Raw genomic sequence first — 144,179 nt, 5'->3', positions numbered from 1 at the left:
GACCCACAAACAAACCTGGCAGTGGAGTCGGCATACTCCTGTACCCACAATGCACTTTCCAGGTCATCCCCCCAGTTCCATCACTCTCATTCCCTTCTTTTGATGTCCACACCATCAGGCTCTTCCGTCCCCTCCCCCTCAGAGTAGCGGTCATATACCGGCCCCCAGGCTCACCCACCCACTTCCTTGACCACTTCTCAGCCTGGCTGCCGCACTTCATGTCTTCAGAACTACCAATCCTTATCCTGGGAGACTTCAACATCCCCATTAACAGCCCCACTTCCACATCTGCATCCCAGCTTCTATCACTAACCACTTCTCTTGGCCTCTCACAGCTCTCAACCTCTGAGACACACAAGAATGGTAACACCCTTGATCTGGTCTTTGTCCGGCTCTATTCAATCTCCTACCTAAATAACTCACCGCTTCCCCGCTCTGACCATAACATTCTCTCCTTCACGCTTACAAATCCTCGCCCACCCCAGCACACTCCTACCTACCACACATTCAGAAATCTACAATCCATTAACCCTCATACACTTTTAGACTCCCTACATTCATCACTGTCCCCAATCTCCTCTTATGCCTGTCCTGATCTGGCTGTTCATCACTACAACGACACTCATAGAAGCACCCTTGACCAAGTAGCGCCCCTCACCCTCAGAACCTCCAAACACAGAGTAAAACAGCCCTGGCTCAGATTGCAAACTCGACTTCTCCAGCGATGCTCTAGAAGTGCTGAACGCCGATGGAGAAAAACCCGCACACCAGAAGACTTCATCCACTTCAAATTTATGTTAAGAATCTATAACTCTGCCCTTCTCCTTGCCAAACAGACCTACTTCCCCACCCTGATCTCTTCACTAGCCACCAACCCCAAGAAACTTTTTGACACCTTTCACTCCCTCCTCAGGCCAAAAGCTCAAGCCCCTATCACAGACATTTGTGCGGATGACCTGGCCTCCCACTTTATAGAGAAAATAGATAATATCCGTCAGGAAATCCGCTCCCAACCACCAAGTGCTGTGACTCCCATCCCTCCCTGCATTTCCCCTGGCTCACTTTCCACACTTGATCCTATCACAGAAGAAGAAGTCTCCAGACTCCTCTATTTTTCTCGTCCGACTACATGCACTACTGACCCCATTCCCTCACATTTCCTCCAGTCTCTCTCTCCAGTCGTCACAACTCACCTAACCACTAGCTTTAATCTCTCCCTCTCCTCGGGCATTTTCCCATCCTCCTTCAAACACTCCATCTTTACTCCATTGCTAAAGAAACCCACTCTCGACACATCCTGCACAAACAACTACAGACCAGTCTCCAATCTCCCCTTCATCTCTAAACTTTTGGAGTGCCTAGTCTACTCCTGCCTTACCCGTTACCTCTCCACTCACTCCCTCCTAGACCCTTCACAGTACAGCTTCCACCCACTACATTCGGCAGAAACTGCACTCATTAAAACTCAAAGTGACTAACGACCATCTGACAGCAAAATGTAACGGTGACCACTCTCTGCTCATTCTTCTCTATCTTTCTGCAGCTTTTGACACTGTTGACCACTGTCTCCTCCTCTCTAGACTCCAGTCACTAGGCATTAAGGACACTGCTCTCTCCTGGTTCTCGTCTTATCTTTCTGACCGCTCCTTCAGTGTTTTGTTCGCTGGCTCCACATCATCTCCTCTTCCTCTCGCTGTCAGGGTACCTGAGGGCTCAGTCCTTGGCCCCCTTCTCTTCTCTCTCTACACGGCCCCAATTGGACAGACCATCAGCAGATTTGGCTTTCAGTACCATCTTTATGCTGATGACACACAACTATACATGTCATCCCCCGACCTTACCCCTGCGGTACTACAGAATGCCAGTGACTGTCTGTCTGCAGTCTCCAACATCATGTCTGCTCTCTATCTGAAACTTAACCTCTCAAAAACTGAACTTCTTCTGCTCCCGCCATCTACTAACCTCCCTAAATCTGACATTTCCCGCTCCATGGGTGGCACCATAATAACACCCCAGAAGCAGGTGTGCTGTCTGGGTGTTATGTTTGACACCAATCTCTCCTTTACATCCCATATACAATCTCTTGCCCGCTCTTGCCGCTTACACCTAAAGAACATCTCCAGAATCCGCCCTTTTCTCACCATGGAAACAAAAGAACCCCTCTCTGTCGCATTGATCCACTCCCGCCTGGACTACTGCAACGCTCTATTAATTGGCCTCCCCGTTACTCAACTTTCCAATCTCCAGTTCATACTTAATGCAGCGGCCAGGGTTATCCATCTGGCTAATCGGTACTCGGACGCGTCCGTTCTTCTCCAGTCGTTACACTGGCTGCCCATTCATTATAGGATCCAATTCAAAGTACATATTCTCACCCACAAAGCTCTCCACAGTGTGGCACCTCCCTACTTATCCTCCTTCATTTCTGTCTATCGACCTAACCAACCGCTGCGCTCTGCAAACGACTTTCGACTAACCTCTGCACTAATCCGCATCTCCCACTCACGACTCCAAGATTTCTCCCGTGCTGCGCCAATCCTCTGAAATGCTCTACCCCAAGAAATTAGGACTATCCACAATTTGCACAGCTTTAAGCACTCCCTCAAATCACATTTGTTCAGAGCGGCCTATCACGTTCACTAATCAGTCATTTTATGTGTAAGTGAGTGTGTGTAGCCCATTCACTATTTCAATCTATCCCTCACTCCCTCAAGATGGCTGTACCATCAATGTAAATACATCATTGTAAATACACACCTGCACTTTGCATCTCCCCCACCTCAATGTAGACTGTAAGCTCTCACGAACAGGGTTGTCTTATTTTGCTTTAATTATTGTATTTTTAATGTTGCTACTTATGACTTGTGTTTTGAAAATGTTAAACTGTAAAGCGCTGCGGAATATGTTGGCACTAAATAAATAAAGATTTATTATTATTATCAGGAGCCATTTTTCAACACAACATCAGGCCTTATGTTGCTCATACTACTGCTACATCCTGCATTTATTTATTTATTTTATTTTAGCACCATTAATTTCACTGCGCTTTACAGACATTACTATCACTGTCCCCATTGGGGCTACAATTGATTCCCTATCAGTATGTCTTTGGAGCATGGGAAGAAACCAGATTACCTGGAGGCGACTGTTTATTATGCCTCCGAATAAGATCTACCCTCACCAACATTCCCTTTGTTGATTATCAAATGTGATGTAAAATATATTGACCAGGAGATCTAAATGTAGTTCGATTGTTTGGTCATCAAGATTGTTAGTCCTTTAGCATTACCCAGGGTGTACCACGTGGACGCGGTCTAATGTTGCACCCCATGACAAAAATTAATTCTACACTGGAAATGATAATGTTATTGCATACATAGAAAGCCTCGATATTCGACTCTGATTTCTGTTCCTATGTTCTTTTCAATCACTGTTTATTGTTCGTTACTTATTCTTATATGATGTTAAAATATATGTTCATATGATTAACGTAAAACCAACATTCCCAACAGAGTAAAACTAAACAAGTATTGACCAATCACAAGCAGGAGGTAAAGTGGAAAAAACACACCGCCAGTGAATGTCAGTACCGGCTTTCTCTTTGTAAACCTTAATGACATACAGCCCTGTTCTCCTGACTAATATCACTGCAGACATCTAATATGATTATAAGGAAGGAAAGTGAGTAGAGCTGCGTGTCATTATAAACACCTCTTTAGTGCAGCTTTCATCTCACAGCACTGTCAATGTAAAAGTAGATCGGAGCTGAAAGTGTCAAAGGTTGAGAGCATCAGATGCAAAAGGTGTTTGTAATGATGCACAGCTGTACTCTACTAGCAAAAATTAGAATCTAAACTTTACAAGCTAATATCCCCACAACGGAGATAAGAAATAAAAAGATAAAAATTAAATTTTATTCACCTCAGCACACGCTATTCTACGATATGGAAATTTTAACATGCTAAAACTGGTGAACAGGGGTGGACATATTATTGGTGAAAAATGAATGCCATAAAGGGGCCAATAAGGTATGGGACCTACATTCACCTCCAAACCAGCAAGCAGCTTCTGTCATAGATGGAACTGTCGAACTACAAAGGATCCTGGTACTATTCTTGCACAGGGGCCAATTTCTTTCTTGGATCCATAGGATCACTGCTGAACCAACCTCTGTCTTGTAGGTCGTAGGCTGCTGTACTCCTATAGCCTACAGGATGTCAGTGTTGCAGCACATATGGTACAATGACATCACTTTGTGTGCAGAGAAATGGACTCCATCACTCTGATTAGGTGAGTACAAATTTTATTTTTTTGCAGAATGTGGCCTAATTATTTTAGAGGGAGCATCACTACTTTTTATGGGGTACTAATAGATGATCAATACTTTTAAAAGTGGCATTCAGGAGGCATACAAATGTAATTCTGTCATGTGCACAATCTCTAAATGAGTCTAATAAAAAGGGTTTCAGTCTTGCTAGTTATCTAAGGTAACCCATACTTATTAGAGCAATTTAAAAGGGCTCTTTTGGATCGAACAATCATTTCAACCAATAAACCCTGTTTGTAAACTTTTGCAAGCAAAGAGATCAGGCATTTTGGATTTTTTCACCCGATGACCTACACTGTAGATTGTACCATGTAGTCAGTCTAGAATGTCTTTGGGACCATTGCAAAAAATAGTAACATAGTAACATAGTTATTAAGGTTGAAGGAAGACTTTAATTCCATCTAGTTCAACCCATATCCTGTCCTAACCTGCCCTAACATGTTGATCCAGAGGAAGGCAAAAAAAACCCATGTGGCAAACAGTAAGCTTCACATTGGGAAAAAATTCCTTCCCGACTCCACATACGGCAATCAGACTAGCTCCCTGGATCAACGCAATATTAAGGAAACTAGAGTATATATCCTGTAATATTATACTTTTCAAGAAAGGCATCCAGTCCCTTCTTAAATTTTAGTAGGGAATCACTCATTACAACATCATATGGCAGAGAGTTCCATAGTCTCACTGCTCTTACAGTAAAGAATCCGCGTCTGTGAGTATGCTTAAACATTCTTTCCTCCAGACGTAGAGGATGCCCCCTTGTCCCGCTCTCAGGTCTATGAGTAAAAAGGTCATTAGAAAGGTCTTTCTACTGTCCCCGCATATATTTATACATTGTAATAAGATCACCCCTAAGCCTTCGTTTTTCCAAGCTAAATAACCCCAAGTGTAATAACCTGTCTTGGTATTGCAGACCCCCTAGTTCCCTAATAACCTTGGTCGCTCTTCTCTGCACCCGCTCCAGTTCAGCTATGTCTTTCTTATACACCGGAGACCAGAACCGTACACAGTATTCTAAGTGTGGCCGCACTAGTGACTTATATAGAGGTAAAATTATGTTCTCCTCATGAGCATCTATGCCTCGTTTAATGCATCCCATTATTTTATTTGCCTTTGTAGCAGCTGCCTGACACTGGCCATTAAATGTGAGTTTGTCGTCCACCCATACACCCAGGTCCATTTCAGTGACAGTTTTGCTTAGTGCTTTACAATTAAGCACATAATTATACATCTTATTCGTTCTACCCAAGTGCATGACCTTACATTTATCCCCATTAAAGCTCATTTGCCATTTATCAGCCGAAGCTTCTAGTTTACATAAATCCTCCAGTAATATAAAATTGTCCTCCTCTGTATTGATTACCCTGCAGAGTTTAGTGTCATCTGCAAATATTGAAATTCTACTCTGTATGTCCCCTACAAGGTCATTAATAAATATTTTAGAAAGAAACGAACAATTATTTATCAGCCCATAATCTTCTAATGTGGTAAATAAAAACTAGGTAGAGTTCTGGAAATTTTATGGTCTAATGATGATTCTTCAGAGTTTTTCCTGCTGTTAGCATACTTAGTTGCATAATTAAATATTGTAAATATTTTAGATATCTCAAGCATACAAAGTGTAACAATTATATGGGTACTACGGAATCTGATTGCGTGGGATAATATGAAACTGAGACCAAAGTTGATGCAAATAAGTATATTTAACAAGTGTGACAAAACTAACAGAGCTGTTCCTGCAATAGTAAAAAAAACACAGCACAATATACAATAATGCAAGCAAAGCAAAACTAACAGAGCACTTCCTGCAATAGTAAAAAATACACAGCTCAATATAGAAATGTCCAGAGTAACTGAAGAGTGGGGCCCGACCACTAATATAACCTGTCCAACAGTAATATAACGTAGGTTTGTACAAGGCACTAAATGTAGAAGTCCAGCAGAAAGTATGTGAGTAAGCACACCGTAATTAATGAGGCAGTCCAGTGATATTTAAGAATGAGCACGCACAGAGCACTAAAGTGTAGAAGTCCAGCAATCATAAGGGTGGAAATGCACACAGCACTTAAACGTAGAAGTCCAGCATTATATAGAAGTGGCATTAACCAGAGAAGGTCACTTTGTCTACCATTTAGGGCTGAAAGTCCCGCACAAGTCCAGCACCACAGCCCAGGCAAACAAAGACCTAGAGGAGATGATGTCAGGATTCCTTACTGGCCACAGCAGTTTCAGGGGAGAATAGCTCCAACTAGCAGTCCATACAGTAGGTAAGCACAGACAGCATCAGGGAGATGGGCAGTACGGTGGCTCAGTGGATAACACTGCTGCCTTGCAGCGCTGTAGTCCTGGGTTCAAATCCCACCAAGGACAACATCTGCAAGGAGTTTGTATGTTCTCCCTGTGTTTGCATGGGTTTCCCCCGGGTACTCCGGTTTCCTCCCACATTCCAAAGACATACTGATAGGGAATTTAGATTGTGAGCCCCATCGGGGACAGTGATGATGATGTGTGCAAACTCTAAAGAGCTGCGGAATATGTTAGTGCTGTATAAAAATAAAGATTATTATGATTATTATATTATGCCAAGAGAACTGTAGGCAGCAGAACATGGAGAGGCAGAGCACTGAGTAGCGAGCATCAGCAGCAGGACAGGCAGGAGCTCAGAAGCAAACAGCAACAAAATACTCAGGCAAAGAGGAGCACACGACCCGGAATAAACAATCAGGGCAGACAGGAAGTTCCATGACAGGGTGAGATACAAGACTGCATCTTGGATCAGGGCAAAACTGGCACAAAGGAAAGTCCGGAATCCTTACACAAAGACACAGAAGTGTGTTAATTTATGCCTATAAATAACTAAGTAATGCACAGTATTATTGCATTAAATATGGCTGGTTAACACTGAGCAGGTTCAGCACAGAAAGTCCAGACCAATCAATAAAGCAATGTATGGGAATGAAGCTTGTTCACACATTGACAAAAAAAAATCTACTCTTGATTTTTGAGTATATGATGAAATGATGAGTTAGTGAAATTCATCATTGACTTCCAACTTTCTATAACCAAGGTTAAATGCTGTGGTCAATTACATTGATAAGGGCTCATCTGTGTTGAATTCTCTAGGCTGTAGGTTAGGGAGATGAGCACTAACCAGATGGACATGATGAGGCAAAGGAGCAAGTATTGGCAGTTGGTTCAAAAATTGAATCATAAAGCACCAGGTAAAACTTAGTCCTGTATGGAAATATCATATGTATATATCCCTTAAAAATGGTACTTTATTGTTTAAAAACCACAAATGTGGTATACACCAGAAAAAACGTGACTAGAGATGAAAAACAAAAATTAAATGTGTTCAAGCAAAAAGCCCATACTAAGGTGACACCTTGGAATCCCTCGTAAAGACTAAGCTGTATCCTGCCTGTCCGCGGAGGTTGGCACCCTAGGGGGGAACGTTGTGACGCCCCCGCTCAACGATGGCTGTCCCTAGGGGCCCTGATAAGCCCTACCGCCACTAGTGGTCCCTTCTACCCGATGCAAGATACGGGAACCCCTATCTCTAGACAGAGACCAAGCTGCTCTAAAGAGGACCCTGTGTCCCAAAGACAAGAGGTTAAAATTAAATAGAACACATATGGCAATTGGTGGTCAAATTTGAGCAACAGACATCATAATAGAAAAACAGTTGTGAATAGTGCCTCAATCTCATGTAGAAGATCTCTTAATATATAGAAAAGACACTGACTCTCATAAGTCTTAACACACAGAACGGATAAAGGCTCTATCCCATTGCTGTATAAATACAGAAAAACGCAGAACTGCCACAGCGATACTCATCTGCATTTTCTGCCACCTGCCAACAACCAGTTAACGCCTCAACGCGTTTCGCCTTATTAGGCTCATCAGGAGGCCCGATGCTGCGATATCTTGTGTCCCATAAAGGTGCAAATGGCTTACCGATACTCAGTGCAGCTCCCCTCTTTAAAACCACCGCGCATAGCAAAAGCTCCGCCCACTCACGTTGCATGGCGTCTCTGAGCGCCAATTGCCTCGACACCCATCCACTGTTGCTCCAATCAGCTAGTCGGACTCTCCAGCAGCGTCATGGTGACCAATCAGGTGTCCTCAGACAGAAAGTCTCCCAGTATTTACCAATCAGCAAAGCTGAAACTGTTTGCCACGTCTGACATACATGCAGCGTCACTGCTGAATCGCCAATCAGATGTCCGTGGATAAGACATCTCACAGCGCTCTCAAAGCGCTGCGGCTTAGACTCACTGTCCACTCCGAGGTATATCACCCACATGTATAATACACTCTCCTAATAAATCCACAGTAAAGCGCTATGTATGACATATAGACCGATGCTCAGTGGTCTTAATATGTTTTTCTTTTTTTCGGCATGATGATTAGCATGCAAGTACGCAAGTGTAAATCGCATCATATCCTTCAGCGGTGTGAACAGGAGTCAGTGGGCATGCCCCTCATCATGTGAATTGAACACTCTTTTATAATCAAAATATATATACCTAAAAGAAAAAAGCACTATAGAACATGTATATAGATCCTATAGTTATTGATCCGATGTTAAATAATTTGCAAAGATAGTTAAAGATAGTAATGAATCTCCACATACAATGTGCATATGCATCAATATATAAATACTGCATCCCTGGCACACACAAGTTAAAAACTTACTGTGTATGCCAATGGAACTGAAATTAATAAGAGCTGCTCAAGTTCATTAGAGGGTGGATATAGATACGGCAGTGAAGAGGGGAATTTTTTATATATCCAATATTCCATGACAATGCATGGGGATCCCATTAAAAATGGGAAACACAAACAAAACCCAAGAGACCAATATCCTCAAAGCAGAACACATTATTCTACTGTGGCTCATAAGAAACAGGCAAACGACAGTTGCTCATTCAACCCCCTCGGCTCCAGGGACTCCATCCTGAATATCCATTCACATTCTCTCCTAAGAATCACCTTGTCCACATTACCTCCTCTTGGGTTCACATTAACGACCTACATAGCACAAAATTTAATGTCACCGAGGTCGCCTTTATGGCACGTCCACATATGCATTGCAAGCGGGGTTTCTCTTTGATGCCTTATGTCCCCAAGATGTTCCCCCACTCTTCTTCTGAACTCTCTCCTAGTCTTACCTATATAATTTTTAGGGCACGAACACGTGGCCATATAGATGACCCCTGTTGTCTTGCAGTTGGAGAAGTCACGATGATAGAAAATCTTGCCTGTACTCGCACTACAAAAGGACTTCCCTGGTCTCATATATTTACAAAAACTGCAATCCCCACACTTAAAAAAGCCACAGGGTCTCCTATCTAGCCATGTCCCACCAACCCCTAGTCTCCTATATAGGCTATGGACCAGCATGTCCTTGATTGATTTGCCCTTTCTAAAGGTAATATTGGGACGCTGACCAATAATATTTTTCAAATCCGGATCTAACCTAAGGACATCCCAGTGCTTGGACAGGACCTTCCTGACCTCCTGATGGTTTACATCAAAAGTCCCGATGACCCTTATTATTTCTGTCGAGTCTCCAGTCTCAAGTTTCTGCAGCAGTTTACCCCTGTCTGCTTTTCTTGCAAAGTCATACGCCGTGTTTAAAACATGTTGTGGGTATCCCTTTGCCTTAAACCTACAGAACATGTCACCAGCCTGTTTTTGGAACAGGTCATTCCTGGAACAATTCCTCCTTTTTTTAAGTGTGGGGATTGCAGTTTTTGTAAATATATGAGACCAGGGAAGTCCTTTTGTAGTGCGAGTACAGGCAAGATTTTCTATCATCGTGACTTCTCCAACTGCAAGACAACAGGGGTCATCTATATGGCCACGTGTTCGTGCCCTAAAAATTATATAGGTAAGACTAGGAGAGAGTTCAGAAGAAGAGTGGGGGAACATCTTGGGGACATAAGGCATCAAAGAGAAACCCCGCTTGCAATGCATATGTGGACGTGCCATAAAGGCGACCTCGGTGACATTAAATTTTGTGCTATAGAGGTCGTTAATGTGAACCCAAGAGGAGGTAATGTGGACAAGGTGATTCTTAGGAGAGAATGTGAATGGATATTCAGGATGGAGTCCCTGGAGCCGAGGGGGTTGAATGAGCAACTGTCGTTTGCCTGTTTCTTATGAGCCACAGTAGAATAATGTGTTCTGCTTTGAGGATATTGGTCTCTTGGGTTTTGTTTGTGTTTCCCATTTTTAATGGGATCCCCATGCATTGTCATGGAATATTGGATATATAAAAAATTCCCCTCTTCACTGCCGTATCTATATCCACCCTCTAATGAACTTGAGCAGCTCTTATTAATTTCAGTTCCATTGGCATACACAGTAAGTTTTTAACTTGTGTGTGCCAGGGATGCTGTATTTATATATTGATGCATATGCACATTGTATGTGGAGATTCATTACTATCTTTAACTATCTTTGCAAATTATTTAACATCGGATCAATAACTATAGGATCTATGTACATGTTCTATAGTGCTTTTTTCTTTTAGGTATATATATTTTGATTATAAAAGAGTGTTCAATTCACATGATGAGGGGCATGCTCACTGACTCCTGTTCACACTGCTGAAGGATATGATGCGATTTACACTTGCGTACTTGCATGCTAATCATCATGCCGAAAAAAAGAAAAACATATTAAGACCACTGAGCATCGGTCTATATGTCATACATAGCGCTTTACTGTGGATTTATTAGGAGAGTGTATTATACATGTGGGTGATATACCTCGGAGTGGACAGTGAGTCTAAGCCCCAGCGCTTTGAGAGCGCTGTGAGATGTCTTATCCACGGACATCTGATTGGCGATTCAGCAGTGATGCTGCATGTATGTCAGACGTGGCAAACAGTTTCAGCTTTGCTGATTGGTAAATACTGGGAGACTTTCTGTCTGAGGACACCTGATTGGTCACCATGACGCTGCTGGAGAGTCCGACTAGCTGATTGAAGCAACAGTGGATGGGTGTCGAGGCAATTGGCGCTCAGAGACGCCATGCAACGTGAGTGGGCGGAGCTTTTGCTCTGCGCGGTGGTTTTAAAGAGGGGAGCTGCACTGAGTATCGGTAAGCCATTTGCACCTTTATGGGACACAAGATATCGCAGCATCGGGTCTCCTGATGAGCCTAATAAGGCGAAACGCGTTGAGGCGTTAACTGGTTGTTGGCAGGTGGCAGAAAATGCAGATGAGTATCGCTGTGGCAGTTCTGCGTTTTTCTGTATTTATACAGCAATGGGATAGAGCCTTTATCCGTTCTGTGTGTTAAGACTTATGAGAGTCAGTGTCTTTTCTATATATTAAGAGATCTTCTACATGAGATTGAGGCACTATTCACAACTGTTTTTCTATTATGATGTCTGTTGCTCAAATTTGACCACCAATTGCCATATGTGTTCTATTTAATTTTAACCTCTTGTCTTTGGGACACAGGGTCCTCTTTAGAGCAGCTTGGTCTCTGTCTAGAGATAGGGGTTCCCGTATCTTGCATCGGGTAGAAGGGACCACTAGTGGCGGTAGGGCTTATCAGGGCCCCTAGGGACAGCCATCGTTGAGCGGGGGCGCCACAACGTTCCCCCCTAGGGTGCCAACCTCCGCGGACAGGCAGGATACAGCTTAGTCTTTACGAGGGATTCCAAGGTGTCACCTTAGTATGGGCTTTTTGCTTGAACACTTTAATTTTTGTTTTTCATCTCTAGTCACGTTTTTTCTGGTGTATACCACATTTGTGGTTTTTAAACAATAAAGTACCATTTTTAAGGGATATATACATATGATTTGACTTGAGAACCCTTACAGTATTACAGTTGAGATTGTCCTGTATGGAAATACAAACATGAATACTAGATGCATAGACAATCTAGTAACTTGCTTGTAGGGATGCGGTTACACACAGAAATAATAGATGTATTGTCAATCTAATAATTTGCTCACAGAGATGCAGTTACACATTGGAATAATAGATGTATAAGCAATCATAGAAACTTGAAAACTGTTTGCTATCTTCTTATATGATTCTTATGCTTCATGGGCTACTATCATTTTCACTTTCAGAGTGCTAAGCAGCTGCTTAGAAGAACCCATGGCTGCTGTTTTTTGACATAAGGTTAGAGGAGGCTGGGTTTTCATAAAGCTAGGAACTTTACATCACCTGGCCTTTCCTAGTGATGATATTGAAAAAGTCATAATCCTGGGTCTTTCAGGATGACAAAGATCTCAAGCACACCACCAGGGCAATGAAGGAGTGGCTTCGTAAGAAGCAAATGAAGGTCTTGGAGTGGTCTAGTGAGTCTCCAGATCTCAACCCCCATAGAAACCTTTGGAGTGATCTGAAAGTCTGTGTTGCCCAGCAACAGGCCCAAAACATCACTGCTCTAGAGCAGGGTTCCCCAACTCCAGTCCTCAAGGCCCACCAACAGATCATGTTTTCAGGATTTCCTTTGTATTGCACAGGTGAAGCAATTATCACCTGAGCAATACTAAGGAAATCCTGAAAACATGATCTGTTGGTGGGCTTTGAGGACTGGAGTTGGGGAACCCTGCTCTAGAGGAGCTCTGCATGGAGGAATGGGCAGACATACCACCAATAGTGTGTGCCAACCTTGTTAAGACATACATAAAACGTTTGACCTCTGTCATTGCCAACAAAGGATATATAACAAAATATTGAGATGAACTTTTGCTAATGACCAAATACTTATTTTCAGACAAGGTGATTTTTTGGATTTGTTTTCTCATTTTGACTCTCATAGTTGTGGTCTACCTATGATGTCAATTACAGGCCTCTCTCATCTTTTTAAGTTGGAGAACTAGCACAATTGGTGGCTTACTAAATACGTTTGTTCCCAATGTTATTATCATTATTTATTTATATAGCACCATTGATTCCATGGTGCTGTACATAAGAAGGGGTTACATACGAATTACAGATATCACTTACAGTAAACAAACTAACAATCACAGACTGATATAGAGGGGAGAGAGGACCCTGCCGTTTCGGGCTTACATGCTACAGGATGGTGGGGAAGGAGACAGTAGGTTGGGGGGTTGCAGCAGCTCCAGTGATTATGAGGCGGTAGCTCCAGTAGTGGTGAGGAGGCAGCGGGGGTCATTGCAGGCTGTAGGCTATCCTGAAGAGGTGGGTTTTCAGGTTCTGTCTGAAGGATCCGAGTGTGGATGATAGCCGGACGTGTTGGGACAGGGAATTCCAGAGGATGGGGGCAATTCGGGAGAAGTCTTGGAGGCGGTTGGGTGAGGAGCAAATAAGTGTGGAGGAGAGAAGGAGGTCTTGGGAGGACCGGAGATTAAGTGAGGGGAAGTATCGGGAGATTAGTTCAGAGATGTATGGAGGAGACAGGTTGTAGATTGCCTTGTAGGTCAGTATTAGTAATTTGAATTGGATACGCTGAGGGAATGGGAGCCAGTGAAGAGATTTGCAGAGGGGAGGAGCGGAGGAGTAGCGAGGAGAGAGATGAATTAGTTGGGCCGCAGAGTTGAGGATGTACTGGAGAGGTGCAAGGGTGTTAGCAGCGAGGCCACAGAAAAGGATGTTGCAGTAGTCGAGGCGGGAGATGATGAGGGCATGCACAAGTAGTTTAGTAGATTGAGGGTTGAGGAAGGGACGGATTCTGAAGATATTTTTGAGCTGGAGGCGACAGGAGGTGGAGAGAGCTTAGATGTGCGGTTTGAAGGACAGGGCAGAGTCAAGGGTTACTCCGAGGCAGCTGACCTCCGTTACAGGGGAAAGCGTGATGTCGTCAATATAGAAAGGTCGGGTAAGGAAGATCTGTGGGATGGGGGAAAGATAATTAGTTCAGATTTGTCCACATTGAGTTTGAGGAAGCGAGAGGAGAAGAAGGAGGATATGGCTGATAGACACTCTTGGATTCTGGAGAGCAGAGAGGTGACGTCTGGGCCAGAGAGGTAGATCTGAGTATCATCGGCATAAAGGTGGTACTGGAATCAATGGGACTGTGTGTGTATATGCAATGTGTGTACAATGTGTGTGTATATGTATATATATTATATATTTTATATATACTGCTCAAAAAATAAAGGTAACACTAAACAATAAAATGAATTGTTTAGTGTTCCTTTTATTCTTTTGAACAGTATATATATATATATATACAGCTCTGGCAAAAATTAAGAGACCACTGCAAAATTTTCAGTTTGTATGATTTTTCTCTTTATTTTTAATTAAAATGTAAAGTGCTCTTTTATTCTATAAACTACTGACATGTCTTTGAATTTCAAAACACTAAATTTTGTATTTATTTTCAGAAAATGAGAAATGGTCAAAAGAGCAAAAAAATGCAGTGCTTGCAGACCTCAAATAATGCTAAGAAAACAAGTTTGTAATCATTTAGAAACAAAAATACTAATGTTTTAACTCAGGAAGAGTTTGGAAATCAATATTTTGTGGAATAACCATGATTTTTAATCACAGCTTTCATGCGTCTTGGCATGCTTTCCACCAGTCTTTCACATTGCTTTTGGGTGACCTTATGCCACTCCTGGTTCAAAAATTTATGCAGTTCTTCTTTGTTTGATGGCTTGTGACTATCCATCTTCCTTTTGATTACATTCCAGCAGTTTTCAATTGGGTTCAGGTCTGGATATTGGGCTGGCCATGACAGGGATTTGATGTGGTGGTCCTTCATCCACACATTGATAGACCTAGCTGTGTGGCATGGCGCATTGTCCTGCTGAGAGTTGGGGAACATTGCCTGAGCAGAAGGAATCAACTGTTTTTCCAGGATAACCTTGTATGCTTCTTGATTCATACGTCCTTCACAAAGATTAACCTGCCCAATTCCAGCCCTGCTGAAGCATTCCCAGATCATCACCAATCCTCCACCAAATTTCACTGTGGGTGCAGGACACTATGGCTTGTACACCTTTCCAGGTCTCCATCTAACCATTAGATGATCAGGTGTTGGGCAAAGCTGAAAATTAGACTCATCAGAAATTACCTTACTCCAGTCCTCTATGGTCCAATCCTTATGGTCTTTGGCAAACTTCAGCATGGCTCTCCTTTGCTTCTTAGTGATGAAAGGCTTTTTTCTACCTTTACATGACTTGAGCCCTGCCTCTAGGAGCCTGTTATGAACTGTTCTTGCCGTGCACTTCACCCCAGCTGCCATTTGTGATTACTTTTGTAGGTCACTTGATTCCATCCTGCAGTTACTGAGTGACATTCGAATAAGATGATGGTCATCCCGGTCAGTGGAGAGTCGTTTTTGCCCTCTGCCGGTATGTAGCTTTATTGTCCCCAATGTCTGCTGCTTGACCTTGTTGTAATGGACTGCCATCTTAGAAATGTTAAGGATTGAGGCAACATGACGCTCACTGTATCCATCTGCTAGTAAAGTCAGAATTGAGCCCTTCTTTTCCTCACTCAATACTTTTCTTTTCAACTCCTTTGGCTTTATTAAAAGTTATTTTTTCATTCCTATTATTTTTTGGGATATATTACTAGCACGTGTTTTGCCATCCAGCTTGTCCTATTGCAAGAGGATTGTGAACACCACAGCAGGGTTTTTTATACTTTCCTTCGTATATAAGATTTGGTTCCGGTGATCACCTAATCAGAAGCACATTAACTAGAATGAGGAGTACTCTGGTTGGAATTCAACTGACACTGGAATGAAATGGCTGTCAGACATGTAGGGAAGCTGATTTTTATAAAACTGTGCAGTGGTCTCTTAATTTTTGCCAAAGCTGTAATCTCATTTTTCAAGGTAACATAGCTCTGCAAACAAGTTTTCAGTTTGACAAACAAGTTTGCAAGTACTTGACTGCTATCCAGCAATTAACCATTTCTCTGCTTCAAGTTCCTGTTTGCATACAACTCTGCTATCAACCATAATTCTGCAAACAGGTTACCAAATTTTGTATACATCTCTTACTCCTGTGTGTAACCTCATCTTTGCAAGTCAGTTGCCAGAATGCCTAAACATCTATCATTCTTACTGTATGAGTAACCACATCTCTACATGTTACCAGATTGCTTATACATCTATTATTCCAATGTGTAACTGCATCTCTGTGAGCAAATTATTAGATTGACAGTACATCTATTATTTCTGTGTGTAACCGCATCCCTACATGCAAGTTACTAGATTGTCTATGCATCTAGTATTCATGTTTGTATTTCCATACAGGACTAAGTTTTACCTGGTGCTTTATGATTCAATTTTTGAACCAACTGCCAATACTTGCTCCTTTGCCTCATCATGTCCATCTGGTAAGTGCTCATCTCCCTAACCTACAGCCTAGAGAATTCAACACAGATGAGCCCTTATCAATGTAATTGACCACAGCGTTTAACCTTGGTTATGGAAAGTATATATATATATATACTATATGTATACATGTATTCTATCTATTCTAGTTTAACATGTCAGTGTGATTTTACAGTATAGCGCACTGAATTGCCATCTTTTCTAAAGGACACCTGTGCAAGTCGCACGCATGGTCCTCCGCTCCTCCCCTCTGCAAATCTCTTCACTGGCTCCCATTCCCTCAGCGTATCCAATTCAAATTACTAATACTGACCTACAAGGCAATCTACAACCTGTCTCCTCCATACATCTCTGAACTAATCTCCCGATACTTCCCCTCACTAAATCTCCGGTCCTCCCAAGACCTCCTTCTCTCCTCCACACTTATTCGCTCCTCACCCAACCGCCTCCAAGACTTCTCCCGAATTGCCCCCATCCTCTGGAATTCCCTGCCCCAACACGTCCGGCTATCATCCACACTCGGATCCTTCAGACAGAACCTGAAAACCCACCTCTTCAGGATAGCCTACAGCTGCAATGACCCCCGCTGCCTCCTCACCACTTCTGGAGCTACCGCCTCATAATCACTGGAGCTGCTGCAACTCCCCAACCTACTGTCTCCTTCCCCACCATCCTGTAGCATGTAAGCCCGAAACAGCAGGGTCCTCTCTCCCCTCTATATCAGTCTGTGATTGTTAGTTTGTTTACTGTAAGTGATATCTGTAATTTGTATGTAACCCCTTCTTATGTACAGCACCATGGAATCAATGGTGCTATATAAATAAATAATAATAATAACATTGGGAACAAACGTATTTAGTAAGCCACCAATTGTGCTAGTTCTCCAACTTAAAAAGATGAGAGAGGCCTGTAATTGACATCATAGGTAGACCACAACTATGAGAGTCAAAATGAGAAAACAAATCCAAAAAATCACCTTGTCTGAAAATAAGTATTTGGTCATTAACAAAAGTTCATCTCAATATTTTGTTATATATCCTTTGTTGGCAATGACAGAGGTCAAACGTTTTATGTATGTCTTAACAAGGTTGGCACACACTTTTGGTGGTATGTCTGCCCATTCCTCCATGCAGAGCTCCTCTAGAGCAGGGTTCCCCAACTCCAGTCCTCAAGGCCCACCAACAGATCATGTTTTCAGGATTTCCTTTGTATTGCTCAGGTGATAATTGCTTCACCTGTGCAATACAAAGGAAATCCTGAAAACATGATCTGTTGGTGGGCCTTGAGGACTGGAGTTGGGGAACCCTGCTCTAGAGCAGTGATGTTTTGGGCCTGAGCTGGGCAACAAAGACTTTCAGATCACTCCAAAGGTTTCTATGGGGGTTGAGATCTGGAGACTCACTAGACCACTCCAAGACCTTCATTTGCTTCTTACGAAGCCACTCCTTCATTGCCCTGGTGGTGTGCTTGAGATCTTTGTCATCCTGAAAGACCCAGGATTATGACTTGATCAATATCATCACTAGGTAAGGCCAGGTGATGTAAAGTTCCTAGCTTTATGAAAACCCAGCCTCCTCTAACCTTATGTCAAAAAACAGCAGCCATAGGTTCTTCTAAGCAGCTGCTGAGCACTCTGAAAGTGAAAATGATAGTAGCCCATGAAGCATAAGAATCATATAAGAAGATAGCAAACAGTTTTCAAGTTTCTATTTCCTCAGTTTGAAATGTAATTAAGAAATGGCAGTTAACAGGAACAGTGGAGGTCAAGATAAGGTCTATCAAGCTAAATTTCAGTGAGAGCTGCTCATGGGATTGCAAGAGAGGCAAAAAAGAACCCCAGATTGACTGCAAAATACCTTCAGAAAGATATAGCAGACTCTGGAGTTGTGGTACATTGTTCTACTGTTCAGAGATACCTGTACAAATATGGCCTTCATGGAACAGCCATCTGAAGAAAACCTCTCGCATCCTCACCATTAAATTAAGCGTCAGAAGTATGCAATCAAACATCTAAGCAAGCCTGATGCATTTTACAAACAAGTCCTTTGTGCCAATGAGGTTAAAATAGAACTTTGTGGCCACAATAGTCAAAAGGTATGTGTGAAGGAAAAAAGGCACAGAATTTCAGGACAAGAACATCTCGCCATTAGTAGTGAGCGAATGTTCTCGAATAAAGTGTTGCCCGAGCATTCTTAGGTGCTAACTGAGTGACTTCGGCATGTTGGAATAATATGTTTGAGTTCCTGCAGCTGCATGTCTGTTTGTTAAGCAATCCCTGCATGTGTAGCAGCACTTGATCAGCCACCAGACATGCAGGTGATGGGAATCCAGCACATTCGAGCACGCCAAAGTCACTCGGTTAGCACCCAAGTATGCTCAGTGCTCAGATGACACCTTATCCAAACACGTTACCTTATTATTACTCGACAACCATTAAGCATGGGGATGGCTCAATCATGCTTTGGGGTTGTGTTGCAGCCAATGGCATGGGGAATATTTCACAGGTAGAGGGAAGAATGGATTCAATTAAATATCAACAAATTCTTTATGCAAACATAACACCATCTGTAAAAAAGCTGAAGATGAAAAAGAGGATGGCTTCTACAAATGAGTAATGATCCTAAACACATGTCAGAATCCAACTATGAAAATGTACGGAGTTAATCAGAGTAGCCGTACTAGTAAACAAGACAATATTTGGAACAGAGCCCCAGAATAAATGTCGCATGCATGACACTCAGTATATAAAGTCGATACAAAGGAAGCAGGAGTTCTTTTTGGAATCCTGGGGAAATATTACTCAGGGCTACCATTCATTATAATTCTTCATAGTAGAGGGGAGGTAACGGTTTACAGGCACACAACTATGACACAGGTTTGAGCTGAAGATGATCACAGGGATTTATTGAACCTTCTTTTCAATACACAGAATCACTTCTCTTCATGCAATGCTTCATCAACATATATAAAAGTCTCTTTACAGATGACTTCCCTTCTCAGATAAATTCTTTTCACACACAGTGTCTTAACCTAAGCATAACTGTACCTTGCTCATGCAGTGAGGTAGAGGAGAGGATGAGTCTAGTGCTGTAGCTCTATCACTTCTATCTTGCGGTGATAAAAATGCTCCGGGCTATCCTGATTGCTTATATTATTTATATTATTAGAGCAATTGCTTCCTAGGAAGAACTAGTCTGAATGATTCTAAAGCAACAGTGCAGCTTCTGTCTGTCACATAAAGAAAGGTTGTATATTATAATGTTCCCCTTTGTTCCTATCAATAGCGATCATTAGGTAGAATGGCAATATAATGCTTCAAAACATGTGTGAGAATGATGGAACACTGAACTCCATGGATTTGTAGAGTTGATGTATATCTAACCTCTGAGTGCAAGTTTGTGCGTGTCAGGAAGTTGTTAGATAACAACAATAATCTCAGGAGAAGTCAATGAAATAATCATGTACAAATGATTGATATAAAGTAATGGAGATGAGAGTTTGGCCTCTGTATTACACATGTTTATACAATAAAACAATAAATCCTTAACATGATTCTGCACTAATCATAGTAATCAATAGGAATTTCATCATTGAATACCAATAATATGTCTACAATGTAGTAGCGGCGTGAACAAACACAGTGCACACGATATGAGCAAGCAGGAAAAAGGCAGAAGATTCAAGAAGTATTTCTTCATAGCAAGGTCTCATAGCAACTTCATTCACAACTCAAAATATGACAGGAATCAGGAAATATTACTTCGGGTTGCATGCTTCTGTCCTGATCTATCAAATACACTGCATAGTAATAGCAAATTACTGGAAACTGCACTTTGAACTTAGCCACTGGCAGATATCCCAGTTAAACAAAATATAAAAATGTTCTTCCTCTGTGGGGCCTCCTGCGCAGGGTGTCCCTATAGACTCTCCATAGCTCGTTGCAACAGGTTGGAATGAGGCCCCAGGTCAGGAAAACACGCTATGACTAGTATTATTTCCTACAGCCCGTGTTGTTTATTACAGATCTCTTGGCATGTCTGTCTCTAGTTTGCTTTGCTGTATTACTGTGACCTGTCCACAATGAGGAAATGCTTTGTTGAGGCAACTGTAACTCCGTTCTTAAAAAGTGTAAAGTACCACCACTAGCAGGACTTTTATGTTATGCTCTGTGTTGTATTTTTTTAATCCATTACTGACCGACCAATACATATTAAAACGGCGATCAGTAATGAATGAATAGCGCCCCACCGAGGGTGTAAATCCCACAGATGACAGCTGTACATGACAGCTGACATACTGCGGCATCGACTCCCCCGGATGGTTTTGGAGCCAATTGGGGCCGATTGACCTTTTAAATACTGCTGTCAATCATACCACTGATATCTAAGTAATTAAACAGGGTTTAAAAGACCCCTTTCCACAGGATTGACCCACCCGCGATTGTAATTTATGGTGCAGATCATTGCTATAGTGCCCTGAGGTCAGCTGATGACCCCAGGGTACGATGACCTGTTAGACTCAGCTATAGGCCGGAGTCACACTAGAGAGAAATACAGACGAGTGCTATGAGAGAAAAAATTGCATAGCACTCGGACCAATGTTAACCTATGGGGCAGCTCCCATCATGCATTTTTTTCTCACCCGTATTATACGTGCGGAAGAAATCGCAGCATGCTGAGATTTGCACCGTATTACGCCCGAGACTCGCCAATGCAAGTCTATGGGTGCGAGAAAAAAATGGATAACACATGGACCATGCGTGTGACTTGCACAGGTGTCCTTTAGAAAAGATGGTAATTCAGTGCGCTATACTGTAAAATCACACTGACATGTTAAACTAGAATAGATAGAATACATGTATACATATAGTATATATATATAAATATATATACAGTATATACTGTATACTATGGGGGCAGATTTTTTTTAGCCAGAGGGGACCAAAAGGAATGGTGCCTCTCTTAGCTATTAATTTCTGCCCTCTGTCACTGGCTTGCCCTCTCTGGTGGAGAAACTTGTGCGTGAGCCCAAGTCAGTTTTTTCCATGAATTAATCTTTTAATTTAACACCTACAGCTACAAAATTTAACACACATACACTACTAATATTATTAGTGAGGGACATAAAAAAAAATAACGGATATGCAATGGTTTACTGTATGTAAACCATGTCTCATATCCTGTCGGGTTCTGTAATGATTTTACAGATGCCGACAATTGAATTATCGTCTATTCTGCTATCTAGCTCTGTATGAAATATAAATATATATATATATATATATATATATATATATATATACTACATATATGTTTTCACGAATATTTGAGGCTATGGACCCATTATATGTCCATTTTGCAAGCCGCCGTACAGATGCCATACGGATGTCATACGGATACTTTGATGCGAGGAAATCACATCCTCGCATTGCACATGGATGACATACGGATCACTGTTCATGAAACATTTGTACGATTCTCATCTGTGAAAAGCGGACTGATATTTTATACATCTAGTGTGACTCCGGCCATAAGCAGAGTCTAGCAGGCTCTGTCAGTGAGTCACTGGTCTCAGGCACTGCAGTACATAAACACTTCAATGTGTAAAACCAGCGATCAAAGTACAAAATACTCATGTCCCACAGTGAGACTAAGTGAGAAAGGATGAAAAGTTACAGAAAATGTACAAAAAAGTTAAAAAAAAGTAAAAAAAAAGCGTACACAAATCACGAAAAGTCATTTCGTCGCTAAAAACGCAGGGTTTGCATTAAAACAAAAATAAACAAAAAAAATTCACATAATTAGTATCACCGTGTCCAGAACAACCCTATCTATAAAACTGGCATGTTATTTATTTCGTATGTCAAACACGGTAAAAAAAATGCCAAAAATGTAACTTTTTCATCATAATGATGCACAAAAAATGTAATAAAAAGTGATCACAAATATGCAAAAAAAGGTACGAATGAAAGCGCCAAAACTGTCCCACAAGAAACAAGCCTTATTATGTTTAATTCTGGAAAAAAATTAAAAAGTTACAGCTCTAAAACAAAGCAAAAACAAATCAATAAAATATTTTTTAGTGTGTAAAAGTAGCAAAGTATTAAAAAACTATAGAAATCTGGTATAGCTGTAATCGTACTGATGCGAAGAATAGATTGGTCTTAACACTTTTACTGCATGGTGAACAGTGCAAAAAAAAATAAAATTAAAAGAATAATTGAAATGCTGTCTTTTGTTCATTCTGCATATAAAAAATCTGATTAAACAGCAATCAAAAAAGTTATGTACCCCAAATGGTCCCCAAAAAAATCTCCAACTCGTAAAAGATAAGCCCTCATTCAGCTCTGTTCAACAAAAAATAAAAAGTTACAGCTCTCAGAATATGGCCACAAACAAAAACTATGTTATATAAACAAGCATTTTTACCGTGTGATAGCAGCAAAATATAAAAACCCCAATATAAAACTCGTATTACTGTAATCGCACCAATGCAAAGAATAAAGACATCTTCCCATTTATACTGCACTGTGAACCTGTTACCAAGGCTGGTCGGGAGACAAATCTCCAGGAGTGGACCCTCTGGACCGTGGCACCGAGGGGCCCCGGGCGAGCTGCCAGGTGAAGTCGACCCCTATACAGGGATCGTTAGGAGTAGGCCCAGGGGTTCGGGTACCACGATAGCCGGTAACGAGAGGGGCGGCTCAGGGCGGACAGGAGTAGGAGTGCGGAACTGAAGCGTAGACAACAGAGCGGGATCACTGGAGACTGGACCGGAGTAGAACTGCAGGACTGGAGCATAGACAACTGGATGGAGCAGAACACGGGAGGCAGGACTGGAGTAGGACTGTAGGACTGAAGTGTGGATAGCAGGATGGAGCAGGAACACCGGAGGCAGGACTGGAGTAGGACTGAAGGACTGGAGTGTGGATAGCAGGGTGGAGCAGGAACACCAGAGGCAGGACTGGAGTAGGACTGAAAGACCGGAGTGTGGATAGCAGGACAGAGCAGGAACACCAGAAGCAGGCCTGGAGTAGGACTGAAGGACTGAGTGTGGATAGCAGGGCGGAGCAGGAACACCGGAGGCAGGACTGGAGTAGGACTGAAAGGCTGGAGTGTGGATAGCAGGGTGGAGCAGGAACACCGGAGGCAGGACTGGAATAGGACAGAAGGACTGGAGTGTGGATAGCAGGATGGAGCAGGAACACCGGAGACAGGACTGGAGTATAGATGGCTGAATCCACGGAGCACCGGACTGCGGGGCTACGGCAGGGAACACGGAAGGCAGGACTGCTAGGCTACTGCAGGAATCACTGAAGACAGGACTGCGAGACTGCAGAGAGCACACGAGGAAGCAGGGCCCAGTGTGCTAGCAAACACAATGATCAGGCGCCTCCCTCAGGGGGGGAGCGGCCTGATATGGCTCTGTCAGGTCTGCTATTGGTCCATAGGTGCTTCTGGGTCAGGGCATTGCCGGAGCACAAGTAACAGGAGGGAGGCGCGGCCGCGACCTATGGCGCATGCGCAATGCATGCAGAGACCCCGTCGGCCGCGAGCCTGTCAGAAGGGACCGCTGTGGCTGTCGGGCAGCGGGGGGCTGCAGTGTGGGAGCGGAGGCCGGGTGAGTATGCGGAGGTGGCGTGACAGTACCATCTTCCCTAAGCCGCCCTCCCCTGAGATTAGCAAAAAATCTCTTGAGGATACGGGGAGCATTGATATTCTCCCGAGGTTCCCAGTGTCTCTCCTCAGGACCAAAGCCCTTCCAGTCAATAAGAAAAAGAGTCCTACCTCTAACCTTCTTAGTGGCGATGATGTCCTCCACCTCAAAGACATCATCGGCACCAACCGGCTGAGAACCAGGATCAGACACGGAATGGAAGCAATTCAGTACCACAGGTTTCAGGAGAGAGACGTGGAAGGTGTTCTGGACCTGGAGCGAAGCAGGCAACCTCAATTTGTAGGCGACTTCATTGATACGTCCAAGAATTTCAAACGGACCAATGTAGCGTGGAGCCAACTTGTAAGAAGGCAGTTTCAACCGGATAAATTTGGATGAGAGACAGTCTTTGTCCCCGATACGATAAGGTGGGGAATCCAATCTCTTCTTGTCGGCATAATTCTTCATCCGATCAGCGGCCCTCTTGAGTGACGTGTTGGTCTCAGCCCAGATCTTGGAAAATTCAGAGGACAAGGCGTTGGCCGTGGGTACCACGGAGGCAGGGGTTATCGGAAGGGGAACACTAGGATGTCTGCCAAACACAATGAAAAATGGAGACTTGGCCGAGGACTCACCAGCATGGTTGTTATAGGCGAACTCTGCCAAGGGGAGTAAGTCAACCCAGTCATTCTGGTGGGCATTGAAGAAATGATGAAGGTACCCAGTCAACGTCTGGTTCGTACGCTCCACCTGCCCATTGGACTGTGGATGGTAGGCAGAGGAGAAGTCGAGGGAAATGTTCAGGAGCTTACAAAGTGCCCGCCAGAACTTGGAGGTGAACTGAACCCCTCGGTCAGACACAATGCGTTGAGGTAGTCCATAGAGTCTGAAGATCTGATGGATGAAAACTTTGGCCAACTCAGGAGCCGAGGGGAGACCGGGCAGAGGGATGAAGTGGGCCATCTTGGAGAAACAATCCACCACCACCACCAAGAGGACTGTACAGCCAGAAGAGTGGGGTAGGTCGGTGATGAAATCCATGGCAATGTTTTCCCAAAGAACCGCAGGGATGGGCAACGGAAGCAACAAGCCGGATGGAGGTCGTCATGGCACTTTGCTTTTTGCACATGAGGGACAAGAGGCCATGAAATCGAGCACATCATGGCGAAGCGTGGGCCACCAATAGTGACACGTGATAAGGGCAAGGGTCTTCTTATTTCCGGCATGGCCGGCCAGTCTGGAGGAGTGCCCCCATAGAAGGACCTTTAGCTTGAGGTTTTCAGGCACAAGAGTCTTGCCAGGAAGTGGAGGAAGCCAGTTCACTGGAGCCACTGTGATGATTCTAGTGGGGTCAATGATATGCGAAGGTTCCTCCACTGTTTCGTGTGGCTGGAAGACCCTGGACAGAGCATCAGCTTTGGTATTCTTGTTGCCGGGCGAAAACGGAGCTCGAAGTCAAATTTGGCAAAAAATAAGGACCATCTGGCCTGACGAGGGTTGAGTCTCTGGGCAGACTGGAGATAGGCCAGATTCTTGTAATCCGAAAAGATTACAAAGGGATGGACAGCCCCCTCCAGGAGATGACGTCATTCCTCTAAGGCCAACTTTATGGCCAGGAGTTCCCGGTCACCGATCGAGTAGTTACGCTCGGATGGAGAGAAGGCCTTAGAGAAGAAGCCACAGGGGTGCAAACGACCGGAGGCAGATCTCTGGGACAATACTGCCCCGACACCTGTCGAGGAAACATCCACTTCGAGTACAAAGGGTCGGTTGCTCTTGGGACAATGCAGCACCAGGGTCGTGGAGAAAGCCTGTTTTAGGGTCTGAAAGGCCTCCTCCGCCTCAGGAGTCCAATCATTGGGAGTAGTCCCTTTATGGGTGAGAGCAGAAATAGGTCTGGTTATTGCAGAAAAGTGAGAGATGAATTGCCGGTAATAATTGGCGAATCCGAGAAACTGTTGTATCTCCCTTACTCCGACGGGGCGAGGCCATTTGAGAATGGCAGTCAACTTCTTGGGATCCATCCTTAACCCAGCGTTGGAGATAATGTATCCCAGAAATGGCAGAGAGGTCTGTTCAAAGAGACATTTCTCTATCTTAACATACAGGCGATTCTCCCGAAGACGCTGTAACACCAGGAGGACACTCTTTCTGTGATACGAGAGATCCGGAGAGAAGATGAGGATGTCGTCCAAGTACATGACCACACAGGAGTACAAGAGGTCCCGGAAGATCTCGTTGACGAACTCTTGTAACACCGCAGGAGCATTGCAGAGACCAAAGGGCATGACCAGGTACTTGTAATGGCCGTCTCGAGTGTTGAAAGTCGTCTTCCACTCATCACCTGCGCAGATACGGACCAGATTATAGGCTCCCCTGAGGTCTAGCTTGGAGAAGACCCGAGCCCCTCTGAGGCAGTCAAACAGCTCCGGAATGAGTGGAAGCGGGTACCTGTTCTTGATGGTAATCTCGTTTAAGCCCCTATAGTCAATGCATGGCCGTAGAGATCCATCCTTTTTCTTGATGAAGAAAAACCCGGCTCCTGCGGGCGAGGAGGATTTCCATATAAAGCCTTTGGCGAAGGTTCTCCCGGACGTACCCGGAAATGGCTACGGTCTCTGCAGGAGACAGGGGGTAGATTCTGCCCCTTGGGGGGGTTGAACCAGGGGCTAGTTCAATTGGGCAGTCAAAAGGCCGGTGTGGAGGAAGAACCTCTGCTTCCTTCTTATCAAAGACATCAGCGTAGGAACTGTAGGCTGAAGGAAGGCCTGGAAGGTCTGGAGGTGGCCGAGGAGCGTCCGCTAGATGGACAGGAGTCACACAGCGAGCTTGACACGGGTGCCCCCAGCAGAGTAGCTCCCCTGAAGACCAGTCGAGAACAGGCTGATGAGTCCTTAACCATGGAAGACAGAGTAGAATCGCATGGGAAAGCTTGGGCAGAACGTAAAAGGCTGCCTTCTCTCGATGTAAGGCTCCGACTTGCAACTCCACTTCCTCAGTGACCAAGGTGACGGTCTCCTGTAGCGGTTTGCCATCCACTGCGGCAATCAGGCGAGGATTAAATAGGGTAACCACGGGAATCTGGTATTTGTCCACTTCTTCACGCCGGATGAAGTTACCTGCCGAGCCCGAATCCACATAGGCCACCTCAGACCCATGTCTCTCCCCTGAAACCAAAATAACAGATATGGTAAGAGGTTGAGAGAAATCATTAGAACCTAGGGAGGCCTCTCTTACCTGACCTAGGTGGAGGAGTTTCCCTGTTTCTCAGGACAGGTACGGACAAAGTGTGACGAGCCTCCGCAATAGAGGCATAGACCATGTGCCCGCCTCTCTCTCCGATGCAACTCGGCCATCTTGAGGCGATCTACCTGCATGGATTCAACCGGGGAGGGAGACGAGGACCCGGCAGGACGGGGACTTACAGACTAGGTGGAAAAGGAAGCTGGCCTGGTGGACCTCCTGTCTCTCGCTGACTCCCGGGCACGCTCCTGGAAGCATAGATCCATGCGGGTGGCCAGCGAGATAAGGTCCTCCAAGGTGGTCGGGCTATCCCGACCCGTGCGTTCATCCTCAGTATAATAGTGCAGAGAGGCTGCTGCAAGCAGTGAAATAGTTTGCTAGGTGGTTTGTTGTCAGCTAGTTCAACTAAATAGGATCCTGTGTGAAATCGACCTACCAGCATCTAAATTGTTTTTGCTAATAGTGTAGTGCAGCCAAGAGTTTACATTTCATAATTTAAATTGTTTGTACTAATAGCATAGTCCAGCCAGGAGTCTGCATTTCAGAATCTAAATCCTTTCTGCTAATAGTGTGATCCAGACACCAGGCCACATTTCAGAATCTAAATCCTTCTGCTAAAAGTGTGGTTCAGCCAAGAGTCCACATTTCTGAATCTATAGTTTGTGCTAATAGTGTGGTCCAGCTAGCATTGTACATTTCAGCTTCTAAATCATTTGTGCTAATTGTGTTGTCCATCCAGGAGTCCACATTTCAGCATCTAAATCCTTTGTGCTAATTGTGTGGTCCAGACATCAGTCCACATTTCAGCATCTAAGTCTTTTTGGATAATTCTGTGGTCCAGCCACACTATCTCAGCAAATAAATACAGATTGTTAATTTATTGACAGGTAACTGACAGGTGTGGGCCTAGGCTTGTGAAACAGATGGCTAAGAAAAAGAAAGGGTATATTAGAAATGAGTGGGAAAAAGTGAGGTCGTGGTGGAAGGGTGATAAGGCTTGGTGTTCTGTCTCGTGGAAAACCACTCTTAAGATTGTCTACAAAACGTGTTTCGATACTCCAGCATGTGTGCATCCCTTTCCAGGAGGGGAAAAATTGTATCTTGTACCATGGATCTAACAGAGTGGAAACCCAGTTGTCAGCACTATTTCTAATCCTAACAATACAGGCATCATGTTGCAGCAATAAGGTACTCATGTGTCAGGTGCTTACATGACGTCCAAGTCCATGGTGTGTTGGTGGCGGGGTAAAACACAAGCTTGCTTCCTCCATCACCTTCCGCCAACCATGGACAATAGAGAGGTGATCATTACTCTTTTCATCTCCTGACTGTAGGACACCCATCACTTCTTCCTCCTCATCCTCCTCCATTTGTTCCTCGGCTCCTGCACCTTTACTATCAGTTTGTCTGGTACCATGAGCCCCCTTTTATTGCTGTAATCCACCCTCACATGGCACCCGCCTGTGCGATGACAGGCCAGAACTTAGATAAAATGATATCCCTTCCACATTCTCCGCTGCTTCCTCCTCTTCCTCTGGGACCAACAGCTCCTTCTGCAGATTATTCAAAGTGTACTCCAGCATGTACATTAGATGACTGGAATAGTGATGCTGATGATGGCATTGTTAGCACTAACCATCTTTGTAGCCATTTTGATACTGTGCAGAGGACATTCATATGTGCCCACTCCACAAGCGTGATTTGCACCACATCTGTACTGCATTGACCCAGGTTGTGGAAAATGACATACTGATGCAGGGTTCATCGCTGCTGCCAGAGTCACTGCAACATTTGCAGAGTGAAATTCCAGTGTGCTGCATATTGCATATCAACCGGTTAACCGGCAGCCCAAAAGACCAAATGGCGGAAGTGAGCACACAGCAACCGTGCTTTCTGTAGCAGTGCATCCAGGCCAGGATAGTGGTGGAGGAATTGCTGTACCACCAAGTTTAGGATATGAGCAATGCAAGGCACATGTGTGAGGTTGACTCGGCATAGGACCACCACCAGGTTCCCACCATTATCACACATGGCCTTCCTAGCCTGCAGGTTAAGTAGAGACAGATATTACTCAAACTCGGCCTGGATAGCTGTCCACAACTCTTGAGCAGTGTGACTGTGATCTCTGAGGCATATTAATTTTAACACTGCCTAAATGCAGTAAGCATGGGGGGATTCTCTCTGTACTATTGGAACACATGTCTCATTAAGGGATGGGTTGAGGATGCAGGTGGAAGCCCTAGAGGATATGGTGGAGGCAGAAGCAATAGAGGAGTTTTGTCCCGGACTTGGTGTTTAGTGACACCTTAATGTCTAGTGGTTTAGTTCACCATCCCTTGGTGTTTAGTGGTTTAGTTTTCCATCCCATGATGTGCAGTGGTTCAGCATCCCTTGGTGTCCAGTGGGCTAGCTCACCATCCCTTGGTGTGTAGTGGTTTAGTTATCCAATCTTAAGTGTTTAGTAGTTTAGTTCCCCAACCCATGTTGGCTAGTAGTTTAGTTCTTCATCCTCTGGTGTGTAGTGGTTTAGTTCTCCATCCCCAAGTGCCTTGCAAGCCTTGTGGATTCCAAGACTTGTGTTGCAGACCCTTCCTCACCTGCCCCCACAGCCACCAGAGTCACCCAGTGCCCAGTCACCAAGATGTAATGCCCATGGTAATGCTTGCTCGTCCAGATGTCAGTGGTGAAATGCACCCTGGAATACATACATTTTTTCAAGGAATGGGTGATGTTGTCTGTGACATGCTGGTGTATCGCAGCCACATCTTTCTTACAGAAGTAATGGCGACTGGGAAAATGGTACTGGGGGACTGCGACGGTCATCAGCTTTTGGAAAGAGTCTGTCTACACCAGGCAAAGAGACATAATTTCCGTGGCTAATAGATTGGAGATGGTGAAGTTCAAACTCTTAGCTTTGTTATTATGTAGCAGGAAACAATCTTTTACGTGACCACAACTGCAGGATTGGGAGATTGCTGCTTTGCTGAATGAGAGAGGGTGGAGTAGGGTGACCACGACAAACTGCTGGACTGTGAATGACATGCAGGTAGATATGTTATGGTGGACTGAGAAAGATGTAATGTGCTCGATGTCTGAGATCGGTCAAAAACAGCAGGCATGTCCACTTCCATAACAGCTGACTGGCTCTCACTCACCCCGACTGTAACGGGTAAACAAGTGGAGGTTCTGCGGCCGGAGACCTGTGTGAAAACATTTGCCACAGTGATAGAGGAAGAAGCAGTAGATGCAGTTGATGGGGCGGCCAGTGGTTGGCAAGGCCCACTGGGCCACATTTTAGCACAGTAAAATTCCCAAACTACCGCATATTGATTGTGCACGTGCCAGTTCATGCATGAAGTAGTCAAATTATTGGAATTTTTTCCTCTACAGAGTCATTTTTTTGCAAATTGGCAGATAACGTGAGTTGTGCCATCCTTTTCAGTCTCCAAAAGGGCCCAGACTAGGCAACACTTGCCGCCCATGCATACTACAAACCCGCAACCACTGCTGGCCACAGCCAGAGTTGTGGATGAGAATGCAGTGCTTGTCTTGGTTGCATCACTGCATGTCAGTGCAGGAAGCCACCACATAACCTCCTTGTCTTGCTCCTCCCTCACCTCCTCTGCTGAGCTACTTAGCTGCTTGCCTCTGAGTTCACATCAAATGGGATCTACAGCCTCATCATCATCCTCTCTGTTCTCACAGTCCTCGCCTGAGAGTCACCCTCTGCCTCTTCCTGAACTGACAGCACAGTACAGTATGTGTGCACTTCAGGTATTTTAATCTCATCAGGATAACCTCCACCCCCGGGGGTTAATGTCTGGTGTCAAGGGTTTGGATTCTGCTCAGACCCTACTTCATCTGGCCCCGGATCCAACTGAAAAAAATGTTGTGCATCGGTGTAGATGCTTTCCTCTTCTTGAGTCTGTGAATCTTTGGAGCAGACGTCCGGAATAGAATGTGTGAACAGCATACTCGCCCCTCTGTGGTTCCTTACAGTCAGTTGGGCGATTGGACAGTTGTGATGCAGGGGGAAACAAGCGTAATTGGGGTGCCACCTCTGAAGACTGTACTGTGTTTGATGTTAAGGTGGAGGAAGAAGAGAAGCCACATGATGCAGCGCTTGCTAGCCACTGGAGCACATGCTCTTTCTGAACCTCATCTACAAGGCGTAGATGAGGGCGTCCCGCAAGCTCAGTGCCATGAGTTAACCCTGCACTCTGATATCTCCTTCAAAACACATATCCATGCCCTTTCTACTTCCTGCCGACTACAACTCAAAAATATTTCACGGATCCGTACATTCCTTATTCAAAAATCTGAAAAAACCCTAGTCCGTGCACTCATTATCTCCCGCCTCGACTTCTTCAACCTCCTGCTTTGTGGCCTCCCTTCTAACAGTCTCACACCCCTGCAATCTATTCTAAACTCTGCTGGCCAACTAATCCACCTATCACCCTGCTATTCCCCAGCCTCTCCTCTTTGTCAATCCCCTCATGGCTCCCCATTACCCAGATATTCCAGTTTAAAACCCTAACCATGGCATACAAGGCCATCCACAACCTGTCTTCCCCATACATCAGTAACCTAGTCTCCCGTAATTACCTGCACGCAACCTCCGATCCTCACAAGATCTCTTTCTCTACTCCCCTGTTATCTCCTCTTCCCACAATTGCATACAAGATTTCTCCCGTCAATACCCTTTACTTTGGAACTCTCTACCCCATCATATCAGACTCTCACCTACCATGGAAATCTACTGTATCCTCGCCCATGCCTTGTAGACTGTGAGCCTTTGCGGGCAGGGTCCTCTCTCCTCCTGTACCAGTTAGAAACTTGTATTGTTTAAGATTATTGTATTTGTTTTTATTATGTATACCCCTTTTCACATGCAAAATGCCATGGAATAAAATGGTGCTATAATAATAAATCAGAATAAAAATACTGCTGCGTGACTTCCCAGGAAAGGAAGCCGAGTAGCCCATCCAGTAACAGAAGTTGACAAAATGCTGTGCAATTATACTATTTCTACTCTGGGGAAATGTATGCCATTTTAGTGATGTGTGGCAATAATTTTTTGAAATGTGGAAACTCCAAGTTGTGTCTCCATCCATCTGGTGGGTTGCCTGTATTGGAAGAGCCTCATGATACTATTTCTACTCCGGTGTTATTGATGCCACTTTAGTGATGTCTGCCCCTAATTTTGGGAAATGTTTTGACTCACAGTTGGGTCTCCTTCGTGTGTGCTGCCTGTAGCAGTAGGGTTCCCAGACCGGTAGGCCTACAATTACTTTCAGTCAACTACCTATGTTACTATCCTTAAATTTTTCTACCAATAGTAGTCTACAAAAATGATGTTTGTGGCACCTGAGTGTGTCTGAACATAAAAGCAGTTTGAGCTGTTACATGAGGTATCAGGGCTCCCAGCAAAACAGGCCTACACCGGTCCCTCACCCACTTCTTAATTTGAATTTAAATTCAAAGCTGTAAATGCTGGCCCAGATCCTGACTTATAAATGGCCCACATCCGACTGCTGCTGTGCTATTATAGCATTTCTACTGTGGTTAAATTGATGCCACTTTTTCCTGGTGTCTACCCCTACGTACTGGAAATGTTTGGACTCCCAGTTGCGTCTCCTTCATGAGTGTTGCTTGAATTTGGAATGGCTCTCAGAGCACCAGACCTACACCTGCAACTCATCCACCTGATACTGATAAATGTTTAAGCTAGAATTGCTAGTCCACACCTTGTTCCTGACCCTATCCCATGAATCCATGCTGCACAATTATGCTATTTGTACTCTGGGTCAATTGATGGCACTTTTCCTGGTGTCTGCCCTAATTTGAGCTGTTCTGGCAGCTTTTTCGCCCCCCTGAAGGTGTTGTCTATGTGTTTGGTTTTGCCACCCATTGAATTCAGATACGTTCGGCGAACTGTTCAGAAAACATTGAGACATCCACCAATCTGAACTGACGGAACCTTGAAAGGTTCACTCATCTCTATTTCCAAATCTAAATGTCTCACTCCTTCTGACCCCTGCTGTCTCTAAACCATGGTAAGCAGCCATATGTGTCGCATTATTGTAACAGGGAGAGTCTGTAATGGGGGGCCAGGGTGATAGTCATTTCGAGGGGCTGTTGAACTTCTGACACTCCGCTATGTAAACATAATGTCCTTTCTTGTCTGTGTTGTGTGCAGTGCAATTCACCCACCTGTGGGATGGAGTTCTCCTCAGGCTGTGGAATTTAAGCTTCTTCAGCAAAACACAAAGATTCTTAAAGTCCAGATTCATTTTCAACATAACTTTACTCAGCTCATCCAGTTTAGATACAGACATCACACAGCCATCTTCACTTATTACAAATACTCTTTCTCCTGAGCTATCCCTGGTCCTTCCTGACGACATGTGTTCCCGTACCAAGTTTCCCAGTACCGCAGCTTCCTCAGTAGCCAGCCTAGCTTGTTTCTGGGGCTCCCCATCCATTTTCCCCATCCTGGGCAAAAGTAAATGATGCCACTGCCAATCCTTGTCAGACCGTAGGTCTCGACTGTCACAGGAGTTTCCCATAAGCCTAGCTGCTGATTCTCTCATGCTGCCCAGATCCGCTTGTGCTCCAATGTCTGAACACCCATAGGGCCTGGAATAATGAGCCTCTGTCATAAACTCTGGTCCTGAGAATGACCTGCCAGTTCTTCATCCTACACTCAGACTGACTACCTCAGTAGAACTTCTCCTAGCCCATATTCTAGCTCCTCCCACCAGCTAGCTTCCCATTGGCTAAACTATCCCTATCTTATCTCCATCTAATCTAACATCTAACGCCCCCCAACTGTCCTAGATCCTAAATAACCCTTACTAACTCTACCACTATATATCCCTATCTTTGTCCCTAACATATAAGAATATATACAAAGCTCATACAACGTATAAACACAAGTACATTGTTTTACACACTAGAATAGAATGAAACATTACCACATAACATGACACATCTGAATCATACAACACGTACCCAGTTTTATTTGACAGGTATGCACAGGAATGCAGGGCCCAAACTAGCCAACTGCACAACCCCTACAAGTCCAATTAACAATTTACGAGCTGTATGTTCCAGAAGCACAAGCTTGGAACAATGTATGAGGTCGCTACAATATATAGAAGCTATACACTGTATGGCAACACAATGCATGGGCACTAAACTTGCATATTTGTAATTCCCCAGAAAAAAAGCTTCGCATGGGTGTTGCAAAATAGTCACTGCAGCCATAGATGAATTCATTGAGAGGTGCAATTAATATAATGGGGTCACTTTTAGGATTTTCTGTCATTCTGGCACCTTAGGGGTGCTAATGTAATTCACAAAAACTATTCAAGGGCTTCAAAAGCCAAACAACACTCCTGCCTTCTCAGCCCTGACGTGTGGCCAAATAGTAGTTTCTGTTGACATGCAGTATAAGGCATCACATCGTTCGGGAGAAATTGTGTAATAAATTGTGAGGTCCAGTTTCACTTATTAACCTTTGTGTAATTGACAAATTTTCAAAAAATGAAAAGATCACATTTTTAGCAGTAAAATGTTATATTTTCATGTCCAAATCTTATAAAATTCTGTGAGGCATCTGTAGGTTCAAAATACTCAAAACACACCTAGATGAATTCCTTAAACAGTGAACTTTGCAATATGAGGTCACTTGAGGGGTTTTCTGCTGATCTGGTACCTCAGGGCTAACAATGCTCAGTACACCTCTAGATGAATTTCTTGAGGGGTCTAGTTTACAAAATAGGGTTACTTGTGGGGGCTTCTGTTATCTTGCCATGTCAGAGCCTTTGCAAAAGCAACATGGCATTCACAACAAATTCCATACAATTAGAAAAAAAAGAATTGGATCAGCAAACTGAATTTTAAAAAAATTAGTCCAGACAAGTTGTAAAATTGTGTAGCATTTTTACGTGTTTCTGGCCGTAGCCCTTAGTCGCCCTAAGGGCTATGACCAGAAAGGCATAAGACTGCTACACAATTTTACAACTTGAGAAAAACAAAAAAACTGAACTGGAGTAGACTTGAATGACATGCATGATGTAACAGCATGTTCACACTGGCCATAAAAGCAAGCAAAACCAAAGGAAAAAAAACAATGTGTGTATATACCCTAATGAAAATAAATAAGTAAAAAAGCAAGTGCATTAAATAACATAGGGTACTTGGTAAACACTGTTTTGATTAAAAAAAAAGTATAAAGCTGTCCCACTGCGGCAAGGTGTACCCTTTTGAGACAGTAACTACACTAACGGTAAAACCTACCTAGTGTGAATAGTGGCAGAGTCTCTGGGTCCCAAAAGGACACCCAGCTTAAGAGGGACTATAAGTAAACTACACAGCTCAGTAGAAAGGAGGCCACACCTTATTTGTACTGAATACAAAAATACTAAAGATAAACAAAAAAACTGAACTGGAGTAGACTTGAATGACATGAATGATGTAACAGCATGTTCACACTGGCCATAAAAGCAAGCAAAACCAAAGGAAAGAAACAATGTGTGTATATACCCTAATGAAAATAAATAAGTAAAAAAGCAAGTGCATTCAATAACATGGGGTACTTGGTAAACACTGTTTTGATCAAAAAGGTATAAAGCTGTCCCACCGCGGCAAGGTGTACCCATTTGAGACAGTAACTACACTAACGGTAAAACCTACCTAGTGTGAATAGTGGCAGAGTCTCTGGGTCCCAAACGGACACCCAGCTTAAGAAGGACTATAAGTAAACTACACAGCTCAGTAGAAAGGAGGCCACACCTTATTTGTACTGAATACAAAAATACTGAAGAAAAACAAAAAAACTGAACTGGAGTAGACTTGAATGACATGCATGATGTAACAGCATGTTCACACTGGCCACACTTCAGTATTTTTGTATTCAGTACAAATAAGGTGTGGCCTCCTTTCTACTGAGTGACGAGTGGACGCGGGCGGAGGACGTCATCATCGCCGCGTCTGACAGGTAAGTAACGACCGCTGCTGCGTCGCTGCATCGCTAGTGAGATCTGCCTGTTTGGCAGCTCACTCACTAGCGACCATTTAGCGATGCACCAGTGATCCTGACTGGGTCATATCGTTGTCAGGATCGCTGGTGCATTGCTAAATGTAATGGGGCCCTTAGGGACAGAACAAATGAGAAATGGTGTCTGCAATCTATTCAAGCCAAATTTACATTTGAAATACTAAATGTTGCTTCCTCCCTTCTGAGCCTGCTGTGTGTTCAAACAGAACTTTTTGACTACATGTGAGGTATTACCTTGTTCAGAAGAAAGTGGAGTCCACTTTATCATGTTGCCTCTTGCAAACATGAAAAATTTGGAGTTAAAGCAATATATTCATGATAAAAATGTAACTTTCAATATGACAAATTAACGTTATCAAATTCCATATAGTACCTGTCCGTTCAAAACTATACACCTAGATAAAAATACTTGAGGGCTGAAGTTTCCAAATGGGGTCACTTGTGGATGTTTTCTGCTGTTTTTATGCCTTAGGGGCCCTGCAAATGCGACATGGTCCCTGCAATCTATTTCAGTCAAATCTGTGTTCCCAAATTTAAATGGTGTTCCTTCCCTTCCGAGCCCCGCTGTATTTCCAAACAGAGGTTTATGACCACATGGGGTTTATGAATAAAAGTCACAACTCACCATTTGTGCACTTGACTCGATCCCATCCCACCTCCTCCCCAACATCACCACCACTCTTATCCCATCCCTAACCCACCTCTTCAACCTATCACTAACTTCTGGTACCTTCCCTTCTGCTTTCAAACATGCCACAATCACACCTATCCTTAAAAAGCCAACCCTCGATCCAACAGCCACGTCCAGCTATCGCCCAATATCGCTGCTCCCATTCGCTTCTAAACTCCTGGAGCAGCATGTCCACGCTGAACTTTCCTCCCACCTCTCATTTAACTTGCTCTTTGACAATCTACAATCTGGCTTCCGCCCCATCATTCCACTGAGACAGCCCTGACAAAAATTACCAACCACCTACGTACAGCCAAAGCTAACGGACAATACTCAATACTCCTCCTCCTAGACCTGTCCTCTGCTTTCGACACAGTTGACCACTGCCTCCTACTGCAGATCCTCTCCTTCTTTGGCATCAAAGACCTCGCCCTATCCTGGATCTCCTCATACCTTTCCAACCGCACATTCAGTGTCTCCCACTCCCACACTACCTCCTCATCCCACCCTCTCTCTGTTGGAGTCCTCCAAGGCTCTGTCTTGGGGCCCTTACTCTTCTCAATCTATACACTTGGCCTGGGGCAACTCATAAAGTCCCATGGATTCCAGTACCACCTTTATGCCGATGATACTCAGATCTACCTCTCTGGCCCAGACGTCACCTCTCTGCTCTCCAGAATCCCAGAGTGTCTATCAGCCATATCCTCCTTCTTCTCCTCTCGCTTCCTCAAACTCAATGTGGACAAATCTGAATTAATCATCTTTCCCCCATCCCACAGATCTTCCTTACCCGACCTTTCTATAACAATTGACGACATCACGCTTTCCCCCGTAATGGAAGTCTGCTGCCTCGGAGTAACCCTTGACTCTGCCCTGTCCTTCAAACTGCACATCCAAGCTCTCTCCACCTCCTGTCGCCTCCAGCTCAAACATATCTCCAGAATCTGTCCTTTTCTCAGCCCTCAATCTACTAAACTACTTGTGCATGCCCTCATCATCTCCCGCCTCGAATACTGCAACATCCTTTTCTGTGGCCTCCCTGCTAACACCCTTGCACCTCTCCAGTACATCCTCATCTCTGCCGCCTGACTAATTCATCTCTCTCCTCGCTACTCCTCCGCTTCTCCCCTCTGCAAATCTCTTCACTGGCTCCCATTCCCTCAGCGTATCCAATTCAAATTACTAATACTGACCTACAAGGCCATCTACAACCTGTCTCCTCCATACATCTCTGAACTAATCTCCCAATACTTCCCCTCACATAATCTCCGGTCCTCCCAAGACCTCCTTCTCTCCTCCACACTTATTCGCTCCTCGCCCAACTGCCTCAAAGACTTCTCCCGAATAGCCCCCATCCTCTGGAATTCCCTGCCCCAACACGTCCGGCTATCATCCACACTTGGATCCCTCAGACGGAACCTGAAAACCCACCTCTTCAGGATAGCCTACAGCCTGCAATGACCCCCGCTGCCTCCTCACCACTACTGGAGCTATCGCCTCATAATCACTAGAGCTGCTGCAACCCCCCAACCTACTGTCTCCTTCCCCACCATCCTGTAGCATGTAAGCCCGAAAGGGCAGGGTCCTCTCTCCCCTCTATATCAGTCTGCGATTGTTAGTTTGTTTACTGTAAGTGATATCTGTAATTCGTATGTAACCCCTTCTCATGTACAGCATAATGGAATCAATGGTGCTATATAAATAAATAAATAATAATAATGATAATAATAAATTGTGGGGTTCATTTTCTTGTGCTAGTCCTTGTAAAAGTGAAAAAAATTGGGGCTAAAGCAACATTTTAGAGTAAAAATTACAATTTGTTTTTTCCTCTTTTGACTTTGCATTAATTCCTCTGTAGCATCTGAAATGTTAAAAAATTTACTGACAGCAGTTTTGAAGTATTTGAGGGGTATGTTTTTTAAAATCGTAACACTTTCGGGGAGTTTCCAATATACAGGTCTCATAAAGTCCAATTAAATCTGAATAGGTCCCTAAGGAAAAAGGTTTTGTAAATTTCTTGAAAAAACGAGAAATTGCTGCTAAACTTTTAACCTCTCTAACATCCCAACAAAATAAAATGACATTTGAAAATAATGCAGATATAAAGTAGAAATATAGGAATTGTTATTCATTAATTATTTTGTACAGCATAACTAATTGGACTAACTGGATATAAAGATTGAAAGTTTGAACTGTGCAAATTTTTCAGAATTTTCGCCAGAAAATAAACGCAAAACATATCAATCTTAATATACCACTAGCATAAAGTGCAATGGGTCATGAAAAACACAGTCTCAGAATTACTGGGATACGTAGAAGCATTACAGCGTTCTTACCCCATGTAATGACACTGGTCAGATTTCAAATATTTAGCATGGCCATTAAGGTTAAAATTGACTAGGTCACAAAGCGGTTAAGGCCTGTTTCACAATTGCTTTTTTTTGCAGCGCGTTTTTCACGCAAAAAAACGCATTGAAAAACGCATACAAAAGCATACAACTGCTGCGTTTTTTTCAAGCATTTTTATGAGCATGCATGAAAAAAACGCAGCGTTTTTAAGCGTTTGTATGCGTTTTTAGTGCGTTTTTACCGCGTTTGCGTTTTTTTCCAACATTAGGTGGCCACTCACACTAACCCAAACCATGACTTTACTAACCCTAACCCTGACCCTAACCCTAATCCTAACCCTAACCCTGACCCTAACCCTAACCCTGACCCTAACCCTAACCCTGACCCTAACCCTAATCCTAACCCTAACCCTGACCCTAACCCTAACCCTGACCCTAACCCTAACCCTGACCCTAACCCTAACCCTAACCCTGACCCTAACCCTAACCCTAACCCTAACCCTTAACCAAACCATACTTAACCTTAACCCTAACCCTAACCCTGACCCTAACCCTGACCCTAACCCTAACCCTGACCCTAACCCTAACCCTGACCCTAACCCTAACCCTAACCCTGACCCTAACCCTAACCCTAACCCTTAACCAAACCATACTTAACCTTAACCCTGACCCTAACCCTAACCCTAACCCTAACCCTGACCCTAACCCTTAACCAAACCATACTTAACCTTAACCCTAACCCTAACCCTGACCCTAACCCTAACCCTAACCCTGACCCTAACCCTTAACCAAACCATACTTAACCCTAACCCTGACCCTAACCCTAACCCTGACCCTAACCCTGACCCTAACCCTAACCCTAACCCTGACCCTAACCCTTAACCAAACCATACTTAACCCTAACCCTGACCCTAACCCTAACCCTAACCCTAACCCTGACCCTAACCCTAACCCTAAACCCCCTTAACTAACCCTAACTTTACCCAAACCCCTAAATTCCATTGTCTAAACTAATGGTAAAAAAAAAACGCATGTGCAAAAAAACGCATACATAAGCATGCCAATGCGCACATATGCTCACCATAGACTTATAATGGGTGTCTTGCTGTAAAAAAACGCATTGCGCGCGCATGCGTTTTTTTGAGGCAAATCGGACGCACAAAAAAAATACAAGTTGCATTTTGTGCGCCCGAGCGCATACCGCAAAAAAACGCATGCGCGGTAAAACGCGTCCAAACGCATGTGTATGCGCACATAAGCGCATCCCATGCAAAGTATAGGAAAAAAAAACGCATGCGCTATTTAGCGCTAAATTACCGCGAAAAAAAACGCAAATGTGAAACCAGCCTAAGTGATAGGTCTAAATATAATTTTATATGGGTATTCTGTGTACATGCATTTTCTAACAACAAAAGCTCCTGTGTGTGGAAAAGCCAACCAAGACGGCTGCAAGTCAAACAATGAGCTAAGCCATTATTCAAACAACAGCCATCCAATATGCATTACGGGCTAAAGTCTTTCTACACCTGTGTGACCAAAATTGTCACCTAGCAAAATGCACCTGTCCAAGTTTGAAAAAAGAGACATTTTGGTCCATGTGATGTCCATTTCCATGATGTACTGCAGTCGGCCAGTACACTGATCATTGTAAGCCAAAGTGCTAGTGCACATAAAGAATTTTCAGTCCGAAATGCGTATTGAAATTATACTACACTAGTTTCACTAGCACATAGCTCGTTCACCCATCTGTAGATTAGTGTACAGAGGTGTACCCAGATGTAAGTGAAACTGGACCGATAATGGTGATATTCTACCAAAACTAGTGTAATTTTAGTGATGAGGATACAACATTGGGCAACAAGAAACTGCGAAAAAGAGCATTGAATGCAATTTAATGTTTTACATCTTGTTTTTGGTCTGATTAGGAAATGTATAATGTTTTGCAGCTTTATTTTCTAGAATTTTTAAAAGAAAGCCACAAATGCTGCATAGCCGGTGGAAACTCATCATATGTTTAACTAAGAATAGACTGTGGCCACAGTTGGACAATTTGCTGATGTATATACCAAACATAAAGCAGAAAGTTGCCGCGAACCTACACTTCTATATACTGCATGTTTTTCACGATTTATTCAATTTACAAATAAATGTGATATACAAAGGAAAAGAAATAACTGACCTAGTGGAAAAAGCATTAAAAAAAGGAGAAAACCTAAATAGAATAATTCCTTTGTATATCGGCACATACACATTGTATTACATTTTACTTTGCTAATCAGCAAAACAAACATTGCTGGACACTTGTTGCTGCTGTGGGATCATCTCTTCGTTCGCAGAAGTAACTGCTTGTACCCTGGCTCTCATTAAGAAAACAAAGGGTCTGCAGAAGGCAGATGGAACCAAAGGTTAGACAGCTGAAAAAACAAGCCTTTATTTATGCTGCAACACAGGTGATCCAGAGGAGGAAGTACTAAATCCAAGAATCCAAATGCCTGTACTGAAGGTGGAGGAGGATATGGATGAGGAATGTGCTGGGGGAGAAGGACAGCTGGCTTTGGAATCATCAACTTATCCTTGAGGGATTTTTCTCAAAGAATCTCAGAGGGTTTTTAATGATCATTGAACTTCCTACTACAAATCTTTCCAAGCTTGTTGGTATTCCAGACATGCCTTACCCTTTCACCCCATGGTGATCTTTTAATCCCTTATGTGTATGGAGAGTCTTTCCTGCACTTAAAGTGTTAATTAAGCTTCCATATGTACTCAGTTGTTAAAAGCAACAAGAGCACTTGGTGCCTCACTTTACTGCTCTTGGTAGCATAAAAGAATATTATTTCAGGCTTTAAGAACGTGTCAAAAAAATCTGAATACATTTCCAGCAAGAAATGTATTCAGGTTCAAAACATTTCAAACATCTAACTATGAATGAGACAAAAAAATATATCATACTGTATATGAAAACAATATCCAAAGAGTGAGTTGGGTAAAATCTGCAGCATTTTACAGATCCTGCAAAATGGATGGATTTTAGCTAAATCTCATAGGGGAGAACTTTCTGATCGCTGGGGGTCCAACCACTGGGACCCCCACTGATTTCCAGTATTGGGGCTCTGCAGAAACACAGGAGAAGGAAGTGGTGTTCAATCATGGGCACTGCTTATCCAGTCATTCTTAAAGGATACATTTAAAACATAAGAATACCCATTTATAATAATAATACATTTTATTTCTATAGCGCCGACATATTCCGCAGCACTTTACATTTCAGAGGGGATTTGTACAGACAATAGACATTACAGCATAACAATAATCACATAGATTATAACAAATACCAAGAGGAATGAGGGCCCTGCCCGCAAGCTTACAGTCTATGAGGAAAGAGGTAGACATGAAAGGTGGGTGGTAACAGTTGCCCTGATTGTATGGACCAGCCATAATGTTAAGTGTGTAACAGTACAGACACAGAGGGCTAATGGATGCATAAAGCATGTGGGAACATGATGTGGGGAACCTGGTTATGGTAAAACTTTTGGCTGTGCCACACAGGGATAGACTAGGTAAATGTGTTGAGGTGGTAGGCCAGTCTGAATAAATGCGTTTTCAGGGCACACTTAAAATTGTGGGGATTGGGGACTAATCGTATTGACCTGGGAAGTGCATTCCAAAGAATTGGCGCAGCATGTGTAAAGTCTTGGAGATGGGAGTGGCTGCAGCATTCAAGATAGATTGGAGAGGGGAGAGTTTGGTAAGAGGGAGACCGATTAGAAGAGAGTTACAATAGTCGAGACGAGAATGAATAAGAGAAACAGTAAGAGCTTTTGCAGAGTCAAAAGTAAGAAAAGGTCGAATACTAGAAATGTTTTTGAGGTGCAGATGACAAGAGCGAGCCAGTGATCGAATGTGGGGGGAAAAGGAAAGCTCGGAATCAAGTATGACCCCAAGACAGCGGACATGTTGCTGGGGAGTAATAGAGGAACCATTTAATAGAGGATCCTCCAGTTGATCCAAGCTAATAAATAAAGATAAGCCCCTATTTTAACCGAGTTCCAAAGGCTGATTAGAAGCACATACATAATTATTTTTAACCCTTGAGTGCTTTTTTGTGACGCTAATAAAATTATATGGTTATGGATATATGAATGTGCACTGGTCATAGACTTATATGTCATGGTCTTTTTTTGTATGTGCTTCATTAAATTGCTTCCATATATCTAGTGGCACCTTGCAGTTTTTAGTGATTGTCTATATTGTAGTGCACCCAGCAATTATTTGTTTTCAAAGGCTGGTTAGAAGACAAGCCCATTTTTAGCAAATTGATGCCAGTGACTTCTCAATAAGGTCTATTTATAAAAGGTGGAATCACAAATAACCTATTAGACTATCCTGCTATTCTCCTGTAATGACAATAGTATTTATGATGTGTATGCTTTATATAGTTAATTAAGTGGGTCCTCATTGATGTCTTCTCATAGACCAAGGAACACTGGTCAAAGGTCTGTAATGTTTACACTGAGCTGTTCAATAGCATCTAAAATCTAAGGTAAAAAAACAATTATAATACACCTACAGACAATATCCAGAGCAATGTACTCTATGACTTAATGAACAGCAAAATTAGGGTCAGTCAAAAGGGGAAAGGTCACACGGCAGAGATCAAGGTCAATAACTATGACAAGATGGTCAACAGGAAACAACTGCAAATAGCAGCCAACTAAACTGTTAAATGTTAGCAGATAGATGCCAAGCCTGGAATTTTGTACTATATCTGCAGCTAGCATAGAGCATATTGATTCATTATGCACTGTTGTCAGCAGTTTTGGTCACTATAAGCTGCGGCCACTGCCTTTCAGGGCTTATCTACAGCATTCTGTAATGCTGTAGATAAGCCCCCGATCTGACCTGCAAGATAAGAAAAATAAGTTTTATTATACTCACCCTGGAGGGCGGTCTGGTGTGGTCCAGTCCGATGCGTGTCACAGGTCCGGGTCCAGCGCCTCCCATCTTCTTGAGATGCCGCCCTCCTGCTTGCTTTACATGCTTCCTGGCATTGTGCTCCTGTGCAGGTGTACTTCTCTGCTTTGTGGAGGGCAGAGCAAAGCACTGCAGTGCATAGGCGCCGGGAAAGGTCAGAGTGACCCAGTGCCTGCGCATTGCAGGAATCTGCTCTGCCCTCAACAGGGCAGAAAAGTACGCCTGGGGAGGAGCGCTATTCCAGGGAGCCATGAAGCAAGCAGGAGGGAGGCGTCGCAAAAAGATGGGAGGCACAGGACCCAGACCTGCGACACCCACCAGACCGGACCGCATTGGACTGCCCCCCCCCTCCCGGTGAGTATAATAAAACTTATTTTTCTTATTTTTCTATGACACACTACAGTGTACACTGCAAAGGAATGGCAAGTACTGGTGCTGTCCACAAAGGATGCCTCTCTTACAGCCCATGCACAAAAAAGCCCACCAACAATTAGCCAAATCTCATGCTGAAAAATATGAAGATTGCTGAGACTCTATAGTGTGTAGTGAAGAGATGAAAATCTTTTTGGAACTGATGGCTTCACAACTGTATGGTGTACCAAAGGTGAGGAGTACAAAGAAAAATGCATGGTACCTAATACAGATGAGCAAACATTTCATTGTTCAGTTCAGCTCACGATCACCGAATTTGCAATATTCCCCGATTTAATCTTCGATTAAATCACCGAATATAGCCGAACATACACAGCACAAAAGCCGGTGTTGCCCACGCTGTATGACAGCATGGCAAACACTGGCATAGCACTTCTGATAGATGATGAAATTATCCCCGCCAGTCAGAGAGAGACTCGGTTCCCACACTGTCACAAGACAGCGTGAGCACTCAGTTGTGATCGGAGGTATAAAGTTTACCTACAGTCACTAGTGTCAGTTGAAGGGACTACAGCTCCCATCATCTGACGCCTGCTGCTGCTAATAACAGTGAGAGCACGAGTGGAGGATGGAAGTATTCAATTTAAAAAAACCTGCATGGGTTCCCCTGAATTCTTGACAACCAGCCAGGCAAAACTCACAGCTGGGGCAGCAACCCTCAGCTGTCAGCTTCAGCAAGGCTGGTTATTAAGTATAGATGGGTCCCCACACCATATTTTTAATTTTTTAAATAAATAATTAAAAAAACAGCATGGGTATGGGTACGGTATGGGTACCTCCCATATTTGACAACCAACCTTGCTAAAGCTCACAGCCGGGGGCTGATATTCTTAGCCTGGTAGGGAGCCATTGATATAGGCCCCCCAGCCTAAAAATAGCAGACCACAGCTGCCCAGAAAAGGTACATCTATTACATGCGCCAATTCAGGCACTTTGCCCAGCTCTTCCCACTTGCCTTGTAGCGGTGGCAAGTGGAGTTCATATTTGTAGGGTTGATGTCACCTTTGTATTGTCAGGTGACATCAAGCTCACGGATTAGTAATGAAGAAGTGTCTATAAGTCACCTATCCATTACTAATCCTATAGTTGTATGGTAAATAAAGACACAGCCAGAATAAAGTCCTTTATTAGAAATAATACTAAACACAGTTTTCCATTTTATTTAAAATTTACAAACACAGTTATACTCACCTAACGCCTAATTCCACTGAAGACCTTGTTCTACTGTAATAAAACAAAAATTAAAAAGCAACAATATACCATACCTGTCTGTCGTTCTATCCCACACCATATTCCATGTCTGAGGATTAATAGTTTTCAACCTGAACGGTGCCAAGATGCAACCATGCAGGGTGAGAACCACTGGTGAATGAGCTGCTGCGAGCGCAGCCTGAGTGACTAGCAGTGACATCATTGAGGTTACCTCCAGTCACCGAGGCTGTGTTCCCAGCAGGGCTGAACTGCCGTGACCTGAGCACTGTGAGAAAAAGTCAGTGATGAGGTCACCGCAGTTCAAGCACAGTGACTTCACAGCAGGTCACCATTACATCTCATGCAATGTTTCTCTCAGCTGAAATCGTACTGACAAAAAAATCGCAACCGCGGCTCTCTGAGCAGTGGGGATTAGAGATGAGCGACTTTGTCTTTTTTCGGGTCGCAAAAGTCAGGTCGAATACAATCGGCCGATTATCGTGAAAAGTCGAAGGCCGACTGAAACACGAAACCCAATGCAAGTCAATGGGGAAGAAAAGTAGGCAGTGAGTGGAGGACAGGAAACACACCTACAGTGCCCATTTTAATGACAAAAACATCAATTCTTATTACTTAAGCTTGTCAACCTTAATTTACTTTATAATAATAGTTAGGCATTGAAAACTGGGGATTATTTGGCTAAAGTTGTGGGGGGGTAGGGCTAGCTCCAGATTTTTGTGGGCCCAGGGCCAAAGAGTGTCAATGGGCTTCTTTAACACATGCCACAATTCATGATCCTCTGATACGGCAGAGAAATAGCTGTATAGTACAATGAAAAATACTTCACTTCTTACATCACATGACTGATATCCATTTTAAATTCTCCAATAGCTCCAAAAATGGACAGTATATTACTCCATACAGCATTATGGCCACTGCATAGTGCGCCAAACAGAGTAATAAGGCCCATATATTTCTCCATACAGAAACATTGGTCCTATATAATGTTCGATACAGTATATGATGAGCTCCACATAATGCTACAGTATATGTTGGTCCCCATGGATGAAGCTCCACTGTCTTATGGGCCCAAATAATGCTCCATATATAATGGGCCCCATTTCTAATGCTCCAGTGTATAACGGGCCCTGTAAATGCTGCTCCAGTGTCTGATGTCCCCCCATTAGGAACGCGCCAGCATATGATGGGCCTCACGGATGATGCTCTAGTGTACGATTACTCAAAATAAGGTTCCATATATAATTTGCCCCAATTACAATGCTCCAGTATATGATGGGCCCCATGGATGATGCTCCAGTGTCTTATGGGCCCAAATAATGCTCCATATATAATGGGCCCCATTTCTAATGCTCCAGCGTATAATGGGCCCTGTAAATGCTGCTCCAATGTCTGATGTCCACCTTTGGAATGATCCAGTGTATGGTGGGCCCCATATATCATTCACCAGAGTATAGTGCTCCCAAAAAATTGCTCCCAACCTTTAAAACAATTAAATAAGTCTCCTCACTAGGGAATCCCTGTACTCTGGACTCCTCGTCATCCCCATCTTCCATCTCTTTGCACTTGGACTGTTTAGGCAGAGGGCCTACAGACGTGATGTCATCGCGCTCTCTGACCAGAATGTCACTGTCAGGAAACGCGGAAGACTTCACGGCAGTGGAGCAGGGAGAGGTAAGTATTTCAACTTTGCAAGTGCTGTGATCCTGAGCAAGCAGGGGGGGCCCACTCATTGGCGACGGCACTGGCACAGGGCCCCTCATAGTACGGCGGTGTGTATGATGGCGGGTGGGCCCTCCCACCGGCAGAGACACTTTTGCGTACTATGAGGGGCCCTGTGCCAGTGCCGTTGCCCATGAGTATGCCCCCCCACCTGCTCAAGGAACCTGCACTTTCATCTGCACCTTCCTCTTTGTCACCGTGTAAGGTGGTATAGTATGCGGGAAGGGGAACCTGAGTTTCATCAGGGTCAGAATCTGGCTGTGTAGAGTATGAGGGGAATGTAGTGGTCTGGGTCAATGTACCAGCAGAATCATCTAGCAGTGGCTGGGCATCAGTGCACTTATGGAGCCCTCAGGAGTTCGGTCGCCACAGTGGCCTTACCTTCCTCCTAGGGAGTGTGATGTCATGCTTGGCAGCAATGAAGGATCTCTCTTGCAGTTAAACCAACACACAACACAGTTCCCACTCCAGGCCAGCAGGGAGAGCTCTGAACCTGACTGCTAAGGAGCTGCTCTCTGTGGTCGGGAGGAGGGAAGTAAGGGGGCAGTCTGTGAAGGGAAGGGGAAGTGTGTGGACGTGAGAAGGGAAGCTGGCAGATGAGCAGAGTTAAGGCTCACTCCTAGCTGGAGCACATGGTCCGGATTCCGGTCTCCGAGTTTGTAGGGACACTGACGGTCCTGCAGCAGAAACCGGAGGAAGAAGCAGCTGTAAATGCTCTGTTCCCAACTAAGGCTCAGAGGCCCCAGCAGCGACATGTGTGAGCCTGATGGAAAAGGCTATGGCTGCCTGCCATACGAGAAAGTTCCAGAAGAGTGTCAACAGGGGGAACTTCAGTGAACTCAGTACTGCAAGTACCGCAGATAAGCGCTAGAACGGAGGCCACACTACCTATCTGCAGAGAAAGAATTCCTAATTTGCTTCCAGTCTGACCAACTCCTTCTCCATCTGTACTCTGGGTCCTGGACGGCACTTACCAAGAACAGGTAAAGGAACTGCACAACTGTGTCATCTTTCTCCTGCGCCTGGCGCATGGCTCTGCTACATCCTGCACTGCACACCATCTACCAACTCTTTCATCTGCCCTGCGACTACGGCCCTACCTGTGCAGGGCTTCTACATCTTAGCTGCACCACAACATCTGTCCCAGAGAAGCGACACTGCAGCGCTGGTCAATCTGAACAGAAACCACAGATGGCGTCACAAATCATTCACCTATAAACGCTATTCACCCCTTTGCATGGATGCCCAGGGCCACGGACCGGGTCACCACCACGACACATGCCTCTGAGACACCGGCCCGGTACCGATTAACCCCACTGCCCTGGCTGGCGACCCACACTCCATGTCACATTCATCTTGGACTGGGGAATTCACGATTTGACTTGATAACCTAGGCATGGTATGTGAAAAGAGCTCCATGGAGTAATCTGTAGTGTGGCCGGCCGCATCCTTCATTTTTGGTAGGGGTGAAGGACACAAGGAAAGGTGTTGTTCCTGACCAGGAGCCTCCACTGACGACTCAGTGCTTTTATTTTTTGAAGCTTCAGAAGAGGAGGCGATAGAGCTGGAGGCTGTGTCAGCAATGTAAGCCAAAACTTGTTCCTGAAGCTCCGGCTTTAAAAGCGGTTTACCTACTCCCAGAAAAGGGAACCTTCCAGGCCTTGTGGAGCCAGACGATGACGCAGGCTCAACACCTCCTGCCTTAGGTGCTATTGTGCTTTTGCCACTACCAGCGGATGCACCACCACCATCAGTACCAGCTGGCAACCCCCACCCACTTCCACGGCCTCTTCCACCATACCTCCTCATTTTTGGGAAAATGTACCCAAAATACCATCAGCTATATGGTGCTGTAAAACAAGGTACAAGATGTATAAAGTATTGGGGAGAATTTGACTCTCCCTAGAGATATCAGGAGGCTGAACAATTATCTCAGGCCCACTATAGATTACACCTCAATTTAACAGGCTGAAATAGGCTGGTGTATGAGAAGGTACAAGGTGTATATAGTATTGGGGAGAATTTGAATCTCCATAGAGATTTCAGGAGGCTGAACTATTATCTCAGGCCCACTATAGATTACACCTCAATTTAACAGGCTGAAATTGGCTGGTGTATGACAAGGTACGAGGCGTATATATTATTGGGGAGAATTTGAATCTCCCTAGAGATTTTTGGAGGCTGAACTATTATCTCAGGCCCAGTATAGATTACACCTCAATTTAACAGGCTGAAATAGGCTGGTGTATGACAAGGTACAAGGTGTATATAGTATTGGGGAGAATTTGAATCTCCCTAGAGATTTTAGGAGGCTGAACTATTATCTCAGGCCCACTATACATTACACCTCAATTTAACAGGCTGAAATTGGCTGGTGTATGACAAGGTACAAGGTGTATATAGTATTGGGAAGAATTTGAATCTCCCTAGAGATTTTAGGAGGCTGAACTATTATCTCAGGCCCACTATAGATTACACCTCAATTTAACAGGCTGAAATTGGCTGGTGTATGACACGGTACAAGGTGTATATAGTATTGGGGAGAATTTGAATCTCCCTAGAGATTTTAGGAGGATGAACAATTATCTCAGGCCCACTATACATTACAGCTCAATTTAACAGGCTGAAATAGGCTGGTGTATGACAAAGTACAAGGTGTATATAGTATTGGGGAGAATTTAAATCTCCCTAGAGATTTTAGGAGGCTGAACTATTATATCAGGCCCACTATAGATTACACCTCAATTTAACAAGCTGAAATTAGCTGGTGTATGTGTGGTGCCCCCAGGAGTATGGCCGCCACAGTGGCTTTGCCTTCCTCCAGGGAGGGTAATGCCAGGCTTGGAGGCAATGAAGGGTCTCTCTCGCAGTTAACCTATACATGCAACACAGTTCCACTCCAGGCCAGCAGGGGGGACTCTGAACTGGAATTAAGGGGAGGAGTGCTCTCTGAGGGCCAGGAGAAGGGAGTGGGTAGTTAGTCTTAGGAGAGTGAAGTGTGCAGACGTGGGGAAGAAGCACGGAGATCAAGCAGAGAGGAAAGGCTCATCTCCAGTGAGAGCGCATGAACTGGAGCCTGGTCTCCACGGTTGTATGGATACTAATGGTCCTGCAACAGATACTAGAGGAGTAGGAGGCTGTAAATGCACTACCCCCATCTAAGACTCGGAGGCACAACAGCACGGAGTGAGCCAAGAGAGGAATAGCGGCTACAGCTGTCTGCCATACGAGGAGTGAGCGTAGAAGAGAATTGAGAGGAACTTCAGTGTAACTCAGTACTAGGAGTACTTCACTCAAATAAGTGCTAGGAAGAAGACTACACAGCCCATCTGCTGAGAGAGAATCCCTGAGTTGCTTCCAGGCTAGCCTGCTCCGGTACCATCTGTAATCAGGACCCTGGACTGCATTTATCAAGTAAAGGTACAGAAATTGCACCCTGATGTGTCTTTGTCTGCTTCCTACCCTTTCGGCACCGCTACATCCCCGTGCCAACAACATCTACACTGCCCTGGGACTACAGCTTCACTTGTGGAGAGTTTTTACATCTTTGCTGCACCATACCATCAGTCCTAGCGGATCTGCATGCAGCATTGGCTTAACACCTCCCTTGCCGAACACCACAGGTGGCGTCACGAACTATTCATTTAATCACATTCCACCATAATCAATTTCCCCATTGCTTGGGCGCCCAGGGCCATGGACCGGGTCACCGCCGCTGTCACACATCCCGCTGACACCGGCCCGGTACCAAGTACCCCACAGCCCTGGGAGGGCGACCCATAAGACAAGGTACAAGGTGTATATAGTATTGGGGAGAATTTGAATCTCCCTAGAGATTTTAGGAAGCTGAATTATTATCTCAGGCCCACTATAGATTGCACCTCAATTTAACAGGCTGAAATTGGCTGGTGTATGACACGGTACAAGGAGTATATAGTATTGGGGAGAATTTGAATCTCCCTAGAGATTTTAGGAGGCTGACAATGATGCTCTCAGTCCAAGTATGGCAGCAGGCAGCCTAATAAGCAGGACTGCTGCACACAAAAGTGTGGAAAAATGAACGCTTTGTAACTATGCAGAAAAGAGGAAGAAAAGTATTTTTGCTTTTAAAAAAGCAGCTTGCACAGCAGTGTGCAAACAGCAGTGCAGCTATCAGGGAGCCTTATAAGGCAGCCTAATAACCAACAGAGCTGATGCACAAAAATATAGCCTCCCCTGTCAGTGCACACAAACTGTTGTGTTGTACAGTGAAAATCGCTACCAGCAGAAGCAGGTTTTTTTCTTCTTCCCTGTCTAACGCTCTCCCTTATTCAGAATCAGCAGCAGCAACCTCTCCCTATGCTAAGATCATGGTAACATAGTAACATAGTTATTAAGGTTGAAGGGAGACTTTAAGTCCATCTAGTTCAGCCCATATCCTGTCCTAACCTGCCCTAACATGTTGATCCAGAGAAAGACAAAAAAAAACATGTAGCAAGCAGTAAGCTTCACATTGGGGAAAAAAATTCCTTCCCGACTCCACATACGGCAATCAGACTAGCTCCCTGGATCAATGCAATATTAAGGAAACTAGTGTATATACCCTGTAATATTATATTTTCAAGAAAGGCATCCAGTCCCTTCTTAAATTTTAGTAGGGAATCACTCATTACAACATCATATGGCAGAGAGTTCCATAGTCTCACTGATCTTACAGTAAAGAATCTGCATCTGTGAGTATGCTTAAACCTTCTTTCCTCCAGACGTAGAGGATGCCCCCTTGTCCTCGTCACAGGTCTAAGAGTAAAAAGATCATTAGAAAGGTCTTTGTACTGTCCCCACATATATTTATACATTGTAATAAGATCACCCCTAAGCCTTCGATTCTCCACGCTAAATAACCCCAAGTGTAATAACCTGTCTTGGTATTACTGACCCCCTAGTTCCCTAATAACCTTGGTCGCTCTTCTCTACACCCACTCCAGTTCAGCTATGTATTTCTTATACACCGGAGACCAGAACTGTACACAGTCTTCTAAGTGTGGTCGCACTAGTGACATATATAGAGGTAAAATTATGCTCTCCTCATGAGCATCTATGCCTCTTTTAATGCATCCTATTATTTTATTTGCCTTTGCAGCAGCTGCCTGACACTGGCCACTAAATGTGAGTTTGTCGTCCACCCATACACCCAGGTCCTTTTCAGTGACAGTTTTGCCTAGTGTTTTACAATTAAGCACATAATTATACATCTTATTCATTCTACCCAAGTGCATGACCTTACATTTATCCCCATTAAAGTTCATTTGCCATTTATCAACCCAAGCTTCTAGTTTACATAAATCCTCCTGTAATATAAAATTGTCCTCCTCTGTATTGATTACCCTGCAGAGTTTAGTGTCATCTGCAAATATTGAAATTCTACTCTCTATGCCCCCTACAAGGTCATTAATAAATATGTTAAAAAGAAGCGGGCCCAAAACTGACCACTGTGGTACCCCACTGCTAACCATGACCCAGTCCGAGTGTGCTCCATTAATAACCACCCTTTGTTTCCTATCCCTGAGCCAGCTCTTAACCCACCTACACATATTTTCCCCTATCCCCATTGTTCTCATTTTATGCATCAACCTTTTGTGTGGCACCGTATCAAAAGCTTTTGAAAAGTCCATGTACACCACGTCCACTGCATACCCTTGGTCCCGTCCAGAACTTACCTCTTCATAAAAGCTTATCAGATTAGTCTGACAGGAACGGTCCCCTGTAAACCCATGTTGATATTGGGTCATGAGGTTATTCTTCTCCAGATACTCCAGTATAGTATCTCTTAGAAAACCCTCCAGGATTTTACCCACTGTTGAGGTTAAACTTACTGGCCTATAATTTCCAAGTTCAGTTTTTGTTCCCTTTTTGAATATTGGCACCACAATTGCTATATGCCAGGCCTGTGGTACAGGCCCTATTATTATGGAATCCTTAAAGATTAAAAATAATGGTCTATCTATGACTGTGCTTAATTCCTGCAGTACTCTGGGGTGTATCCCATCCGGACATGGGGATTTGTCAATTTTAGTGATTTTTAGACGCCGCCGTACTTCCTGCTGGGTTAAGCAGGTGACATTTAATGGAGAATTTTTGTCCCTGATCATGTTATCCGTCATGGGATTTTCTTGTGTAAATACTGTTGAAAAAAGTCATTTAGCATATTGGCTTTTTCCTCATCCTCATCCACCATTTCACCCAGACTATTTTTAAGGGGACCAACACTAACATTTTTTAGTTTCTTACTATTTATGTAGTTAAAGAATATTTTGGGATTATTTTTACATTCTCTGGCAATGAGTCTCTCTGTCTCAATCTTTGCTGTCTTGATTTGCTTTTTACAGAATTTATTTAATCTTCTGTATTTAGTTAATGCCTCATCACTACCTACTTGCTTTAATTCTCCAAATGCTTTATTTTTACTTATTGCACCACTTACAGCTCTATTTAGCCATAGTGGTTTCCTCTTATTTCTCGCATGTTTATTCCCATACGGTATATATTGTGCACAGGTCCTATTCAGGATGCTAATAAACGTCTCCCATTTTCTTTGTGTATTTTTATGTCTCAGGATATCGTCCCAGTTAATTGCACCAAGATCATCTTTCATCCGTTGGAAATTTGCTTTCCTGAAGTTTAATGTCCTTGTAACCCCTTTACTACACATCTTATTAAAGGATACATGAAAACTTATTAATTTGTGATCACTGTTACTCAAGTGACCCCCAACCCTTACATTTGATATGCGGTCTGGCCTGTTGGATAATATTAGGTCTAGCAGTGCCCCCCCTCTTGTTGGGTCCTGAACCAGTTGTGAAAGGTAATGGTCTCTCATAGTTTCAAAAACCTATTACCTTTGCTGGAACTGTAGCCATCTGAGATGTCGGCCAGTTCTGCAGGAACCCAAACCCCTCCTTTCTACACCAATTTCTGAGCCACTTATTAACCTCCCTAATCTCCCGTTGCCTCTCTGGCGTGGCACGTGGTACAGGAAGTATTTCCGAAAATACCACCTTGGAGGTCCTTGCTTTAAGCTTACAGCCTAATTCCCTGAAATCATCTTTAACCTTCGTCCGGCTGAGTAGGTACAATTGTACCCATTCCGTTTTAAAATTGCAATAACTTTTTTTCGAAAAGCCGTAGAGGGCTGAAATTTCGTGACATCTCTGCAGTTTTGGTCCAGAATATATTGGCCAAATTTCAATAAAATATATCCACCCCCTTCCGAGATAAGGGGTCGAGATAATTTTGCATCCATAACAAGCTGCATAGGTACAAATGTACCCTCATATATTTTGAATGAAGATAATGCAAGGAAAAAAGTAATATTTTTTTTAATGATAATGCTATTTTATTATTATAAACAAGTAAAAAAACTGTTCATTTACATTATAAAAGAAAATGTAAGAAACTTTTTTTATTGATTTTCTTCGCAAGTAATGCATGTTGTCTTTGCTACCGAGTGTTCATCGCAAATGGATTTCACACAAACCACACAAGACTTTCTAGTCTTACGTTGTTTTCGCCTCAGGTCTCGGCAAACATAGCAACTACCAACAGCAGGGGAGGTTCCACGACCACCATGAGGTATTTGAGGGCCAGCTGCTGCTTGCGATGCTACCAGAATGCATCGTCCAAGCACCATTTCTACTGCAGCTCAAAAAAATGGTTTCTCATCATCATTCAGTTTGTACTACGATCTTCAATTGCAGGCATACACAGCTGATTTGCAAAATCTTTCAGGAAATTTCTTCGTTGATCCTTTGTCCTGAAGCTTGGATTGTGTTCTCTGTAGATGATGTAGGATGCAAACCCAGTGACGTCAATCATATTGTAGAAAAATGCCAGAGGCCAACGTAATGTTCGTCGTTTCACAGTGTACTCTCCCAACATTTTATCCATAACATCAACTCCGCCTTTTGTTTTGTTGTAGTATTTTATTATCTCTGGCTTGGTTGCTAGTGTCTCTTCAACTTCTCCCGTCATGTGCATAGATGATAGAAGCACGACTGATTTGTTCTTCTTTGGTACATATGAACAGACTGTTGCATCATGATTGTAGGCAAAATTTGTCGAGCTTACAGGCCTTTCTTTGGCAGGCTGCATGTTGCTAGGTAGGAACCTTTTATTTTTTCTCACTGTACCAACTAGTGTCATGTTCCAGAAGTTCAATACCTTAGCTAGTTCCATGGTTGTAAAGAAGTTATCGGTGGTGACATTTCTTCCAGAGCCTTTATACGAGCTCACTAGGTCCAATACTGTTCGTTCACCAATGTTTACTTGTCGAGGACCATCAGTTGGTTTCCCATTGTAGAGCTGACCCTGTAATGGGTAGGCGTTTGACGAGTCACAAGCCCAGAAAATCTTTATGCCATATTTAGCTGGTTTTAAAGGTATATACTGGGTAAATTTAGTATGGCCTCTAAATGGAAATAATTGCTCATCGACGGTGATACAATTATATGGCTTGTAGGCTCTCTTCAGATTTCTGTTCAGCATTGTCCAGATGTCCCGTATTGGTGCAGCTTTATCTGTTTGCACACGTTCTGCACGTGTATTTTCGTTGTCATATCTGATAAATCTGAGTATCATCTTGAAGCGGTCATGAGACATGGCTGCACGTATAAGAGGCAGAGCATCAACATTTCACATTTCCTCCAGATTCTCTTTGTTGTCTCTGTGCACACCAGCAGCAATCAGTATACCCAAAAATGCATGGAGTTCAGTTTCAGTAAATTGCTTGAATGTTTTTTGTGGTGGCCGCTCAGAAGAATCAGGAAAACGTTGTACCAGTTCGTTGTTGTAAGCATCACAAACTCTCTTGGCCTTTCGATTCGTTTCTCGTAACATGATGTCACACATCTCGGGAGTCATGATTGACTTGAATATCTCTTTTGCTGTATACAGGTTGCTGATTGCTGCAGGGCCACCTCTTTGTCGTAGGACATTACGAGATTTTGTTTGTGCATTTGGCAGTGGATCACTACACCATTGAGTTTTATCCTTAGCAGTCCAAATGTCGCCTGCACTTTGAGGCACAGACTCATCCTCAACACTTTCGTCTGAGTCGTATTCTTTTTCCTGCTCTATGACCATTTCTTGTTCAATGTCTGAATCTTCTTCAGTAACATCCACTTGTGGTACATAGTTTTCATCATCAGATGCAACATATGGTTCTTCCTCATGCTCAGAATCAGATTCTTCTAGCATTCGCGGTATTTCATCAGATGTAAATCTGTAAATATGAAAAAATGAAAAATAAATAATTTTCCGAAATACTACACAATACTACATTATTGGCTTTTCACAAAATGATACTAACCTGCAAACACATTTTCTTGGATTATGGCGGAAACTAGATCCAGCATCACTATCACTCATGATGACTTGGTAGATGAATTTTGGCTTCGTAATTTAGTTCAGTAACACGTGGCAAGTAGAATGAAACTCGATTCTAAAGTGCAGATAAAAAAGTAAATTATTTCTAGTGATAATTATTTATAAATGTAATTTATATATTATGTAAACCGTATACGGTTTCAGAATTTTCATTCCATCTTCGACTGTTTTTTCGACCAATAGGAAAATTGTAACAGAGCCACCATCTTTATTTTGTGCTGAATATAAGTAAAACATCGTAAAACAATATGTAGATACTAATTATTATCCATTTTTCGTATAAAAATCATACCTATAGCGATAAGTTTCATACAAAATATATGTAAGCCAAGTCCAGGCTCAAAGACAATTTCTGACTGTTCTGTCCCCACATAAGGCGAATGAAGGTATAACTGGCTGTTAGATGCTGTGAGACTTTCCTACCTTCGTATCCAAGAAGACTTCACAAGCCTAGAAATGTGTGTGCTCACAGCAATGAGATGAACAGCAAAATGGCTACTGAGAGGAGGGAGGCAGGAAGAGAAGTAGAAGCCACTCCCAGTTTGAATCAACTTAATTGACAGCAACAAAAGTGAGCAGTAACAACACTGGCCAATAGATATCAGCATAACATTTGTAGCTGAATGAACTTTAGTTTCTGAAACCAAGTAAAGGAGAAAGTCTTCCCACAGTGGAGGTATATATGAAGGTACAATTGTACCTCTGCAGCCTGTTAACGTTGTAAAATTATGCAGCCTGACGAAGGTTAAGGACCTTCCACCTACTTCTAACTTTGTCATTTGTGCCAATGTGCACTATGACCGTTGGATCCTCACCAGCCCCTCCCAGTAATCTGTCAACCCGATCAGCGATGTGTCGGACTCGAGCGCCAGGTAGGCAGCACACCGTTCGACGGTCCCTGTCTTTGTGACAGATTACCCTATCTGTTCCCCTAATAATTGAGTCTCCCACTATCAGAACCTGTCTGGCCTGCCCTGCTCTCCTATTTCCCCCCTTACTGGAGCAGACACTCCTCCGGCTTTCAGAGGACATGCCTTGCTGCAGCAGTGCTACTCCTGCACTGACACTCCCCTCATCTGCCAACTTAGCAAACTTATTGGGGTGTGCCAGATCAGGACTAGCCTCCCTGACGCTCTTCCCGCTACCCCGCCTTCTAACTGTCACCCAGCTGGCTGCGTCACTGTCCTGAAGCTCCAACCTAGCATCCCCCCCTCATCTATCCCATTGAGCGTCTGCTCAGTGAGCAGAAGACTCCTTTCCATATTGTCTATGGATCTCAGTGTTGCCAGCTGCACATTTAGATCCACTACCTGGGCTTCCAAATGCACAACGTGCTCACATCTCACACAGCAGTATGCACCCTCAACCGGCTGTTCAAGGATTTCATACATGCAGCAAGACGTGCACTGGATGGCATTGGCAATAGTGGAGCACATCCTAATGGGGATTGCACCAGACAATAAGATAAGCAAAAATAAATAAAAAGTATTAATAAAATATAACAGCAATTCAGTAATACCTCCCTTGGAAACTCCCTGTATCCAAAGTCACTGAATCTCAAGTCACACACTTACCAAAGTTCGCACTTACGCTCAGCTCACACTGGCTCAGGCAGAAGATTTAAAAGATTTTTTTTTTCCCTTTTACCAGTACACCACCCTGCTGCTCAATGCACTTCCAAAAGGAGTTGAGCCCCAACCAGCTGCCCTTATTTATGAACTCCCACCCTTAATTAACCCCTTGTGAATATAGTTACACCTCAAGATTTAAATGCAAAATAGTTAACTCTTAAAAACACAGATAGTAAAATAAGAGATTAACCCTGTAGAGAGAAAAAAATAGGCTAAACAAGCCCCCCAAAAATTGAACCGGTAGAAAGCACACGGCAACCTACAATTCAGCAACTCACACAGGTATTTGTTATAGGTTTTCCAAACACCTCTTCACTGAATCTCAAGTCACACACTTACCACAGTTCGCACTTACGCTCAGGTCACACTCAGCTCGTTCACACTCGCTCAGGCAGAAGATTTAAAAGATTTTTTTTTTTTCCCCTTTTACCAGTACACCACCCTGCTGCTCAATGCACTTCCATTCGGCAGAAGTAATATGGTGGTCGGCGTGCATGCCCTTTTATAGCCCCTGTGACGCCACACAAAGCAAGCCAATCACTTGCATGCCCTTCTTAAAGATGATGGTGACCGCTGCCCATGTCATCGTGTTGCCCATAGTGTGTGTCCTCCATTATTGGCTGAAAAGGGCTCTGGAAGCATCACTTGAAATGTGACTTTGGCGCTCTGGTCGCCGACCTCATGGCCGACCTCACGCTATGGTCGGGTTTCGTTTCATGAAACCCGACTTTAGTGAAAGTCGGCGACTTATGAATTTGACCAACCCGTTTTGCTCAACTCTAGTGAGGATGATTTCACCCCCGATCAGAAGCGCTATGCCAGTGTTTCAGATGCTGTCACACAGCGGGGGAAACACCGGCTTTTGTGCTGTGTATGTTTGGCTATATTCAGCGATTTAATCGACAATTAAATAGGTGAATATTGCAAATTCAGCGATCGTGAGCAGAACCGAATGTTTAAATATTCGCTCATTTCTACTTGTAAGGAAAGTTATACCTTACGTTCAAGTTGTGGGTTAAAGTATGTTCTATGACACTCAGCCTTGTCAAATTTTGAAAATTGTTCTTGCATTCAGTGAGATATTGCTTAAAATCATATTTTTCAAAGAGTACTGTATATAGTAATGTGCTCTGTACAGGGCCGATTTTAGGCAAAGTGGGTCCCTAGCCAAAGTTTAAAATGGGGCCCCAAATGCTAACATATTGCACATCAAACAGAAGCATTTTGGTTGTATTTAAATGCTCTGAGTTCAGGATGCAAAACGAGTGTGATCGACAACACTGAAATCGTTCAACACTTGTTTCCCGGCCTCTTTCCACCGTCTGAGAAAGAATAATGGGGACAGAACAATCACTATTATAATCTGTCCCCATACAGTATTATGTTATCAGCAGCACATCTACAGTTTACACCGGTGATGTGCTGCTGAGAAGAATGATTTTTGCCATCCCGCTGTCTCACAATACCCCCATCCTCTCACATTCACCCCCTGTGCCCTGTCCCCCTGCCTCACAATACCTCATCCTCTCACATTATCCCCCCGTGCCCTAGCCCCCACAATATCCCCATCCTCTCACATTCACCCACTGCGCCCTGTCCCCCTGCATCACAATACCTCCATCCTCTCACATTCCCCCCTGTGCCCTGTCCCCACTACCACACAATACCCCCATCCTCTCACATTCATCTCCTGTGCCCTGTCCCCCCAGCCTCACAATACCCCCATCCTCTCACATTCACCCCCTGTGACCTGTCCCCACTGCCACACAATACCCCCATCCTCTCACATTCAACTCACAGTGACCATGACATGCCTAAGCTTATTGAATTTTATAAATTCCATCCCCATTTACCATGAAGCTTGCAGGCAGTGACTGAGGCAGGATCAGGAAGTGTCCAGTGTATGCACACAGAGGGCACTAGGACCCAGTGTGGCTGAGACAACCATAGCCTGCATGGCAGAAACTGCAGCTGCTGCAGGGCCAGGAAGGAGCTCCTCCGGTGAGTCAGCAGTACTGTATACTGCACAGACTGAGGCTCTGCAACCTGTCGCAGTGCAGTCTGTCAGGCAAGGGAGCCGGCATTGTGCTGCTCTCTCTCTGACACCTCAAGTGCTGGCCATGTCTCCCAGTGGGCCCCTGCATGTGACTGGGCCTGGAGCAACGGCCCCCCTCTGCCCCCCAGTAGCTATGCTACTGGCTAGAATCCTGTAGGACCTAGTACATTCTAGGCATAAGTCGACTCTTCTTCCTTGTCTTTTTTTGATGCACCAGAAGTTGTAAGAAATGCCTGCTCAACCAATCACTGGCTCTATCAGTGTTAAGCTACCTCAGGACTGGGCAAGTGTAAGAATGGTATAAGAGTAAGCCAGTAGCATGGCTTTTGGGGGGGGTTAGAGTTGGTGGTCACCCAGGCCCCACACTCTGAGTGTCCCACCCAGAGCTATGCTACTGTTAGCTCTAAGGCCGTGTAGCGTGCCCATGCAGTTAGATTCTGCGGCAGAGCAGGGAGACTCAATTTCCCTGCACAGACACCTGGCTGCTATGGGGCCCGGTGCCAGCAGTGTGTATATGGGGAATGCATTAAACTGTATAGAGTGTGCCCATGAGTAGTGCATTATACTATATAGAGTGTGCCTTTGGGGAGTGCATTATACTATATAGAATCTTCCTATGGGGAGTGCATTGTACTATATAGAGTCTGCCTAAGGGGAGTGCTTTGTATTATATAGTGTGTGCCTATGGTGAGTGCATTATACTGTATAGAGGCCTATGGGAAGTGGATTATGCTATGGAGGGGAAGGGTGTCTCAATGCTGGAATCCATATTCAAAGAGGTAGCATAAATAGCGTTGGAGGGTGCCAATCCTGCTAGTGAACACAGCATTGGATAAGGGGAAAAGAGAATTCGTAGATATCACTCCATCCAGGTAAAATTCAAAGAAGTCTATTTTAGTCCATAATTAAAATAAAAAAATCAACCTAACGCGTTTCTGGTGCTGAGTTCCCCCATTAGTCATAGTTATTCCTATGATTAAGCGTGCACTCTGCACCAGAAACACATCTGGTTGTTTTTAATGCATTTTTTATTGTAATTATGGACTAATATAAGTTTCTTTGAATTTTATCTGGATCAAGTGCTATCTAGGAATTCTCTTTTCCCGTTGTACAGTGGGAACGGAAAGTATTCAGACCCCTTTACATTTTTCACTCTTTGTTTCAATGCAGCCATTTGGTAAATTCAAAAATGTTCATTTTTTTGTCATTACTGTACACTCTGCACTCCATCTTGACTGAAAAAAACAGAAATGTAGGCATTTTTGCAAATTTATTAAAAAAGAAAAACTGAAATATCACATGGTCATAAGTATTCAGACCCTTTGCTCAGTATTGCGTAGAAGCACCCTTTTGAGCTAGTACAGCCATGAGTCTTCTTGGGAATGATGTAACAAGTTATTCACACCTGGATTTGGGGATCCTCTGTCACTCTTCCTTGCAGATCCTCTCCAGTTCGTCAGGTTGGATGGTGAACGTTCGTGGACAGTCATTTTCAGGTCTCTCCGGAGATGCTCAATTGGGTTTAGGTCAGGTTTCTTGCTGGGCCAGTCAAGAATGGTCACAGAGTTGTTCTGAAGCCACTCTTTTGTTATTTTAGCTGTGTGCTTAGGGTCATTTTCTTGTTGGAAGGTGAACCTTCCGTCAAGTCTGAGGTCCAGAGCACTCTGAAAGAGGTTTTCATCTAGGAAATCTTTGTACTTGGCCTCATTCATGTTTCCTTCAATTGAGACCAGTCGCCCTGTCCCTGCAGCTGAAAAACACCCCCATAGCATGATGCTGCCTCCACCATGTTTTACTATTGGGATTGTATTTTGCAGGTGATGAGCAGTGCCTGGTTTCCTCCACACATACCACTTAGAATTATCACCAAAAAGTTCTATCTTCGTCTCATCAGACCAGTGAATCTTATTTCTCATAGTCTGGGAGTCCTTCATGTGTTTATTAGCAAACTCTATGTGGGCTTTCATATGTCTGGCACTGAGGAGAGGCTATCATCAGGCCATACTGCCATAAAGGCCCTACTGGTGGAGGGGTGCAGTGATAGTTGACTTTGTGGAACTTTCTCCCATCTCCCTACTGCATCTGTGGAGCTCAGCCACAGTGATCTTGGGGTTCTTCTTTACCTCTCTCACCAAGGCTATTCTCCCATGATTGCTCAGTTTGGCTGGATGGCCAGGTCTAGGAAGACTTCTGGTGGTCCGAAACTTCTTCCATTTAAGGACTATGGAGGCCACTGTGCTCTTAGGAACCTTGCGTACTGCAGAAATTATTTTGTAACCTTGACCAGATCTGTGCCTTTCCACAGTTCTGTCTCTGAGCTCATTGGCCAGTTCCTTTGACCTCATGATTCTCATTTCTCATCTCTTTCCTCTTGGTATGTGTTATAATCTACTGTATGTGATTATTGTTATGCTGTAATGTCTATTGTCTGTACAAATCCCCTCTGAAATGTAAAGTGCTGCGGAATATGTCGGCGCTATAAAAATAAAATTTATTATTATTTATTATTATTATTATTTGGTCTGACATGCACTTTGAGCTGTGAGGTCTTGTATAGACAGGTTTGTGCCTCTACAAATCAAGTCCTATCAATTTAATTAAACACAGCTGGACTCCAATGAAAGAGTAGAACCATCTCAAGGAGTGAGTGTCTTATACTATATAGAAGCCTATGGTGAGTGCATTATACTATATTAAGGACTATATAGTGCATTATACTATATGGAGGCTATTTAGAGGACCTTCATACAGTGTGAAGATTACAGTGAGGGGGCCATCATACAGTGTGGGAAATAATGTGGAGTCTTTGTACAGTGTAGGAGCCATCTTACAGTGTTGGAGCTATCAAACAGATTGGGGCTACTAAGGAATTAGTATACTGTGTGGGGGGTACTATAGAGTGAAATAGAGGATCATATTGTGTAGAGGGAAGCTGTACCGGGCAGAGACACGGGGCATTATTAAATGTTAAGAGAGCACTTATGGTTATAGAGGAACTCAGGTTATTGTGACTGTCAAAGGGTCACACAGAGGGTATTATTTTCTATGGGGAAAAATGTGGGCACTGCTTTTTAAGGCACTTGCACACAGGATTACAGGATTCTAAAGGGTTGTTTTACCATTTAGAGGGCACACAGTACCACACAGTATTTGCAATAATAAGGACACAACTGGCAGCACTGGCTCAGCATTGGGGTATCAGCAGGATGTGGAATTTGTGCAGGTTGGGAATGGATGGGGGCTGTGCAGGAAATGTGAGAAGTCAAATGTGTCTTTGCTGTAATCTCTGCAGCAGAGTCCTGGCTGGTGAAGTTGTTGTGTGGGTCTTGGCCAGATGGATAAAGAGGGAAAGTGAACGATTCCATCTGAAAGAACAAAAGCTGGAAGTCACTATCTGTAACTGTACTGTAATCTAATACATGTACTGCGGGACTGGTATCTACGACTATATGGTCACCATCAGGGCTGTGGAGTTTGAGTCAGCGTTGTGGAGTCGGAATTGGTGTCCACTTTGGTGGAGTCAGTATAAAATAGACCGACTTTGACCCCTAAAATATATAATAAATTGGTACAGTAGTACAATGCAGTATGTGCTAAATATTTTTTCATAATAATTTAGGAAAGTTATGAAATGTCATATAAATGTATTTTCTATTCCTGATCTAGGGATCTCAGCTTTTAGTTGAGATGAATGTGTGCTGCACTTTATATATATGCTCAGTAGTAAAGCTCCTCCTCTACAGATCAGAGCAAAAAACACTGATAAGGAATGCCTGCAGCCCTGCACTCATCTCAAGAACTGATAGCATGAGTAGGAAAACAGGACTAAGGGTCCCGTTTCATATAGCAAAGCACCAACGATCCCGACAACGATACGACCTGGTAAGGATCGCTGATGCGTTGTCACACAGCAGCTATTCTGAACGATTCCAGCCTGCGTCCCTGAGTTCTGCGTCGCCAACGAGGTCGCTTGTTGGTGACAAATACATTGATGCATGCTGGCCAGCGGGACGCCAATGATGAAAAAATGGCCCAGGACACTCGAGAATGATCAGCGATATCTAGCGGGGGGACTGGTTGCCGCTATGTGTCACATGTCGCGAGATCGGTGACGCATTAGCGATCTCGCTAGTGATCTCACTATGTGAGACAGGGCCTAAAGACAAGTACTTCTTAATGCATATCTAAACTTTCAATAAACTGTGCATAAATCAATAGTTGAGTCCATGTTTTCTCTGTATGCTTCATGTTTTAGTTTGATTTTCCTCTGAGCTCATGTTTGGAGAGCTTAGTTGATCTGATTCTCTTCATGTTATTAGCTCTGATAGCGTTTCAGTTTCTTTCTGGGGTATGATTCAGTACAAACATGCTCACTCCCTCTGATCCCTTCTTCATAACTGTGAAGCATCATGACTTGAAACATTTACTGATCTAGTTATCTGAACCCTGAGAAACACTTGAGAAATTCAGAGTAAAGCTATCTAATGACATATTTTACAGTACAACCTATTTATCATCATCTGTACTTTTGATTAATGCAAAGTTTGCTTTATTTATATCCAAAATTATACTTTTTTCTTATTCTTGCAGTAATTACAATATACTTTTTTTATAGGACAAAATTATATGATTACAAAATGTCTTAGAAGCTTTATATGAAGTCAGCTATATTTGAGCATTTCACATTAACTTAAGATAAAAAAAAGTATTTTGTGTGTCAATGTATGACAGATAAAAATAAATGCTGTGAGGTCAAAATCTGCATACTCAGGCAGTGATAAAAAAAATGCTCCTATGAGAACTTCCAATCTAAAAAGATATTTACATCGCTTACACCCAATTTTCAAAGTTGTGACTGAGAAAGATCACAGCGACACTAAGAAACCAGAGCTCAGCACTTCCCTCCATGCAAAGGAGGAGGAAAGAATGGCTCAAATATCAGTTACAAGATATTTTGTAAGTGACAAAATTACTGTAACGATGACAGCAGATATGGTTATAAGACAGCTCATCGACTTTGTTGTGAAGTACAGTGTACCATTATCATTATTTGCGCAACCAGCTTTTACAGCTCTTAAGGCCCCGTTACATTTAGCGATGCACCAGCGATCCCGACAACGATACAACCCGGTCAGGATTGCTGGTGCATCGCTAAATGGTTGCTAGTGAGCTGCCAAACAGGCAGATCTCACCAGTGACGAAGCGATGCTCGGCAGTCGTTACTGTCACACGCAGCGATGGTGACGATTTCCGCCTGCATCCATGCGTCGCTCGTCGGTGCCAGCGAGAAGAAAATGGCCCAGGATGTTCTTGCGCGATCAGCGATATCCAGCAGGGGGCCGGTCAGAGGTAAGTGTCACATGTAGCGAGATCGCTAGCGATATCGCTGTTGCGTCACAAAATCGGTGACGCTTTAGCGATATCGCTAGCGATATCGCTATGCGTGAAAGGCCCTTTAATGGAGAAATGGCCCGCAAACTTGGTGTTTCTGTGGAAGAGAAAGTATTAGAAAATTAGTGATTGAAGAAGCCCTTAATCAAAAGGAAGACCTTAAAAAGACTTTCAAGAGACGCTTTCTATTTTTTAAATTGGATGTCTGCACACATCACAGAGTGAATTATTTTGTTATCAACATTTGATTTGATTGCAACAAGAAGAAAATTGTTACTAAGTAAGACACTGGCAGTAAAAGATACGAAAGCTCATCCACCAGCCAGTTTCTCCAGGCCTTAGTGGAAAAAGTTCTGCAAGATTATGAACTAAAACAAGAACAGGTTCTTGCTATTGTAACTGACAATGCTTCAAACATAAGTACAATTAAACTGATGAATGAGAATAACAAAGGTGAACAGCAGCTAGAAGAAAACTTCAGATTCAGTATGTTTAAGATGGAAGGTCGCAGCTCTCTAACTGAGGAACAAGCAGATATTACTACAGAAGAACAGCAAAATGATATTTTACAATTAGATGACCTTATTGAAGCTTATTCAAAGCTTTCTCATATTCATCACATGCACTGTGTTGTGCACATGCTGCAGCTGGCAATAAGAAATGGTCTGCAAGATAGACATGCTGGAAGTCAGACTGGCAAAGTGAGGAAATTGGTTATTGCTGCCAGAACCCCTAAAATTGATTCCATCTTGAAAAAACGTGGTGAAAAAGGGCAATTATGGGTGAGCGATTGCTTGAGATGAAACCCTTTCTTATAGACATGGCCAACCCTCAGGTAGCACTAAATGAAGGTCAATGAACTCAGGTGGATGAATTGATGGAATTGTTTCATCACCCATTTACAGTGTCTAAAAAAAATAGAAGATGAGAATTTACCTCCTGACATTTTCTTAAAGGAGTAGAAGAACTTGCTGTTTTGCCTGTCCCAAAGAGTACGTTTAATTGCCAATGGCATTGCTGCTTCAATTAAATGTAGAGAGACTGCAATTAGAAAATACAATTGTTCTGACAGCTGTTTATGTGACCCCATACAGCTTACGGTACTAAAGGAAAAATGCTCTGACTGAAGTAGCAGTTAGGATGAGAGGGCTACAGGACTGCCAAGAGGAAGATGACTTGGGTCTTACCAATGCTACTCCATAGAGAAGAAAGTGCATAGGCACATTCCGTCCCATGCAAAATAATCCTTTATTGTGGCATCAAGTTACCAACAACAGGCAGATAAAACCATGGAGCAAGTACAGACGACGATCGTTTCACGCTTACATTGCACTTCAACCAGAAGTAGACGAGTTCAACGGGTCATCAAAACTGACTGTGCACAAGGCAATTCCTTTATACCCTGAATGTTAGAGAGGTTACCCATGTTGTTACCACTTTGCCACCAATCTAAGTTAGGCTGGGGTCACACTTGCGAGTGCAATGTGAGAAACTCGCTTGAGTCTCTCACCTCAATACCCGGCACTGCCGCTGGGAGTTCGGACTGGAGCGTTCAGCTGCATAGAAAGACATGCAACCGCACACTCCTGTCCCGAGTGCCTGCGGCAGTGCAGGGTATTGAGGCGAGAGACTCGCGCAAGTTTCTCGCCTTGCACTGGCAAGTGTGACCCCGACCTTATTGTAGAGAAGTTGTTCTCTATCCTTAAAATAATTAGAACAGATATAAGGTCATCTAATAAGATCTAAATGAGGCAATACTATTTCTCAGAACAAATTCTGCATTCTGCACAAGTGTTATTCAGTACGTTTTTGCTGAAAACTTTTTTTCAACTTACTGCATAGTGTACTGCATATTTACAATTTATTAAAGTTTTTTGTTTTCTAAAGTTGTAGTCCAATAAATATATTTTATGTTCTATCTAAATGGCTTGATTATTGTATCAAAATGGTGATTAAAATCCCGATGTTATCATTTTAACTCCTTTCAGACATTGAGCGTAAATTTCGCCAATGTCAATCTCCCTCGCTTTGATGTGGGCACCAGCGGTGAGCCCACATCTTTCCCTGGATAAAATGAAAGCAGTCTCAATGGAGCACTGGTGTGAGCAACACCAATGGGGAGGACGGTAGATGACAAGCCCAAGGCAGCACCGGCCGCAGACCCTCATTGAGGGGCAGTAACTGTAGAGCAATGAACCGTGGTCAGGAGGGTGCCAAGGACAAGAGGGAAATCTGTTTGATGTCTTTATATGTAGTAGTTCCTAAGGGGAAGCACACAGTGTGGGGTGTAGACGCAGTGTGGGGTTCAGCACGCAAGCATCCCATCAGCAAAGCATCACAGAAGCTAAGCATCAAGAAAATGGCAGTTATCCATGGCAGTTAATCAGGGCAGGAATCAGGTAACCCACACTTTGCCCTCCCCTTTAACCATTTGCTTTATTTCTATCCTCCTGTGCTCCTTTTCCATCCACATTCACCACCCCATCCCCTCCATCACGACTCATACACATCAGCCCCTCTATACTTCTCTCTCCCAAGTACAGCTCCCATGCACTCCTCACCTTCCTGAGAAACCTCAGCCCATCTTGCCCAAACACATCACCAAAAAAACTACTCACTATTCCAACAACTATTTGCTCTTTATCTTCCTACTCGTACTGATTTCAGGGGACATCTCCCCCAACCCTGGTCCACCATCCCCCAGCCTTAACCCCTACACTTCCTCATATCGAAACCATAATAATCTTATTAATATTACTTGCACTCCCTCATCTCCATCCTTTAATTGTGCCCTCTGGAATCCACGGTCTGTTTATTACAAGCTTCCTTTCCAGCACAACTACTTTCTGAACAACTCTGTTGGCCCTCACTGAAACATGGATTCAGGATTCTGACACTGTCTCTCCTGCTGCCATTTCCTATGGTGGCTTACAATTCTCTCATTCCCCGAGACCCACAAACAGACATGGTGGTGGAGTCGGCATACTCCTGTCCCTACAATGCACTTTCCAGGTCATTCCGCCAGTTCCATCACTCATATTCCCTTCTTTTGAGGTCCACACCATCAGGCTCTTCCGTCCCCTCTCCCTCAGAGTAGCGGTCATATACCGGCCCCCAGGCTCACCCACTCACTTCCTTGACCACTTTTCAGCCTGGTTGCCGCACTTCATGTCCTCAGAACTACCAACTCGTATCCTGGGAGACATCAACATCCCCGTTAACAGCCCTACTTCCACATCTGCATCCCAGCTTCTATCACTAACCACCTCTTTAGGCCTCTTGCAGCTTTCAACCTCTGAGACACACAAGGACGGTAACACCCTTGATCTGGTCTTTGTCCGGCTCTGTTCAATCTCCCATCTCAGTAACTCACCGCTTCCACTCTCTTACCACAACATTCTCTCCTTCACGCTCACAAATCCTCGTCCACCCCAGCTCACTCCTACCTACCACACAGTCAGAAATCTACAAACCATTAGCCCTCATACACTTTTAGACTCCCTACACTCATCACTGCCCCCAATCTCCTCCTTTTCCTGTCCTGATCTGGCTATTCATCACTACAACGACACTCTTAGAAGCACCATTGACCAAGTAGCTCCCCTCACCCTCAGAACCTCCAAGCACAGAGTAAAACAGCCCTGGCTCACATCGCAAACTCAACTTCTCCAGCGATGCTCTAGGAGTGCTGAACGCCTATGGAGAAAAACCTGCACACCAGAAGACTCCATTCACTTCAAATTTATGTTAAGAAACTATAACGCTGCCCTTCACCTCGCCAAACAGACCTACTTCACCACCCTGATCTCCTCACTAGCCAACAACCCCAAGAAACTTTTTGATACCTTTCACTCCCTCCTCAGGCCAAAAACACAAGCCCCTATCACAGACATTTGTGCTGATGACCTGGCCTCCCACTTTACAGAAAAAATAGATAATATGCATCAGGAAATCTACTCCCAACCACCAAGTACTGTGATTCCCATCCCTTCCTGCCTCTCTCCTGGCTCACTCTCCACATTTTATCCCATCACAGAAGAAGAAGTCTCCAGACTTCTCTCTTCCTCTCGCCAACCACGTGCACTACCGACCCCATTCCCTCACATCTCCTCCAGTCTCTCTCTCCAGTCGTCACAACTCACCTAACTGCAATCTTTAATCTCTCCCTCTCCTCGGGCATTTTCCCATCCTCCTTCAAACATGCCATCATTACTCCATTACTAAAGAAATCCGCTCTCAACCCATCCTGCACAAACAACTACACACCAGTCTCCAATATCCCCTTCATCTCTAAACTTTTGGAGTGCCTAGTTTACTCCCGCCTTACCCATTACCTTTCCACTCACTCCCTTCTAGACTCTTCACAGTCTGGCTTCCGCCCCCTACATTCGACTGAAACTGCACTCATCAAAGTGACCAACGACCTTCTGACAGGAAAATGTAACAGTGACCACTCTCTGCTCATTCTTCTCGACCTATCTGCAGTTTTCGACACTGTTGACCACCATCTCCTACTCTCTAGGCTCCAGTCACTAGGCATTAAGGACACTGCTCTCTCCTGGTTCTCTTCCTATCTTTCTGACTTCTCCTTCAGTGTTTTGTTCTCTGGCTCCATGTCATCTCCTCTTCCTCTTGCTGTGGGGGTACCTCAGGGCTCAGTCCTTGGCCCCCTTCTCTTCTCTCTCTACACAGCCCCAATTGGACAGACCATCAGCAGATTTGGCTTTCAGTATCATCTTTATGCTGATGACACACAACTATATACGTCATTCCCCGACTTTACCCCCCACTGTACTACAGAACGCCAGTAACTGTCTGTCCGCAGTCTCCAACATCATGTCCGCTCTCTATCTGAAACTCAACCTCTCCAAAACTGAACTTCTTCTGCTCCCGCCGTCTACTAACCTCCCTAAATCTGACATTTCCCTCTCCGTGGGTGGCACCACAGTAACACCCCGGCAGCAGGCGCGCTGTCTGGGTGTTATGTTTGACACCAATCTCTCCTTGACATCCCATATACTATCTCTTGCCCGCTTTTGCCGCTTACACCTAAAGAACATCTCTAAAATCCACCCTTTTCTCACCATGGAAACAACAAAAACCCTCACTGTCGCATTGATCCACTCCTGACTGGATTACTGCAACGCTCTATTAATTGGCCTCCCCATTACTCGACTGTCCCCTCTCCAGTCCATATTTAACGCAGCAGCCAGGGTCATCTATCTGTCTAATCGGTACTAGGACACGTCCACTCTTCACCTGTTCATACATTAGCTGCCCATTCATTATAGCATCCAATTCAAAGTACTTTGTTCTCACCCACAAAGCTCTCCACAGTGCAACATCCTGCTACATCTCCTCCCTCATTTCTGTCTATCAGCCTAACCGACCGCTGCACTCTGCAAACGACTTTCAACTAACCTCTGCACTAATCCGTACCTCCCACTCCTGATTCCAAGACTTCTCCTGTGCTGCGCCAATCCTCTGGAATGCTCTACCCCAAGAAATTAGGACTATCCACAATTTGCATAGTTTCAGGCGCTCCCTCAAAACACATTTGTTCAGTTCGGCCTATCACGTTCACTAATCAAAGTCATTCTATATGTAAGTGTGCATGTGTAGCCCATTCACTCTCTCCATCCATCCCTCACTCCCTCAAGATGGCTGGACCATCATTGTAAATACACCATTGTAAATACACACCTGTACTTTGTATCTCCCCCACCTCATTGTAGATTGTAAGCTCTCACGAGCAGGGTCGTCTTATTTTGCTTTAATTACTGTATTGTTAACGTTGTTACTTATGACATGTATTTTGAAACTGTTAAACTGTAAAGCGCTGCGGAATATGTTGGCACTATATAAATAAAGATTATTATTATATTATTATTATTTATTCCTCAACGCGTTTCAACAGCAGGACGCTCTCTTCCTCAGGTGGGTACATGATTATATAGGGAGGAGGGGATATATATATAAATGGGGAACCAATCACAATTAAGAATCAATTAAAATTAATAAAATCAATATAAAACGAAGTAGGAACACTATAAAATCACCATAAAAACAATGTGTATAACAACACAAATGAATATATGATGCATATAATATAAAATATATCCTCTCAAAGGATTTTTTTTCTCCTTTTTTCTTCCTCTCTCTCTCCTACAGAGATCATTTTACCTTGCTACATTCTCAGGATTGAAAATAAAATCCTTTGATGCGTATATTTTACATTATATGCATCATATATTCATTTGTGTTGTTATACACATTGTTTTTATGGTGATTTTATTGTGTTCCTACTTCGTTTTATATTGATTTTATTAATTTTAATTGATTCTTAATTGTGATTGGTTACCCATTTATATATATATATATATATATCCCCTCCTCCTGTGGAATAAAGACATCAAACAGATTTCCCTCTTGTCCTTGGTGCCCTCCTGACCGCGGTTCATTGCTCTACACATCTTTCCCGACACATATCAGCTGTTTGGAACAGCTGACATGTACCCGGAACTGATGCGGGTGGAATCGCGATCCACCCGCGGCTATGAACCCGTTAAATGCCGCTGTCAAACTCTGACAGCGGCATTAATATGCGCTTCAGACAATCGTGCCAGAAATCTACCCATTGGTGACCCCCGTCACGTGATCATGAGTCACTGATGGGTTGGCATGACAACCAGAACCAGAGGTCTACTGGAGACGTCTATGGCTGTCACTGCCGACTTGCTGTGAGCGCCGCCTGGTTGTCGGCACTCATTAGCAAGTCGGCAATTCTGCTACATACAGGTGATCTGATCATCGCCTGTATGTAGCAGAGCCGATCAGGTTATGGCAGCTTCTAGCCTACCATGGAGGCTATTGAAGCATGCCAAAAGTGAAAAAAGTTTTTAAAAATATAAAAAAAATAAAAAAAATACATAAGAGTTCAAATCATCTCCCTTTCGCCCCATTCAAACTAAAATAATAAAAAAATCAAACTTAAAACATTTGGTATTGCCGTGTTCAGAATCACCCGATCTATCAATAAAAAAAAGGTTAACCTGTTTGTTAAATGGCGTAGCAACAAAAAAAAAGTCAAAATGCCAGAATTACATTACATAGCATTAAAATGCAATAATGGGTAATAAAAAGAGCATATCTTCACCAAAACAGTATCATTAAGCTCAGCACGCAAAAAATAAGCCCTCTCCCAACTCAAGATCATGAAAAATAGAGACAACTACAAGTATCAAAAAATGTCGCAATTTTTTTTAGCAAAGTTTGGATTTTTTTTCACCACTTAACTAAAAAATAACCTAGACATGTTTAGTATCTATGAACTCGTAATGACCTGTAGAATCATAATGGCAGGTTAGTTTTAGCATTTAGTGAACCTAGTAGAAAAGCAAAACAAAAAACAAGTGTGATTGCACTTTTTTACAAGTTCACCGCACTTGGAATTTTTTACCCATTTTCGAGTACAAGACATTGTAAAACCAATTGTGTCGTTCAAAAGTACAACTCATCCTGCAAAAATCAAGCCCTCACATTGCTATTTTGACCAAAAAATAAAAAAGTTATGGCTCTGGGAAGAATGGGAGCAAAAAATGAAAATGCAAAACCAAAAATACCTCTGGTCATTAGGGGGTTAATACAGTAAATGTGTCACTTAAAAATAAGCCATATTTTAGGGAGTCTGAGTCAGAGAAATTGAGGAGTCGTAGTTGGAGTCAGAGGTTTGGCTTAACAACTCCACAGTCCTGGTCGCCAGATGATGGTAATATTATTATTGGTCCTTGTGTAGAGATTATTTTCAGTAACAACCCAGTATTGTGCTGTGGTTCTCCTACATCCACAATTAGGATGTACCACCATAGTTGTGTAATAAGCTGCAGGTGCTGAGGATGTCACCACGGATCAGAGACAAACCAAGAGATAAAGGGTTTATTTACAGGGAATAGACTCTCCACACAGGGAGAGGCAGTGGGGGTTAAAAGGGACAGAGTAAAACAGTAGAAAGGCTAGGGAAAGCTATTAAACAGTTCTGCAGAGTTGAAACGGTTAAACTGGAATTCTTGTAACTTATCAGTCCGGGGAAAGCTTGATTGCAGGGTCTCTTTCTCCGACGTTGGTACCGACAACAGCGGCGCTTGCAGTCTCTGTAGTCTCTCCTCTGGATGAAGCTTGGACCTCAGGGGTTAAAGCAGGAAGCAGGGAGACACAGCAAACCTGAGTCTCCCCTGCTCTAAGTCTCTATATGATACACTGACAGTCTCTCCGCAGGAACGATGCTGCACACACTGGGAAGTCTCTTTGTCACACTCGGGGCCCTGGCTTGCCACTGCGGTCACTGGGACTGCGCTCCTGGGTCACTGTCTCTGCACTGTCTGGGGGGAAGTCTCTTCTGGTCATGGAGGCTACCGTGTCCACGTACTCACATACAACTTTCACTATGTCTCGTACTTCAGTCCCAGTCCTCTGACGGGGAGTTCTCTCTCTCTGGGAGCGCGGCGCTGCAGCCTGCTTTCTCTCTGGCACGCTCTCCCCTGTCTCTGGCGAGCTCTGCTTTGTGCCTGGCGCACTCTCCTTTCGTGCCCTCTGCCTGCACAGCTTCCAGTCCACCGCCCCTTCCTTTCCCTCACTGCCCCTTACAGTCACATGGTCCAGTAGGTCTAGGGCAGAAAGTCTTCCCCCCTGCAACCCTGCTGTCTGGCTAGGTGGTTCCAGGTACGGAGCAGAAAAGGTAACCCCTTTTTGACTCTTCTTCCTCTTCACTCCCTTACAGTTGTAATCAGGGTTATCTAGTTAGGGGCCCACTCAGAAGTTTAACCCCCTTGAACGAAAACCCTAGCTATGCCTTTGGGGCAAGTATTTCTTCTTTTATTTTGTTTTATAGTAGTCTAAATCTTTTTTAAAAAAATATATTTTTATCTACTATGTATCCTCTTTAATAAAGGTTTCAAAAATAGTATCTTTATCTAAGCTTTTATTCAATAGTACTATACCCTTATAATAAGAGGTTATTTCTATTAATTCATACAATGTTTGATGACATATAAAATCAACATTAGCTTCGGGATATATTTTGTATATGCAATGAGAGCCACATCTGTATCTCAGTTATTTAGTATTCAAGCAATGTAAAGGTCATAAAGAATGAATCCATATCTTCGGCTTTCACCATTAGATTACTTTGGCACTGTTACTTTACTTCTTTTATAGTAAGGGCCGTTTCATGAATGGAACTACACAGTGGTCTAATTATTTTGATCAACGGAAGATGGAAAGCGCTCAGTAATGGTCTTTCTCCTCTGTCCATGACTTGGAAACATATCAAGCTGTAAAGCAGGAGAAGATGATTCTGGGACAGGAAATGATGATTAGCAATAGGATTCTTTTTCAGAGTTAAAAGTTTGTATTGGATAATTAGTCAGGAAATAATCAGCTAATAGAACCTCAATTAAGACTGTAAGGCAATCCAGCCTCTAGCTACTAACTGGGGAATTTCTTACAATCTTTTTTTATTTCATGGCAGGGGCTTCAGAATGAACAAGGAGATAGTTGAATATAAGGAACAGTTATATAGTTAAAGATAAAAAAAAAAATCCAACAAAGCTTTCAATCAGTAGTTCTAAAATGACATTGTGGAAATGCAGGCATTGTGCTAGACTAAATAAAGTCCTGATGAAGCTGGAAATCAGAGTTGTTTGCACAGAAACATGGCGATATATCATACCGTAGTGGAATGTTCTATGTGAGGGTCAAGAGCAAAGATTTCACTTAAAGGGAACCTGTCACCAGAAAAAATGCTATTAACCTGCAGATATGGGGTTAATCTGCAGGTTAATAGCGTTACTAGCCTTCCTGTCTCCTGCACGTAGCTCAACGCTCAGCGAATAAATGAACTTTATTCTTCCTGGGAGCATTCGGTTTCATTGACAGCCGTCACCAATTCAGAGCGAGTGTCAGTCAGGGCCAGGGACGCGGATACAGGCGACACTCTGTGTTCTCAGAGCGATGACTGAACCAGTGCCGGCACCTCCCCGGTGAATGAAACCGAATGCTGCCAGCTAGAATACAGCTCATGCTCTCCCCGCAGCATTCGGTTACATGCAGGTGCCGGGCAGGTTAGTAAAACTATTAACCTGCAGACTAATGGACTAATTATCATGAAGACTTTTATTTGTTTCATTTGCTACTTGGTATTTTTATTTAAGGTAAATTAATGATCATTTTTGGCAAGTGTCATTCTTTAACCCCTTAACGACCGCCAATATGCCTTTTAACAGAGGCAGCTAAGGGACCTTATTCCTCAGCGCCGCTATTTACGGTGGTGAGTAATAAGGGTATAGTGCCCCCTCAGCTCTCGGCTACCGGGGATGGGGATAAGGGGACCATGCATACCAGAATTGGGATGATGGGGCCATGCATACCAGGATAGGATGAGGGGGTCATGCATACCATGGTAGGGATGAGGGGGTAATGCATACCAGGATAGGGATGAGGGGGTCATGCATACCATGGTAGGGATGAGGGGGCAATGCTTACCAGCATAGGGATGAGGGGATCATGCATACCACGGTATGGATGAGGGGGCAATGCATACCAGGATAGGGATGAGGGGATCATGCATACCGTGGTAGGGATGAGGGGGCAATGCATACCAGGATAGGGATGAGGGGGTCATGCATACCAGGGTAGGGATGAGGGGGCAATGCATACCAGGATAGGGATGAGGGGGTCATGCATACCATGGTAGGGATGAGGGGGCAATGCATACCAGGATAGGGATGAGGGGGTCATGCATACCATGGTAGGGATGAGGGGGCAATGCATACCACGATAGGGATGAGGGGGCCATGCATACCACGTTAGGGATGAGGGGGCTATGCATACCAGGATAGGCATGAGGGGGTCATGCATACCACGGTAGGGATGAGGGGGCTATGTATACAAAAATAGGGATGAAGGTGCCATGCATGCCAGGATAGGGATGAGGGGGCCATGCATACCAGGATAGAGATAAGGGGGACATGCATACCAGTATGGGGATGAGGGGAACATATATACCAGGATAGGGGATATTAAGTACTGAATTTACCATATTTTTTGCTTCAATTATTTTTCTAATTTCTTCCTCTATAACCTAGGTGCTTCTTATGGTCTGTTGCATCTTATAGTCCGAAAAATATAGTACTTAAGAGTTCATGTCACAATATATGAGACACACATGCTACATTATTTTCTCAGGACGTATAAGCTACACCCATAGTGGGCACTCTGCTACTATATTCACCTTGCATTCATTCCTTTGGTTTTAAATTTGTTTTTATCTCATACTTAATAAAGTTATAAGGAGTCCAACTTGAAACTGGAGAACTGAGATTTGGTATAGAAAATATAGCGTATATGATAAATCTGATCTACGTGAAAGTTTTACATCAAATTTACAGTATGTTAAAATATAGAATATTCTGAAGGGTTGAAAAATACCATTATAGATTTGGTATAGCCTTTTTGTCGTTGTGGTATGCAAGTATTTGTCTATATTGATGGCGCTACAAAAAGTGCATTACAAAAAAGAGAGAAAAATCAGCTCAATAAGTTGGTGGTCAGGTGGCGGCTGATGACATGGACGGATTGGTGGGCCAAGTCCCACAGTAATGAGTAACGGAAAAAATAGTACTAGATACAGCTCCAATGAAAATGTAAAAAAAAATAATAAAAAAAATAAAGTTTCTTTAATCTTTAATTAAAATCACATGGGTGAATAAAGATAAAAACGTAAAAAAGAGATGCATAGCCTAGGCATTTCAAACCCATTGTGGGTTCTTAATCATTCTATGGGTATGTGCACATGTTGCAGATTCTGCTGTGGAATTTTCCCCGCAATTTTGCTAAATCCGCAGGTAAAATGACCTGCGTTTTACCTGCAGATTTAGTGCAAATTTACTGCGGATTTCCCCTGCGTTTTTACACCTGCGGATTCCTATAATGGAGCAGGTGTAAAAACGCAGCGGATCTGCACAAAAGAAGTGACATGTTGCTGTTTTGAATCCGCAGCAAATCTGCATGGAAAAAAGCGCAGCACTGCGTTTCTTTTATTTCAATAGACTAGAATGGTACTGTACATCACTTGCAGTTCTGCTGCGGATCCGCAGGGCCAAAACCGCTGCGAATCCGCAGCAGAATCCGCAACGTGTGCAACATACCCTACTAGTATTTTTTCCTTTCCTTTATAACAAAGTAGTTTGTGCATTACATAAAAGCACTTATTTCATAGTTTTGTTTTGTAGGATAACATTTATATTAGGAGCATGTGTTGGGGATAGTCATGAAGACATTTTTGTAAGTTTGGGGTGGCAATAATGTTGACCACGATTACTGTATATACAATACCATTAGGTATAATTGCTTTTTCATGTTTTGAAACATAGGCTCCTACCAAGAAAAATATCAGCGTGGTGTTTCTATAGATACCTGAATTTTCTTCTACACATAAACTTGCTTATAAATAGCCCTGATGGTTTCCCTTGCCCCACTTTGTGCCTCTATTTGTTCAGATCATGAGGAAATTCAATTGCAAAGAAATAAATGTTATGTACAGTGCTGCTAATAAATGTAATATTGGCGTGGAATAAAATATATCATGTTTTTTTACTATCTGTGGAGGGTGCTGCAGTTAAAGGCTTTTTATTATCTGTTTTACATATTTGACTTTGTTTGGATTATTAATTTATATACTTGCTTTGATTTACTTTTTATGTGATCCGAATGGCAACCTACGTCTATGAGCAGTCACAAACGTCTTATGAGCATCTGGTACAATTATGGGCATACAGAATGCAAACCGTAGATGTAATGGCCCCGAACTGCAGTTATTTGCTTGTTTGTAGGGCCCACTGGTTCGTTTATTAGTTATTGTGCTGCAGAAAAAAAAAAGAAATCTAAGCTTACGAAGAGATGAATGCATCTAATCTAACACTGATATTGATTGTTTATAGAGAAAGTTATTTTGTCTCTGGGTGTGAACTCTTGAGGAACACTAAACTGGATACACAATCGCTTTTGGCAAGGCACAAAATTGCAGCAATTACGGTGCATACATTATGCTTTTCAGAAGCTGAAGGTTTTCCATGCCTGTGGCATTTGGTAATTGCAATCACAAAGTAATATAACTAAGGTTAATATGTTACTTCTAGAGGAAGTTAGTTCACATAATGGCAGCAATTTCTCTGCACTAAATGCCAGTCTTGAGCTCTGAATATGATGAAAAGGAGATGGTAACGTTTCGCAAATAGATCTATGTTGCTTGGTAGCTAAGCCATGGAAGATGGGTGGGTGAGGGGGTGTTCTCCCCCGAGAGTCAACTATCTAAGACTGCAGAAATGGTGCCTCTTTCTTCAGCTAGCAGTAACTACTGAATTGCATCATGGTATAGGAAATTATAGTCGACTGCTATTAAAGCAAATGATGATTTCACTAAGTCGGCCTGAAATAGAGTCTATGATTTCAATAGAAAAGAATGCAATTAAGGAATTTGCTAACATTTATTGGAATGATGAATAATGTCTAAGGCCCGGGTACCCACAGAGCTCTTATAGAGCTCAGGAAGAAATATGAAATGTGATATTCCAGAAGGCCCCCATAGACTGCAGCCATGGAAGCCTCTGATGATAATCAAAACCACTGTGACACTTATAGAGGCACAGCGAGAGGTGTAGGGGAGAATGTAACTCTGCATAACAATGCATATTTATAGACTATTCATGGCCTTTCGAGAGCTGGATGACAGCCCTTATGGCCATGGTAATCACTGACTTTAATAGTTGCCACCTTTGGAATTCAGAATCCGTCTAAAAGCATGTGAAAGCCATCGCACTGGACGAAACGAAGACACTGTTATTTTGATATAAAATCTTTTTGTATATTTTAGGACGTATTCTTAATAATTGCGTTCAGGTTCATTATATATTTTAGAAAAACTTATGTATAGGATGATAATAGATTGCCTGTGACAGCAGAAGATTTCTCGTGCACGTTCTTTTCCAGGCATTCTAAAGTGTCGCATTTGATTTTTAGGAAGAAAAAAAAACTTTTTTTCAAGAGTAGCCAGCCAATAGAACAACAGAAGCCAAACTCCTCTTCTCTAGTCTTGTTTAGAAGAGCAAAAGAAGTTGGTGAGAAGGCTAGAAGGCAAGGGACTCCAGACAATGTCTGCATACAAAACATGCACTTATTAACCCTTTACAGACCAGGCATATTTTTATTTTTTTCCTCCCATTCTTTCAAGATAGGTAACTCTATTATTTTTGAGCCTCTGTAATCACAGGATGGCTTGTTTTTTTTTGTTTTTTTTGCAGACCAAGTTGTAGTATTGTGTCATTCCTTTAACATTTTAATGCAGTAAAAATCTTTCCAAAACCTCTCCAAAAGGGGTGAAAAAAGCACATTTCGTCATTGTTTTCTGAGTTATTTTTTACTATGCTCATTTTGTGGTAAAGAGTCATCTGGCAGCATTATCTCCCAGTTAAGAATGATTCCCACCATACTATTCTTATATTGTTTTGTTATTTAGTGGTAAAAAGAATTCTGACCTTTGTAAAAAAAAAAAAATAAATAATAATAATTGCACTGTGTTGCCATTTTGCCAGACCTATAAGTCTTTTATTTTTCTGTGGTTGGAGCTGTGTGAGGACTAGTTTTTTTGTTTAGTAAGCTTTACTTTTTAATGCTACTGTTTTGGTGCTTTAATGATATATTGATCAATTACTATACCATAACCAGACTATAAAGATGAGAGGTGCTTTTTCTGAAAAAGAGGTGTTTCCTATATTTCAATCCATTACACCCCAATAAATCTAACACAAAACAGAAATATGTAAAACATTAAGAAATGACATTGTACATTATAATTATATGTATTTACTGTAACAATATTTTTCTACTACATTACCTGATTTACTACAGATGCAGGAGAACAATAAATGGATTGGTGATGCAAGGGATTGCTACATGCTATATTGTCTGGTTTACAAAGCCCATGTATAATTTTCATATAAGCAGTTTCTAAGGCTCTGTTCAGGTCATTATCTATGATCCAGAAATAGGAACATGTAGAAGCCCTTTCTTACCCTGGTGCACCTGTCATTTTTAAGTCCATTGTTCTCAATAAGCCATTTTCAGAGGTGTCAGTGAGTAGTTCCATCATTGAGTCTAGGTCGTAGGCACGCTCAAGTGTGCGTACACTTAGAGGTAGCTTAAAGTCACACATAGCGACTTAACAGCGATCCCGACAACGATATCAACGTGTCAGGATCGCTGGTAAGTCGCTATGTGATCGCTGGTGAGCTGTCAAACAGACAGCTTCACCAGCGATCAGCACAGCGATGCCGAGCGCCCGGCATCGCTGTGTTCGTTAGCGCTGATGCCATATCCCTGTAAAAAAATAGAATTAAAATTAAAAATATTGTTATTCTCACCTTCCGACGTCCCGCACAACCCTCCTGCCTCTCTCCACGCTCCGGTCCCAGTAATCCTTTGCGAGAATGACCGCGAGAATGTCACTTTCTCACAGCAGCGAGACGTCTCGCGGTCATTCGTGCAAAGGATCACTGGGACCGGGAGCATGGAGAGAGGCAGGATGGCTGCGCGGGACGTCGCAAGGTGAGAATAACAATATTTTTCATTTTTTTTATTATTTGTTACAGCTGATCGCTGGTCTCCCGCTGGTCTCCAGCGATGTGTGCTGGCCAACGGGAGACCAGCGACGAAAAATATGTCCAGAGGTCTCTTGCAGCGATCAACGATACCGGCAGGGGGGCCGGTCGCTGATCGCTGTCACACACAGCGATCTCGCTGGTGAGATCGCTGTTGTGTCACAAAAGTTGTGACTCAGCAGCGATCTCACTAGCGAGATTGCTATGTGTGACTCCCGCTTAAGAATTTGGCTATCTAATGTGTATTGCCAGGTTCTGCCAAAGATTGATACCATGGTCCCAGCAGAAAGACACCCAAGGGTCAACTTATCATTAGGAGACCTTTTTTAACAGTGATTGTCCAAAAACAGTACACCTTTACAAACAAATCATGCTTCATAAGCAAAGGTTTTATTCTAGTTAAAACGAGAAAAATTAAATTGAGCTGATAACCAGAAATTTAAGCTGTAGTTTAAATGGCAATGTTTTCTCTATGTTCAGTTTATTACCTGCTTCATTGTATTGGTGCGGAGAAATGACCACTATTGATGCGGATTACACCCAGTTTATATGTGCTTATAGTGTTCATTGATCCTGTGAGTAGTTCTCCTGTGCCATTGATGGCACCGTGCTAACTCGGTGTGACCTCCCACTGGGTCCGTATAACTGTAGAAGATCCAAAGAATCAGGATCACCAGAGACCATTCGTAATAAAAAGAAGTAACTTTTATTCCATCCTTAAAATCACATACGGATAGTGAGGTAGACGATGCAACGTTTCGGCCTTTATCAAGCCAGAAATGCAATAATAAAGATACAGCTTTTTGAACAGATCTGTAAGATTACAGTGTATTAATATTAAGATCACATGCACAAATTCAGCTAATATTAAAGTTGTTCGTGAGTTATGGCGCCAATGCTTTTATTCCACCATTTATCACTGCTTTCATTCTCTATTGAATTACTTTACGTACCAGTTGAAAACTTTACCAGCGGTCAAGGTTCAGTGGTCTCTGACAAGCCCCTGGCACTACAAGGAGAATGTCCTTGGCATCGCCAACTTGTCCGGAAACCATAATCACAAATCTGAATATTAATGTTTTAGATAATTAGCGCTTGCCTGCCATGCAAAGCCAAAGGGACCTGTATCATGCTCAAATGCAAACAATGGCTTGATTCAGGGTCTGTACTGTTATTTATACAAATTGTTTCAGTTCCACATTTACTTTGGATATGCTCAGTGTCGCTAAGCCTCTACTCTCATATATTCATATATAAAACACAGGTTCCTCTACTGTCCCCATCAATGCTCTGTGTAGTGGTCATTCTTTTTGTACTACAGCTCAGCTTCCACTGAAGTGAATGGGAACCCAGCTGCAGGTCCCATGAACAATCACTACTGAGTGTACATAGATATGGTATTCTGGCTCCATATACTGTTTTTTTCCTGCAGTCATGGGACCAGGTATCTGCTGATCGGTGGTTGTGCCAGGTGTCAGGTGTCCAATGAAATTACCTTAACGATAAGGATATGCCATCAATATAAAAGTTTATGTAAAAATATATTTCAATATTTTTACATTACATGCCAATGAGAATTTTTCTGCTTCACCTGTAATAGCACATGACTGCAAAATCCATGTAGCTAGTGGCCATACTTTGCTGACTGTTCTTGCGGAGAATCAATTTAAAGGGAATCTTTCACCAGTTTTTATTGCCATGTGATCTGGGAGCAGCATAAGACAGAAAGAGAGACATAATTCCAGTGATGTGTCACTTAACCCCTTCACTACCAAGGGTGGTTTGCATGTTAACTCCCGGGCCAATTTTTACAATTCTGACCACTGTACCTTTATGAGGTCATAACTCTGGAACGCTTCCATGGATCCCGGTGATTCTGACATTGTTTTCTCGTGACATATTGTACTTCATGTTAGTGGTAAAATTGCATTCAAATAACTTGCGTTTATTTGTGAAAAAAATGGAAATTTGGTGAAAATTTTGAAAATTTCGCAATTTTCCAACTTTGAATTTTAATGCCCTTAAATCACAGCGATACGGCACACAAAAAACTTAATACATAACATTTCCCACATGTTTACTTTACATCAGCACAATTTTGGAACCAAAATTTTTTTTTGTTAGGAAGTTATAAGGGTTAAAAATTGACCAGCGATTTCTAATTTTTGCAACACCATTTTATTTTTAGGGACCACATCACATTTGAAGCCACTTTGAGGGGTCTATATGATAGAAAATACCCAAAAGTGACACCATTCTAAAAACTGCCCCCCTTAAGGTGCTTAAAACCACATTCAAGAAGTTTATTAACCCTTTAGGTGCGTCACAGGAATTTTTTGAATATTAAAAAAAAAATGAACATTTAACTTTTTTTCACAAAAAAAATACTTCAGGTTCAATTTTCTTTATTTTACCAAGGGTAACAGGAGAAATTGGACTGCAAGAGTTATTGTGCAATTTGTCCTGAGTACGCTGATACCTGATATGTGGGGGGGAACCACTGTTTCGGCGCATGGCAGACCTCAGTAGGGAAGGAGCGCCGTTTGACTTTTTCAATGCAAAATTGGCTGGAATTCAGATCGAACGCCATGTCGCGTTTGGAGAGCCCCTGATGTACCTAAACAGTGGAAACCCCCCCAAGTGACCCCATTTTGGAAACTAGACCCCCCAAGGAACTTATCTAGATATGTGGTGAGAACTTTGAACCCACAAGGGCTTCACAGAAGTTTATAACGTACAGCGGTACAATTAAAAAATCATATTTTTTCCACAAAAATGATCTTTTCACCCCCAATTTTTATTTTTCCAAGGGTAACAGGACCCTAAAAGTTATTGTGCAATTTGTCCTGAGTACGCTGATACCCCATATGTGGGTGTAAATGACTATTTGGGCGCATAGCAGAGCTCGGAAGGGAAGCAGCACCATTTGACGTTTTTGGCTAGAATTGAGATCGGACACCATGTCGCGATTGGAAAACCCCTGATGTACCAAAACAGTGGAAACCCCCACAAATGACACCATTTTTGAATCTAGACCCCCCAAGGAACTTATCTAGATGTGTGGTGAGAACTTTGAACCCCCAAGGGCTTCACAGAAGTTTATAACGTACAGCGGTACAATTAAAAAATCATATTTTTTCCACAAAAATGATCTTTTCACCCTCAATTCTTATTTTTCCAAAAGTAACAGGACCCTAAAAGATATTGTGCAATTTATCCTGAGTACGCTGATACCCCACATGTGGGGGTAAACCACTATTTGGGCGCATGGCAGAGCTCGGAAGGGAAGCAGCGCCATTTGACGTTTTTGGCTGGAATTGAGATCGGACACCATGTCGCGTTAGGAAAGCCCCTGATGTACCAAAACAGTAGAAACCCCCACAAATGACACCATTTTGGAAACTAGACCCCCCAAGGAACTTATCTAGATGTGTGGTGAGCACTTTGAACCCCCCAGTGCTTCACTGAAGTTTATAACGTCCGGGCGTGAAAATAAAAAAATCGTATTTTTTCCACAAACATCATCTTTTAGTCCCCATTTTTTTTATTTTCCCAAGGGTAACAGGAGGAATTGGACCCCAAAAGTTGTTGTCCAATTTGTCCTGAGTACGCTGACACCCCATATGTGGGAGAAAACTACTGGATGGGGACAAGTCGGGGCTCGGAAGGGAAGTAGTGACGTTTTGGAATGCAGACTTTGATGGAATGGTCTGGGGGTGTCATGTTGCCTTTGGAGAGCCCCTAATGTACCTAAACAGTGGAAACCCCCCACAAATGACCCCATTTTGGAAACTAGACCCCCTGAGGAACTTATCTAGATGTGTGGTGAGCACTTTGAACCCCCAAGGGCTTCACAGAAGTTTATAATGCCCAGGCATGAAAATAAAAAAATCGTATTTTTTCCACAAACATGATCAATTAGTCTCCAATTTTTTTATTCTCCCAAGGGTAACAGGAGAAATTGGACCCCAAAAGTTGTTGTCCAATTTGTCCTGAGTACGCTGATACCTCATATGTGGGAGAAAACTACTGTATGGGCACACGTCGGGGCTCGGAAGGGAAGTAGTGACGTTTTGGAATGCAGACTTTGATGGCATGGTCTGCGGGTGTCATGTTGCTTTTGGAGAGCCCCTGATGTACCTAAACAGTGGAAACCCCCCACAAGTGACCCCATTTTGGAAACTAAATCCCCTAATGAACTTATCTAGATGTGTGGTGAGCACTTTGAACCCCCCCAGTGCTTCACAGAAGTTTATAACGACCGGGCGTGAAAATAAAAATATCGTATTTTTTCAACAAACATCATCTTTTAGTCCCCATTTTTTTTATTTTCCCAAGGGTAACAGGAGAAATTGGACCCCAAAAAGTTGTTGTCCAATTTGTCCTGAGTACGCTGATACCTCATATGTGGGAGAAAACTACTGTATGGGCACACGTCGGGGCTCGGAAGGGAAGTAGTGACGTTTTGGAATGCAGACTTTGATGGATTGGTCTGCGGGTGTCATGTGCGTTTGGAGAGCCCCTGATGTACCTAAACTATTGAAACTCCCCACAAGTGACCCCATTTTGGAAACTAGACCCCCCCAAGGAACTTATCTAGATGTGTGGAGAGCACTTTGAACCCCCAAGTGCTTCACAGAAGTTTATAACGCCTTGGCGTGAAAATAAAAAAAACATTTTTTTCCGCAAAATTATATTTTTGCCCCCAATTTTTTATTTTCCTAAGGGTAACAGGAGAAATTGGACCCCAAAAGTTGTTTTGTAATTTGTCCTGAGTAGGCTGATACCCTACATGTGGGGGTAAAACACTGTTTGGGCGCATGGAAGAGCTTGGAAGGGAAGGAGCACCATTTGACTTTTTCAACGCAGAATTGGCTGGAATTGAGATCAGACGCCATGTTGCCTTTGGAGAGCACCTGATGTGCCCAAACAGTGGAAACCCCCCAATTATAACTCCAACCCTAACCCCAACACACCCCTAACCCTAATCTGAGCCCTAACCCTAGCCCTAACCCTAACCCTAGCCCTAACCCTAGCCCTAACCCTAACCCTAACCCTAACCCTACCCTAACCCTAACCCTAGCGGGAAAATGGAAATAAATACATTTTCTTTTAGTTTTATTATTTTTCCCTAACTAAGGGGGTGATAATGGGGGGTTTGATTTGCTATTTATGGCGGCATTTATATTTGGCAGCTGTCAGACGCTAAAAGACGCTTTTTATTGTAAAAATAGTTTTTGCATCACCACATATTGTGAGCTATAATTTTTCCGTATTTGACCCACTGAGTCATGTGAGGTCTTATTTTTTGCGGGACGAGTTGATGTTTTCAATGGCACCATTTTCAGGCACGTGATATGTTTTGATTGCTTTTTATTCCGATTTTTGGGACGCAGAATGAACAAAAACCAGCGTTTCATGAATTTCTTTTTGGGGGTGCGTTTACACCGTTCCGCGTGCGGTAAAATTGATAAAGCACTTTTATTCTTCGGGTCAGTACAGTTACAGCGATACCTCATTTAGGTCGTTTTTTTATGTTTTGTCGGTTTTTTCAATGAAAACAATTTTATATAAAAAATAATTATTTTTGTATCGCTTTATTCTGCGAGCTATAACTTTTTTATTTTTTTGCGGATGACACTGTATTGAGGCTCGTTTTTTGCGGGACAAGATGACGCTTTCAGCGGTACCATGGATATTTATATGCGTCTTTTTGATCGCGTGTTATTGCACTTTTTGTTCGGTGGTATGATAATAAATCATTATTTTTTGCTTTGTTTTTTATCTTTATTTTTTAAGGGGTTTGCTAAAGGGGTTAACTAATGGGACAGTTTTATAGGGCGGGTCGCTACGGACGCGGCGATACCAAATATGTGTACTTTTATTGTTTTTTTGGTTTTTTTATTTTGAAAAAATGGATTTATTTGGGAATATTTTTTTTTTTTTTACTAATTTATTAAGGCTGGTTTCACATTAGCGCTTTTTAAGCGCACGCACGGCCGGGGGTAGCTCCGCCCCCGAGCCGGCTCTCTGCCCAGCGTGCCCGCCCCTTGCTTGTAGCGCCGCCTCCTAGCGCACAGCGGCGCCTGCGATCGGCGCACCCTATCTTTAGCATAGGGTGCGCAGATCGTGCGCAGGCCGTGCGCTAGTTGCGCTTTGACCTGCGCTGCGCACTTTTGACGGTGCGCCGTGCGCGCCAAAAATCAAACTTTTCGGATTTCGGCGTGCTCGGCGCACCGTCAAAAGTGCGCAGCGCAGGTCAAAGCGCAACTAGCGCACGGCCTGCGCACGATCTGCGCACCCTATGCTAAAGATAGGGTGCGCCGATCGCAGGCGCCGCTGTGCGCTAGGAGGCGGCACTACAAGCAAGGGGCAGGCACGCCGGGCAGAGAGCCGGCTCGGGGGCGGAGCTACCCCCGGCCGTGCGTGCGCTTAAAAAGCGCTAATGTGAAACCAGCCTTAGCGATTTTTTTTTATTTGTTTTTAACACTTTTTTTTTACTTTATTACCTTGTCCCAGGTGGGACATCACTGTCCTGTGACAGATCGCTGATCTGTCACAGGCACTGCTGCAGACTTCCTCATGCCTGCGCTTTGCAGGCAGTGAGGAAGTCAGCTCCCTGCAGGCCCCCGAAGGCCCCCGTCGCCATCTTGGATCCGGGGGCCTGTAGGGAAAGAGCCCCCGCAGCAGCGCTGCACATTGCGCTGCCGTGGGGGGCTCAGGGAAGCACGGAGGGAGCCCCCTCCCTGCCGATGCTTCCCTTTAACCCCCGGTACACTGCGATCGCGTTTGATCGTGGTGTACAAGGGGTTAACGTGTCGGGGGCGGTCCGTGACCGCCCCTGACACATTGTGCCGGGTGTCAGCTGTGATAATCAGCTGACACCCGGCCGCGATCAGCGGCGCTCACCACGTGGGCGCCGCTGATCGCTGGGACGTAATATTCCGTCCATGGTAGTTAGGTCCAGGGTCACATGGACGGTTTTGAATTAGTGGGAGCACCTGGCTTGTTTCTCTGTTTCAGTGGGAGCACCGGCTACTTCTACTGATGACCGTCACTGCTAATGATGATTGGAGCCTACAAGGAAATGGAGCATTGAGCACTTAAGAAAAATTGTACTGGAGTACTGTACATGCTGATTATTTTCTAATCATCAGAAAATGTATGTGTGGTCCCCCCCCGTCCTGTCCAGCTCTGTGTGGCTCCCCCTGTTGTATGCATGGCTCCCCTGTCCCATCCTGTATACATGGCTCTGCTCCCACTCTCCCATCCTGTATACATGGCTCCCCTGTCCCATCCTGTATACATGGCTCCGCTCCCACTCTCCCATCCTGTATACATGGCTCCCCTGTCCCATCCTGTATACATGGCTCCGCTCCCACTCTCCCTCCCTTGTATACATGGCTCTGCTCCCACTCTCCCGGCCTCCCTTGTATATATGGCTCCGCTCCCACTCTCCCGGCCTCCCTTGTATATATGGCTCCGCTCCCGCTCTCCCGGCCTCCCTTGTATATATGGCTCCGCTCGCACTCTCCCGGCCTCCCTTGTATATATGGCTCCGCTCCCAGTCTCCTGGCCTCCCTTGTATATACGGCTCCGCTCCCACTCTCCCGGCCTCCCTTGTATATATGGCTCCGCTCCCACTCTCCCGGCCTCCCTTGTATATATGGCTCCACTCGGCTCCCCCATCCTCCCCCATCATACTTACCCTCACATCGCTGACCTTCCTTCCCGTCGCTGAACTTCCCTCCCTGCATCTCACGGCGCTTTAGCTCCTGTGCGGAGCGGTCACGTGCTACCGCTCATTAAGGTCCATGAATATGGACGCCACGCCTATGGGAGAGGAGTGGTGTCCATATTCATGACCTTAAATGAGTGGTACACTTGACCGCTCAGCGCTGGATGAAGCCGCCGCGGGATGCAGGGTGAGTATCAGCTGCTGCACCGCCGCCGGCTCCCCTTCTGCCCGCGGACCAGCAAGGGCACTGCAACGGCCCGGTGCTGGGCCGCGGACCGGTGGTTGGGGACCCCTGTTCTAGAGGACTAGTGAGCCTGGTGCCATGTAGTCCTCCATATTCATGAGCTCACCACCATCCCCGCCACCGTCACTGACTGTGCATCTCTACATGTAAAAACGAATGTACAGTATGTATGTGTGTATCACCAACCAATCACGAAGCATCTTTTATTTCACCAGAGTTGTTCAAAAGAAACTGAACTGTGATTGGTTGCTATGATGAACAGTTTTCCTTGCAACCATTGCAACCAATCACTAAGCATCTCTCATTTCACCAGAGCTGGTTAAAAGTAGCTGAGCTGTGATTGGTTGCTATGAGCAAGTTTTCCCACTTGACAACACCTCAGCAGACACTGACATGGTGGGAGAAATCTAGCATCCCTGGGAACATAAGCTCCCAGCCATTGTCTGCCCCCCAGAAAGGAGCACAGAGCACATGACAGAAATGAATCCCCCCCTCCCGTGGATCAATGATATGCAAGTTAGGGCAAATCCACTCATCGCTTTGGTACTGACCCCAGGCCTTTCTTAAATGGATCTCCGGTATGGAAGGCAGGGCAAATCCATCCAGTGCTTTGGTTCTGACCCCATGCCTCTCTTAAAGGGATCCTCGGTATGGAAGTCAGGGCAATTGACTTCAAATGCTCTGGTACTAACCCCAGGCTCTCTTAAAGGGATCTCCTGTATGGAAGTTAGGGCAAATCCCTCAGTGCTCTGATTCTGACCCCAGGGTTCTATTAAAGGGATCATTGGTATGGAAGTCTGCAAATCCCCTCAGCGCTCTGGTTCTGACACCAGGCCTCTCTTAAGAGGATCCCCGGTATGGAAGTTAGGACCGTTCCACTCAGCGCTCTGGTTCTGACCCCAGGCTGACGGGATGATGTGGGATATTAGTGGTAGTTGTCAGGTGGCTCTGGCTGACAGGATGATGTGGGATATTAGGGGTAGTAGTCCGGCGGATGTGACAGGATGATGTGGGATATTAGTGGTAGTTGTCCGGTGGCTCTGGCTGACAGGATGATGTGGGATATTAGGGGTAGTAGTCCAGCGGATGTGACGGAATGATGTGGGATATTAGGGGTAGTAGTCCGGTGGCTCTGGCTGATGGGATGATGTGGGATATTAGGGGTAGTAGTCCGGTAGCTCTGTCTGACGGGATGATGTGGGATATTATAGTGAATGTGGCTATGCGAAGTGGGTGGGGCTCTAAACTCAGCTTTATATGTATAGATATAATCATTATAATTTGTTATAACTAACCGTAGTTAGTTACTATGCCCGGGCAGCGCCGGACTCTTCAGCTAGTTATTCTTATATATTGCTAAGTGGCACAAAATAATGGCACCAACAGATTTGTTAAAATGAAGTGACAACCCCTTTAATTTTAGTATTTTAAATCAGAAATTAGCCAAATAAGTATTACCATGACAATGTTAGTAATACTTCTAGAAGACTTTTCTAAGAGTTGGCAGGGAAAGGGTTGAGTGTGTACATGTATACATAGATTACTGAAGTCTGCTGTAGTTAATCTAAGAACAGTAATTTATGGAAACTATACTTAACTGCATGTCATGAAAGGGTCTTGTGATGCTAGGATTACATTATTTACAGAAAATAAGCTGCAGGATAATTGTGTAGCACAATAATTGCTTCAGTCTCCATGCATTTATGTATACATTCAGGATATCGGCATGTGCACGTACATGCAGATTGCTCTAAGCTCACGTTCTCTTCTGATTCAGTTTTCTTTTTAAGAAACCCCAAGAAAAAGTCAGAAACATACATTTATTACATGGGATGAATGTAAAGCAGAAATGTATATTTTTGCAAAAAGGTGGTGGACAGACAAGGCAACTCAGAACTGTTTACATACTGCTTATATACTTTGGTATGTATACTACTGTACAGCATTTGCTTTTCCACCAAATAGTGTTAAGGAACCTATATACATTAGACACGTGCAGGCTGAACCTAATGATATTGGAGAGCTTGGCTGACAGTCAAATGTCATAGGAGCCTCCTGACTGTCCTTCCACAGATGATGTTGGGTGAGATAAGGATCTGGCATCTTTTTTTTCAGACAGCCAAACCTTATGTTCTAAGTGAGCTATCCACTTCTTTTATAGAGAGCACAGTAGTGGTCGGCAGAAGAGTGAGGAGAGATAGCTGCCAGTTGAACGGTCAGTCGAACCACCATTGAGTCAACAGTTGTCTATTCTGTATTTTTCTCCATAGTTAAGCAGAAATTGCTTTATGGGTCTTCAAAAACCTCTCACAACTCTGACTATCCACCAAAACTTGTGAGCCATGAATGAAAATCATTAGCATATCCACATCCATGCAATCTAATAGACAAGAGGCAGTCTTATCAGTAGTAGTAGTAGAAGTAGTAGTAGTAGTATTTTCAATTGATTTTTAATATTGTAGTTAACTTGCATATTTTGCTCAAGCATCTAATACTTCTTTGTTTTTTTGCATCCAGGTCTTGTAATGGCGGGGTAAAATAGGGTGTTTGTTACTTGTGGGATGTACACGTTACCTTGTGATTGGCACATTATAAACCATATCTGTTTGCATTTAAAATGTTAAACATCCCTCCCCTCATGGATAAAAGGTGTGTATGGTATTGCAGTATACAACAACTGCAGGCTTATGCTGGGGGACTGTATTGAGCAGACAGTTGTTTGCACTGTTTTAATTATTAGAGTTTGTTAATCTTCTACTCTGGTTTGTGTGACATCAGTTCTTGCATATGACTGATAAGGGAACGTGATCGGCTGCTCTGAACAAATGTGTTTTGAGGGAGCACATAAAACTGTGCAAGCTGTGGCTGGTACTAATTTTTTGGGGTAGAGCATTCCACAGGATTGGTGGTGCGCGGGAGAAGTCTTGAAGTCGCGAGTGGGAGGTACGGATTAGTGCAGAGGTTAGTCGAAAGTCGTTTGCAGAGCGCAGCGGTCGGTTAGGCCGAGAGACAGTCATGAGGCAGAAGATGTAATGGGGTGCCACACTGTGTAGAGTTTTGTCGGTGAGAATAAGTACTTTGAATTGGATCCTATAATGAATGGGCAGCCAGGGTAACAACTGGCGAAGACAGGATGCGTCCACGTACCGATTAACCAGATGGATGACCCTGGCTGCTGCATTATGGATGAACTGGAGAGGGGAAAGTCGAGTGATGGGAAGGCCAATTAATAGAGCATTACAGTAGTCCAGACGGGAGTGGATCAGGGCGACAGTGAGGTTTTTTGTTGCTTCCATGGTGAGAAAAGGGTGGATTCTAAAGATGTTCTTTAGGCGTAAGCAGCCAGAGCGGGCAAGAAATTGTATATGGGAGGTGAAGGAGAGATTGGTGTCAAACATAACACCCAGACAGTGTGCCTGCTGCCAGGGTGTAATTATGGTGCCACCCACGGAGAGGGAAATGTCAGATTTAGGGAGGTTAGTAGACGGCGGGAGCAGAAGAAGTTCCGTTTTGGAAAGGTTGAGTTTCAGATAGAGAACGGACATGATATTGGAGACTGCGGACAGACAGTCACTGGCGTTCTGTAGTACAGCGGGGGGTAAGGTCAGGGGATGACATATATAGTTGTGTGTCATCAGCATAAAGATGGTACTGAAAGCCAAATTTGCTGATGGTCTGTCCAGTTGGGGCCATGTAGAGCGAGAAGAGAAGGGGGCCAAGGACTGAGCCCTGAGGGACCCCGACAGCGAGAGGAAGAGGAGATGAAGTGGAGCCAGTGAACAGAACACTGAAGGAGAGGTCAGAAATATAGGAAGAGAACCAGGAGAGAGCAGTGTCCATAATGCCTAGTGACTAGTGCCTAGTTACTACAAGATGGTGGTCAACAGTGTCGAAAGCTACAGATAGGTCAAAAAGAATGAGCACAGACTGGTTACCATTACATTTTGCTGTCAGAAGGTCGTTGGTCACTTTGATGAGTGCAGTTTCTGTCAAATGTAGGGGGCGAAAACCAGACTGTGATGGGTCTAGATGGGAGTCAGTGGAGAGGTAACGGGTAAGGCGGGAGTAAACCAGTCGCTCCAAGAGTTTAGAGATGAAGGGGAGATTGGAGACTGGTCTGTAGCTGTTTGTGCAGGATGGGTCGAGAGCAGATTTCTTTAATAATGGAGTAACTATAGAGTGTGCCTGAGGAGAGGGAGAGATTAAAGATTGTAGTTAGATGAGTTGTGATGACTGGAGAGACTGGAGAATGTTATGAATGAGTCACCGAAGGAGGTTTCATCCTCGATTCTCTTCAGGGCAGGTGGAGCCTTCTGCCTGCCCAGGTGTTGACACTGTGGTGGAGAGAATGCACCAGATCTGGGACCAAGTGGTGGATAACTTGTCTCTCTCCCAGGAAAAGGCCCAGCGGTTTTCCAACCGGCATAGGACCATTGGTCCCCAGTTTAAGGTGCGTGATATGGTTTGGTTGTCATCAAAGAATATCGCTATGAAGGTGGCTTCTCCAAAGTTTAAACCTAGATTTATTGGACCTTACAAGATTTTGGAGATTCTTAATCCAGTCTCTTTTCGATTGGCTCTTCCTGTTACATTTAACATCCATAACGTGTTTCATAAGTCTCTGTTAAAGAGGTTTGTTGAGCCAGTAGTTCCTGTGGTGGCACCTCCTGACCAGGTTTTGGTTGAAGGTAATGTGGAATATGAGGTTGAGAAGATACTGGATTCTCGCCTGGCTAGACGGAGACTCCAGTATTTGGTTAAATGGAAGGGTTATGGCCTGGAGGATAATTCTTGGGTCCCTGCATCCGATATTCATGCCGAAAGATTGGTTCGTGCCTTTCATCGGGCCCATCCTGATTGCCCTGGTGGCGTGGATGAGGGTTCGGTGACCCCTCCTCAAGGGAGAGGTACTGTTGTGAGTTCATTTTCCCCTTCACCGTCGAAGTCTGATGAACTCCCTCTTCTGGTGAAGGAAGGTAGTGAGGCTGATTACCAAACACCTGATCTGGTAGATGATGACTGGGTAACAGGAAATTCTGACTGGATATAAGGCAGCCGACACCCTTCTGAGTCGCTGGTGATTTCTCTGCTGGATTTTTGGAGACCAGTCTGATTCCTGCTTCCCAAAGATAAGTTTTTGCTCTGCTCTTGAACTTATTAGTTTTGTTTTGTTTACCTTGTTTTTTGGAGTTCAGCCATCCCCGGTCGGGGGTGTGCTGAGTTCCATTTTTGTCTCTGATCAGTTTGTCTCTTTGCTCTGTCGATGCCCTTCTGAGTGGCTGGTGATTCTTTTACGAATGAGTCACCAAAGGAGGAAAAAACAAAAATACAAGCTAAGTCCAGAAAACCGGAGAGGTTGGTAGCTATCGGATTGCAGACCCCTGATCCTATCCACAACAACTAACAGTAGCCATGGGGGGTTCCTACGATGCCCTAGACCCCTCGATCACAGCCGGAGAACTAAATAGGCCTAAAGAAAGAAAAGGGAAATCTAAACTGCCCCAGAGCAGACCCCAACGCAATAGGCAGCCCCCAACATATAATGACGATGAAGCAAGATGAAAACACTAACACAGATAGAAAGATAGGTTGAGCAAACGATGGGGCCCAAGCTAACTGAAAAGGACAGGATAGAAAAGCTGCTGTCTGCAATCCGTAAAAAGCCCTACCAAAAAATGTCCCAACCGTCTGATAGGCCCTGAAGTCGCTAGGACTTCAAAAAGACTATATCAGCACTCAGGTAAATTCTGAAGACAGAGCAAAGAGACAAACTGATCAGAGACAAAAATGGAACTCAGCACACCCCCGACCGGGGATGGCTGAACTCCAAAAAACAAGGTAAACAAAACAAAACTAATAAGTTCAAGAGCAGAGCAAAAACTTATCTTTGGAAAGCAGGAATCAGACTGGTCTCCAAGAATCCAGCAGAGAAATCACCAGCGACTCAGAAGGGCATCGGCTGCCTTATATCCAGTCAGAATTTCCTGTTACCCAGTCATCATCTACCAGATCAGGTGTTTGGTAATCAGCCTCACTACCTTCCTTCACCAGAAGAGGGAGTTCATCAGACATCGACGGTGAAGGGGAAAATGAACTCACAACAGGAGAAGATGTGAGGGTATGGGGTCAGTAGTGCATGTAATCAGACGAGAAGAGAGGAGCCTGGAGACTTCTTCTGTGAAGGGATCAAACGTGGAGAGTGAGCCAAGGGAGATGAAGGGAGGGATGGGAATCACGGCACCTGGTGGCTGGGAGTGGATTTCCTGACGGATGTTATCCATTTTCTCTATAAAGTGGGAGGCCAGGTCATCAGCACAAATGTCAGCACAAATGAGGCTTTTGACCTCAGGAGGGAGTGAAATGTATCAAAAAGTTTCTTGGGGTTGTTGGATAGTGAGGAGATCAGGGTGGTGAAGTAAGTCTGTTTGGCAAGATGAAGGGCAGAATTATAGGTTCTTAACATGAATTTGAAGTGAATGAAGTCTTCTGGTGTGGAAGTTTTCCTCCATAAGCGTTCAGCACTCCTAGAGCACCGCTGGAGAAGTCGAGTTTGCAAAGTGAGCCAGGGCTGTTTTACTCTGTGGTTGGAGGTTTTGCGGGTGACGGGAGCTACTTGGTCAAGGGTGCTTCTAAGAGTGTCATTGTAGTGATGTACAGCCAAATCAGGACAGGAAAAAGAGGAGATTGGGGACAGTGATGTGTGTAGGGAGTCTGCAAGTGTATGAAGGTTAATGACTTATAGATTTCTGAATGTGTGGTAAGTAGGAGTGTGCTGGGGTGGGCGAGGATTTGTGAGCATGAAGGAGAGAATGTTGTGGTCAGAGAGGGGAAGCGGTGAGTTATCTAGGTAGGAGATTGAACAGAGCCAGACAAAGATCATGTCAAGGGTGTTACCATCTTTGTGTGTTTCAGAGGTTGACAGCTGTGAGAGGCCAAGAGAAGTGGATAGTGATAGAAGCTGGGATGCAGCTGTGGAAGTGTGGCTATTAATGGGGATGTTGAAGTCTCCCAGGATAAGGGTTGGGAGTTCTGAGGAAGTGTAGTGCGGCAGCCAGGTTGAGAAGTGGTCAAGGAATTGGGTGGATGAGCCTGGGGGCCGGTATATGACAGCTACTCAGAGGGAGCGGGGACGGAAGAGCCTGATGGTGTGGACCTAAAAAGAAGGGAATGAGAGTGATGGAGCTGGGGGGATAGCCTGGAAAGTGCATTGTGGGGACAGGAGTATGCCAACTCCACCACCAAGTCTGCTTGTGGGTCTCGGGGAATGGGAGAATTGTAAGCCACCATGGGAGATGGCAGCAGGGGAGACAGTGTCAGAATCCTGAATTCAGGTTTCAGTAAGGGCCAACAGATTAAGAGAGTTGTTCAGAAAGTAGTTGTGCAGGAAAGGAAGCTTGTTACATACAGACCATGGATTCCAGAGGGCACAATTAAAAAAAGGAGATGAAGGAGTGCAACTGATATTAATATTAATTATGAATGCTAAGCAACCAACCTCCTCATGGATCATAGGTACAGTTGAGTGAAAAAGTGTTAGCCCCCTTCCTGATTTCCTATTTTTTTGCATGTTTGTTATACTTAAATGTTTTAGATCACCATACAAATTTAAATATTAGACAAAGATAACACAAGGAAACACAAAATGAATTTTATAAATTAAGGTCTTTATTATTAAGGGAAAAAGAAAACCATACCTACATGGCATTGTGTGAAAAAATGATTTCCCCCACTCCTTAAAATAAAAATTAACTGTGGTTTATCACATTTTTGAGAAACTGAGTTCAAATTCCTTAGCCACATCCAGGTCTGATTACTGCCACACCTATTCTCAATCAAGAAATCACTTAAATAGGACTTGCCTGACAAAGGATATCATATCATGATCCAAAGAAGTTCTGGACCAAATGAGAAACAAGGAAATTCAGATCTATCAGTCTGGAAAAAGATATAAAGCCATTTATAAAGCTTTGGGAATTCGAGCGAACCACAGTGAGTGCCATTATCCACAAATGGTGAAAACATTGAACAGTGGTGAACCTTCCAAGGAGTAGACTGCCAACCAAAATTATCCCAATAGCGCAGCGACGACTCATTCAAGAGGTCACAAAAGCTTAAAAATGCTCACTACACCCCTAGATACAGTAAATTCCTCAAGAAGTTTTGTTTTCAAGATGGGGTCAGTTTTGGTGGTTTTTGCTGTTTTGGCAAGTCACGGGCTCTCCAAATGTGACATGGCATCCGAAATGTATTCCAGTAAAAATTGTGCTCCAAAATTCAATTGGTGCTCCTTCCCTTTTGAGAACTACAAAGTGCCCAGCCAGTAATTTTATGCCACATATGCGGTATCTGTGTACTCAGTAGAAATTGCACAATAAATTGCATGGTCCTTTTTTTCTGTTAAGATTTTGAAAGTGAAAAATGTGGGGCTGAATCAACATTTTTGAGGGAAAAACATATTTTTTCATTTTTATGGCTCATAGTTATAAAATTCTGTAAAGCCTCTGTGGATTTAAGGTGTTCACTGCACTTTTGGATAAGTTCCTTGAAGTGTGTAGTTTCCAAAATTTGGTCACTAGTGGGGGATTTCCACTGTATAGTCATATTAGGGGCTCTACAAACAGGACATGGTGTCCGTTATCTATTTCAGTTCATTTTGCGCTCCAAAAGTCAATTGGCGTTCCTTACATTACGAGTCCTGCCGTGTGTCCAAACAGTAGTTTTCTACTGCTTATGGGGCATCGCTGTACTTAGGAGAAATTGTACAACAAATTGTATGGTCCATTTTACTCTACTACACTTGTGAAAATTAAAAAATTGGGTCTAAAGCAACATTTTTGTGTGAAAAATATATTTTTTCATTTTCACAGCTCAAGGTTATAAAATTCTTTGAAGCACCTGTGGGTTCAAGGTGCTCACAACAGCATTAAATTAAGTCCTTGATGGGTCTACTTTCTAAAATGGGGTCACTTATAGGGGGTTTCCACTGTACAGTCACATCAGGTGCTCTGCAAACACAACATGGCCTCCGCTATCGATTCCAGTCAATTTTACAATGTAAAAGTCAAATGATGCTTCCCTTCTGAGCCCTGAGGTGCGCCCAAACAGTAGTTTTCCACCACATATAGGGTATCGGCGTACTCAGAGTAAATTGCACAACAAACTGCTTGTTCCATTTTCTCCTGTTACCCTTGTGAAAATGCCAAATTTGAGGCTAAAGTAACATTTTTGTGGGAAAGATTACCATTTTCATTTTTTTCTTCCACAATGCTTTAATTCCTATGAAGCATCTGAAGGGTTACTAAACCTTTTGAATGTGGTTTTGAGCACTTTAAGGGTGCAGTGTTTAAAATGTTGTCACTTTTGGGTATTTTCTGTCACATATGCCCTTCAAAGTCTCATAAAATGTGATGTGCTCACTAAAAAAATTGGTTTTATAAAATTTGTTGAAAACATCGCTCTCAGACGTTTGACCTACTGCATCTGGTACAGAAATGGTTGCAGCCAGAGTCCTCTACTCCAGCCCAGATGGTCAAGCGGGTTGTCATGGACAGATTTATTCACTCCCTTCCTAGGCCGGTGCAGACCTGGGTTGCCCGAGGAGAACCCCGGAAAGCAGATGACCTGGTAGGCCTTGTAGAAAGGTACCAGGTGGCCAAAAAGTCCCTAAAGAAGCCAAGGGGGTGGTGCATCTCCATATTGGCTTACCCAGCAGGAGCCTGAGTCCCAAAAGAGGGCTAATAGAGCCACCACTGGAGCGAGTCCTAGATCCCAGGGAGTTGCAGAGGGGTTGTCAAGCCGTTGGTAAAGATTTGCTAGGGTCAGCCATATATATCACCACCCTGGACCTAACGAAAGGGTACTAGCAAATTCTCCAAGTGACAAGGAGAAGACGGCCTTCTCTACACCGGACAGGGGCTTTTAGTATACACGGATGCCATTTGTAGTACAAGGATCCCCAGCTACCTTCCAGAGATCCATGGACCAGATCCTAGCCTCTCACAAAAAGTACGCCACCACTTATCTAGACGACATTGTGTTCTTCAGTACGGATTGGGGAAGTCATCTGCAGAAGGTTCAGGCAGTACTGCAGGCAGTACTGGATGCACTAAGGAAGGGAGGGTTTACCATAAACCTAAAGAAGTGCACCCTGGGGAAAGAAGAGGCAAAATACTTGGGTTACATGGTTGGGAGAGGCGAAATAAAGTGCAAATAGATAAGGTGAAGGCAATCCAAAAGTGACCACAACCAGTCTCCAAAAAGCAGGTCAGGGCGTTTCTTGGCAATTGGGGGATACTATCGGTGTTTTATCCCGAATTTCACCATGTTAGTTGCCCCCCTGACGGATCTTTTCAACGGCACAAAGACGTCGATGACCAAATGGTCATCTGAAGCAGAGATGGCATTCCAGGAGTTTAAGCTCTCCCTGTGCAGAAAGCCAGACAGACGTCTTTGACGTTGGGGTGGGAGCTGTGTTGTCCCAGGAGATAGATGGGGACAAACATCCAGTCTTTTGCCTGAGTAGGAAACTCTCCTCATGTGAAAAGAACTATGCCATCGCAGAAAAAGAGTGCTTGGCCATCAAGTGGGTAATTGACACCATGATATATTACCTGTTAGGCTGGATGTTCAAGCTAGTTTCAGATCATGCACCCCTGTGATGGATGATGGAAAGGAAGGGGAAAAATGCCCGAGCGACTAGATGGTTTTTAGCGCTCCAGGACTTTAATTTTCATGTTGAGCATAGGCCAGGGAAGCAGCATGGTAGCGCAGATGCCCTGTTCAGACTCTTCTGTTTAGCCAGTGAAGCTGCCAAAACTCCTGGCTTTGGGCAGAGGGGGGAATATATGACAAATACACTAGTAAGGTGCTGTAGGTGACATATGCTTTGATGTAGTTAATGGCTTCAGTGATATAAAACCTAGAAGTTTTCCTCCAGCACACTAAGTGCTGTCTATTTGTTTTTTTGCTATTTTTTTTGTGGACAACCATAGAGTGGGAGTTAGGTTGTCTACCTTATCTTCACCCCAGGGTGTGGTCTGGGGCTTAAATAGCTGGCCTCCAGAGGCAGTCGTTGTACAGCATGTGTGGAAAGAGGAACTTCAGGACAGATCTTATGTTGGTGCTAACCTGAACCAGGAGGTTTTGCTAACCCTGAGCGGGGTGGATCCCACAGCTGCAGAGACTGTGAGATTACATTTTGTTTTCTTTTCCTGTTTTGCCCAATGTGCTGAGTTTATTTTCATGCCATGTTGGCTTATGCTGCATACCTAATAAACCAATGGAAGATTTAAAGTGAGAATGTACCTGTGTCTACCTCAGTGTGCAGAAAAAGAGAGCCGACCTACCACACTATCTGGTTTAAGGGCATAAAAGTTTGAAAATTGCAAAGTTCTCTATATTTGCACCAAAATTCCAATATTTTCACAAATAAGCATAAAAATATCAACCAAAATTTAACACTGCAATAAATTACAATTTTTCATGAAAAAACAATCTCAGAATCACGTGAATACATTGAAGCGTTCCAGAGTTATCACCTAAGAGTAAGTGCACACGTTGCGGATTCTGCTTTTTATCTGTGGATTAGCCTGCGGTTTTCCCCTGCGGTTTGACACCTATACAATGGAGCAAGTGTAAAACTGCTGCGGATTCCGCACAAAGAAGTGGCATGCTGCGGATTTAAAACAGCAGCAAATCCGCACGGAAAAGTCTGCAGCATGTTCACTGCGGTTTTCATTTTCCATAAAAAATAAAGGTACCGTACAACGCAGCAGAAACTGCTGCCGATCCGCAGGGTCAAATCTGCTGCGGATCCGCAGCAGAATCTTCAATGTGTTCACTCACCCTAATAAAGTGACACTGGTCAGAATTGTAAAATTTGGCCTGGTCAGGAAGGTGAAAACAGGCTCGGGATGAAGGGGTAAAATGGCAAATATATTTTTTCAATATAAAAGCTTTGAATAAAATATTGACAATTAAGAAGCATGCAATATATTTACTACTAGTACTATTTACTACTTTTGTAAATGAAGGTACGTAGTTTTTACATATAGTGCATTTGGTGCAAAGGTTGTCATTGTGTTCATCTTCTCTTATTATAATGAAGTATCAAAATTTCACAGGAAGGCGAGTTACTCTGTCTGTCAAAACCGCATTTAGAAATATTTGTGAGTGAAAGCTATCAAGATTTATTTCACAATGCTAAAATAGTCTAAATGCTGTTGCCCAGACCATACCCTGCAGAAGGATTCTTTCCTTCCTACTGCATGTTCTGCCTGGCTAACCAAATTAAAAGGCCCTAAGGCTCCTGTTGTGGCAAGTAGGCTTGAGCAGTGTTAAAACCAACAAATGCAGTTTCTGCTGGCTGCTCTGGAAACATTGGACATAGAATCAACAAGTAAAGTCATTGAAATGCAAATTACTCAGCAACACCTTACTAGCCCTGCTTTATCCTCAGCCACTGGAAACCCTAGCTGATCCACTGACAGATAATTGTGAAGAATAGAAAGAAAAGGCCTATAGCAGATCTTATTACGTTCAGATTATTTACTTGATACAGAAATTCCAAAAATGTTAATAAAGTCTGTATTGTCCTTATGCTTAACATTCGAATTTTGCTCACTCAAAATATAGTAGTTGTGTGTAAAAACTGTATTTTTACAGCTATATCTCATGTAGTATGGAATCAGAAATGTTCTGTGCTTGTAATATACTTCATGTCAAAAGTTTAAAAAGGAATAAGCAACTTCCAATAGGTAGATGTCAATTGTCCTCAAATATAGAGGTAAGAAGATTCCCCCCTGGCGCCAAACAAACTGAATGTTATCAGATGTAGATCAGTTAGCGGCACAGCCACTTATACTGATGAGCAACTATGCCCATGTAACGTGACTAGAGATGGACGGACACCTGGATGTTCGGGTCCAACGGGTTCGGCCTACCAGTTAAAAAAAAAGTTTGGGTTTGGGTAACAGAACAGTACCCGGATCCGCACCCAGACCCCATTCACTTGAACATCCAGTGTTTGCCACACTGTCATGTGCATGACAGCACAGCAAACACTGCTTCTGTTTGGCGGTAAAATCATTACTGCTGGTCAGATAGCTGCGGTTCCCATGCTGTCAAATGACAGAGTGAGCCGCAGCTGTGATTGGAGGTATAAAGTTTATCTCCGGTCACGGGTGTGGGCTAATGGGACTACTGTTCTCATCAGCATATGCCTGCTTCTGCTAATAACAGCAAGAGCAGGAGTGGCTGATGTGAGTATTCATCAGCTGGCACCTGCCCTCTAAATAAATAATAAAAAAACAGAGTCAGTTCCCCTGTATTTTTGATAACCAGCTGTGCAAAACTGATAGCTGGAGGCTGCAACCCTCAGCTGTCAGCTTTAGCAAGGTTGGTTATCAAGATCAGAGGGGCCCCCAGGCTGTTTTTTTAGTTATTTAAATAAATCATTTAAAAAAACATTGTGGGGTCCCTCTCATTTTTGAAAACCAGCCTTGCTAAAGCAGACAGCTGGGGGCTGGTATTCTCAGGTTGGTAAGGGGCCATAGATATTGACCCCCCCAGCCTAAAAATAGCAGCCCGCAGCCACCCAGAAAAGGTGCAGCTATTAGATGCTCCAGTTCTGGCATTTTGCCCAGCTCTTCCCACTTATTCTTTAGTGGTGGCAAGTGGGGCAATATATGGGGTTGATGTGACCTTTGTATTGTCCAGTGACATCAAGGAGAGGCATCTATAAGACATTTATCCATTTCAAATCCAGTAGTTATATTGTAAAGAAACACACAGCAAGACTAAAGTCATCTATTTGAAATAAAAACAAAACACACTTTTCCTTTTTTATTTAAAAATAACAAACACAGTTATACTCACTGTCACAAATTAAAAGGGAGGATATATTTGTATATCCCACCTCTGACACCAATTGTCACGTACCCGCTTCTCAGCAAGTGACTTGGGATTGCGCCTGCAAGGGTTAATCTACTCTCACTCAGTCTAGCTTTTAATCTCTGCTCTATGCTGCAGTGGGAGCATAAATCACACCCCGACACAGACCACACACCCCGCTCATACACGCTGCCACCACTCACTGAACACACGGGCGATGAGTCCCGGAAGTACTACTACTACTATGTGCCAATCAGCAGGAGCACACACTCTAAGGCCGGAGTCACACTAACCTGCGCAAAATACGGTCCGTAGTTTACATGCGTAATACGGATGAATGACCCAAAAATAGTGTTCCGTAGGTCATCCGTAAGCAAGGTGAGGTCGCGTATTTTGCGCATGTGTGCATCCGTATGTAATCCGTGTGGCATCCGTATGCAATCCGTATGGCGAGATTTTCTCTCAGCCTTGCAAAATGGACATTTAACGGTTTTGAGGCCTGCAAACAATTTAAATCATTAGCCTGCACCCTATTTAGACACTCAGAAACAGGTGTCTGCCTACATTCTGTACATTTGTCACCTTGCTTTCACGAGGTGTGTTGGTGTTCTTTGTGCAGCATGGCAGAGGGTCTGCGATTCAATACAACTGAGCAGGTTCTCTTTACCTGGCTTTTGTCACGGCGCTTTGGGCAACCATATCCTGTGATAGTGGATCCGCGGAGGAGGAGACGCATGTGGGTCCATCCACTTTTGAGGCAACGACTCACAAGAGATCATTTTCACCGCCTCTATTATTCTCTGCGGGAGCATCCGGAGAAATTTTACCAGTACTCTCGTATGAGCATTTCCACATTTGATTGCCTCTTGGAGACAGTGCGCCCTGGGATCACCTTTCAGGACACGAGGATGCGCAAAGCCATATCTGCAGAGGAGCGACTTCTACTCACAATACGGTATGTACTACACAACCACGTTCTCTATGGTCATAATGTGTGTGTTAATTTATGTTTTTTGGCCTTCTTGGACAAAGTTTAATGCCCTCATCTTACTCAAAATATGTTTCACCTGACACACCAGAATGTTACATCTAATATGTCCTGCATATCACTTAGTCATTGTGCCACCAAATATGTGTGTGTTGCTCTCTCTCATTTCCTACCAAGTTTGGTCAGCATGTAACTGATTTTTTTTTACTTAAGCCATTCTAAACTTTACTATTTCTGTTGTTCTACAGCTTCCTGTCCACTGGCCTGTCTTATGCCGCCCTCCACCATGAGTTTCTCATTGGAAAGTCCACCATTTCAGGCATAGTGAGGTCTACATGTGCACAAATCTGGACAAGACTCCATCAAGTGGTCATGCCCGAGCCCAGGATGGAAGACTGGTTAAGGATTTCAAGAGACTTTGAGGAGGACTGCCAGTTTCCAAATTGTATTGGGGCCCTGGATGGCAAACATAACAGGGTGCGTAAGCCGCCGAACTCAGGCTCCCAATTCTTCAATTATAAACAATACTTTTCTGTTGTATTGTTGGCTCTGGCAGACCCTCAATACAAGTTTATAATTGTTGACATTGGGGCCTATGGAAGGACGGGAGACTCTAGAGTCTTCAATACTTCCATAATGGCTCGGCGGCTACGCACCAACCAGTTGGATCTACCACCACCACGCCATCTACCAGGCTCCCCCGAACAATCAGTCCCTTATGTCCTTGTGGCAGATGAGGCCTTTCAGTTATCGCGCAATGTAATGAGGCCATATCCCCGGCGCAACCTTGACCACAGGCGCAGAATTTTTAACTTGCGCCTATCACGTGCTAGGCGACTGGTGGAGTGTTCCTTTGGGATTCTTTGTGCCAAATGGCGGGTACTCCAGTCTGCCATTCAGTTGAGTGAGCAAAATGTGAATGAAGTTGTGAAAGCCTGTGTTGTTCTGCATAACTTCACCAGGATACATGATTGTTCCTCCTCTGATGGTGTTGTGCGTAGGCCGGACAATGTGCGCAGGGTGAGACCACCTATCAACCCTCAACATAGACCGCTCTCTGGCCTCAAAGTGCGTGATATTTTCACGAATTACTTTATCTCACCTGAGGGGGCTACTTCTTGGCAAGAGAATGCTGTGTCTATTATATAATTTGTTTCTTTAAGAGTGTCTAAATATATATTACTCAAGCCTTTATGATTCTATGAGTGTTTCATTGCATTGGTTGGTGTCTGTTAGTATGTTGTGAGGGATTTTGAAAAATCACACAGAGACGTTAACTAGAGTAGACAAATTTTTAGTTTTGCCTATTTTTTTTTTTGGTTTGCTTAACGGCAAACATAATATTGCCATAACACAAATTTGGCAATGGCCAAAATGACCATTTGTGCCTTCTTTAACTTGGTGTTAAATTAACATAACAGAACAAAACAGCAACAAACATTAGGCAATAACAACATTGCTGCATGCCTAGAGTATCCTTGATTTGGCAACAAAAGGTGAGCTCCATCACCAAAATAAAGGCAACAAGATAACACTCACATTTCCTCATAATGTTATCCAATCATAGAAAGATTCCACCATGACAGGCAAGGCTACCTCACATCTTTCACACAGATATTACCTGTCTGTAGAACAGACAATATTTAAGCATGCTATACTGGAAAGGATCAAAATACAAAACTCACTTGTTAAGACATAGAGAGAGCGTGATATTCTGTATGCTGGTCGCCTCGAATTTTTTGCCTACAGATTGCTAACAAAAAAGGTGACTACTTAACTAAGGCGAGCACGCCTTTCCTAGGCGTTAGCAAGTGAGTAGTGTATTTTCATCCTTTCATTTTACAGTATAGCGCATTTAAATATTCTATTTTCTACACACATGTAATATCTGTGTGAAAGGCTTGAGGTAGCGTTGCCTGTCATGATGGATTGTTTCATATGTTTGGAAAACATTGTTTAAAAATGTGAGTGTTAAATTATGTTCTAAATGTTGGTGAAGGAGTTGTTTTAGATTAGGAGCACCAGTTACATCTCACTGGACATCTCCAACCATTTAGAATCATAAATCCTCATATGTAGGGGAAGGGGAACGTGGATGACCAGCCTGTGGGTGCTGCTGGACATTGTGGCTAACATCGCCCTGTGTGGGGCCATACTTTTGCCCATGATGCTGTAATTGTCCAGCCTCCTGGGCCTGATGGTGAGGGGCTTCTTGTTGGCTCTGGTAGGCCCGTGGCTCATAACCACCAACATAGCCAGATCGTCCCCAACCAGGTTGGGACCAGCCTCCAACACTGGGTGGGTACAAGTGGCCATATTGGTGGGGTTGGCTTGAGGAAGACATTTGGGGCTGCGGAATAGAAGGATGGGTAGGGGGAGGAAGGGGTTGAGGTGTTGGCCCACGTATTAGGGGCTGTTCAGACCCTGCTTGAGCAAGCATCTGTGTGGATGGTCTCATGCACATTAAATTTCGTGGTGAGAGCTGCCACCTCTCCAGAAATTCAAAAACCTCATATGGGGTATTGGGGGGGTGCTTGCATCAAGCAGGATCTGAATACAACCCCTAATACGGAGCCTGACCTCACGGGTAAGGGCACGGAGATAAAGGGTGAGGCTAAGTGCATAGGCCTCCTCACCATCATCTGTAGTGACTCTGGACAAATAATTGAGCACCTCTGTGTCCACATTGGTCCTGCTCTCCTGAATGGTGACCTGGCGCCTTCTTCTTATTCGCCGTGATGCTAGGGCAGCCTGTGGGGAGGACATGATCTGGGCAGTTGGGATGCTGCTCAAGTTGCCAGGCTCTTCCAGGATGGGTAAGGTGGCAGCAGCAGACCGTCCTGGTGGTGTGGTGTGTAGGCCAGCCATTGTGTGGTCTTGTGATGCCTCCTCTTCAGCCATCCTTCTTGTAGGGGGAGAAGATGGGCCAGCCACCTCATCCCCTACAGGATCTATAATGGGCTCTGCCTCTGAGGCCGTTCCTCGATCCGTAAAGTTGGATTGAGTTCTGTTATGAAATAGAACAGAGGCAAAAATGCATCAATATTTTTGGCCCTGTAAAGTATTTGTGTAATGTTTTTGTGTCATGTGGTGTGAGGTATGTACTTACGGTCTCAGTTCCAGAATTGGGGCGAGGAAGTTCAGCCGGTCATAGTAGATATATTTGCGTTTGACATGTCCAGCATCCCCACTCCTGGACCGCTGCTAGCGTTCCCGGCGGTACTGATCCCGGATGCTTCTCCACCGTTTCATCACATCTTCCACTGCAATGTGACAGGAAAGATTGTCAAAATCACATATTTGAGAGGTCACATTTTCGAACAGTAGTCTAGGCATGGGGCCTTCTGGGGTGTGCGTTCTACCCATGGTGGCATATGTAATTGGGCCGATACACATGGTCTCATTAGCTCCACTTAAACTAATTTTAGTGGCTAGGAGGATGAGGAGCTTGTGGCCTAACCCCAAATTATGGCTGTGTGAAGCCACGTGTCACATCCAAATGTAACGGCCTCATGAGGCTAATAAAAGTACATGCACAGGAAGGGGGGGTGCTGATTCTAGCTTCATTTTATAGCGCACGCTAAGGTTAATGATGTTTTTATGGTTGCACTTACGAATTTTATGCTGCTCATCACGTGGTCTGTCACTAAAGACATGGTACATCTGGCGACAGATGCGCCTCCATGACGCCTCCTTTCTTGTGCGGTTAGCATAATTTGCATCGCGTGGGTCCCATATTTCAGGACGCTCATGCACCAGCACAATGAGCATCTCTACAATAATATATGTGGACGCCATGCTGCTGCTGCACTCCGTGGAGGCTGACTTCCTGGATGTCTGGAGCGGTTTTTGAGCTCATGTCTAGGCTTCCTGATGATGGATTGGCCCATTTCCTGTTCACCAGCCAAAAGACCTGCGTATTGCTCGCAGGTCACACGTGTGTTTCGTGTGTAATCCGTATTTTTTGCGCACCCATAGACTTGCATTGGCGTACCTACGGGCGTAGTACGCTGACAATCGCAGCATGCTGCGAGTGGCACGGAGCGTAGGATACGGATGAGAAATATACGCCTGGTGCGAGTGACCCCATAGAAAATCATTTGTCCGTGTCTAATGCGTGCTTTTTGCGCCTCTCACTCTCCCGTATTCCTCGCCAGTGTGACTCCGGCCTAAGGCTATGGATTCTTCAGAGCAACAAGGTTCAGACTTATTAAAGTTTTAAGCTTTAATATAAAAGGTACAGTGCTTACAATAAAAAGGATATAAAAATGGAAATAGAAAGTGACATACAAATATGCAAAAACAGTGATAAAATAGGAAATATCAAACTTTGCAGTCTAGTACTCTGTCCCCGAGGGAGGGGGGAATATGAAATGGAGCACAACAGCTAGGCTGCCCCTCACTGTGAAAAAGTTTCTATGTGTAAAGGTCTAATTTATGGATTTGACATGGAGATCCAATTTCTAGACCAGCCTCTCATGTTAATATTCTAATTGCTGCTTTCTGACTGGACCATGGTGACTCTGACAATGAATACATTATTTTTCTCTGAAACTCTTTGTGTAACCTTTCGTTTCCACTTTGTGGTTCTCAGTAAAGCCCTCCGGGCAGAAGCCGAAGGGAAGGAGCGCTGTTTGACTTTTTCAACTCAAAATTGGCTGGAATTGAGATCGGACGCCATGTCGCGTATGGAGAGCTCCTGATGTGCCTGAACAGTGGAAACCCCCACAAGTAACCCCTTTTTTGAAACTAGACCCCCAAAGGAACTTTTCTAGATGTGTGGTGACAACTTTCAACCCCCAGATGTTTCACTAAAGTTTATAATGCCCGAGCGTGAAAATAAAAAAATCATATTTTTTCCACAAACATGATCTTTTAGTCCTCAAATTTTTTATTTTACCAAGGGTAACAGAAGAAATTGGACTCCAAAAGTTGTTGTCCAATTTGTCCTGAGTACGCTGATCTCCTATATGTGGGAGAAAACTACTGTATGAGCACATGTCGGGGTTCGGAAGGGAAATTGTGACGTTTTAGATTGCAGACTTTGATGGAATGGTCTGCGGGCATCATGTCGCAATTGGAGAGCACCTGATGTGCCTAAACAGTGGAAACCCCCACAAGTGACCCCATTTTGAAAACTAGATCCCCCCCAAGGACCTTAAGTAGATGTGTGGTGAGAACTTTGAACCCCCAAGTGCTTCACAGAAGTTTATAACATAGAGCCATAAAAATAAAAAAAATCATATTTTTTCCTCAAAAATGATATTTTCGCCCACAAATTTGTTTATTTCCCCAAGGGTATCAGAAGAAATTGGACCCCAAGAGTTATTATGCAATTTGTCCTGAATATGATGATATGTAAACCACTGTTTTGGCTTTTATTATTTTTCCCTAACTAAGGGGGTGATAAAGGGGGTATCATTTACTATTTACAGCAGCTTTTTATGTTTCGCAGCTGTCACATGCTAAAAGATGCTTTTTATTGCAAAAAATAGTTTTTGCATCACTACATTTTGAGAGCTATCATTTTTCCATATTTTGGCCCACAGAGTCATGTGAGGTCTTACTTTTTGCAGGATGAGTTGACGTTTCAATTGTACCATTTTCAGGCACATGACATTTTTTGATCGCTTTTTATTACGATTTTTGAGAGGCAGAATGAACAAAAACCAGCAATTCATGAATTTCTTTTGGGAGGGCGTTTATACTGTTCCGCGTGTCGTAAAATTGATAAAGCGGTTTTATTCTTCGGGTCAGTACGATTACAGAGATACATCATTTATATCTTTTTTTATGTTTTGGCGCTTTTATACATTAAAAATAATTCTATATAAAAAAATATATATTTTTGCATTGCTTTATTCTGCGAGCTATAACTTTTTTATTTTTTGCTGATGGCGCTGTATGGCAGCTCGTTTTTTGTGGGACAAGATAACATTTTAAGCGGTACCATGTTTATTTATATCCGTCTTTTTGTTTGCGTGTTATTCCAGTTTTGCTTTTTTATAAGAGGTTCACTAAAGGGGTTAACTAGTGGGACAGTTTTATAGGGCAGATCGTTACGGATGCGGTGATACTAAATATGTGTACTTTTATTGTTTTTTTATTTAAATAAAGAAATGTATTTTTCGGAACAATATTTATTTATTTTTCTTTATTTAGGAATTTTTAAAAAATATTATAACACATCAGCGATCTGACAGGCAGTGCAGGAGAGAAGCCACCTCCCTGGAGGATCCAGAAGGACCCAATTGCCAACTTGGATCTGGGGGGGCCTGCAGGGAGGAGGCCCTCGGAACAACGCGATCAATAATTGTTATGAAAGGTCTCAAGGAAGCACGCAGGGAGCCCTCTCCCTGCGCAATGCTTCCCTATGCCACCGGAACGCGGCAATCATGTTTGATTGCAGTGTGCCGGGGGTTAAAGTACCGGGAGTGGTCCATGACCGCCCCTGGCACATAGTGCCGAGTGTCAGCTGTGATAATCAGCTGCGCTTCCCCCATGAGCGTGGCTGATCGTGTATGACATACTATCCTGTCCATAGGCATTAAGGGCCAGTTCACATGGACAGGATAGTACGTCATATGTCAGAAAGGGGTTAAAAATGGGTCGTGGCTGGGTCTTCCAGCAAGACATTGACCCAAAACATACAGCCAATGCAACAAAGGAGTGGCTCAAAAAGAAGCACACTAAGGTCATGGAGTGTCCTAGCCAGTCTCCAGAACTTAATCCCATAGAAAACTTATGGAGAGATGAAGCTCCGAGTTGCCAAGCGACAGCCTCAAAATCTGAATGATTTAGAAATGATTTGCAAAGAGGAGTGGACCAAAATTCCTCCTGACATGTTCGCAAACGTCATCATCAACTACAAAAAACATCTGACTGTTGTGCTTGCCAACAAGGGTTTTGCAACCAAATATTAAGTCTTGTTTGCCAGAGGGATCAAAAACTTATTTCTCACTGCAAAATGCAAATAAATGTATATAATTTATATAATGTGATTTTCTGGATTTTATTTTTGATATTCTATCTCTCAATGTCTCTAAAAGTAACCTACCCTTAAAATTACAGACTGTTCGTGTCTTTGTGGGTGTGCAAACTTACAAAATCAGCAAGGGATCAAATACTTATTTCCCCCACTGTATGAGCTGTGAAAGGGTAGGGAGGAGAGTGTTGATATCATAGAGTGTGAGACTATGATATTGAGAGGGAGGGGAAAGACATCCCAAGCAAAAACAGGGAGAGCACACAAATTCCTTGAAGATGTTATTTGTGGTGGGATTTGAACCAAAGACCCCCAGTGCTACAAAACAACAGTGCTAACTACTGAGCCATCATGAAGAATAAAAAGACCTTTTTATGTTATTTCTTATATGCCTTAGATTAAATCTCATATATGGCCATATTCCTTTACATTTAAGGACCACAGCGGCACCTAGGGCCATACATTTACCATGTAATTTTGCATCTTGTTCCAATATATAATCTATTATTCTCATGTTAATAATGAAAGGCTACTAAATATCAACCTTTTTTCTAAATAACAGTAATATTCATGCATCCCAATATCCTACTAGTGTATAGTTATCTTCCCACATATAAGTATTACTTCCCATAAAAGTACAGCTACTAAAAGTAAGTTTACCAAAGACAGTGAAAGAAGATGAGAGGTTTGCTAATGACTGGTCTTGTGAGAGGGAGGAGGTAGGTTGCTGGAATGGATAATGACTACAATTTCGATGTAAATAATCATTATCATCCTGCAAAGATAAAGTGAAGAAAATACCAGCGTTAGGGAGAAGAGAGAGCAGGGAAGATTACCAATTGTATCTGACTGTCCTAGAATAATGCAGATTTTAAGTTAGACAACAATAATAGAATATATTGACTGGCTCTCTTTAGTGGGTCTTCTCAAAAACATAGCCATTTCATAGAAAAATATTCAGGATTGAGAGTCCTCAGTAGTTGATACCTTTTAATGGCTAACTGAAAAGATGGTAACAAATTGCAAGCTTTCGAGACTACTCAGGTCTCTTCATCAGGCATAGACTAATTCAAAATCTGAAGTCACATATTAATGCACAATACAGCCTAGAAAAAATGCAATAGATAAGACAAGTGACATGTATTAGTCTAGCCTGAGGAAGAGACCTGAGTAGTCTCGAAAGCTTGCAATGTGTTACCATCTTTTCAGTTAGCCATTAAAAGGTATCAACTACTGAGGACTCTCAATCCTGAATATTTTTCTGTCTACTGGCTAACACGGTACAAAGATATACATCTTTCCTAGCCATTTCATAGAAATTATTATTAATGTAAGCCAGTGTTGGACTAGATTATTCTGGTGGCCCTTTCTGCATCTAGTATAAAATACAGAGTGCACAACGCTTGTTGAATATCCACTACACACTCGATGCAAGTTAATAGTTTACTGAAGACAGTGAACAGCAATGATAAGTTTAATAATGCTCCTTGGGTGTGAACATCATGATGTTTTGGTTTGAGAAACCTTTTTCAAACAGTCGCTATGAAAATTGAGAGAAAATAAAATAACTATACAAAACAGGTCAATAGAGAGACTTATACAGGGCTAATACAGTGGGTACAGAAAGTATTAAGATCCCTATAAATTTTTCCCTCTTTGTTTCAATGCAGCTATTTGGTAAATTCAAAAAAGTTCATTTTTTTCTCATTAATATACACGCTGCACCCCATCTTGACTGAAAAATACAGAAATGTCGAAATTTTTGCAAATTTATTAAAAAAGAAAAACTGAAATATCACATGGTCATAAGTATTCAGACCCTTTGCTCAGTATTGAGTAGAAGCGCCCTTTTGAGCTAGTACAGCCATGAGTCTTCTTGGCAATGATGCAACATGTTTTTCACACCTGGATTTGGGGATGCTCTGCCATTCTTCCTTGCAGATCCTCTCCAATTCCGTAGATTGGATGGTGAACAGCCATTTTCAGGTCTCTCTAGAGATGCTCAATTGGGTTTGAGGCAGGGTTCTGGCTGGCCCAGTCAAGAATGGTCACAGAGTTGTTCTGAAGCCACTCCTTTGTTATTTTGGCTGTGTGCTTAGGGTCATTGTTGGAAGATGAACCTTTGGCCTCGTCTGAGGTCTAGAGCACTCTGGAAGAGGTTTTCATTCAGGCTTTCTCTGTACTTGGTCGCATTCATGTTTCCTTCAATTGCAACCAGTCGCCCTGTCCCTACAGCTCAAAAACACCCCATAGCATGATGCTGCCACCACCATGTTTCAATGTTGGGATTGTATTGGGCAGGTGATGAGCAGTGCCTGATTTTCTCCACACATACTTCTTAGAATTATCACCAAAAAGATCTATCTTCGACTCATCAGACCAGAGAATCTTCTTTCTCATAGTCTGCGAGTCCTTCATGTGTTTTTTAGCAAACTCTATGCAGGCTTTCATATGTCTGGCACTGAGGAGAGGCTTCTGTCGGGTCACTCTGCCATAAAGGCCCGACTGGTGGAGGGCTGCAGTGATAGTAGAACTTTCTCCCATCTTCCTACTGCATCTGTGGAGCTCAGCCACAGTGATCTTGGGGTTCTTCTTTAACTCTTTCACCAAGGTTCTTCTCCCACGATTGCTCAGACTTCTTCAATTTAAGGATTGTGGAGGCCACTGTGCTCTTAGGAACCTTGAGTACTGCAGAAATTCTTTTGTAACCTTGGCCGGATCTGTCCCTTGCTACAATTCTGTCTCTGAGCTCATTGGCCAGTTCTCTCATTTGGTCTGACATGCACTGTGAGCTGTGAGGTCTTATATAGACAGGTGTGCCTTTACAAATAAAGTCCTATCAGTTTAATTAAACACAGCTGGACTCCAATGAATCAGCAGAACCATCTCAAGGAGTATCACAAGGAAATGGACAGCATGTGACTTAAATATGAGTGTCTGAGCAAAGGGTCTGAATACTTATGACCATGTGATATTTCAGTTTTTCTTTTTTAATAAATTTGCAAAAATTTCTACATTTTTGTTTTTGTTTTCAGTCAAGATGGGGTGCAGAGTGTACATTAATGAGAAAAAAAATGAACATTTTTGAATTTACCAAATGGCTGCAATGAAATAAAGAGTGAAAAATGTAAAGAGGTCTGAATACTTTCTGTACCCACTGTATAAAGTTATATATGTACAAACACAACTTGGGGTTCATATTCATATGATAGGTACCGGCAAGCATAATAAATAATGCTAGGAAAACAAGTTCATAATCATTTAGAAACAACACTACTAATGTTTTATCTCGGGAAGAGTTCAGAAATCAATATTTTGTGGAATAACCATGATTTTTAATCACAGTTTTCATGTGCCTTGGCATGCTTTCCACCAGTTTTCCACACTGCTTTTGGGTGACCTTATGTCACTCCTGGTACAAAAATTTAAGCAGTTCTTCTTTGTTTGATGGCTTTTGACTACCCATCTTCCTCTTGATTAAATTCCAGAGGTTTTCAATGAGGTTCAGGTCTGGAGATTGGGCTGGCCATGGCAGGGATTTGAGTGGTGGTCCTTCATCCACACATTGTTTGACCTAGCTGTGTGGCATGGCGCATTGTCCTGCTGGAAAAAAAAGTCCTCAGAGTTGGGGAACATTGCCTGAGCAGAAGGAATCAACTGTTTTTCCAGGATAACCTTCTATGCGGCTTGATTCATACGTCCTTCACAAAGATTAACCTGCCCAATTCCAGCCTTGCTGAAGCATCCCCAGATCATCACCGATCCTCCACCGAATTTTACAGCGGGTGCAAGACACTGTCGCTTATACGCCTCTCCAGGTCTCCGTCTAACCATTAGACTACCAGGTGTTGGGCAAAGCTGAAAATTAGACTCATCAGAGAAGATTACCTTACTCCTGTCCTCTATGGTCTAATCCTTATAGTCTTTGGAAAACTTCAGCCTGGCTCTCCTTTGCTTCTCATTGATGAAAGGCTTTTTTCCAGCTTTACATAACTTGAACCCTGCCTCTAGGAGCCTGTTACGAACTATTCTTGCCGTGCACTTCACCCCAGCAGCCATTTGCTATTCCTTTTGTAGGTCACTTGATGTCATCCTGCGGTTTGCTGATTGACTTTCGAATAAGATGTGGGTCATCCCGGTTAGTGGAGAGTTGTTTTCACCCTCTGCCGGTTTGTAGCTTTGTTGTACCCAATGTCTACTGCTTAACCCTGTTGTAATGAACTGCCATCTTAGAAATTTTAAGGATGGAGGCAACATGACGCTCACTGTATCCCTCTGCTAGTAAAACCAGAAATGAGCCCTTCTTTTCCTCACTCAAGACTTTTCTTTTCAACTCCTTTGGCATGGTTAAAAGTTATTTTTTTCATTCCTATTACTTTTGGGATATTACTAGCAATTGTTTTGCCATCCAGCTCATCCAATTGCAAGAGGATTGTGAACACCACAGCAGGGTTTTTTTTATACTTTCCTTCATTAAATAAGATTTGGTTCAGGTGATCACCTAATCAGAATCACATTAAGTAGAATGAGGTGTTCTCTGGTTGGAATTCAACTGACACTAGAATGGAATGGCTGTCAGACATGTAGAGCAACTGATGTTTATAAAACTATTCAGTGTTCTCTTAATTTTTGCCAGAGCTGTATACATACAAAGGGATTTAAAACCCAATAAAAACAAAACAATCCCAGAACAATAGCTATGATGTACATTGACACATACTAGGGTGACAATTGAGGAGAGTGGAGAGTAGCCGAAGGGCAATATGCTGCTGCCAAGAGGCAATATAACATTTAGTCAGTATGTGTAAGTGTATATGGTGGGTACACCGGCAGGAGGAATTTGGTGTGGGATGGGGCATGAGTAGGAAGTTAGTCAGAATAAACAATAATAGTTGGAGTTTAGGTAGGTAAAAACCTAGTACAGAATGTCGGTACTAAATTACCAGATCGCATTCCCGATTAAGGCTTGGTGGTGCCATAGTTTGTAGAGTGTGAATCTAGTAGGATTCCCTCTGTCTGAGTAGCTCTACGTGGTTGCTGACCCTCCTAGGTCTATGAACTTGGTTAATTACCTGAAATCTAAGTTGGGCTGCTGAATGTCTAGCTTTTTTGAAGTGTGTAGGTAGTGGGAACCATATCTTGCCACATCCGTTTCGTGGATTTATGGCAAAAAATTCTGTCTCTGATGTGTTGGATATTTTCTGTGACATAGAGTAATCCACAGGGGCATTTAATTGGATAATCCACATAGTTGCTGTCGCAAGTGAAATATTCCTTGATAGGGTATGCTCGTCCTGTTCATGGGTGTGAGAATTGCTCTGATTTTATGATGTTAGTACAACTAAGACAATTTAGACAAAGAAATGTACCATTGTCTTTCTAGCTAGTAACTGTTGCTGTGGCTTTTTCCTAAAGGTGCCGATGCCCACCCTCACTAGAAGATCTTCGATGTTCGTGGCCTATTCAGGCATATCATGGAGGTATTTTGAAAGGGTATACTCTATGGAGGAGTGGCCAATGTTTCCTGATGATGTGTTGAATAGCTGGACTAACAGGATGCTGTGTGTACAAAGGGTAGTCTTTCAATGTCGTTTTTCAGAAGTCTGTCTGTGATCTCAGCCTCCTTATTAAGTAGTCTTATGGGGTAGCCTCATATCAATTTTGTCCTCAAATCAGAGAGACATTCCTCACGATGGGTAGGGTCTGAGACTAACCTCTGGACTCTATGAAACTGGAAACGGGGTAGAGAGTTCTTAGTGGCTCTGGGGTTGCAACTGGTGTAATGTAGTAAATTTTTCTTATTGCTTCAAGTGCACAGAATGCTTTACTTGCTGCCATTGTGCAGTCGCACAGCATTCAGACTTATTTGGGATTAAACAATAAAGAATCTCCTTTGGCTCACATTGTTCTCAATGTTAATTTTTTCCATCAGCCCAGGATCTATCCGTTTAGCCACTTCCCCTTTTCTCAAACACAGAGTACCATCTGGAGTCTCAAGCTTTCTACCCCGCAATATAGGTGACAGCCCCGACAGTTCAGGACCCTTCACGGAGGAGACATGCCTAGTTAGGTCCTTCCCCTTACACATACATCATATAAACATATTCACAATTGTTAGCTTACCTATACAAATGCACATGTTTTAAACTACAGTTATTGCTATTCTTTTCTTAATGATCAACTTACTTTTCTGTAACTTTTGCTTAGTTTTCGAAGTATGGGCATTGGGAAAACACATTTCTTATTTTCATCATAAAAAATTGCAAGATCAAGGTCCATTAATATAAAAATGTACCCAGTCATTTCAAAGGTACCTCCCTTATTTGAGCAGTAAGAACACATGAAAAAAATTAGATAACCAAGGAAATGGAAGTCACTTATCTGTAAAGCATATCAACAGATAAAGGCATAGAATAAAAAACAGCAAGATACAGATTTTTTTGTTCTGACCTTCTTAAAGAAAGCAATTTTGCTAAAAATGTAAATATCAACATCTAAACATAATATGGCATATTTTTCAAAACTGTCTAATTCTTATTATAGTGGTTCATGCCATTTGATAATTTTGGCTTTTTTCAAGACTGTCTAGTCTAAATTGACATTACCTGTTAGATGGCTTACTTTGTGTCAGAAATTTACGACAAAATATAGCGCATTTTTGCAGCACTATGTGGCAGGTAATGTTTTTCTGGCACACCACTCACCTATAAGCAAAGACGTCTTATTTGTCAGTCTATGCACAGAAAGTAGCTAAAGTAGAAATAATAAGTAAACATGATGCAAATCATGAATCAGTTTTTAGCTAAAAAAACGAGAATTCAGACACTTTGCCCCAATGTTCACCTTAATCAAAACACATAACAACTTTAAATAATTGTAGAATATGCATATGGTGTTTTACTTGACGTGCATTTTATAAATACAACATTTTTGCTAGTCTTTTGGAGGCAACTATTTGCCCCAGTCAGCCCCATGCCATGCACAGAATTGCACCAGGCACTAGTTTATATGCTGCTCTGCACCATGCTAGCTCCTCATGGCATCTATGCCACCATCTTTCCACAACAGAAGTGGGATCTCAGATCACAGAGTGGCCAACAAACTCAAAAATTGACTGCTAGAAGAAGTGGCAACAGCGTAAAGGCAGCAATAAAAGGTCAGCTTGCTTGCTATAAATGGTAAGACACAAGGATAGATTATTACTTTGTACATCTTTCCTTAGAGCTGGGTTTTTCAATTTCCCTCTTGAGCACAACTCACACCATCATTGCGAACGTTCCCACGTTCTAACAGTCTATCCCTCGGTTATATCACTGGCTTGATGCTTCCTGACAATATTCAATCCTGCTTGTGCAGCTCCAAACAGCACACTTGATCATGTAGACTAGAGTTTCTCAAATTCCAGTCCTCGTGGCCTTCAACGGATTACATTTGCAGGTGAGAGAACTTGTGGCAATTTCTGATGCCTTGATAATAATTCCATCACATGTGCAATATCAAGGAAATCCTGAAAACATGATCTTGTGGGGGGTTGTGAGAACTAGAGTTTGAGAAACATTGCTCCAGACTCTAATTATGGCCGACTGACAATGTCATGGTTGCATGTCTATACCATTTATTTTTTATATAACTTACTTTGTAGCACAATCATATTACATTGTCATCACTGTCACCCAATGGGGATCACACTCTACATTCTCTTAGGCATGTCTTTGGAATGAAGGAGGGAACTGGACTTCCCAAAGGAAAACTACATAAATCCAAGGATAATATTTGACCTGGTTGGATGGCTTTTGTGCTCTGTGATCAAAAAATGTTAACTATGTATATTACCTTTTTAACATTCAGTATTTATCATTGGCAATATTGAGTTCATGTATTCATTAATCACAGTGTGCTGACGCATCATGTATTTGCAGTCATAGACAAAAGTGTTTACACCCTTGAAATTGTTCCAGAAAATGAAGTATTTCTCCCAGATAATTATTACAATTACACGTTTTGCTATACACATGTTTATATCCCTTTTGTGTATTGGAGCAACACCAAAAATCTGAGAAAAACAGCAAATTGGACATCATTTTACACAAAACCTCAAAAATTTACAGGACAAAATTGTCGGTACCCTCAACTTAATATTTGGTTGCACATCCTTTGTAATAACAGCAATCAATTGCTTCCTTTAACCAACCATCAACAAGTTTCCTTCACCTCTCAGCTGGATTTTTGGGCCACACTTCTTTTGAAAACTGCTCCAGTTCTTTCATATTTGAAAGGTGCCTTCCCCCAACAGCAATTTTAAGCTTTCTTCTCACACATTCAGTGGAATTTAGATCCAAACTCACTGCTGGCCACTTTAGGACTCTCCAGCACTTTGTTTCTTTTCATTTCTAGGTGCTTCTTAAAGTACGTTTGGAGTCATTGTCCTGCTGGAAGACTCATGACCTAGGACGCAAACTTAGCTTTCTTACAATGAACCCTACTTTGCGACCCAAAATCCTTTGACAATATTCAGATTTCATGATGCATGACTGGCACAGTCAAGAGACCCAGTGCCAGAGACAACCTCAAAACATCTTTGAACCTCCACCATATTTGACTGTAGGTACAGTGTTCTTTTTTTGTAGGCCTCATTCCATTTTCGATAAACAGTAGAATGATATGCTTTACTAAAAGGCTCTATCTTGATCTCATCTGCTCACAAGATGCTTTTCCAGAAGGATTTTGGCATACTCACTTACATTTTGGCAAACTGAAGTATAGCTATTTTATGTATGTGTCAACAGTGAGGTCCTCCTTGGTTTCTTGTCATAGCATTTTATTTCATTAAAATGTCGACTGATACTTTGCACAAACACTGGTACACCCTGAGCCTGCAGGACACCTTGAATTTGTTTGGAATTTGATTAGGGCTGCATATCCACCATCCAGACTATCCTGCGTTACAACTTTTCAATAATTTTACTTTGCCGTCCACAACCAAGGAGATTAGCTACAGTGCCATGGTTTTTAAACTTCTTGATTATGTTGCTCACCATGGACAAAGGAACACCAAGATCTCTGGAGATGGAGATTATTGATATTTTTCATCAATTTTGGTTCTCAAGTCCTCAGACAGTTTTCATCTCCTCTTTTCGTTCTCCGTGCTTAATGTGGCACACACAGACACACAATGCAAAAATTGAGTCAACTTCTCCCCTTTTTATCTGGTTTCAGGTATGATTTTCATATTGCCCATACGTGTCTTATTTGTTACAGGTGAGCTTAATCAGGCATCATATGCTCAAAGCAAAGTTTGTTTTTCACAATTTTTGAAAGGTGCCAGCAATTTTGTCTGGTCCATATTAGGGGTTTTGCATGAAATTATGTCCAATTTGCCTTTTTTTTCTTTTTTATGTGTTATTTCAATACATACAACTGAAATAAACATGTGTATAACAAAACATGTGTAATTGCAATAATTTTGAGGGAGAAATATGTCATTGTCTGGAACAATTTCAAGGGTGCAAACATTTTCAACCATGACTGTAGACAGTGGGGAAAAAAGTATTTAGTTAACCACTATCTGTGCAAGTTCTCCCACTTAAAAGGATGAGAGGCCTGTAATTGACATCATGGGCAGACCACAACTATGAGAGTCAAAATGAGAAATCAAATCCAGAAAATCACCTTGCCTGATTTGGCAAGATTTATTTTGCAAATTATGTTGGAAAATAAGTATTTGGTCACCTAAAAACATGCAAAATTTCTGGCTCTCACAGACCTGTAACTTCTTTAAGAGGCTCCTTTGTCCTCCACTCATTACCTATTGTAATGGCACCTCATCTTTTTAAGTGGGAGAACGTGCACAATTGGTGGCTGACTAAATACTTTTTTTCTCCACTGCATATTTGTATATTGACCACACAGAGTATTTTTGCACATGTACATTAATTCAATACTAAAGGTGTATTTTTTTCTTTTTTGTTTTACATATCGGCAAGTGTGGCACCTTCCAGAACTCAGCATCCTTATCCACCCATCTTTCCCAGACAAGGTTTTAATTGCAAGCTATGCCTGGTTTCCTTTCACTTCCCATTCAGATGAGGTTGTTTGTGATACATGGACATGTAGCACAGTAGGGTAGGTAGGGACCATCGATATTCAGGTGCGCCATCACATGGTTTGAGGGTTTTAAGATGCTTAATTATGGTGGTGGAGAATTTGGCCCTCCATGAAGACCTATATGGCTGCAAAAATAGTGTCTGGACTCCACTGTAAAAACTCAATGTCCACAAATGAGACATAGCTTAGAAACAGCAAATATTTTTTCAGAGACGAATTGTTTTGGATTTTTTATGAGTGGGAGAAGGCATACCTTTCTAATATGGTGCCACATGGTTCAGGTTCTTGAGGGGGTACCAAATTTCAATGCCCCATATAGGAAGACACCAGTATTATAATTAGTACATGGTAGGTGGGGGGGACCTGTTACAAATTATACACTGGAACCCAGGAGCTTCAAGTTACACCTCTGTGTGTAACCAAATAGTTAAAAGTCCATTGCATCTGCATCATAATTAGTACTGGAGCCAAGAAGTCTTGATAAGTAACCCAGGACAGCTAGATGATCTGACACTAACTTGATGCCTTATTAAGCAGCTTTATATCGAAAGGCTGATTTTATGTTTAGCATTGTGTTTCGAAAGCTAATTTGAATGCATGTAGTATAGCCCAACCAAATTATCTCAGCCTGTACTAATTTAAGAAGAAGTCTCACTTAGAGGTCAGAGATCGGCCTGATGAAAGTTGGAAAGCTCTAAGCTTCAAATGGGAACAAAAGAGGAAAAAAAAACAATAAAAAGTGCAGGACACATGATAAAATGACTCTACTTCTCTGGCTCCCATTTAAAAAGTGTCTCCGGTGTTGCGGGGTCGCTTCTGGCACAAAAGTAATTGCAATTAAGTAATTAAATGGATTAAACAAAAGCTTTTTATTGTGCAGCACGTTGCAAGCTATTAAAATGAAGAAGTAACAGAGCCATTCACAAACAGATGGTTTGAGTTTCCTGTGATATCCTGTACACATTTGTTTTCAATTTGTCTAAAAATAATGGAAGAAAACAGAGCGCAGGGGCCCAGTGTGATTTTTAAGGAAGGTTTGGAGGTTTTTTTTCAGATCTGATAAGTTTATAACCACATATGTTTGAAATCATTCCCTCTCTAGAACACAAAAAAAGAAGAGTTTGGAGAAACTGTCAAGCATTGCATGTTTATTTAATGTAATACCTCGCAATGTTTTTATTTTTTTTTTAAAAACACCTTGGACCCTATTCATCCAGGTCCACTAAATATTTGGCTACAATTGTTCTCTGGCATCCACAATCTATCATCAAATCAGTGAGGTTGGCCATAGCCCAAATGCTTTAACTCTATACTTTCCACAAAAACATGCTGAAGAGCATGATAGATTGCTGGATGTATCTATTTTTGTGACTAACATTGGAAATACCTGGCACTTCTGCATTTGATTTATTTATTTTATTTATATAGCACCATTAATGCCACATACTTGATGATAATGTATGTAATGTTTAACATACATTATCATCACAGTCCCCACTGGGGCTCACAATCTACATTCCCTATCAGTAGGTCTTTGGAGTGTGGGAAGAAACCAGAGAAATGCGCAAAAGCACAGGGAGAACATGCGCTAGGCATCAAGGTGGCTCAATGGTTAGTACTGTTGAATTGCATTGCTAAGTTCTTTGGTTCTGTGTGTAAATTCTTGCAAAGGATGACATCTTCATGTATGTTGTCCACATGTTTGGGAGGGTTTCCTCCATATGTGAGATGATATGAAAATATGAATTAATCCAGAATTGAACCAGAAGGGAACAGAAGGTAACTTGAAAGAGTCACTGTAAACAATGTTTTTGTTTGTTTCCACTCTAACCCCTATAATCCTTCACTTTCTGATAACCCCACTAATCCCTAAACCTAGTAAGGAACTGTTCATCTCTTCTTCAATCCTTCCAATCCATCTCGCCTCTTCCTCAGATCTGTTCCTCAACATACAATCCTCTGTCCCCAAAAACAGACAGCCCCCTCATGCCTTCTCCTGCTCCCACCTGCTAACTCTCTCTCTGTTCCTCCTCACTGCCGGCGATATCTCTCCAAATCCTGGTCCTCCTCACCACATTCCCACAGTCATTTCTACCTCCCATCCACACCCAATCACAACTTTCCGTAACGACTCCAACCTTACACACATTCGCCCAGTCCCACTAACAGGATCTCTGTGGAACGCTCGCTCTGTCTGCAACAAACTTTCTTTCATCCATGATCTTTTTATTATTAACAAACTTTCCTTCCTCGCCATCACCGAAACCTCGCTCACCTCCTCTGACACAGCATCTCCTGCTGCACTCTCATATGGTGGATTCCACCTTTCCCACACCCCCCGCCCCAGCTGCAAGCATGGTGGAGGAGTTGATTTTCTCCTGTCAGATAACTGCTCCTTCACCCCAATCCCACTGCCGCCCTCTGTTACCCTCCCTTCCTTCGAGGTGCACTCTGTGCACATCTACTCCTCCTCCAACCTCCATCTAGCTATCATATACCGCCCTCCAGGGTCAGCCACCACCTTCTTTAACCACTTCACCACTTGGCTACTCCATTTCCTTTCCACTGATATCCCCACTATCATCTTGGGCGACTTCAACATCCCCATTGACACTTCCCTCTCAGCTGCCACTAAACTTCTATCTCTCACTTCCTCCTTCGGCCTCACTCAATAGTCTTCTGCAGCCACTCACAAAGATGGCCACACACTAGACCTCATCTTCACCCGCCTCTGCTCCCTATCTAGCCTCTCTAACTCACCTCTTCCTCTCTCTGACCATAACCTACTTACATTCTCTTCCCTCTCCTCCTCAGGTCCACAATCCCCACCTCAAAAACTTGCACACCCTCGCAGAAATCTTCAACACCTCGATCTACACTCACTGTCTGAATCCCTCCTCCCTCTTACAGACATAAGTTCCCTACACAATGCGGATGCCGCTGTCGCTCTATATAACACCACAATAGCTGTAGCTTTGGAATCAGTTGCCCCTCTCAAACATACCAAAACTCGCAATATCAACAGACAGCCATGGCACACCAGTCTGACCAAAGAACTGAGGCGGGCTTCCAGGGCTGCTGAGCGGAGATGGAAAAAAATCCCACTCCAATGAGGACTTCATCAAATTCAAACAGTCCCTCACCACTTTCAAGGCCACACTCGCTTCAGCAAAACAAACCTACTTCTCATCTCTCATATCCTCCCTGTCTCACAACCTTAAACAGTTATTCAACACCTTCAATTCTCTCCTCCGCCCCCCAGCACCTCCTCACTCTCCACTCATCTCAGCTGAAGATGTTGCCTCATTTTTCAAGGAGAAGATTAATAACATCAGAGACAGTTTTGGTCAACAACCCCCAGTGCCCTTCCTCCTACCTGCCCTGACCTCCTCCCCCAAAACCAACTTCTCCACCATTACAGAAGATCGACTCTCCACTCTACTCTCAAGATCACACACATCTCACTACCTGTGCACTTGACCCGATCCCATCCCACTTCATCCCAAACCTCACCACAGTCTTCATCCCAACCCTAACCCATCTCTTCAACCTATCACAAACAACTGGTGATTTCCCCTCGAGCTTTAAACATGCCTCAATCACACCTATCCTCAAAAAGCCCTCTCTTGACCCATCCTCTGTATCTAGCTATCGCCCTATATCACTTCTCCCCTATGCCTCAAAACTACTGGAACAACAGGTCCATCTTGAACTATCCTCCCACCTCTCTTCTTGCTCCCTCCTTGACCACTTGCAATCCGGCTTCCGGCCACACCACTCCACTGAAACTGCCCTAACTAAGGTCACCAATGACCCACTAGCCGCCAAGGCCAAGCGACACTACTCTGTCCTCCTCCTCCTGGACCTGTCCTCTGCCTTTGACACAGTTGACCATTCCCTATTACTACAGACCCTCTCATCTATTGGTATCACAGACCTGGCCCTATCTTGGATTGCGTCATACCTAGCAGACTGGACATTCAGCGTCTCCCATTCTCACACCACCTCCTCACCGCTCCCCCTATCCGTAGGAGTCCTGCAAGGTTCAGTCCTAGCGCCCCTGCTCTTCTCCATTTACACCTTCGGCCTCAGACAGCTCATAGAATCTTATGGCTTTCAGTATCATCTCTATGCTGATGACACACAGATCTACATCTCTGGACCAGATATCATAGAATCATAGAATCATAGAATCATAGAATCGTAGAGTTGGAAGGGACCTCCTGGGCCATCTGGTCCAACCCCCTGCTAAAAGCAGGATTCGCTAAATCATCCCAGTCAGATGTCTGTCCAGCCTCTGTTTGAAGACTTCCATTGAAGGAGAACTCACCACTTCTCGTGGCAGCCTGTTCCACTCATTGATCACTCTAACTGTCAAAAAGTTTTTTCTAATATCTAATCTGTGTCTCCTCCCATTCAGTTTCATCCCATTGCTTCTAGTCTTTCCTTGTGCAAATGAGAATAAAGTTGATCCTTCTGCAATGTGACAGCCCTTTAGATATTTGTAGACAGCTATTAAGTCTCCTCTCAGTCTTCTCTTTTGCAAACTAAACATTCCCAAATCCTGCAACCTTTCCTCATAAGACAGGGTTTGCAGACCGGTCACCATTCTGGTCGCTCTTTTCTGAACTTGCTCCAGTTTGTTGATGTCTTTTTTAAAATGTGGTGCCCAAAACTGGACACAATATTCCAGATGAGGTCTGACCAAAGAGGAGTAGAGGGAAATAATGACTTCACGTGATCTAGACTGTATGCTTCTGTTAATACATCCTAGAATTGCATTTGCCTTTTTTGCTGCTGCATCACACTGTTGACTCATATTCAGTCTGTGATCTATTAGTATACCCAAGTCTTTTTCACATGTGCTGTCACTTAGCCCTATTCCTCCCATTCTATATATGCTTTTTCCATTTTTATTGCCCAGATGTAGTACTTTGCATTTCTCCCTGTTAAAAACCATTCTGTTTGTTGCTGCCCACTTCTCCAGTTTATTTAAATCTTTTTGAATCCTCTCTCTCTCTTCTCTAGTATTAGCTATCCCTCCTAGCTTTGTGTCATCAGCAAATTTAATCAGTTCACCTCCTACTAAACAGAATCCCTCAATGTCTGTCTGCTATTTCATCCTTCTTCTCCGCTAGATTTCTAAAACTTAATATGGACAAAACAGAATTAATCATCTTTCGCCCATCTCACGTGACCCCCCCAACGAACCTATCCATTAAAGTAAACGGCTGCCCTCTCTCTCCAGTCCCACAAGCTCGCGGCCTCGGGGTTATCCTTGACACTGATCTCTCTTTCAAACCACATATCCAAGCCCTTTCCGCTTCCTGCCGACTTCAACTCAAAAATATTTCACGGATCCGTACATTCCTAAACCAAGAATCTGCAAAAACCCTAGTCCATGCCCTCATCATCTCCCGCCTTGACTACTGCAACCTCCTGCTCTGTGGCCTCCCCTCTAACTCTCTCGCACCCTCCAATCTATTCTTAACTCTGCTTCCCAGCTAATCCACCTGTCCCCCTGCTATTCCCCGGCCTCTCCCCTCTGTCAATCCCTGCACTGGCTCCCCATTACCCAAAGACTCCAGTTCAAAACCCTAACCATGACATACAAAGCCATCCACAATCTGAGTCCTCTGTACATCTGTAACCTAGTCTCCCAGTACTTACCTGCACGAAATCTCCGATCCTCACAAGATCTCCTTCTGTACTCCCCTCTTATCTCCTCTTCCCACAATCGCATACAAGATTTCTCCCGCGCATCCCCTCTACTCTGGAACTCTCTACCACAACATATCAGACTCTCGCCTACCATGGAAACCTTCAAAAAGAACTTGAAGACCTACCTCTTCCGACAAGCCTACAACTTGCAGTAACCACCGATCCACCAAACCACCACACGACCAGCTCTACCCTCGCCTACTGTATCCTCACCCATCCCGTTGTAGATTGTGAGCCCTCGCGGGCAGGGTCCTCTCTCATCTTGTACCAGTCGTGACTTGTATTGTTTAAGATTACCGACTTGTACGTATTATGTATACCCCTCCTCACATGTAAAGCGCCTTGAAATAAATGGCACTATAATAATAAATAATAATAATATACTTTAGTTTCCTCCCACACTCCAAAAACCATACTGATAGTGAATTTAGATAGTGAGCTCCAATTGGCGTAGTAAGTGATTACAATGTCAGTAATGTGCTGTGGAAAATGTTGGTGCTACCTAAGCAAACATAATACATAAATAATAAGCTACCAAGAGTATACTACAAAGTAGAGTAGGCAATAAAAAGCTGATATGTGCCCATGCACATACAATGTTTATTTTCCTGCTGCAAAATGGACTTTTTAAGATCTCACCTCCTCCACAGATAATATTACAAGGAAGGGGAGAAGTAGCATATAGGTCAGGAAAGTGAGCCGATCTAATTCATTCTGTCCCAGTGTTGGGAAGGATGGGAGCAAAAAGTAGCCTTATATCCAAGGATAAAATACAGGGTGGGCCATTTATATGGATACACCTAAATAAAATGGGAATGGTTGGTGATATCAACTTCCTGTTTGTGGCACATTAGTATATGGGAGTGGGAAAACTTTTCAAGTTGGGTGGTGACCATGGTGGCCATTTTGAAGTTGGCCATTTTGGATCCAACTTATTGAGAATTTGACAAGAAAAACAATGGTGTGCTTGGTTTTAAAGGGAACCTGTCACCTCCAATGGTCTTTTTAACTAAAAGAGCCACCTTCAGCAGCACTAAGACTGCATTCTGTGAAGGTGGCTCTTCTGTTGCCGACCCCCATTAACGGCGAAATATTGACTTTTATAACTAGGTCCTCATACCTGGAATCAGACAAAGAGGTATGGCGTGTCCCTCTGTTTAAGCCGCCTTCCAGCCATCCATCAACCCCCCTGTAGCATCCCAGCACCGCCTCCTCCTGTGTTGGATGCCGGAGTGTGCCTATAGCTGTTCAATAAGCAGGTGCAAGATTCCCAGCCCCGAATACTTCATAACACACTGCGGGGCAGGTCCAGGGGACTCCAAAACACGCAGGCTTCATAGCCTGTTGTCAGTACCCGGGCAGCGCGCACTGCGCATCCCGAGAACTATTGGAACAATGCAGGCGCCCTCCGGCATCCAACACAGGAGGAGGTGGTGCCGGGACGCTACAGGGGGGTTGATGCACAGCTGGGAGGCGTCTTAAACAGAGGGACACACCATACCTCTTTGTCTGATTCCAGGTATGAGGACCTACTTATAAAAGTCAATATTTCGCCATTAATGGGGGTCAGAAACAGAAGAGCCATCTTCACAGAATGCAGCCTTAGTGCTGCTGAAGGTGGCTCTTTTAGGGCCCCGTCACACACAGCGAGATCGCTAGCGAGATCGCTGATTTTGTGGCGCATCAGCGATCTCTCCAGCGATATCGCTGTGTGTGACGGGGTTCAAAGACCAGCCCCCCTGCCGGGTATCGCTGATTGTGCAGGATCGTCCTGGGCCATTTTTTGATCGTTGGTCTCCCGCTGGCCAGCACACATCGTTGCATGTGGCAGCGAGAGACCAGCGATCAGCGACGCTGGACGCTGGTTTCCAACAGAAACATCGGGTAACTAAGAGCCGCGTGGCTCTTGGATACCCGCTGTTTACCCTAGATCACCAGCGATCAGCCTAACGATGTCTCAGTGATCCCATCCATGTCAGATCGTTGGTGGGATCGCTGGGACATCGTTATGTGTAATGGGGCCTTTAGTTAAAAACTCCCTGGGGGGGTGACAGGTTCCATTTGATGTAACTTTATTCTTTCATGAGTTATTTACAATTTTATTAGATAGTGTAGGGACGGTCAAACAATGGAGCGCCAGCCGTGCATAGTTTAGAGGAATGCTGCTCCAGCCAGACACCTCGAAAGAGGAAAAAATGGCAGTTCTGAGTACAAACCCGGTCAGAAGGGAGCGCAAAAAATTGGAGAAAGTAGTTAAAGGTCTTCTATATTACATGTCCACAACGCTTTTCAACAGAATAATCTGTCTTCCTCAGGTGGCAGTACAGATCACATGGGGGGCAGGTATTTAACCCCTTAAGCCCCAAGGGTTGTTTGCACGTTAATGACCAGGCCAATTTTTACAATTCTGACTACTGTCCCTTTATGAGGTAATAACTCTGAAACGCTTCCATGGATCCCGGTGATTCTGACATTGTTTTCTCGTGACATATTGTACTTACTTCATGCTAGTGGTAAAATTTCTTTCAAATAACCTGCGTTTATTTGTGAAAAAAACGGAAATTTGGTGAAAATTTTGCAAATTTCGCAATTTTCCAACTTTGAATTTTTATGCCCTTAAATCACAGAGATACGGCACACAAAAAACTTGTTAAGCAACATTTCCCACATGTTTACTTTACATCAGCACAATTTTGGAACCAAAATTTTTTTTTGTTAGGAAGTTATAAGGGTTAAAAATTGACCAGCGATTTCTCATTTTTGCAACACCATTTTATTTTTACGGACCACATCACATTTGAAGCCACTTTGAGGGGTCTATATGATAGAAAATACCCAAAAGTGACACCATTCTAAAAACTGCAGCCCTTAAGGTGCTCAAAACCACATTCAAGAAGTTTATTAACCCTTTAGGTGCATCACAGGAATTTTTGGAATATTTAAAAAAAATGAATATTTAACTTTTTTCACTAAAAAAATAATTCAGGTTCAATTTTTTTTATTTTATTTTACCAAGGGTAACAGGAGAAATTGCACTGCAAAAGTTATTGTGCAATTTGTCCTGAGTACGCTGATACCTGATATGTGGGGGGAACCACTGTTTCGGGAAGGAGCGCCGTTTGACTTTTTCAATGCAAAATTGGCTGGAATTCAGATCGGACACCATGTCGCGTTTGGAGAGCCCCTGATGTACCTAAACAGTGGAAACCCCCCAAGTGACCCCATTTTGGAAACTAGACCCCCCAAGGAACTTATCTAGATATGTGGTGAGAACTTTGAACCCACAAGGGCTTCACAGAAGTTTATAACGTACAGCGGTACAAAAATGATCTTTTCACCCTCAATTCTTATTTTTCCAAGGGTAACAGGACCCTAAAAGATATTGTGCAATTTGTCCTGAGTGCGCTGATACCCAACATGTGGGGGTAAACCACTATTTGGGCGCATGGCAGAGCTCGGAAGGGAAGCAGCGCCATTTGACGTTTTTGGCTGGAATTGAGATCGGACACCATGTCGCGTTTCGAAAGCCCCTGATGTACCAAAACAGTAGAAACCCCCCACAAATGACACCATTTTGGAAACTAGACCCCCCAAGGAACTTATCTAGATGTGTGGTGAGCACTTTGAACCCCCCAGTGCTTCACAGAAGTTTATAACGCCCTGGCGTGAAAATAAAAAAATCGTATTTTTTCCTCAAATATGATCATTTAGTCACCAATTTTTTCATTTTCCCAAGGGTACAAGGAGAAATTGGACCCCAAAAGTTGTTGTCCAATTTTTCCTGAGAACGCTGATACCTCATATGTGGGAGAAAACTACTGTATGGGCACACGTCAGGGCTCGGAAGGGAAGCAGTGACGTTTTGGAATGCAGACTTTGATGGAATGGTCTGCGGGTGTCATGTTGCTTTTGGAGAGCCCCTGATGTACCTAAACAGTGGAAACCCCCCACAAGTGACCCCATTTTGGAAACTAGACCCCCCAAGGAACTTATCTAGATGTGTGGTGAGCACTTTGAACCCCCCAGTACTTCACAGAAGTTTATAACGACCGGGCGTGAAAATAAAAATATCGTATTTTTTCAACAAGCATCATCTTTTAGTCCCCATTCTTTTTATTTTCCCAAGGGTAACAGGAGAAATTGGACCCCAAAAGTTGTTGTCCAATTTGTCCTGAGTATTCTGACACCCCATATGTGGGAGAAAACTACTGTATGGGCACACGTCGGGGCTCGGAAGGGAAGTAGTGACGTTTTGGAATGCAGACTTTGATGGAATGGTCTGCGGGTGTCATGTTGCCTTTGGAGAGCCCCTAATGTACCTAAGCAGTGCAAACCCCCCACAAATGACCCCATTTTGGAAAATAGACCCCCTAAGGAACATATCTAGATGTGTGGTGAGCACTTTGAACCCCCAAGGGCTTCACAGAAGTTTATAATGCCCAGGCATAAAAATAAAAAAATCGTATTTTTTCCACAAACATGATCAATTAGTCTCCAATTTTTTTTATTTTCCCAAGGGTAACAGGAGAAATTGGACCCCAAAAGTTGTTGTCCAATTTTTCCTGAGTACGCTGATACCTCATATGTGGGAGAAAACTACTGTATGAGCACACGTCGGGGCTCGGAAGGGAAGTAGTGACGTTTTGGAATGCAGACTTTGATGGATTGGTCTGCGGGTGTCATGTGCGTTTGGAGAGCCCCTGATGTACCTAAACTATTGAAAATCCCCACAAGTGACCCCATTTTGGAAACTAGACCCCCACGGAACTTATTTAGATGTGTGGTGAACACTTTGAACCCCCAAGTGCTTCACAGAAGTTTATAACGCCTGGGCGTGAAAATAAAAAAATCATTTTTTTCCACAAAAATATTTTTGCCCCCAATTTTTTATTTTCCTAAGGGTAACAGGAGAAATTGGTCCCCAAAAGTTGTTTTCCAATTTGTCCTGAGTATGCTGATACCCTATATGTGGGGGTAAAACACTGTTTGGGTGCATGGAAGAGCTTGGAAGGGAAGGAGCACCATTTGACTTTTTCAATGCAGAATTGGCTGGAATTTAGATCAGACGCCATGTTGCATTTGGAGAGCACCTGATGTGCCCAAACAGTGGAAACCCCCCAATTCTAACTCCAACCCTAACCCCAACACACCCCTAACCCTAATCTGAGCCCTAACCCTAACCCTAGCCCTAACCCTAACCCTAGCCCTAACCCTAATGGGAAAATGGAAATAAATACATTTTTTTATTTTATTATTTTTCCCTAACTAAGGGGATGATATCGGGGGGTTTGATTTACTATTTATGGCGGTTTTTATGTTTGGCGGCTGTCGCACGCTAAAAGATGCTTTTTATTGTAAAAATAGTTTTTGCATCACCACATATTGAGAGCTATAATTTTTCCATATTTTGACCCACCGAGTCATGTGAGGTCTTATTCTTTGCAGGACGAGTTGACATTTTGATTGTTACCATTTTCGGGCACGTGACATTTTATGATCGCTTTTTATTCCAATTTTCGGGACGCAGACTGAACAAAAACCAGCGTTTCATGAATTTCTTTTGGGGGGGGTGTTTACACCGTTCCGCTTGCGGTAAAATTGATAAAGCGGTTTTATTCTTCGGGTCGGTACGGTTACAGCGATACCTCATTTAGGTCGTTTTTTTATGTTTTGTCTTTTTTTGCAATGAAAACAATTTTATATAAAAAATAATTATTTTTGCATCGCTTTATTCTGCGAGCTATAACTTTTTTATTTTTTTGCGGATGACGCTGTATGGTGGCTCGTTTTTTTGCGGGACAAGATGACATTTTTAGTGGTACCATGGATATTTATATGTGTCTTTTTGATCGCGCGTTATTACACTTTTTGTTCAGTGGTATGATAATTAATTATTATTTTTTGCTTCGCTTTTTATTTTTATTTTTTAAGGGGTTCGCTAAAGGGGTTAACTAATGGGACAGTTTTATAGGGCGGGTCGCTACGGATGCGGCGATACCTAATATGTGTACTTTTATTGTTTTTTTTTTATTTTCAAAAAATGAATTTATTGGGGAATATTTTTTTTTTTTTACTAATTTATTTAGCGATTTTTTTAAAATTATTTTTACACTTTTTTTTTTTTTTTTACTTTATTACATAGTCCCAGGTGGGTCATCACTGTCCTGTGTCAGATCGCTGATCTGTCACATCACAGATCACTGTGACAGATCAGCAATCTGTCACAGGCAGTTCTGCAGACTTCCTCATGCCTGCGCTTTGCAGGCAGTGAGGAAGTCAGCTCCCTACAGGCCCCCGAAGGCCCCCGTCGCCATCTTGGATCCGGGGGCCTGTAGGGAAGGAGTCCCCAGCAGCAGCGCTGCCCATTGCGCTGCCGTGGGGGGCTCAGGGAAGCACGGAGGGAGCCCCCTCCCTGCCAATGCTTCCCTTTAGCCCCCGGTACACCGTGATCGTGTTTGATCGCGGTGTACAAGGGGTTAACATGTCGGGGGCGGTCCGTGACCGCCCCTTACACATTGTGCCGGGTGTCAGCTGTGATAATCAGCTGACACCCGGCCGCGATCAGCGGCGCTCACCACGTGGGCGCCGCTGATCGCATTAGACGTACTATCCCGTCATTGGGAATTAAGTCCCAGGGTACATGGACGGGATAGTACGTCTAATGGCAGAAAGGGGTTAAAGGAACGATGGCCAATGAAAAATGGCTATCAATTAAAACATCGTGGCAACATTAAAAACAAAGTACATAGAATAAAAACAAAGTATAGATAAAAAATTGGACATAACACGTACAGTGAACAATCAATATTAATAAGAACAATAAAAATAGGATAAAATATATTAAAAGCAGCAAAGTGGGTGAAGCAAAAAAAGAATGTCAGAAGGGTTTCTCGATTGTGAGGTTTAACCCCTCTGGTGCTAGTGTCCCTAATTTAAAATCCCAAAACTTTCCCTCCTGATTAAACTCTCATAGTGGTTAGTGACGTCATCTCTAATATGTTCTATAATTGTAAGTTTCAGCGCACTGGGATCCTTATTATGTGTAAGCAAAAAATGTTTGGATAAGCTGTGCAACAGATACCCGTTTTTTATATTTTGGCAGTGTTTATTCATTCTATTATGCATTGATTGATTAGTTCTGCCCACATATTGCAGCCCACAGTCACATTCAATTAAGTAAATGACATAATTTGACAGTTGACGTGGCTATTGATTTTAAAAGATGAACAAGTAGTGTGAGATTTAAAATGTTGCACCCCATTCAAAATGGATGTGCAAGAGAGGCATTTGGGGGTTCTGCAGGCAAAGTAGCCTGGGTTATGTGAACCATATGTGTTTGGTAGGGATGAATGTCTGATAGATGTGTTGCTTTGAGCCACAAAGTTACGGAGGGTCCGATTCTTCCTAAAGTTTGTCATAGGTTGTGCCGGTATGTGATTTGACAAAATAGGATAACCTTTCAAAATAAACCAATATTTTTTTATTAGATTGAGAATGCGGTCGTGAGACCTATTAAAGGTAGTAATCAGGCCCCATCTCGCAAAATCCGCAGGTTCAGCCTTCTTTTGTGGAGCAATACTTCTATTTCTGATTTTCTCAATACAATCCTTCTGAGAGAAGTTATTAGCCCTAGTGAAGGTGTCCTTCAATCGTTTTTTAGGGTAACCCTTATCAATAAACCGGTCTTCTAGAATTTTTGCCTCTTTTAAGAAGTCACTGTCCTTGGTGCAATTTTTACGGACTCTCCAATATTGCCCGTAGGGAATATTCAAGATCCATTTAGGGAGATAGCCGTTGGAAAAATTAAGGTAGCTGTTGACATCTACTCTTTTAAAATGAGTTGATGTTGAAATTCTACCATATTGGTCGACATTAATCATTAGATCCAGAAACTGGATACCTGTGGTGGACATATTAGAGGAAAACGTGAGACCCCAAGTGTTATGGTTCAGGGACTGGGTGAATTCAATTGCTTCTGATTCCGAACCGGTCCAAATAATAAACAAGTCATCAATGAAGCATCTATAAAGTGCTATCTTGCCTACCAGCAGAGGGGACTGCGTGATGAATGTGGACTCAAAGGCCCCCATTAACAGATTAGCATAACTGGGGGCAAATCTCGTCCCCATCGCGCAGCCCCTTATCTGGCGGTAGCAAGTACTCTCAAAAGAGAAGACATTGCTATTGAGAACAAAAAGGATGGCCTGCTTTAAAAATTCTTTCTACGGATGGCTGGCGCTCCATTGTTTGACCGTCCCAACATTATCTAAACTGCTCATTCCTCCCTGGAGGCGGACGGCAGGAGCTACAGGAGAGCGGTTATCCCTCAGCACTGCAAGGACCTTCCGGTCACGTGATCCGCAGGTCCTGCAGTCACGTGTTACCCACACTGCGCTCGGGAACCGACCTCTGCCTTCACGCCGGCCGGCGTCTATCCCCACTGCTGTGCTCCACTTCAAATTCCGTATTCACGGTAATTACCAGCCCCGCTCTCCTCCCCGTTTATCTCCACGGCTTCCTATTGTCGGCGGTGGCACAAGGACCACGTGACCCGCAAGTCCTGTGGCCGTGTGATATTCAATAAGTATCCAGCTATAATCTCCTTCCCCAACATCAGCTGGCATCTTCTTAGCGCCGGTTTTGGATCCCACCCGGACCCCTTTCCTGGACCAACGGATCATCTGGCCCAGCTCCCGGATAACGCCTGTTCTCAGTTGCTGCCATTGGACCCCTTGGATTAACAGAGGAACATCTATTGCGGCGATTTCCTCCAGGTGCTCGGAACATTGTTATGCATGTAATCCAGGTTAGTAGTTCAGCCACTTATTATTAAGATAGCCTCTCATTTAAGGGTACTCCTCAATCAGGGCGTTTGTGTCCTATTTATATCCCCCTTATGTCTGTCTTTCAGCAACTTATACTGAAAGAACTACGCTCTCTACCTCCTGGCCCCAAAAAAACTCCGAACCTAAGTCTCGCTGAAAAAACAGCGCTCCAATCATGCCCTGATGAAGTGAGCTGGGACAGCTCAGGAAATGCGTAGGCACCAATAAATTTCCTTGAATCATACTTACAGCAGCGCAGTGTATCATTGCACCTTAAAGCCATCTTCACTTCCAGGGAGGAATGAGCAGTTTAGATAATGTTGGGACGGTCAAACAATGGCGCGCCAGCCGTGCGTAGAAAGAATTTTTAAAGCAGGTCATCCTTTTTGTTCTTAATAACAATGTCTTCTCTTTTGAGAGTACTTGCTACCGCCAGATAAGGGGATGCGCGATGGGGACGAGATTTGCCCCCAGTTATGATAATCTGTTAATGGGGGCCTTTGAGTCCATATTCATCACGCAGTCCCCTCTGCTGGTAGGCAAGATAGCACTTTATAGATGCTTCATTGATGACTTGTTTATTATTTGGACCGGTTCGGAATCAGAAGCAATTGAATTCACCCAGTCCCTGAACCATAACACTTGGGGTCTCACGTTTTCCTCTAATATGTCCACCACAGGTATCCAGTTTCAGGATCTAATGATTAATGTCGACCAATATGGTAGAATTTCAACATCAACTCATTTTAAAAGAGTTGATGTCAACAGCTACCTTAATTTTTCCAGCAGCCATCTCCTTAAAAGGATCTTGAATATTCCCTACGGGCAATATTGGAGAGTCCGTAAAAATTGCACTAAGGACAGTGACTTCTTAAAAGAGGCAAAAATTCTAGAAGACCGGTTTATTGACAAGGGTTACCCTAAAAAACGATTGAAGGACGCCTTCACTAGGGCTAATAACTTCTCTCAGAAGGATTGTATTGAGAAAATCAGAAATAGAAGTATTGCTCCACAAAAGAAGGCTGAACCTGCGGATTTTGCGAGATGGGGCCTGATTACTACCTTTAATAGGTCTCACGTCCGCATTCGCAATCTAATAAAAAAATATTGGTTTATTTTGAATGGTGATCCTATTTTGTCAAACCACATACCGGCACAACCTATGACAATCTTTAGGAAGAATGGGACCCTCCGTAACTTTGCGGCTCCAAGCAACACATCTATCAGACATTCATCCCTACCAACCACATATGGTTCACATAACCCAGGCTGCTTTGCCTGCAGAACCCCCAAATGCCTCTCTTGCACATCCATTTTGAATGGGGTGCAACATTTTAAATCTCACACTACTTGTTCATCTTTTAAAATCAATAGCCTTGCCAACTGTAGGTCAAATTATGTCATTTACTTAATTGAATGTGACTGTGGGCTGCAATATAGTAACCTAGTAACATAGTTATTATGGTTGAAGGGAGACTTTAAGTCCATCTAGTTCAACCCATATCCTATCCTAACTTGCCCTAACATGTTGATCCAGAGGAAGGCAAAAAAAAACCCATGTGGCAAACAGTAAGCTTCACATTGGGGAAAAAAATTCCTTCCCGACTCCACATATGGCAATCAGACTAGCTCCCTGGATCAACGCAATATTACAGAAACTAGTGTATATACCCTGTAATATTATACTTTTCAAGAAAGGTATCCAGTCCCTTCTTAAATTTTAGTAGGGAATCAGTCATTACAACATCATATGGCAGAGAGTTCCATAGTCTCACTGCTCTTACAGTAAAGAATCCGCCTCTGTGAGTATGCTTAAACCTTCTTTCCTCCAGACGTAGAGGATGCCCCCTTGTCCCCGTCACAGGTCTAAGAGTAAAAAGATCATTAAAAAGGTCTTGGTATTGTCCCCGCATATATTTATACATTGTAATAAGATCACCCCCTAAGCCTTCGATTCTCCAAACTAAATAACCCCAAGTGTAATAACCTGTCTTGGTATTGCAGACCCCCTAGTTCCCTAATAACCTTGGTCGCTCTTCTCTGCACCCGCTCCAGTTCAGCTATGTCTTTCTTATACACTGGAGACCAGAACTGTACACAGTATTCTAATTGTGGTCGCACTAGTGACTTATATAGAGGTAAAATTATGTTCTCCTCATGAGCACCTATGCCTCTTTTAATGCATCCCATTATTTTATTTGCCTTTGCAGCAGCTGCCCGACACTGGCCACTGAATGTGAGTTTGTCGTCCACCCATACACCCAGGTCTTTTTCAGTGACTGTTTTGCCCAGTGTTTTACAATTAAGCACATAATTATACATCTTGTTCATTCTACCCAAGTGCATGACCTTACATTTATCCCCATTAAAGCTCATTTGCCATTTATCAGCTCAAGCTTCTAGTTTACATAAATCCTCCTGTAATATAAAATTGTCCTCCTCTGTATTGATTACCCTGCAGAGTTTAGTGTCATCTGCAAATATTGAAATTCTACTCTCTATGCCCCCTACAAGCTCATTAATAAATATGTTAAAAGAAGCGGGCCCAAAACTGACCCCTGTGGTACCCCACTGCTAACCATGACCCAGTCCGAGTGTGCTCCATTAATAACCACCCTTTGTTTCCTATCCCTGAGCCAGCTCTTAACCCACCTACACATATTTTCCCCTATCCCCATTGTTCTTATTTTATGTATCAACCTTTTGTGTGGCACCATATCAAAAGCTTTTGAAAAGTCTGTGTACACCATGTCCACTGCATTCCCTTGGTCCAGTCTGGAACTTACCTCTTCATAAAAGCTTATCAGATTAGTCTGACAGGAACGGTCCCTTGTAAATCCATGTTGATATTGGGTCATAAGGTTATTCTTCTCCAGATACTCCAGTATAGTATCTCTTAGAAAACCCTCCAGGATTTTACCCACAGTTGAGGTTAAACTTACTGGCCTATAATTTCCAAGTTCAGTTTTTGTCCCCTTTTTGAATATTGGCACCACATTTGCTATACGCCAGTCCTGTGGTACAGACCCTGTTATTATGGAATCTTTAAAGATTAAAAATAATGGTCTATCTATGACTGTGCTTAATTCCTGCAGTACTCGGGGGTGTATCCCATCCGGGCCCAGGGATTTGTCAATTTTAGTGATTTTTAGACGCCGCCATACTTCCTGCCGGGTTAAGCAGGTGACATTTAATGGAGAATTTTATCCCTGATCATGTTATCTGTCATGGGATTTTCTTGTGTAAATACTGTTGAAAAAAAGTCATTTAGCATATTGGCTTTTTCCTCATCCTCATCCACCATTTCACCCAGACTATTTTTAAGAGAGCCAACACTATCATTTTTTAGTTTCTTACTATTTATGTAGTTAAAGAATATTTTGGGATTATTTTTACTTTCTCTGGCAATGAGTCTCTCTGTCTCAATCTTTGCTGTTTTGATTTGCTTTTTACAGAATTTATTTAATTTTCTGTATTTATTTAATGCCTCATCACTAACTACTTGCTTTAATTCTCTAAATGCTTTATTTTTATCTCTTATTGCACCCCTTACAGCTCTATTTAGCCATAGTGGTTTCCTCCTATTTCTAGCATGCTTATTCCCATACGGTATATATTGTGCACAGGTCCTATTCAGGATGCTAATAAAAGTTTCCCATTTTCTTTGTGTATTTTTATGTCTCAGGTATATCGTCCCAGTTAATTGCACCAAGATCATCTCTCATCCGTTGGAAATTTGCCTTGTAACCCCTCTACTACACATCTTATTAAAGGATACATGAAAACTTATTAATTTGTGATCACTATTACCCAAGTTACCCTCAACCCTTACATTTTATATGCAGTCTGGCCTGTTGGTTAACATTAGGTCTAGCAGTGCCCCCCCTCTTGTTGGGTCCTGAACCAGTTGTGAAAGGTAATTGTCTCTCATAGTTGTCAAAAACTTATTACCTTTGCCGGAACTGCAGGTTTCGGTTCCCCAATGTATTTCAGGGTAGTTGAAGTCCCCCATAATAATGACTTCTCCTTGAGTCGCAGCTTATTTCTATTTGCTTTATGAGGATATTCTCTGCTGCTTCCATTATCTTTGGAGACTTATAACAAACGCCTATCAGTAATTTATTATTTTTCCCCCCTCCCCTTATCTCTACCCACATTGACTCTACATTTTCATTAGATTCATATATATTATCACGAAGGATGGGTTTTAAGGATGATTTTACATATAAACACACACCTGTATGGTCATTTCTGAACAGACTATAGCCCTGTAAATTAACCGCCCAGTCATGGCTCTCGTCCAGCCATGTCTCAGATATCCCCACCATGTCATAATTAAGTTCCAACAACATTAACTCCAATTCCTCCATTTTGTTGGCGAGGCTTCTGGCATTAGTATACATGCACTTTCTGTATCTCTCTGTACCTCTATTCTTTCTTAAATTATTAACTGTTCTAACCCCACCCCCCATGCCACCTCCACCCCCAATGTCATTATTTGTGCCCAGGTCTCTATCTGCACTGTCTTCCCCTCCTATAAAAGGAATACCCTCCCCCCCGTCCCTAGTTTAAACACTCCTCCAACCTTCTAGCCATTTTCTCCCCCAGCACAGCTGCACCCTCCCCATTGAGGTGCAGCCCGTCCCTAGCGTAGTCGGCCCAGTTCTGCAGGAACCCAAACCCCTCCTTCCTACACCAATTCCTGAGCCACTTATTAACTTATTATTATGTGGGCAGAACTATTCAATCAATGCATAATAGAATGAATAAACACTGCCAAAATATAAAAAACAGGTATCTGTTGCACAGCTTATCCAAACATTTTTTGCTTACACATAATAAGGATCCCAGTGTGCTGAAACTTACAGTTATAGAACATATTAGAGATGACGTCACTACCCGCTATGAGAGTTTAATCAGGAGGGAAAGTTTTGGGATTTTTAAATTAGGGACACTAGCACCAGAAGGGTTAAACCTCACAATTGAGAAACCCTTCTGACATTCCTTTTTTGCTTCACCCACTTTGCTGCTTTTAATATATTTTATCCTACTTTTATTGTTCTTATTAATATTGATTGTTCATTGTACGTGTTATGTCCAATTTTTTATCTATAGTTTGCTTTTACTCTATGTACTTTGTTTTTAATGTTGCCATGATGTTTTAATTATTAGCCATTTTTCATTGATTATCGTTCCTTTAAATACCTGCCCCCCATGTGATCTGTGTTGCCACCTGAGGAAGACAGATTATTCTGTTGAAACGCGTTGTGGACATGTAATAAAGAAGACCTTTAACTACTTTCTCCAATTTTTTGCGCTCCCTTCTGACTGGGTTTGTACTCAGAACTGCCATTTACAAGTTTATGACCATTTATAAAATGTGTTCAAAGTGCTGCCCATTGTGTTGTATTGTCAATGCAACCCTCTTCTCCCACTCTTGACACACTGATAGCAACACCACAGAAGAAATGCTAGCACAGGCTTCCAATATCCATTGTTTCAGATAATGCACATCTCCTATCTTCACAGCATAGACAATTGCCTTCAGATGACCCCAAAGATAAAAGTCTAAGGCTACTTTCACACATCAGGTTTTCGGCGTCAGGCGCGATCCGGCGTCATGCCGGAGCACCGGATCCGGCAAATATTTCGTAAAACCGGATGTGACGGATCCATTTTTCTGCCGGATCCGTCTTGTTCTTGACAGACAAAACCGGATCCGTCTCATCCGGTTAATCCGGTTTTTGTTCCGTTTTTCGACGGATTACGCCGGATCTGTTTTTTAAAATTGACCCTTGTGGCCTTCCGAACGGGATTGGCTACTGAAAAACTATATATAGCGTGTTCCTACAGCCCTTCTTTGACAGGTTGTAGAGGAGAAAGTGCAGGTTGGAGAGAAGAGCAAGTTACTGGAGAAGATGGATGTTGTGATTGGAAATATTTTGAAGAATTTGGCGGATTTTACAGCGGAGGCGAATCGTTTGAGGGTGATTGTTCTGGAGAAGGAGAGAGCGAGACAGCAGCGCATCAGGCATCGTAGACGACGTTTGTGGATCCACCCCATCACAGCCAAGAGAATGACGCGTGGGGTCTATTCTACACTCTGCATGGACCTTAGACGAAACCCAGATAAATTTTTTGGATATGTTCGGATGAAAATGGAGAATTTTGATTACTTGGTGGAGCGCATTGCACACCTCATAAGAAAAGCAGACACCTATTGCCGCTTCTCTGTTTCACCCGCAGAGCGTCTGATGGTGACTTTAAGGTAAGCCACATTTATTGGATATGCTCGCATCAGAGCACACTTTCACTGCAATCTTGTTGGTGGTAGTTTGTATCTCCAAGTGTTATAGCTGAGTTTTGGTATGTAATGCTGTGATTTTAAACTAATTGATTGTTTTTTAATTCCCCACAGATTTCTTGCAACTGGAGAATCCCTTTCGTCACTGCATTTCCAGTACAGACTCGGGATTTCCACCATATCTGGAATAGTGAAGTACACATGCCGTGCACTGTGGGACTCCTTAGCTGAAGAGTTTTTACCAGAGCCCACAACAGAGAGGTGGATTGAAATTTCAGAAAAGTTTCAACAGATATGTCAGTTTCCGAACTGCTTGGGCGCTGTGGACGGGAAACATATCCGCATTGTAAAGCCAGCCGGATCGGGATCGGAATATTTCAATTACAAGAAATATTTTTCCATTGTCCTCATGGCCATCGCTGACGCGGAATACAAATTTATTGCTGTTGATATTGGGGCCTATGGCCGCTCCAATGACTCTCAAGTTTTCAAACTGTCTGCCATGGGGCGTAAACTGTATGGAAACACCTTCCAGTTCCCACCCCCTAGACCGCTGCCGCAAACATCTGGTCCACCTATGCCATTTGTCTGTGTAGGGGATGAAGCCTTCCAGCTGTCAGAACACCTTTTGAAACCGTACTCTAGCAGAGGATTGACAAGAACAAAACGCATTTTTAATTACCGCCTCACAAGAGCAAGAAGAATGGTTGAATGTACCTTTGGTATTCTGACAGCCAAATGGCGGGTCCTATTGACTGCGATCAACCTCAAGACAGAAACTGTGGACGAGGTGATCAAAGCTTGCGTGGTACTCCACAATTTTGTTATCTGCAAGGAACCCATTTCCATTGAGGACACCTCTGAAGAAACCACCTTGCAAGATTACCATGACATTACCACTAGAAGTTCTGTGACGGTTTCAGTAATGAGGGACAATTTTGCATTATACTTTATGTCACCTCAAGGCAGAGTACACTGGCAGGATGACAGAGTGTGAAAGATTTGTGCCCTTAACCAAACTTGTGTACCTTCTGTACCAACAGTATATACCTTTGCCAACCAAAGTTGGCTATCTTGTCATGGTCTTACTATTTTTACCTTTAGGCCAATGGTGTGTACCTGGTTGTGTTTTATGCAAAGTATTTCACCTTGTAACAAAAGTTGTGTACATTGTTAGGAAATCACCAACAATAAACACAACTTTTTAGGTGAAATACTTTGCTTCAAACACAACCAGGAAC

The sequence above is a fragment of the Dendrobates tinctorius genome, unplaced genomic scaffold (genome assembly GCF_039654945.1).
Source record: "Dendrobates tinctorius isolate UK_male_01 unplaced genomic scaffold, ASM3965494v1 ptg000030l, whole genome shotgun sequence".
Lineage (NCBI taxonomy): Eukaryota > Metazoa > Chordata > Amphibia > Anura > Dendrobatidae > Dendrobates > Dendrobates tinctorius.
This window is presented reverse-complemented; position numbering follows the sequence as displayed.